Consider the following 144,179-nt stretch of genomic DNA (forward strand, 5'->3'; position numbering starts at 1 on the left):
ACGAAGCAGAACTTCGGTACCTGCCACTCGAAAAGGCCATATTAGCAGTGGTGCATGCCACACGTAAACTCCCCCATTATTTCCAAGCTCACACAGTGGTGGTGTTAACTCAACTTCCTTTTAAGTCCTTACTGTGGAGAGCTGACTACACGGGGAGGATTGCTAAATGGGGTACTATTTTGGGGCCTTTGATATCAAGTATATGTCACGCACCTCTGTTAAGGGCTAAGTCCTTGCTGACCTGGTGGCCGAGTTTGTAGAACCTTTTATAGAAGAAGAAGAAGAAGAAAAGCAAGACATGGATGGAAAATCAGTTGGAGTGGTCTCTTTACAAGAGCCTCTGTCTTGGAGCGTATATGTTGATGGCACTGCTAATCAAAGAGGATCTGGAGTGGGGCTGGTTATGATATCTCCCGAGAGGATTGTTATTGAGAAATCCTTAAGTTTAGGTTTCTCGGCTATGAATAACGAGGCCGAGTACGAGGCCTTGTTAGTGGGAATGACCATGGTTCAGAAGATGAGAGGAAAGGCGCTATAAATGTTGTTAGATTCTAGGCTAGTTGTTGGTCAGGTAGAGGGTGAATTAGAAGCTAGAGACTCGAGGATGCGAGAGTACTTGAGTCAAGTTAGACATTTACGCTTGGAATTCAAATCCTTCACCTTACAGCAAATCCCTAGAAGTAGAAATACTCATTCAGATTCCCTTGCCACGCTCGCAACCTCCTCGGCTCAAGGTTCGCCACGGGTCATCCTGGTTGAAGATTTGTGTATATCTATAGAGGTAAAGAAGGATGTGGTTCAGGTCCATCAGATTAGGGTGGGACCTAGTTGGATGGATCCTATTGTCATGTTCATCAAGGATGACATCTTGCTTGAGGAGAAAGGAAAGATTGACAAGGTGCGAAGAAAAGCTCCTCGTTTTTGGTTGTTTGAGGATAAAAAATTGTATAAACGCTCTTTCTCTGGACCTTACTTGCTGTGTATACATTCTGAGGCAGTAGAACCCCTCTTGGAAGAGTTGTACGAGGGGATTTGTGGGAGTCATATAAGTGGTAGATCTTTATCTCATAGGGCCCTCACTCAAGGGTACTGGTCGCTAGGTATACAAAGGGAAGCACGAGAGTATGTGAAGAAGTATGACCAGTGCCAAAGATTTGCCCTAAATATTCATCAGCCTAGTGGTATCCTTAATCATCTCTTTAGTCCCTGGCCTTTTGCTCAATGGGGCTTAGATATTGTAGGACCCTTCCCTAAGGCAGCAGGAAACAGAAAATGGCTTTTGGTTGGCACGAATTACCTCACCAAGTGGGTTGAAGCTGAATCTTTGGCAAACATTAGAGATATAGATGCTAAGAGATTTGTATGGAAAAATATTATTACTTGGTTTAGGATTCCCCACACCCTTATCTCGAATAATGGGCTTTAGTTTGATGGCAATGCTTTCAGGAGGTACTGTTGTGACATGGGCATTAAAAATAGATATTCAACTCCTGCTTATCCCTAGGGAAATGGGCAGGCCAAGGCTGTGAATAAAGTCACAGTGAATGGGCTCAAAAAGATGTTGGATGATGCCAAGGGCAAATGGGTGGAAGAGCTACCCCACGTACTTTGGACATATAGAAACACCCCTCGTAAGTTTGTTCACTCCGGACAACAATGAGGGGTTACTAAAAAAAAACTTGGATTTGATTGAAGAGTAGAGAGAAAATGTCATGGTTCAGTTGGCATATTATCAGCAAAAGCTTAAGCAAAGGTATGACTCAAATGTGAAGTTAAGGCTAGTAGCACCTGGAGATTTGGTATTGCGGAAGGTTTTTGGGACTGCAAAGAACCCAGCATGGGGAAAGTTAGAACCCAATTGGGAAGGGCTATACTGTATCACCTCGGTAGCTGGGATAGGAGCGTAATTCTTAAAAGATCTAGACGAAAAAATTGTACCATGCTCCTGGAATGTAAATAACCTGCAAAAGTATTACTATTAATAAAAAGCATTTCTACCATGTATTACTTATGACATTATTTGTTGTACTCATTACTTCTTTAAGTGTTAAATAGAACATTGGTCATGTCTGGCTCCTCGAACCACACACCTTAGGTAAATTAAAACTCTTCACTATTTCTCTAAGTATTAAACAAAACTTTAGTCATACCTGGCTCCTCGGACCACATGTTATGGGTAAATTAATACTCTTCACTATTTCTTTAAGTGTTAAACAGAACGTTAGTCATGCCTGGCTCCTCGGACCACATGCCTTAAGTAAATTAATACTCTTCACTATTTCTCTAAGTATTTAACAGAACCTTGGTCATGCCTGACTTCTCAGACCACATGTCTTAGGTAAATTAATACTCTTCACTATTTCTCTAAGTATTAAACAGAATTTTGGTCATGCCTGGCTCCTCAGACCACATGCCTAGGGTAAATTAATACTCTTCACTATTTCTCTAAGTATTAACAGAACTTTGGTCATGCCTGATTTCTCGGACCATATACCTTGGGTAAATTAATACTTTTCACTATTTCTCTAAGTATTAAGCAGAACATTGGTCATGCCTGGCTCCTCGGACCACATACTTTGGGTAAATTAATACTCTTCATTGTTTCTTTGAGTGTTAAACAGAACCTTAGTCGTGTCTGACTCCTCAGGCCACATACCTTGGGTAAATTAATACTCTTCGTTATTTGTTAAGTGTTAAACAAAACTTTGAATATGTCTGGTCCCTTAGACCACATGCCTTGGGTAAATTAACACTCTCCACTACTTATGCGAACTCTTGGATCACCTGCCCTGGGGGAATTGGCACTTAGTGAACCCACCAAGGATGGAACCCCATCATATGCATCATCACATGAAAACAAGGACTCACCTTGGGCCTTAGCAGAGGTATTCTGAGGGCGCATGGAGATACTCTTAAGATAAGGTACTTTTTTCCTACTAAGTACTTTGCTTACCTCTGAGGACTCAAGCCTCCCCTGTTAATTACAGATTTTTCAGTACTAATTCTTAGTTACTTTTTCTTATCATTTACATGGTTTTACATTGTCTGAGTAAACAACTAATCATCACTATTAACTTTTGTTAAAATAAGAATGTTTACTCTTAGAAGCATCATTCACCTAAAGCCTTAGCAAAGAGTGAAGAAAGGAATATAGTAAACCAATTATAAATATCACAACAAAAAGAGAAGTTCACAGAATGGAAGTTAAAGTCTTTTCATTAAATAAAAAGAGCAATTACATTATGAACGAGGGCAGACTATCGTGAAGAAGGAAAATTACAAAAAAAAAATAAAACAAGATAACATTGTTACAATAAAAAAGAAGAAAATAAATGGATCCTAAGCTATGCCTTGGCTTGGGGAGGAGGGTCTTCCTTGGACTTGGCCTTGGCCTCTTTTGCCTTGGAATAGCCCCTCTTGATTTGGCCTCAGCCTCCTTTGCCTTGGGAGATACCTCCTTGAGCTTGAGGGCAGCTTCTGGAATTTTGGCCTCCGACAAGGGCTCGACCTCCTTGCCCTTGCCCTTCTCCTCTGGCTGAGGACCACCCCGGCCAACCCCTTCACTTTGGGCCACCTCAACCTGGCCTTGGTCACCAGCTTGTTTAGGCCTTGTGGAGACCTTGGGTGGAGGAAGAGAGGTCTGGGTGATAGAAGGTTGCTCAGAGGGAATAGGCGCAAGGACAGTGGGAGGTGGGAATGCAGTTGGAACTTCATGGATGTCTGGAGGATAGTACACGTTCTCAACCTTCCTCCACTCTAAGGTAGCAGGATCTCCTGTCACATTAAGGGCTTCTTTCCACACCATTTGGCAGTAATCCTTATAGACCTCAGCGAGCTCCTCTGCCAGGGGGACCTCAGTCTCTTCCACCCCAAGGTTGTAGGAGGCCTGCGCCGAGGCCTTTGGGGTTTCCTTGATCGTTCGAGCAGCTTCTTTGGCCTTGGTCAGCTCCGCCTTCAGCTCTAGGACCTGCTGCTGGGCTATGGCTCACTCTATTTCAACATAATGGAGCTTCTTGCATTGCTCCTCAGCCTGGTCTTCGGCGTTCTTGAGCCCGGCTTCAGCACTTCTTCTCTCCCTTTCCTCCACTGTCAGCTTCACAACGAGCTCCTTGTTTTTCTACTCAGCTACACCTAGGGCCTTGTCAATATCGGCCCGAAGGCTAGCCTCAACTTTAGCCTTCTTTTGAGCCTCCTTCACCTATTCCTGGGTAGTAAACACCTCCTAAATGGCTTGTACAAAAGCGATGAACAAGCACGTTACTTAAAAGGAAGAAAAAGTGGGAAGAGATAACGAAACCATGTGTCAGTAATATTGGCCGATGAACTTACCAAGGCTAGATCCCTCTTCAGAGATAGAAAAAGGTCTAAATGCCTCATTTTCTTTAACGCAGCCATGTCCTTAGGCAAAAGGATAGGCTGCTCTAGGGCGTCGGCTAGATAATGGGCGTGCCCTTTTTAAAACTCCCTATTGGTGGAGTTCTGAGGAATGACTGTCCCGTCCAGCTTTAGCTGAGGTTCCCAAGCAGGGTTTTGGTGGTGCACCTCGACCACATCCTAGTCCTCCCTACTCTCAACTAAGGAGGCCCGCATTGGCCCTTGGCCGTTTTTTGTTGTTTTGGCTCTTTTTGGCGGACCACCTCCCCCTCTTCGACTCCATTCTTCTCTTTTCTCTTCTTCTTCAGGTTAGGTATGGGGAGCAGGATACTTGTGTGAGGAGGAGGAGGAGGAGGAGGAGGAGGAGGAGGAGGGGGGAGAGCAGGAAGGGGCGGGGACGTCGAAGTGTCTTTGGACGTTTATCCCTTAGCCCTATCCACAAGGAGATCCTTTAAACCCTTCCTCTTGTTCAAGGCCATCTCTTCTTCCTCTTCTATATTGTTGTCTATAAGTGCGACTATGAAGCCGGGGGCGCAAACACCCAAGGTTCTGTCCAACTCGTCCTCTGCGACTAAAATGTGGATGACAGGATCTCCCTGCTCCTCTCTTTCTTCCCTAAGTTGGAATTGGTCGATTTCTTCCTCGAGTGACAGTCACGAGGAAGTGGTCTCTTCCCTTGGAGTTGCTGTTTCTGGAGGAGCATGTTGGGAAGGCCGATTAACTTGCACGATGTCTTCTTGGGCTAGAAAATCAAGCACAGAGACGTCTATGCGGGCAAGCCGAGGATCGCCTGCTCGGATCGCGTTGCCAACCTCTTGAAAATTATCGGATAAGGGCTCGAAGTCGAGGATGAGGTGAATAGCCCTCAGTTGCCTGTCTTCACTTGTGAACACCTCGACTCTTAGCACCTTGTTAACATCCTCGATGTTGACGAGTCTGATGTTAGGAGCTACGATTCTTTTATCTACAAATACAACCGAGAAGCAAAATCACGGTTAGAAGGATGAACATTTAGTTAAAAAAGAAAAAAGAAAAAAGCCATAAAACTAAGTCCCACGTCAAAGGACCTAAACCTAGGGTACCCCACTTAGCTCCCCCTCCCGGATTGGGCAATGAAGACCGTCGTGCCATTCCCCAGAGGCGATTAAGTAGTCGTCCTTCATGCCCTTGTTGGACTTGAGAAGACACGAGACAAGCCTAACGATTGAGGACCTAGACTTGAGGTAATACCTTGAGTCATTGAGCGAATGGCACTCGTACATCCGAATGACGTCGTGCTAGGTGAGGTTTAAGCCCATGTGCACATTAAGGGCATCTACACTACCCAGGACCCTAAATAGGTTGGGCGCACATTGATAGGGGCATAGCCTATGGGCGAACAAGTAATCCTTTGTTACGCTACCTATGGGGAGTGCCATTCCTCCTTCTATGAAGGCAATCATAAGAATGATGACCTCCCCCTCCTTCTTATCGGTGTGCCACTGCCCCATAGCATGGTACCGTAGGGAAACTCTAGGTGGGATGTAGTATTTAGCCTTAAATCCCTCCATACCGGCGTGAGAATCTATGAGATGAGCGAATCTACCCATCTAAATAGACTAGAGAGAGGTGAGGGAGATATCTGAGAGAAAGAGGTAGAAAGTAGAAGGCCGAGGAGAAAATAGCCTAGAAATGAAGAACTTATAGAAATAAGGGTGAGGGACGCCTTAGGAGCTTCTCAAGAATAGTAAGATTTAGGAAATCTTGGAAGCTTGGGAGTTTGGGAAGTTTGGAGAGTTCGAAGATTTGTAAAGTGATAAAAATGAACTCTCTAGGTGCCTTATATAAGAGGCGGGTTTGGGTGGGAGTTATCTCGCCCAAAATTCGAGGGGAAATGTCAGTCGTAGGATCTCCATCTTGCCGTTAGATGCGGGGAATAGAGCGCCGCTTAGAGCATTTAATGAAGCGTTGTGGACTTCGAAGCATTGTGGACTTCGAAGTGTCAGGTGCGGTTACAGGACACACGAAGCGACATTCTCACGTATGGGAATTAGAAAAACGTGTTAAATTAATTAATCGAGGTCAAAACCCCATTTCTCTCCTCGGATGTAAGGAAAAAAATTGGAGTTTTGAGGGCTATTGTGAGGTACAGGAATTCCAGTAAGGTAATTGCGCCACGTGTCATACCCATGGGCGAGGAGGACTATTATCCTGCCGGCCACGCCTTCAGATTTTAAGCTTACGTCAACAACACGTCATTAGAAGAGGTAGTGTTGTACAAAAAGAGCTTCAAGGAAGGGGCTAACACTGACATGACTGAAGAGTTGGTGGTTGTCATCACATTTAATGCATCCCACCAAACTTCCTTGCTGCATTTATGTGGAGAAGACCCTTGAACAGTGCTGCCTTGACTGCCGTGACTCATAAGGGGATTGAGAAGGTGTCTGATGGGACACACACTCAAATAGTGGCCTAGATGGTCAACAAATGGAGGACCAAGATCATCTAAGGAGGGATATATAATGCAAGGAACCCTTCAGGGATTGGGGACTGGAGGGGAAGAGAGAAAATTACTATAGCATCAGGAATAGGACTTGTAACCAAAATCCAATAGAGGCAAATATACAAGCTTCAGTCTCCTCGGACCGTGTCGAAGACGACTTATGTGCAAATCAATCGTATTCTTGTTTTCTTTTCATTTAGACTTGTTATAGTCGTTTTTTTTTTTTAATTCATTAAAGCCTATTTTTCCAACCCACTCTCTACAAATTCATTGTATTGGGCTTTTGGGCCTAAACCTTTTTTCCTTTGGGCTCAAGAACCAAACCTAGTCCTCACAGGTACCCTATTTCCAACTTTGCTAAAGAGAAAAAAGAGTCAGAGAGTCACGTTGGGTAGAATAAAATAAATTGATAATATGTTTGTTTAAATAGTAGGGTTTTAGGGTATGATAAATTTAGAATTTAACCCTTAAACGTGGGGCTAACAACAAGGATGGAGCAGGGCAGGATGAGGTGGGTTTAAAAAGTCTAAACCTATGCCTGCCCTACCCTGCCTCGTCCTATGGTGCGAGACTAAAATCTCGCTTCATTCTCACTTCATCACCTTTGCAGGGCGAGAAAAACCCGCATGGGGCGAAGTGGTGCGGATCAAGCGAAGTAGGGTAAAATTGCCATCCTAGGCCGAATCTATTGATGATTAGTGGATTGCTCTATTTTGATGGAAAAGTCATAAATTTCTATACAAGGCAATGGCACCTAGGAACAATGAAATCCAAGGCAAAGAAAGCAAGTCAAAACCGTGACCATATGTATCTTTTCTTGACCAAAAACGTCCATTCCCATATCTAGACTTATTTTTTTTGAAAGGCCATATCTAGACTATTATGCCTTTTTCCATAGAGTTTTTTTTTTTTTTTTTGAGAAAATTCCATGGAGTAGTTGTAAGTTCTAATTTTGCTGTCCAAATTCCAAAAGGCAACAAAACCCAAAAAACACAAGAATAATTTCCCTTAAAAGACATCATAACTAGTATTCCAAAAACAGAAAAATTAAGAAACTACCTTTTAAAGTCAAAGATTAGTTTCTCAAAAAAAAAAAAAAAAAAAAAGTCAAAGATTAAAACAGCTAAAAGAAAAAAAATAGTAATTACAGGAAAATCACACTCACTAACCTTATAAATGTTAGTAAATGTTTGTAAAAGAGGGACAAAAAAAGCGGTAGTCCAACCTTTTTTACTGCGGGTAGAAATTGTAGGTAGCGAAATTATCTGCTCTACGCCTCTACCTGAAATCTCTCTTTCTATCTCTCTATCTCACAATACAAACACAAGTAGTAAATACTAAATAATAAATACACAAACAAAAAGTCTCTCTTATTTTCTCTCTCTTTGAAACAGGAATAAGAGAGTGAGAGAGAGAGAGTTTAGACAAGAAAAGGGACCGAGATCTAAAACCCATTGTTGTTTTTGCCAAAACTCGGAACTGGGTCTGTCTGTCTGGGGGCCCTTTGTCTGAAGAAAAAAGGGTCTTGTTCTTCTGCACAAATCTCTCTCTTCTTTCTGTTCCGGGTAAATTTTTCATCTTTTTTATTTTGTTTTGTCTAGACTGGTAATACCGTTTTCAATTTGGGTTTCTTTTATTTTTGGGTGGATCCGTATTGATCTTGATAATTCGATTGCATTTAGATCATTTTTGTTGTTGATTTTGCTTAATTTCATTTGTGGGTCTGCATGCGTGCTTCGTTTAGTGCAAGGACTTGATCAAAAAACCCCACTTGTTTTGATTTCTTTTTTTTTGTTGTCAATGTCTGAAATTGAGATGGGTGCTTTTAGATTTTGTTGTTACTTAATTATGTCATTAATGAATAATTTGGTAATTGATTGATTGGGAATCTAGCAAATGCATGTGTGTATTATGTTTCACTTTTGGTGTTCTTCTGTTTGGATAGTTATTGAAGATTTTGGTTGCACATGCACTGTATAAAAGTGCTGGCTTTGGATCTGTTTTTGATTCAAAGATCTCTGTTGAAAATTTGAAAATTGTAGATCTATGTTGTTGGATTATTATGATTGCCTCAAATGGGATTTAGTTTAGGCATATGATGGTTGACCCTTTTGACCAATTCAACAAAAAACCTGCAAAATATGTAAATTTGGATTGCTCTGATTTATTTTAGAGAATGGGTTTTCCTATCTTTGTTCACAAGGTGTGTTTTTGCTTTTTATATCAGGATTTTTGGTGTTTTGAGGCTGTTTTTTTTCGGTGGTGAACCATGGCTGTTGAGGTTGTGGGGTTTGAGATGATCCAAGCACCAGTGGAGATTGTAGCTGAAGAAGACACAGTCGCTACTGTTTTGCATGGGAAGGAAAATGGAATATTGGATCAAGGGCCAGGGCTTGAGGAGCCCATAAAATTTGGTTCACACGGAGATGAACCAGTTAAAGTAGAAGGAAATGATGTCTCAGATGCCAACTTCCCTAAGGATGCAGTTGATGAGTGGCCTGCACCTAAGCAGATCCATTCCTTTTATTTTGTTAGGTACCGTCCATTCGATGACCCGAAAATAAAAGCCAAAATTGATCAGGCTGATATAGAGATTCAGAGGAAAAATCAAGCCCGATTTCAGATCACTGAAGCACTAAAGGCAAAAAGGGTACACTAAAGTTCTCCATAAAGATGCTTTGATATTCCAGTCTTATTAGTAAATTTGAGCAATAGATATATTCTGTTAGTATTAGATTTCATTTCTTGAGGCACTAATTCTGGTTAGAATAGCTTTGTTCAAATTGCTCTTCTTATTGTAGGTTAGGGTAGAGCCCCTAGATGAGGCCCTAAAAAAAGACACATCCCCGCTACAAAGAAGAAAATATTTAATTCTTTCTCCAAACTTGTTAATTAATTCATATAGATCTCTGTCCTCCCCCCCCCCCCCCCCCCCCCCCAAAAAAAAAAAAATTTCATGTGTGTGAAAGAATAGGAATTACATGATCACATACATAATCACAAGTTGAAATAGTCTCTGGTTGGAATATCTTTGTTCAAATGCTCTACTTAACCCTTAACAAAATCAAATGCTCTACTTAGTCCTTTACAAAATCAAATGCCAGCTTTTACATTAGTGAAGAGTCCCATAGTTTAGCTCTACAAAAGATACATCCCTGCTACAAGAGAAAATATTTCATTCCTATAATCTAATTCATATAGATGTAATTTTTTATTATCCAAAACTGTCATGTATGTGAAAGAATTGGAATTACATGATCACATACATAATCAAAAGTTGAAATAGTCTGGAAGACCACTTAAAAACCTGTTAAAGGTTTCCTTTCCACAAAGAAAATACATTTGTATCTGAATGGATTTTATTAATATGTTAGGAGTAGTGGAGGGTCAATTAGATTTTAAGGAAAAAACTGATAGGAAAGAGTTATTAAGCTCTATCATTAGTGGGTCCTCACAAGTGGATTTTTATAGTGGCGATTGCTATTATAGTATATCAACTTTGAAATATGCATTGAATGGGTAGGCATGGTAGTAGATCTTAGCTATTTACCCACAGGTTGTGGCTATAAAAATGGATGTGATCAAAGAAAGATTACATTCTATAAAAGTTACTTAATTATCAATGTTAACAATGTTAAACCGCATTACTTATAAAAAAAAAAAACCACCTAATAGCTTTTTACTTTTGACAAATACAATGTTGGATCGTCTTCTTATACCCTCCATGTTTGCAAAATATCAAAATGATTAATAAATATTTTACTTATAAAATATAAATTGTTTAAATTTCATGTTTTGTTTTGTTTTTGTTTTTTTGTATTTTAAAGGTAGATAGAAATGTAAGTTTATGGATGAATAGCATAAAATGTCCAATTGCTATGAAATTTGGCATGTGTTAAGATAAATATAATTTTTAATCCAAAAAAGTTACTAAGCAATTATTTTACTTTAGATAAAAAAAAGTTACTAAGTGGTGGTGTAACATTAACAAAGAGTTACATCAGCTTTAACTTGAACCTTCGTCTACTTTTTATATATAAGTTGGTATTTTTCGCTATTATAAGTCATGACATATTGATATAAGCCTGGAAGCCCATACTACCTCAAATATTTCCATCATAATCCATGATAAGCTTGAAGTTTGAGAAAAAAATAACCAGGAGAAACTTAGCTTTATCCTCTTAGCTTTGGACCAAATTAGACTAAAACACTTTTAAAGAAGTCTCCATTTCAGTTTAGTACCCTTATTGAATGTTGTTCTTTAGTTAATTTCTGTTTTAGTTAAGAAACAAAAGAAAGATGAGCACATTTATGGTTCGAGAATTTAATGGTGACTCAGAGCGTTGGGAGTTGAACATTCCTAGAATAAGCAGGAGAGATATTTGAGAGTGATTTGAGGAAATATTATTCTTTTAAGTTTCCATTTCAAGTATTGATTTGCTTGGCTGAGTTATGACCTTTTTAAAGTAATTCTGTGACAAATTTGCTTTCGGCAAACAGGGAGCATTTAAATCGTAAGAAGTTGCTCCTGTGTCTTTTAACAAAAGAGATAATTGAAATTCAAAAGAAGTAGCTTTAGTTATAGGTGGTTGGACCACTTACTGCTTTTGTGCAAATGAAATTATCTTTTCCGGTTCAATTTAATCAAAACAATTATCCTTGCATAATAATGTGTCATATTAAGTAAAATTATTTTACTTGACATACTGCATAGGGATTTTAAGTTTCACCAAATGCGGTTAAAGAAAAGTCCTCCAGACATTTGATCTCACTGTTTTATTTCGTCTTTTCTGCAGTCGGATCGAGCAGAGTTGATTTCTCAGGTTAGAGCTCTGAAAGATGACAACAGGCAGTTCAAATCGATATTGGATGAGAAAAGAAAGGAGATGGAGCCTCTGCAACATGCTCTTGGCAAGCTGCGCAATGCAAACAGTGCCGGTCGGGGTAGTGGTTTATGTTCATCTGAGGAAGAGCTTAACAATCTAGTATATTTCTTTCTCCACATGCTTTATATGATGTTGAATTCATCAGCTTGTTTTGGACTCTAGTTATCCTTTATGCTTTTAGTTACTCTTACTCCCTGATTGTGTATTTGGGGATACAGATCCATAGTTTGCAGTACTGCATACAACATGAGAGCATTCCATTGTCTGAGGAAAAGAAGATCCTTAAAGAAATCAAACAGCTTGAAGGGACAAGGGAAAAAGTAATTGCTAATGCTGCTATGAGAACAAAGATTCAGGATTCACTGGGTCAGAGAGAAGCTATTCAAGACCAGGTTAAGGTAATGCAGTTCTAGTTGTTTTTTTGATAAGTTCAATGAATTTCAATTTTGTACTATATGTTTTGGAGCTTGTCATGCCACTGACATTTCCATAGCAGTTCACGGGTTTTTTTATTTTTTATTTTTTACTTTGTAATATATATTATTTCAATTGTATGTTTTGGAGCTTTTCATTTTTCCATTGCTATGCATGGATTTTCTTGATTATTTAATTTAAACTTCATTTGCAAAATTATGTCATTGTAGCTCATAGGTGGTGATTTGGATGGAGTAAGGAAGGAGAAACAAGTCATTCAGGCCAAAATTAAACAACTTGATGATGCACTAAGGGCAATAGACGATGAGATTAATTCTTTATCAGAAGAGCTGAAAGCTGTCACCCAGAAGAGAGACAAAGCATATGAAAGTATTCAGCAACTCAGAAGACAGCGTGATGAGGGGGTAAGTTTTACTTTGTTGCAACATTTATAGATACTTTTCTTATATGTGTGTATGTGGCGGGCTGTGATAAATTATGTGATGCTTGATAGTTATGATCGATGTTCTGCAGTTGATTTAGTTTGAAATGTTGTCATTAGTGAGAAGTCTTCGTACTTTGTAGAACATATGAGTTGGAGGTGCTGTGGAAGCACTTTACAATGATAGTTGCATCACATGAAGTATTGTCCTTTCGGTTTTTAGGGGTGTTTGTAACAATATTAAACCCTTATTGTACAAGTAAACAGAACGATTTCCCATCATCTATATTCCTTGACATCACCTCGATGTTCCCTGTTTGAAAAGGTTTCATTGATTTGGTGGTCCTCCATTATAGATAACCTGCTACTATTCCTTCTGCTTATTTATAATTATTTTTGGCGGTGGAGGTGGGGTGAGAATACGATTTTTATCAAAGACTCAGTTGCTGCTTTCACTTTGCGTAGCCAAGAAACACAACCTTTTGGGCTCTGTAGATTAATTGGGGGGATTGTTTACTAACACATTACCTATTGAAGCTTATTCCCTCCTCTAACCTGACCCTGCCTAATTTTGCAAGGAAATTTACTATTAAATTAAGAGAGGGGGGGGGGGGTGGGGGGTGGGATTACAATATTCTTTGATGGTAATTGTTGAAAAGAAGCTGCAAGGAAGTTGCGACCATGGAAGGTTCAGAGGGCTGTGAAAAAATAATTGGAAAATTTCAGTGGTGGAGACGTTACTAAATCTTATAATTCCAGTGCAGAGCTATGGACTCTGGGGAAGGAAATGGATGTCCACATGAGTGCTGGTTACTTTTCCTTCTACGTTTTTCTTTGGGATGAATAATTATGTCTTTTCCATGGCTATCAGTTCAAAATACAGCTAGTTAGTTTGCGATTTTTTACCATTTTTTTCAACAAGTTTGTCAGAATCCCAGTCAGGAACTACTCTTTGATTTTATTAGGGGCTTGATTCTGTTGGTTCATATGTTAGGTATTCAATTCTCACTGCCTTCTCTTTTTGATTGAAAGTTTTTAACAGTAATATGACAGCTCCCTGTGGTATCTCAACGGGATTATGTTTTACATAGCAAAGTGGTTTTAATTTATAGGGTTTGAGGGATGCCTTAGTGGTTCCAGTACCTCTTGTGTTGCCTGGGCAGTGGGCACTGGGGTCATACCTCACCGATTCCCCTTACCCTATTCACACAAAAGAAAAGGATTTAGTTTATGGCTGGCCAAAAAAAAGGGTAAATTACACTACCCTCCTTAGAGGGTTATCAAAATGACACCCCCAAACATTTCAAGAAATGACACTCCCCCCTTCCTCCCATGAGGTATTGAGGTTTGCATAAATGCAACAGTTAAGTCCATGCTCTCTCAAAATGTGATTACACTAATGGCATATTCCTTGAAAAAAAAGATACGTACTAAAACTATGGGAGAAATGACACTCCTCACCTAAGGTGATTTGGAAAAATATCCTTCATTTTCTTATGTGGGTCATATGGAGGGAAAGGAATTCACGTACCTTTGAAGGGATTGGAAGATCGATTCATGAGTTGAAGCTTCTATCTTTCAGACTTTGTGTGATTGGGAAAATGTTTCGGGTGTTTTTACTTTCATTTCTTTACCTGACATGATGATTTTTGTACTTTCATTATTACTTAGTTTTTTCTTTGCACACTGCCTGTGTGCTTTATTTCCTTTGTATTTTCTTACATCTTTTTTCAATCAAGTTTATTACTTTTAAAAAAAAGATATATATAAATTAATAGGAATCTTCCTCCTTTATGTTTGATGTGGGCTATATGGAGAATATTGAGGGAGAGAAATTGGTGTACTTTTAAAGATCTGGAGTCCATGTCAACTTAATGCAAGCATACTTTATTAGTCCTCTTTATGAATGGTCTTTTGTATCGGGTCTCACAGATAGTAACCCTATTTATTTCTTCACAGACTCGATCCATAGGTGGATATTTTTCCCTTTGTAATATTTTAAGCTACTTCGTGTCTATTTTCACAAGGTAGTCTTGTCTCTATAAAATTATTTTTACCTATATAAAAAAGTGGAAGATTTGTTTGTGAGAACTTAGCTGTTGTATTTGTATAACCTCAAGGGGGAAAGTGTCATTTCATGAATTTTTTTTTGGGAATGGGGGTGTCATTTCGTAAAACTTCAAGGGTACTTGGTGTTATTCACCTAAAAGAAGAGGTTTTAGTTTACCTTTTCCCTGTGACTATCTTCATATATTTTGCTGGAGGTTATTTTTGGGTGAATGAAGCAACAAGTGGAGGCTTTTTCTTTGGTGGCTTGTTCTATAACATTATTTCTGTAGAAGTATTTCAAAGTTGCATAAGAAAAATTCAATGGCTCAAACACTGTTAAGCTAAGCCCCCTTTTGTCCTTACTATTAATTGCTGTCTTATAAGAATGCAGGATTATAGTCATTAGCTTTCAAGCTTGCTTGATTATGTTTATATCAAGTTAGGTATGTAATTTGGTCAGTATTTAGCTTCAATGGTAATGTTATCTTGTTTTCAGAATGCCTACTTTTACAAAAGCCGTACGGTCTTGAACAAAGCACGAGAGCTTGCTGCTATCAAAGATATTACGGCTCTGGGGGAACTTTCGCATTCAGAGGTTTGTTCAATTAGTGTTTTTCCTATGTCAAGAACATCACCTGAAGTCAATTTTTCCTTGCACTTTGATCTCTTACTTTGATATATTCTTGTTTAGGTTGAAAACTTTATGTCCCTCTGGAGCAGTGACAAGGCTCTTAGGGATGACTATGAGAAAAGAATTTTGCCATCATTAGATAGTCGACAATTGAGTAGGGATGGACGGATGAGGAACCCAGATGAGAAGCCATTGGTAGTAGTGGAAGAACCTACATTATCAGAAACAGAGAAAGTGGCAAAACCCAGTGTGAAACAAGTAAAGGAAGATTCAAAACCTCCTGTACAGGGCACTTTGCCTGCCCAAAAGGCTCAGAAGGAAGCTAAAACTAAAGCAGAAGATTTGAAATCCACCTTGGAGCATATTGAAGTAGAAGACAAGGAGATCTTTGGGTTAGAAAAGCCACAAAAGGACTCTCCTGCCAAGGACAATGAAGTTGATGAAGCAAAGCTGAAGGAGATGAAAAGAGAAGAGGAAATTGCAAAAGCTAAAGAGGCCATGGAAAGGAAGAGGAAGAAGCAGGAGAAAGCTGCAGCCAAAGCAGCTATAAGAGTTCAAAAGGAAGCTGAAAAGAAGCTAAAGGAAATTATTAATTTCTATAATTTCATCATTACTGTTTGCTATTTTCTGTTTAGTGTAGAGCTTAAAAGTGACATTTTTTCCATTTAATCTATCTCAGGAGCGTGAAAAGAAAGCAAAGAAGAAGGCTTCTGCATCTGCACCAGGTTCCGATCCTGAAGAACCAGCAGAAGCAGGGTCAGAGGATGCAGAACCAGAGAAGATTGATGAAAATGTTGAAGCTTCAGTTCCAGCAAAGGAGGTTCAAATGGAGAAGGTCAATAAGGTGAAGGGTATCAGAAACAGGAATAGATCAAAAGGCTCAGATTCAGTTCCAAAAGTTCTTCTGAAACGGAAAAAGTCGACTAACTACTGGTTATGGGCTGCTCCTGCTGCTGTGTTGGTTCTGCTGTTACTAGTGCTTGGATACACCTATCTTCTCTAAAAAGTGAGTTAGAACTAAATAGAAAGAGTTATGAACCAGTTTTCCTGCTTCAGGGTGTGAGTGGCTAGGTTTGTAGTACTTAAAATTAAGTTATTTCTGTTCGTTACATCCCCTAAAAGGATGGACTCAAAATCATAATGTTGTTGGTAGCTCAGTCAGAGGGAAAAGCTACATATATTTAGTTTGGACTGGATATACTTGCAAATTTTGAATTTTTTTTTTTTGAATTTCATAAATGTTATCTGAATCCATAAACTTGCTGATCAATTTTGTTGAGACAGGTGAAAATTTGATTAGATGATGAATTATGGATTAGATGCAGTGAAATCATAATAAGTACAGTATTATTTGGATGGTCTATTTGGGTTTTATAACGGGGGTAATCTTGATACAAGAGTGCATATGCCTTTACCCAAGTTTTTAGTGTTTTTGCTTGTCATACACTCATGGGATAAGGGATTGGGATTTGCATGTCTGTTTGCTTTAAAAATTGGGTTTTGGACATGGGATTGGGATTTGAACCTCATCATTTTTTGTTAGAAGCAGGCTTGTACGTTTTTACTTGACAACTAATGAGTTTGTGAGGGTCAGACATCTACACTTGCACTTAACAGCTTACGAGTATCTGGTGTCCGGACTTGGGACCCATTTCTTTATCAGTTGAATTGGTTAGGTTGGGCATTCATAGGTGATCCCAGCATTTTGGAACTATTATTTGACAAACTTGTTTATTGGACGGCATTTCTTTGGAAAAATCTAATGCCTTGTTCTATTTTATCCAACATCAAGAAACTGATGATTTGTTTGTAAAATGGTCAACTCCTCACCATAGTGGGTGGGGGTCAACTGTCAAGTGGTATTGGGTGTACTTCTAATTGGTTTGGGGCTCTGAGGTCTTAAATTTGAATCTCACAATGGAAAGTGCAAAGGAAAAATTTCATGCCCTTGGCTCAATGCCCACTAGTATTGTCATGCCTACTTAGTATTCCAGTAGTGTCAACTTAGTATTCCAGTAGCGTCTTATCCATTGAATCATAGGCCATGACAATACTAGTGGGCATTGAGCCAAGGGCATGAAAATTTTCCCATGCACACTTTCCATTGAGCCAATGCCCATTTGATAGTTACCTTGATACATGGAATAGAACTATCTTGTTATTTATTTTTTGATAGTTACCTTCTTTTTCCTTGTGGTTTTCTTGTCAGGCATTTACTTCCCTCCATATACTCTTTTCTTTGAATTCTCATTTGAGTTTTGTGTGTTTACAAGTCGCGAGCTTTAAGATTGAACAGTTTTTTTTTTTCTTGAATTCTTTCATAACAGGTGTTGTTGGCAATTATAATATCAACAGATTCTATTAAATTAGCAGAAATATCTCATAAAGTAAATCACAAAGGAAGGATAATATCACAATGTAAAACACATTGTAGTTTTATATTTTTCAAAGAATACCATAAGAGTAGTTTATGTAATGTATTTATATATATATATATATATATATATATATATATATATATATATATATATATATATATATATATATTCTTTAGGGGTTTTGAAATATTATTCGTGTGATTGATTTATGCCCAACAAATCATATCGGTAAAAATGAAGAAGGGTAAATTACATCTCTCATTGAGGTTTGGAAGAATGATACTTTATCCCAAATTTTAAGGGTGTGTTTGGTTAGAAGTGGAATAGGGAGGATAGAAAACAAAGGAGAGAAAATGAGTTTGTGTGTTGTTTGGTAAGAAGAGAAAAGATGAAATTTTGTTGTTATGGCCCAGACATATTCTCTCCTACCCTACCAAAAATTAATCTCTTCAAATTGGAGAAAAAACAAGAGTGAAAACTCTTTTTTGCACAATGACAAATTCTCAAGAACCTTACCTACCCCCATCCATTCCCCACACAGTCTAGTGTCTACGCCTTTATGTCTTCCTTGTTTTGTTTGTATCTCTTCTTCACCTCTTCTGTCAACGGTAATTCATCTTCTTCTCTTTTTTCTTTGTTTTTGATACTATCTCTATTTTCCTGATTTTTTTGTTGCCCAGTTTTAGTTTTTTTTTTTGGTTGTTTCCACTTAGTAACATGTCCAGATTTATATATGAAACTCAAGTGGGAGAGCCGTGTTATGGGTGACCTTATTGCACGGTTCAGAGAGCACTTGTGTATGTGATGCAAATTCAACGTGTACGAAAAAGCTGCTGTAAAGTTTCGTTATTCGTTTCATTGTCGACCATATCAATGTTTTTACGATGGCCCAAGAACACGCTCATTCTTCAGCTATAGAGAGATTTTTCCATCACGCTCATTCTTTAGTTGTAGAGAGACTTTTGAATTGCGAGCTTAATATATACGAGTGTTATTCCATGAAATATATGCGAGCTTAATTTATACAGAAAATCAATACACAAGTACTTGTGTATTGATTAGGTTTAGGACTAGCCATTGTTACCTCCACTTATGAATTGGAGAGTTTGGGCCCACATGTGAGAAGGGGTTGAATTATGTGAAAATTATTAAACTCACCATTTTTTTTAACAATTTAAGTTTTTTTTTTTTTTTTTTTTTTATGAGAAATAATCTTCATTGAAACTGAAATTGGAGTACAACAAAGCAAGTTAGGATTTACATAGCTCTAGGAGCAGTCAAGTTAAATAAGGTGCTGAACCATCGGGGGGGCCACACCCTTTCCAAACTTGATTAGTTCCATTACATTTGGCATACTGAGCAAGGGTATGAGCTACTTTGTTGTATTTCCTTTTCAAGTGACAAATCTTTCAGCTTCTAAAGGACTCAAGGAGTGTACAAATGCGTTGATATAAATGGCCTAAGCTGGCATTGGTTTCCTTTGCGTGGATGTCTTGGACTACTGTGAGAGCATTTGATTCAAAGATAACCTGAGTGGGCTCCATTTCCTTGGCTAGGAGAATTCCATTTTCACGAGCAATGATTTCTGTTTCCAGACTTGTAAATTGCCTTGGAAGGAGCTTACAGAGTGCTGCTATAGGCTCTCCCTTGCTGTTCCTTATCACCACTCCTACCCTAGAGGATCGACCATCTCCTGATGCAGCTCCATCCACATTAACTTTGTACATTCCCGTGGGTGGAGCTTCAGAAATCTGGGACTGATTACATAATGCAGCAGCTTCTGATCTGGTTGCTTTAGCAAAAAACCAGACCTGGTCAGGGGAGTAGCAAGCATCCTTAAAAGCCTTTTGGTTCCGATTATACCATAAAGCCCAAGATGTAACAAAGAAAATTTCAAGATCATGAGCAGCTCCATTATTCAGTATTTGCAGGGCAAGATCAGTGAAATTATGATGACTCGCTGTCAAGTTTATAGGACATCCTTCCCATTTGTTCCAGATTTGTTTAGCTAGTTCACATTGAAGGAAAATATGGGAGATGGATTCTGTTTCTTGGTCACAGATAGGGCACTTGGGGTTAATGTTCACCCCTCTTTTGCTAAGATTCAGTCTGGTTGGGAGTCCATTCATGCAGGCTCGCCATGCAAAGATTCTGATTTTTGCTGGAATCTTTAGATGCCACCCTTATTCTTGAGAAGCTTCCGGAATATTTCAATTTAAATGCAGAAAATTCTGGCACACTTGTAGATGGTATTACTAGGCTTCTTGTTAATCAGTTTCGGTGGCTTGATTTCGTTGTTGATTCCGATGCCTACGCTAACAAATTGATGCAAGTCCCTTCTACTTGCCCTCCAAATTTAAAGAAAGAGATCATTGTATCATTGCCAGAGATTGTTAGAGATCAAAACTATAAGACTCTGGTTGAACCTAAATTTGGATGAACAGTTGCAAGAACAGATTTTCTTTTCATTCTCTTTTTTGCCGAGAAAAAAGTTGGGAAACAAATTTTCAACTATTTTGAATCCTACATTCAATGTTGTTTAGGTTCCCAAGACAACTTGCCACATAGTTGAATTGAGCTTAATGAACTGAAGGTTTCTGTTTTTTCGCGTCCCAAAAATAGTAAGTACAAGATTCACAAAATTAATTTCTCTTGTTTGCTTTAAATTTACAGCCACCAAAGAGTGCATCAGGGATTGTTTGGTTGCCAATGAAATATGGAGTCTTAAACTTTTGTTCTTTGGTATTGGAAAAACAAGAAAATTCACACAGTTGAGTTGGATGTGACTGCTTTTCATTTAGTTGATTATTTCATTTCATGATAATATGCCATAAAGATCGACTGGGACTCAGTGTGATTTGCACTATCCTTATAATCAGCAGTCAAATACTCAAATATGGGTGAAACTACCATATTGTTTTCAATAGCTCTATCTAAATAGTTGTTTCTTTCCCCCCAAGGTCATCAACATTGCATAATGATGTGTCAGAACAATTGATGTGGAGCACATGCCGTATCTGCTGCTATCAGCGACACCAGCAAATGTTTGGAGAATAATCTCGCAGATTTGTGAGCGGTTATAATTTGTTGGTGTATCGAATATTTCTCATGCATCACAACACAGTAAAATCAAAGGAAAGGTGTTGTCACTTATAGACAACACAGAGGCTTCAATTCTTGATGCCCTATGATCAATAGGAATGTATGGCCTTTGCTCTGTTGTAATCTGGAGAATCTTTTACACATTTTATAAGATTTTTCTATTTGTTGCTATGCTATCCACAGTTACTCTGTCAGGAGATTCTGAGTCAACTGAACTTCCTTGAGAAACCTCAGGATCACAAAGTCATTGACGTATGGCTGCTTATGCTCATTTATAGTAATGGCGAGTCCCTGCAGAAGAGCATTGTAAAGATGTTCAAGAAAAAAATTATTGAAGATTGCATTCAGAAAGTTATGCTTGATCAGTACATTTGTGGAAACAAGGATTTGGTGAAGGTATCTATAACAATTATTTGGAATCATTTAACTTTGATCTTACAGGTTTTGTTATGCTATCTGTCTCATTGATTTTCATTAGAATTATTTCCCACTGTTTTGTTTCGTTGTCTGAGTAACTGTAGGCTTGCAAAGAACAAAAAGCAAGGGAGTTTGGAATTCACATGTATACTTGTCTGTTTGAAGAGTTCATAGATATTTACTCAAGACAGGAAGTAAGCAGTTTCAAAATAATCTAGTTTGTTAAATGATGAAAAACATGTATGTTGGGAAATCTTTGTGGTGGTTTCTTTGCAGGTTCTAGGCGCATGAGTTACTCATTTTGGATCAGGCGTTACTTTTGAAGTTCAGTCTGCTTTGGAACTATGACTCTGCTGGCCTCCTCCAAATATGCACAAGATTTGATTCCTCTTTCTTCTCATATAACTGGTGCCTTGTTTGTTCTAGATTCATGTGCATTTTCTGAAGTCATTTGTTTCCAAGATTTCTTGATGTGTTCTTTGTTCCGAAACTCAGGTATTTTGGATTACTTGGATGGATATAGTGTTGAAAATCTGTACAAGGTATTTTATAGTATTGTGGGCATTCTTATATAAGTGGTTCTACATGACATTGTTTCACTGGCTTTCCTGTTTGTGCAGGTTAATGAGGCTTTTAGCCATTTGGCACTGTCAGCTTGATCAAGTGCAGATTCATATGGATCTTCCATTGCAAATAAACTATTGATGATAGTAAGGAAGCAGGTACTGTAAAAGTCTTTTTGGTATATAATGTATACATTAATTTTTTGATAAACTTTGATGAGTTTTGGAATCTTTGTTTTGGTTGTATTCATTGTCTTTATACTGTTACTGTTACTTGTGAAGCAATTTGATTTGTTCTGCCCCTCCAACTGAGTAGGTAAGCAATCTAGATCCGAGGTACAAGAAGATGGGCCTAATTGGAACTCTACATATAATTTCCTGCTTTGGAGATGCAAATAGAGTTTGCCGTGCATCTGCATCTCAGGTTGGACCTAGTAGTAATTCAATTAGAGATCTTCCATGGGTGATGGCGCCTGGTGTTAATGGATTAGTTTGTTGCTCAGTGTTCTATGAATTTTGTTATGATTATTATAATGTAGAGAGTGTTTGCATTCAAATGTATGTTGTTTTCATTGCTAAAATATTTCACTGAGCTGATGATATTTAAATTTTCTTGTTTGTGAATGATTTCTTTGAGATGCAATCAGCATTAATTTCTTAGGTTTTGTCATGTTCTGTATCTTACGAATATATTCTAGATTGTGCATTCACCATTCCTGAACATCATTACGCACAGAAGTCAAACTGAGAAAGAGGCTTTGGAACTCTTAAAAACATCTCTGGACTCTTGCAAACAGTCGTCCTTACCTTTGATTTTATTTAATGATGAATTGACTGTAATGTTAGATAACTGAACTCTTCATCCATCAATTATGGAATGGTAAGTTTAAGTTTAACAACCTGATACTGGTACTTTAATACTACATAGCAATATGGAAAAATAAACTTGTAATTATGTCTTACTTTTTAAAACTTGTCTGTATGTTGTAGGGTTGGGAAACATTTAGGAGAGTTTGAATCTGTTTTCTTGTCTGATATTGAAGGTGCAAAATTTCCTTTTAAGGAAACAGGAACCATAATTTGGTTTAGAAGGTGAGTTTTGTAATGTGATGCAGTGTGAAATCCTGTTTAACCTGTAAAAAATTTATGCTGGGCTACCTATTAAAGTATCTTTGTGCAGGTGAATTGTTGATGAACTTGGATGGTGATACATCTCCTGTTTGTTTGAACATTTTGCCATTGTCTTCCTCTTCGATGCAGTAATATTTTTGCCATATTCTCCCATATTGTACTAGTCAAAACTTGTCTAAATGACTGAATGTAGTTGAAATATTTTTGAATGCTGGTCATCTTCTTTACATATTCTTCCTGCTAACTTCCTTATACTATCCACTGTAACTCTGTAAGGCATGCTCCTTTTGGAAGTGAGAAGAGTAATACTCAATGGGATAAATAATATATCAATCATCAGATTGAGAGGTTGACAAATCAAGGATCCCTTTGAGGAATTGACGCATTTCTTGGCTTCCCTTTGCACCTTCCTTCCTCAAAGGTTAGAACCAAAAAATGATTTTTTTTTTTTTTTAATATACTCTTCTTCAGAGATTCAATTTCTTTTGTCTTGATCAAGGATTCAAATATCGTATAGTTCATAAAAGTTTAGGGAAGGGTTTAAAAGCCTAAAAATGATTGGATGAAGCCTTTGAAGCTATCCTTGTAGTCTTGAATTTTCATCTTTCTTTTTTATACCTTAACAAAATTTATTTGTTAAAGGAATAAGACTTGCCAAATTGAAACTTTTGTTTTACATAAAATCGCCTATACAAGAAGTAGAGCGTGTGCCAGGTATCATCAGTTCATCACTAGGGTAGTAACTTTAACCCAGGAAAAAGCACACCCTTGATGATAATGTCAAAGGCTTGTAATTGCTGGCTAGGGTGACAGACCTTGAAAAATCTAGGTACTATGTAAAGCAGAGTTTTTATTTATTTAATTTTTTTTAAAGAATTATTTTTAATATAAACAACAACAACAACAACTACAACAAAAATAAAGCCTAAGTCCAGAATATTTTGGGATTTGGCAATGGATTCTTCACAAATTAATAAAGGTCAACTACTTGTATTCTTATTTGTCATTTTATTCTATTTAAAGTCGTACTCTCTATTACTTTTATAATTGACATGTCATTTTTTACTATTTTTAGACAATTTTTGGTTTCCCTTACTTTTTTTTGTTCCCTCAACTTGAAAGAATTATTTTTAATATAGCTTTATATATTTTCCAAAAAAAGAAGATTATGGAAGTACCTTTTCATGCTTGAAAAGTTAATATTGCAAGTGAAGGCTGCGTAAATGCTTTGGAACAAATCCAATTGCCAACTTTTAGAATTAACTTTCTGCCAGTACTAGAAAGGGCCCTTATATATATTACTCAATATACTAGAAAGAATAGATGTAGTGATGAATAAAATATTGAATATTGAGGTATTTTGGCCTTCTTTCTTTTCTCATTTCATTTCTCTTTGGTATTTTGTTACTATTTGTTCACAAAGGACTAAATGAGTGTATTTTAAAATTTTTGAATTTGAAAAAGAAATTTTTAAACTCAAGAGCTAAAATAGACGCTGAACCAAAATCTAGAGACCAAATGTATATTTTTGCGATTTATTTATTTATTTCTTGTTCTTGGACTTTGGCAATCAAAGTTTTAGAAAAAGTTTGAGTGGCTTTGGCAGAGTGAAAAAGGGTATTGTTTGAGCTGTTCAATTGTGCTTTAATAAATTTAGACAGACAATAGCAGGCAACTTCATCATTCTCTTTTGAAGAGCTTCTGTTGCTTTTTTTTTTTTTTTTGGGGGTGTTATTAGTTATGATTGTTCTCTACATTAGAACCTTTCATTCCTTTACTATCATTTTTTAATAATTGATGAGGATTGGTCAATTACTTAAGTTCATGTAATCTTCTATAACTTGATCCAAATTAATTTATTCACAAAAAAGAAAAAGCAAGAAGAATTTTTTTATATTAATTTCATTATATGAGGGAATTCTTCCTTGCTAGTAGAACTTTGAATTTGACCTCAATTTTATAAATTTAATGCTCCCAATCTGCATATGAAATTGTTATTTTTAAATTTTAGGTTCATTAGATTAGGATTTATATCTGAGCTCAAAAGAAAAAAAAAATACCAATAGTTAATGCGAGTTAACTCTTAAAAAAATAAAAAGAAATTTCACAACCCACATGCAGCTAAAAAGGAACAAATGCAATACTTTTCAATTAATAATTGAAGGAAAAATTAAAACACCACACAAAATTTTTATAAATATAATTAGAGTAATTTACTGAATTTTTTTTCTTCATATTGTATATAATGAAACAAATGACAATGAAGTATATCATGTGGCAACATTCCAAGGGTTATGTGATTGACGGAAGAAAAAAAAAATTTGTTAAAAATTTTAAGCTATGATATGAGATCTAATATATATAAAAAAATAAAAATATATATTAACTTCCCATCTGTTATATGAATTATACTTATATTTATATCTAAAATGTTCAATGAATTTTATTTTGTGTAAATATATTTCAAAATTTAACAAAATATATCATATATATACCTTACCATGACATTAACCTAATTTTAATTAAATTTGATTTTATCTTTTCTAAATAATTCTAATTAAATTAGGTAAATTATTTTATACCATTTTTTATTTTTATTTTTTTTATTAATTAGTAATCATACATAAATATATTTTGTGAGACTTTTCTATTTATTTGAAAAACGAAAACTGAAGGTCTGTTTCATAAGAGAATTTAAATATGGTTTTTTTTTTTGTAAACCATAAAATGGTGGGTTTTACACTTGAATCTGTTGTTTTGTTGAATTTCTTTAAATATCGTTTTTAGAAAATTGTATCATATTTTCCTTGTTCATACAATGTTTGAGAGGATGATTTCAAGATACATAAAATATTTTTAATGGTAGTTGTAAATAAATTGAAAACATTTTTCCAACCTCTTGTATCTCTTAATCAAGGTGCTTATCTTTATCACCAAAAAAAAAAAAAAATCTCATCATTGAATTTTTTTTTTTTTGAGAAGAAAAACTAAGTTTTCATTAATAAAAATCAGCTGCAAGTACATTATTAAGTTGTGTTGGAACATTCTCTCTCCACACTACCAAACTACTAGCATGTTTTGTATGTCTAGCAAAGTTATGAGCTGTTTAGTTCCTTTGCCTATGAACATGTAAAAAACTAATACTTTGAACAGCCTTTGTAAGAATTTTGTTGTCTGAAATGATATGCCCAAAGGACACAAAAGACTAATCTTCTTTAGAGTAGCAATGATCACCTCAGAGTCTCCCTCTAAAATAATGGATGATAGATCCAATTCTCTAGCAAAACAATGGCCCTCCTAGCTGCAAACGCCTCAGCCTTAGCAACAGAAATAGGGAGAGCAATTTTCTCTGCCAAAAATGCAATGTCCAACCCAGCACTATCACGGATAATAGCCCTTAAACCTGCCTCCTCCGACTCCTTAAATAAAGCTCCATCAAAATCAATTTTGAGGGAGGAAGTCGAGGGTGGAGACCTAGTAGCAACCTGAACGAGAGAGGATCTAGTAGCTTGAGAAGTAGCAGGTTGAACGCAATGGAAACCCTGAAGAACTTGGTTGGCTTGAAAGAGAACCCGATCCAAGGGAAGAGGTTTTGTTACTTTTTCATTATTAAAAAACAAAAGGTACATGAGCTCTATTCCCTTATTATTATCAAAAAATATACATACATACATATATACATACATACATACATATATATATATATATATATATATATATATGGTAATTTAAAAAAAAAAAAAACAAACTCAAAAATAGAAATAGTCTCTCAAACTCGAAATAGTCTCTCAAACTCTATTTTTTTTTTAGTATTTTGAAAATTATTCTTAAAAAGTTAAAAGTGGGAGCCAAACATGTATAATGTAAAATTATAATTTGAATACTAGCTTCAATTTCAATATTTTGAAAATTATTTTCATATTGTTTTGAAAAAAAAAACAAAAATCCTCCTACCAAACAGAGAGAGAGAGAAGACAACATTGGAGGTGAAAGAATTTAATGACTTTTTGTATATTTTTAAAAGAAAATTTAATGACTTAACGACATGATGCTAGTCTTTTTTTAACCATTAAATCTAATGAAAATCAATAGTTAAAAATGCGTAACTCTTATAAAGTTATATCAGATATAACTTAAACCTATCTCATATATAAAAATGCTCATACACCCCTTGAACTTTAAAGTAATGACCATTACACCTCCTAAACTTTTGTTTTGGCCAATTTACTCCATGATCTTTACAAATGTGCCAAATTAGTACTTTTGTTAAGAAAACTAACAGACTTCTCATGTGAAGGTAAAAATAGAAGAGAGAGAAACCTTCATTTACTGATAAACCTCATGAAGGATCATAGTCAGAAAATTAATCCAATCAGAGTGTATCCGCTTTGATACCACTTGTTAGGAAATTTAGACCCCAGTTGATATAATTAACAAGTTTTAAACCCAAGTTGTTAATTAGATTTATTATGAATAAACCTTATTAAAACAAACAAATATCAATATTATGTCAATATCATGCACAACGGAAAAATAAATAAGACAATATATAATGACCTAGAAAAACCAATGAAACAAACTAGTTTCACAGAAAAAAGATGAGGGGAAACCTTCTCGAAAAGCAATTCACTATAGTAAAGAGAAGTTTCAAATCTAGTACAAAATCTTTGTCCCTAAACTCTACAATCCCCGTAGATGAACTTACACCAGAAACCTTCTACTGCTTCAAAACCTCTGAACTCTTCAATATATGAACATCACTCTTTTGCATGGATCCTAGTACGTGACTAACCAATGCTGCACGGCTTCTAGTACGTGACTAACCAATGCTGCACGGCTTCTAGTACGTGACTAACTCACAAACTTAAAGAAGATGTTGGCTACAAAGTTCTTCACTTTATCAACAATGAAGATTAAGAAGCATTTGGTTACAAAACCCAACGGTGTACAAACACAGCAGCTTCTTTAAGAGAAAGATGAATTAAGGCAAATTCTGTCTCCGGTCACAATTTGCATGAACAAAATTTTACTTCACACTCGCGCTACCTTTGACGACTCTTAAAATAGTCCTTATATATATTTAGTATTGTGAGAAAAGAAAGCCTAAACATGTACACACAAATTAGAGTGAAATCTAATCTGAAAAGCTGATTTTCATAAATCTCGATAAGCGTCTGTTTGGTAGGAGTATTTTAACTAACAAATCTTATTAGATAAATGAGCACTCAAATCTTATCAGTAAAATGAAGAATATGGTAACTATTTTAAAAAATAAGGGTATATTCTATTCACACTTCAAATCCAAAACTTTTCAAAACTAATCAATTTGGTTCTTTAAAGTCAGTTTAGTCCTTAAAACAGTTGAGAAAAAATAACTAACTATTTAGAGACTAAATTGGCTTTGGGACCAAATTGACTAGTTTTGAAAAATTTTAAATTTTGTCCACATCAACCCAAATTTCAGGGTATGTTAGTGGAATTTACCCAAATAATAATAATATGAATATGCAGATAAATGATAAGAATTTTTTTATATTTAAAAAAGGTAAAATTGAAGCGCTAAAACGTGGAGCTCAAGTCATTTTTAAAACTAGTTTCCTTGAAAACACAAAATTGAGAAAAGCCTCCAAATTCACAACATTTCTGATTCAGGGCAGGAGCTAGCCCCTATAGAAATTAGCCACTGCAAATTGAAAGAAATCAAAGAGAAAGAAAGAAAGAAAGAAAGCCATGTTGCGTTGCATCATATACCCCATAAGAAACCAGAGAAACCCAATTATTCATGAAGTTTTTCACTCCAATGGAATTAGAATTAAAACCCTACAGCTCTTAAACCCTTCCAAAACCTTAACAACTTTATCAAACCCAAATGTTCTCACCTCATCAAACCCTGATGTTGTTCACAATGATGATCAAATGGGTCTTCTTGGTCCCACAGAGCTCTGCAATCAAACCCCAAGTGCAGCAATCTTAAACCCTGCTAAAACCCTAAAAACTTCATCAAACCCGGATGTTCACAGTGATGATCAAATGGGTCTTCTTCGTCCCCCAGAGCTCTATAACCAAACCCCAACCCCCCAACCAGAACCTAAGACTGGTGACCCATTCATGGACCTCATGGTTGCCGATTACAACAAAGCCTATCACCAAACACCCCCAAAGGGCTACACTGAGAACCTCTCACCCACCTTCCTCTCCTCTGGCAATCCTTGCCTCGATTTTTTCTTCCATGTCGTGCCCGATACGCCGCCTGAGACCTTGAAACAGAGACTTGAACTGGCCTGGACACACAATCCCCTCACCACCCTTAAGCTCATCTGTAATCTCCGAGGAGTACGTGGCACCGGCAAGTCTGACAAAGAAGGTTTCTACACAGCTGCGCTTTTTCTCCACATGAACCACCCTAAAACCCTAGTGCACAACCTGGAGTCTTTTGCTAGTTTCGGCTACTTCAAAGACTTGCCAGAGATTCTTTACCGTCTTCTACAAGGCCCTGATATTCGTAAGAAGCAAAAGGACGAGCATGTTCGTAACAAAAAATACTATATGAAGACAACTTTTGACACCAAGGAAATTGCGCAGGGGCTGAGGGAAAGGAAGCGCTTGGCTATGGCTAACAAAGCCCTTGAGAGATATAATCTTGACATGGATTTTCGTTCATTGCACAACAGCGTATCAGACTTGTTTGCCAAGTATTTAAAGGCAGACATGGAGTTCCTAAACTCAGGGCAGTTGAGCAAGATCAGTCTTGCAGCCAAGTGGTGCCCTTCAATTGATTGCTCGTTTGACAGGTCTCTCTTGCTTTGCGAGAGTATTGCGCGGAGGGTTTTCCCCGTGGAGTCGTACTCGGAATACCAAGGTGTTGAAGAGGCACATTATGCATATAGGGTGCGTGACAGGTTAAGGAAGGAAGTTTTGGTACCACTTAGGAAGGTGTTGGAGTTGCCTGAGTTGTACATGAGTGACAAACGTTGGAATGAGCTTCCATACAATAGAGTTGCTTCGGTGGCCATGAGGCTTTACATGAAAAGGTTCTTTAAGCATGATGAAGAGCGATTTAAGAAGTATTTAGAAGACGTTAAATGTAGGGAATCAACAATCTCTGCGGGAGCATTGCTTCCCCATGAGATCATTCAGTCTGCGATAAAGGGAACAGAAGCTGAGGCTGAAGTTGCAGACCTTCAGTGGAAGAGGATGGTGGAGGATTTGTCAAAGGAAGGCAAGTTGAGGAACTGCCTCGCCGTTTGTGATGTCTCTGGGAGCATGTGGGGCACCCCTTTCAACGTGTCTGTTGCATTGGGGTTATTGGTTTCGGAACTGAGTGAAGAGCCGTGGAAAGGCAAGGTTATTACGTTTAGTGAGAAACCTCAGCTTCATATAATTAAAGGCGATGATCTTAAATCGAAGATGAGGTTTTCGGAGGAGGTAAACTTTATGAACACCGATTTTCAGAAGGTGTTTGATCATATATTGCAAGTGGCTGTGGATGGGAACTTGAAGGAGGACCAGATGATTAAGAGGGTGTTTGCGTTTAGTGACATGGAGTTTGATAGAGCTTCGATGAATGATTGGGAGACCGACTATGAAGTGATACAAAGGAAGTTTAGGGAGAAAGGATATGGGTCTGTGGTGCCAGAAATTGTGTTTTGGAATCTAAGGGACTCTCAGGCCACGCCGGTGGTTTCCACGCAGAAGGGGGTGACAATGGTGAGCGGGTTTTCAAAGAATATGATGAAGTTTTTCTTGAATAATGATGGGGAAATCTTGTACGCTGAGTTTATAATGGAAATGGCCATCTCTGGTGAGGAGTATCAGAAACTTGCTGTGCTGGATTGATTACCTTTGCGTAGTATCGAGTAAGTTTTATTTTTGAGGTAAAAATTAATTAGAGTTTCTTAGCTATACTACATTAGATTTCTCAATTAAATTTAAATATATAATTGTATAAAATTTAATTTTCTGTGGAAAAGATAATACTATTTCTACTTAATCGATCAATACAACTATGTACTTATATTTAATTGGGAGAGATAAGAAACTACACATAGAGAATTGTACCAAAATTGTGTCCTTTGTGGTTTTCTTGACTTGAGCAATGCTTTGGTATTTTTGTCTTTTTTTGCAATTTGTCTCAAAACCAAAAAGAAAAAAAAAAAAAACTGTGCATTTATGTTATTGGGTTTGATTATCAAAACAAAAGAAACAAAACTGAAAATTTAGGATATATAATATATGTGAGACCAGAGAAATTAGGGTTCATCCCTCTCTTTGGATAATTGAAGATTATGTTGACATATGCAGGAAGTAAGGTAGTAAATCTGTTTTCTATTTCTTTGATGCAGAGCTGCTGCTCCTGCACAACAGTAGAGATATATGTTTTGCTACAAAGCATAGAAATTTCTGTTCCACACACACTTACAGCAGATGATATTCATACTTGATGAGAGTATTCTACAAACAACAAATGATATTTATGTTTTGCTAAAGAGTTATGAGCCAGTTTTCTGCTTCAGAGTATGAGCAGGATTGAAGGAATGAACTCAAAATCATGATGCTGTTGGTAGCTTAGTTAGAGGGAAGAAGCTACATACATTTAGTTGGACTGGATATATTTTCTAATTTTGATTTCTTTTAATGGAATTTTATAATAAATGTTATCGGAATCATATACTTGCTGATCAATTTTATTGAGACAGGTAAAATTTTGATTAGATGTGGTAAAATCATAATCAGCATGTGTTTGAGTCTGATAACTATGGTAAGCTTGATACAGGAGTGTATGTGTATATCCTCTGCTAAGATGCTCAGTGCTTTGTTTATACACACGGGGGAAGGAATTAAAGTAGCCTTTCTGTGTCATTAAAACTTGGGTGTTGGACAATGGATTTGGATTTGGCACTTTGATCGTGTACAAGGGTTTTGGATTTGGATTGGACAAGTGTACTTCCTCGTTCTAGAGGCTTCACTTCCCTTATGGCCTGTTTGGAAGTTTAGAGAGGGAGGAGAGTAGAGGGGAGTAGAGGGGAAGGGAGTAGTGGAGAGGAGAGTAGAGGAGAATGATTACCTTCCACCTTATTTGGATGTTTTTATAATTAGTAAGGGGGAAGGGAGTAATTAGCTCTTCCCCTTATTTTTAACATTGTAATTTTATAAATATAATAAGGGTAAATTAGGTAATTTACTTTATCAATAATTTTATGTGCTCTACTCTCCCTCCAAATCTCTCCAATTTGGGGGAATTAAAAATGAGGGGGTTGGAGGTAGTTGAAACCCCTTCAAACCCCTCCAAACCCCTCCCTCTCCTTCCTTAAAAAACTCTCAAACAAGGTAATTGAATTACTCCCCTTCCTTCTACTCTACTCCCCTCCTTTTTTAAACATCCAAATAGGCCATTAAAGGCATGAAACATATAAGGATTGAATCAACCAAATTGCTCCAAATGACACGAAACCAGATTGAGCCAACTACTTTGCTTCAAGAATATCTTTCAAGAGTATGGGGAGAATATGAGGAGCAGTGGTATGGATTATGGAAGATGATGGTATGGTCTAGAGACCGACGTAGTACAAGAGGTCATTTTTTGCCAAAGTCTTTCTCTCTCTTCAATCCTGCTCAATCCAACAAGTATTTTTCACTATATTCCAACCGTAAATCTTTTTTTTTTTTTTTTGTGGAAAAGTTTCAACAATAAATTTGTGTGTAAGTGATATAATCTAATTACATATTGACAAATATGCCACTTGTATCAAAGTGTGTCTTCGTAAAAGAAGATTATCCCAACTTTTGAAGAAAAATAATAATTACATTATAATTTTCAACTTTTGCATAAAGGCCCTCTTTAGTGATATTTGCAAACACAATATTTTTTACAAAAAAGAGTTGACAAGCATATATTACTTTTCACCGTGCTAATCACTATTTGTATAAAAAGTTTGGTGTCACAACAAAAAGTATAATTTATACCACAATTTGCCTATATGACAAGTTATGATTAGTGAAAAAGTATCTCCACGTCAACCCACCACAAATTGTGCTTTTTATTGTGAAACTAGAACTGCTCGTACCATTAGCATTACCAACGACCAAAAACGAAGGGCCCACAGTAAAGTTTGAAGTGGCAAGATCTGACTGACTGAAGCTAAATTGAATTGGAGTGACAATTTATTCTATTATTCTGCCAACATCGGCCATGGCTACCATTGGCTTCGCAGCACCATGGGTTCTAAGACGTGCAGCTTGTGCTCTAGCTCTTGCTCGCTCTCATCATAGACTTGGCATCAACAACAACAACATCATCAAGCTCTCTCATTACAAAGTCCTCCGCTCCTTTACTCTCACTCATCCTCTCACTTCTCCAGGTGCGCTCTGTGGCTTTGTTGTCCTGTGCTACTCTTTATTAGTATGATTTGTGGTAAAATTATGTGATTTTCGAACACCCATTTGGCTGAATAGTTGAAACACGTAATTTATTCTACATTGCATTGCACATTAGATTTGTGTGAATATTGGTGGCATAGTCTTAAGTTACCATGTATTTTAAATCCTATTTATGCTAATCGTAAAAACAATCATAATTATTGTATTTTCGTTGGAAACACATTTGAAGTTGAAGTATGTTAGTTATCCTCATGAGTTGTAAAACGGTGTTATTGAACAAGGTGAATTGACAAAATGGTAGCATGGTGTTTGATAAAAAGCCTGACTTATAGTTTTTTTTTTTTTTTTTAAACCAAAAAAAAGATTTAATTTTTGTTCAAAATCAGCAAATTCAAGCTGAAACGAGAAAATGAACCGTATATTGTGACAACTGGTTATCTGTTGTAGTTTCTGAATGCTTGAAGCTGCAAGGACTAGCTTGTTTAAAAGCTTGACTCATCTCTGCTTGCCAAGGAGTGCATTTATTGTTTAATGTGCTAAGCCGAAGGTTTAAGTATCAAGCTATATAGAAAAGCCAACCCTGGTAAGCCTTAGTTCAGGACAATACCTACCAACAGAAATTTGTATAAATAAACAATGAGGCAATTAGGAATAAAAAACTTACTGCTTTGATGAAATTCGTCCCTTGTCAGGCCTAGATAGCACTGCCCAGCAAACCACCAAGCACCTTATACACTTTTATGTACTGGGGTAACTTACAAAGAGTTTCTAGCATATCCAGAAATCCATATCAAGGAATATTGCATGTCAAATATTCGGAAGGACCGATAAGTTTATTATAGTTTGCAAAAACCCAGCTTCTCAACAACAATTAAATTAGTGCAAACCTTATCCTATGAACATTTTTATGATTGATGTGTGGCTAAGGCCTCATTGATAACCTGTGTGCTTGAATACTTGCGAGGTGGTAAAATTAGGCAAAACTTTCTTTATTACTTCTGTACTTGGAAAGCTTTCAATTTTGTTCTCTTAGGTTCAATGGTTTTCTAGGTTATAAGTTTGTTTGTTATTTTTTCCTGAATAATGTGATGATTATTTTAACATTTTTGATGCTCTGTGATATAGCTTCAGAAATATGCCACTTAGCACAAGCCATAAAGGGTGAAGAGAAAAGTGCTACTGAAGAAGTGAAACATATTCTTGAAATGGTATTTACCTTTAATAAATACATCATACAATCCCAAGAGCCTTGTAGCTCAATTGGCACCTCCTAGTGTTTCTAATGGAGACGTCTAAGGTTCAAATCCCCTTTCCCCCAACCATCAAATTGTCAAAAGAAAAAAAAAAAAAAAAAAAAAAAAAAACATACAACATCTGCCTTCATTTCCCTTTGAAGGGCATCTGCTTTTATTTTTTATTTTTCTGTTTTTCCTTTTTAATTTTTTGTCTTCTGTAGAAAGGACAATAATGTTAAAAATATATAAATAAAAATTTGCATTAATACAGAATTCAATGGATTGAGTCAGTCATGAAATAAAGCCTAAATGGAACCTGATTATGCAGGAATGGATCTAATTCTCCATTTCTTTTGCACTTATTGTAGGCTAGACGAGCATCATCAAGAAGAGAAGTTCTTCACACAAATTTTCTTACTCCACCAGTGCTCAAGGAGTCAATGCTGGCATTGGAAAAACTATCTGACATTAGAGCAGTTGCTCAGGGAGGCTACCCACAGGTTAAAATGGATTAGTTCTACTTTTATGTATATACATACATTTTTCATCTTCTCTACAGATTGAGGTATCTTTCAAATTATAAAATGTTCTAGGCTGAGCGATGCCGGATATCTATTGGACATCCAGATGTCCTGACAAGTGATCCAGATGTAATTGCAGCATTGAGGTAAGTTATATTGTAGCTCCACCATTTTTTCTCCACCATGTAAGTTAATTGAAGCCTTTGCTTAAAATATGTTGAATGGATACTTCTCCAGTGTCACAGGAAACTTTGGGTTTCAACCTTGTTCTCATGGTGACTTCCTTGGTGCAATTCTTAATAAAGGGATTGCCAGGGAGAAACTCGGGGATATTATCTTGCAGGTATCATTTGAATTTTCATTTGGGATACTATTTTGCTTTTCTACTAGTTAGGAAGGTTTGCGTATGGAACTGCACTATTTGAATTTCAACTACATTGCACCATGAAGAAGGCTTAGCTCATTTCCAACCCCTTCCCTCCCCTCCCCCCTCCATTTCTAATATTCGAACATAAAAACCTAGCCCAGCCTCAGCACTCCCTTCACCAATGGGGGCTAGGCTAAATCCCCTTGTATGGAGAAGTCTAATTATAATTCCGTTCTGAGATCACTTTTCATTTGGATGAGAGTGATAGTGGGTTTTATGGTTTTTATATCTTACTCTCTTGTATACTTTTCAAAAAAAAAAAAATCCTTTTAAAAACTAATTTGATAATCAATCTCAAGTTATATTTGTACTGCCGAAATAGCTTGGACACATTAAAGGAGCCGTGACCATGCCCCCGTCGTGATGGACATGTTTGACATGCTTTGGTAATTTATACATATCAGATGAGCTGTGGACAGTTTGAGAAAACTTTTCTTCTATGCCAGAAACAGATGTAATTCTAACATGTGTGTGTGTGTGCGCGCGCGCGTGAGAGAGAGAGAGAGAAAGAGAGTAAACTATGATAACATTGGCAATGTGATAAAAATAAAAGGGTTATAAATACATATGTTGTCATGTCCTCACCATACTGATTTATAAAAGTTTTCCATGTCAGGGTTTATATAATGTCAAGTCTGTGTCTCATGGCTGCACACAGGTATTTACAAAAGGAAAAAAGAAATAAGAAAAGAAATTTGAAAATTGTCATGTCTTAAGTGGCATTTGTAGCTTCTAGGGATCTGATCACTTTTGGAAAGTAGGAGAGTTTGCAAATTGAATATGAGATATATTTTTACTAGGTATTCTAAATAACAAGACATTTGAGATGGGAATTAATAATTTGATGGCTCTTTATTGGGACATATCGTTGTATGACACTTGTATTCCTTATTGTTCTGGATGTATACAAGGTTGATGGGTTGTTTGTTGGCTGCAGTAATCACTTTATAACTCTCAGCTGGAACTCCATTTCTTTTTCTCCTTTTCCTTTCTTTTTAATTGATCATATTCCCTTTTCCAAATTGGACGGTAGAATCATCCCCAATATTTAAAACCCAATTGGTTTTGGAAAAAGAAAAACTACATCTTCTTGTCTTAGTTTTTCTTTCATTTTTTAATCTTTTTATAATAGCTAGTCATCTCCCAGATGTGGGATAAAGGGCTTTGTTGAGTGGAGTTTGACCTTTGCTTTCTTTTTTTCTTGTTAAATTTTCACTGCTCAGGGAGAGAAGGGAGCTCAAATAATTATTGTTCCAGAACTTGTTGACTTTATTATATTGTCATTAGACAAGGTACTGTTACTTCATCTCTACTGCTTTTCTGGGACTACTTTTTCATTATCAGTAAACATCCAATTTGAAAAAGAATATTATTATATTCTATCTGTTTTTTTCTTTTAGGACTCAGCTTAATGAGAATTGATATGCTTATCACCTGAGTTTAGATATATTGGTTCTGGAATTTATAGAACACATTGGAAATATATAGATCTGCTGTTCTCTGATTCTATTATTTTTGTAGTAACGGTACCAATGTATACAGGGAATCAAAATATTGCAAAATTTGTGTAACATTTTGTGGTAGTAAAAAGTTCTAGCATTAGAGGTTATGTTTTACCTTTATATTGTGACATTCCCAAAAGATTTGAATATAGAATGGGCTATAGCCACTGGACTTGAAAACAACGAAGTACTTAGTTGCATGCTACTTGTGTTTCTGATTTCTTTTCTTCTTGCAGGTTGGTAATGTTCCAGTCTCTTGCACGAAGATACCATTGATCTCTCTTGATTATGAAGCACCTAGGTTGCCAGTCATTATCTTGATAACCATTCTCTTTTCAGTTTCTAAATAATTTTCCTCTAACTTAGAATCAAGCTTAGTTTTCTTCTCTTGACAGGACCCAAACATTTAAAACTGTAGAAGCATCTCTAAGGGTTGATGCTCTGGCTAGTGCAGGATTTAAGATTTCACGATCAAAACTTGTTGACTCGGTCAGGTACCACCTTCTTTATAAATGCAAGCTGTCACTTGAATATATTGTTATCTCTGTGTTTTGACATTTTCTGGCATCATATATATTACTTTTTTTTAAGGGATTCTTGTGTTGTTGGTTTGCTGCTTAGTAGGCAGTGATCTTTGATTTGACTTATATACTGAATTCCATTAGGTATGTTGCTTAAACCAATTCAAACCTGACAAAGTGTTACTAAAACTAGTTGGGGTTGTCTTCTTGAATTTGCTTCTTTTTATTTCACTTTATCTTTACTGGGCCATATCTTTTGCTAAATCATACACAGTTAGGTCTGTTCTCAGAGTGTTGTAGCATAATCAATCATTTTGGTGACGCGTCTTATGGTCGTCTATTCTTTCACATCACTGAATCATCCTGCCAGCCTTTCTCTTATCTTTTATGCAACTATTGCCCCCCATGATTTCGGTCTTTTTGGTTAGTCTGTGTTAGATTCTACTCAAATTGGGTGTTTTCACATGGTTACTTATCATTTCAGTCTTAAGATGATCTTCACTTGCAATGCATCTATTAAGTCAATTGGAAGCTTATGACAGTTTATGTCATGTTAAATATTGTTCATATACGAATGGCATGTATGAGGGAGTAGCATCAATGCATCAGCACATTTTCATTCTCAGAACCAACCACATTTTCTTAAGAATTTCAATTTATAAAAAAATTTCCACTTATATAGGCATTAAAATTATGACTGTCTTGTTGTGGTTCTGATTAAGGCTTTCATGCACAGATATTTTTATGGGCTTTATATGTTGAAAAGATTTATTAATAATTTTCTTTATGCTTCCCGCTCTATAAATATCCCCCAAACTGGTTTTCAATCTCTTTCCCTTCCAGAATTATGCTCACTATGTCAACTAGCAAACATTATTTCTTACTAAATAGCAATATCTCCTAGTATAATATGAATTATCCATTTTTCATGCCTAATATTTTTTATAGTAGCTGGATATGGTCCTGTTCAAGGCAATTAATTTTTCATTGTCCGCCTTAGATTTGTAGTCATCTGTTTGGCCCCTTTTTATTTTTTCACTGAAATACAGTAGCTTCTAGCCTTGTATAAGGATAGAAGTATATGCATTTTGAAAGTTCTCCATCTGTGTGTAGTAAAGGGGAGCTGCGTATCAATTGGATTCCAGTTTCTAAAAACAACACTACACTCAAGACCGGTGATATTGTCTCCGTTAGTGGAAGAGGAAGATTAAAGGTGAGTAGTTAAATTCAAATGACACCACTGGCCAATGGAATGTCTTTTTAAGTATATAGGCTGGTGCTTTGGATCTTATAATTTACTTTGATTCAGATAGGAGATATAAGGTCTACACGGAAGGGAAAATTTGAAGTCGAGCTCATTCGATATCTATAGCATGAGGTAACATTCTCAGATCATTCATGGAACTGGTTGTTTCAATACAAGTGACTTGTTATCCGCCCCCAAACTGGGATTTCTGATCCTTAAGAGCGGTCTAAACCAGAAGCTGCGTCAAGTTTAAACACTATTTGCAAGCTTCAATGTCAACCTATGGTGGGGGAAGGCTGAGGGATAATGAAAACAAATTGTATTTGTTAATATTGACTATCATAATAATATTTTTTTTTCCAAAAAAAAAAAAAAAACAAAACAAAAAGAAGACATCCTTGCCCCATAAAGATGGTACTTGGTACAATGAACTAAGGTTGCAATCGGGAGGGAAAGATAATGGAGACCTCCTAGCACTAAAAGGGCAGGGAAAGTTCATGGGTTGGTCAGGAATAACCGTTGGATGTCAACATATATTTCGAGGAGAGATCAAATTACATTAGATGACCTATAAAATTTAGAGAAAAAGCAAATTTTCTAGAAAATCAAGTGCTTAAGTTCCTACAAAGTAGTCATAATTAGGCCAAAAGAATGCAATATCTTCAAAAGCAGTATGATTGTTTCCTATACTCAAGGATTTAAAAAAAAAAAAAAAAAATTGGACTGCGCTGGATGGCTAACCTACGAGGACAAAAATATGAGGAAGACAATTACAAAAAGTAAATTATAACACTTAAAAGAAATTGTACATTTTATTATATTTATATAATATATATAATAATTGCATAGGAGGTGAGTTCACTCTCATGTGGCTTGAGAAAAGCGCTAGTTACATATTATGAACTTACAAAAGAATTTGTTAGGTTGAGAATTTTCTCATAATCACCTATAAACCCAAAATTAACCCAACAACCAACTGATATGGGACTTAACACACGTCAACATGACATACACTTATTAGAGTTTTACTTGTTAATGTGAATATCATGATGTATTTATTTGGGTCGTTTACTATACGATATCACTTATGCCACAAACTCTTGCCTCAACATCAACCACTTGTATCCTAATACACAACCTAATAGGAGCAAACAAATTATATAACTAAGAAGTTGACTTGTGATGAATGTAATCAAAGTATTTATTTCGACTCTGATGTGCCTAATGCCCATTATCCCCTCATATATCAGCACCTAATCACTTCCTGACGAATGTGAGGAGAAAGCAATCTTTCATGAGGGGGATACCATTAGACTTGGCATAGCGTACACCATTGGCTTGACTCCATATAATCCACCAAGTCACATCACGGTAGCATGATCGTTCTTGATGTGACCACACTTTGTCTATTTCTTAGAAGTTTATTCTAGTAGTAGCATAAAGTAAAACATACTTTACAAGGAGCAAGGTTCATGGCTAAGGTAAGATGTTTACTTATACTATTATAAAACTGACAATAATGGTTGTGAGATTAAACCCTTGAATCTCTCTCCCACTAGATATTTTAAACTTAGAATTTTTCTTTAAAAATCAATGTGATCTAATCACTAAACAACCCTTTAGTTTAAAAATGTTTTAAATCTAGATCCTAATCGTATTAGGGTCAAATTTTTTTCTTTCTGGTCTCCTAAGACTTGATTCTAAAAGAATTACCAAAATCTGAAGCTAAAGAATGGGATAATGTGTCAATCTACACTTTAAACATTAAGAGTGCGTTTAGATACTACTTATTTTGCTGAAAACTGAAAACAATAAAAAAAAAATTTTCGGTTACTGTTCATACTAAAAACACTGTTCATTTGTCTTGATGTACTATTCATGTCCCTTGAACAGTACACTAGACGCTGGTCCAAAAAAAAAAAAAAAAAAAGCCTAAAACCCAAAACACTAAAACGTGGACGTGATCCAAACGGTCACTAAGGCAAACATCAATCGGCACACACAGCCACATATGCCAAGTGCCTCCATACCTTCGTTTTAATACGAACTTGAAAAGCTTTTTAGGTTTTGGAATCTCCTCAAAAAGGTTTTGGAATCTTATTATGAAACCAAACTTTGAAAAACCTTTTGAATCACCTTGAAAACCGTTTGAACATCAAAATTCAAGTACTTTGATCATAAAATAACACTAATCTAATTAATTTTACAAGATCAAAACATAAGCCCTAATTTTCAAGAAAATCTAGAAATCAAAACCCTAATCTCATTAGAACTTTTTTTTCTTTGAAGGATTTTAATTGGGGTTTTGTTAAACATGATTTTACAATTGAATTCTCGTGAAAACAGTTATTTGAAAACAATCAATTTATCAATTAAAAAATCAAAGATTAATCAAGAATGTTCTCAAAAAAAAAAAATTCAAGAACAAACAAGATTTATGTGATCAATCAAGCATTCAAAAAACAGCCAAACGCAACAACCCAAAACTATAAAAATCAAACTCAACCGAAGTGAAACTGCTGAGGATTTAACAAAAGAAATTCTAACAAAATTTCTATACAACTTTATTCCCAAAAAATCAACTACATAAAGTCAACCATAGTTCTATTAATCTTTGTACAAAAATTTAATTCAACCAAATACACAAATTCAAATAAATATACAACCAAAAAAATCCATCACTTTTCTAGCAACCAATCAAATTTTCTTTACCCTTTCATAATTTTCCCACTAACCGAACAACTTCAAAATCAAATTTCTTAAGTATCAACTACAAAAAGACGCAACAAATGACTAAACTTTGAAGTCCTTGTAAGTTGTGTGACGTTCAAAGAGAGGCCAACAAGGTTTCCTACCATGTATTTGATGAATCTCTACAAATCCATCTCAGTTGCTCCAACTCCAAGGGTGTCTCTGTCTTCATTCTCTCCCATAAATAAGCATCGATCAAATATGACATTGAAGATTAGGAGGAGAGGATCGAGAAGATGGTCTAAGCGGTCAATGTAGGATTGTTCGCGGTGGATTTTCGAGGTCAAATATGACATTGTGTGTTGTGAGGTTTTGGTTTTGAGATGAACTTGATGAATGCGTTGAAATATAAAAATTTCCAAACTTTTCTTGCAATTTCATTTTCTACGTTGAGTTTTTATTTTTTATTTTTTTTGGATTCTTGTGTTTGGCTGCGCAGTTAAGTGCAAGAAAAGCTTGAATTTTTTTTTTTTAAACTCATTCTTTCAAATTTTTTTGTTTTATTTTTGGCAAAAATTCAAAACTAATCCTCTAACTTTTTATCTTTTTCATTTCAGTCCTTTAACTTTCAGTTTTGTCATTTTAGTCTTCTAACTTTCAATTGTTGTCAATTCGGTACTCCATTAGACCTCAGTTACCTACTGCCGTTAAGTGAGCCACAACGACATTGTTTTGGCTATTTTGTTTTCCATAAATTCCGGAATTAAAAAAAATAAAAAAATTGTTATTAAAAAAAAAACATTTAGGGAATTACGTCTTACTTGAAATAAAAAACAAAGAAACTTAAAACTTAGCTAATACAACATAAAAACACAACATTTAACTATTTAAGCCAATTCTTTTCTTTTCTTCCTAAAATTCTCTCCACTATCAACCATTAGTAAAGTAAACTTACACCAAAAATGACAACATATTCTAAACTAACCATCCCTAATTTTCAATACCCATAAGAGAATAAACAATTTAAAACTTACCCAAATCCAGAAAACATTAAACCCCACAATAGCAGCAACAAAAATAACAACGAACAGTGATAACTTTTAGATATTGATGCTCCTATAAATGTAAGTTTTGGGTTTTCATCACTTACCCAAAACAATTCTTGGCCGGAGCTAGAGCTACAAAGTACACCCTATCAATATCAATATCTCGGTCTCAATCTCTACAACTCAGTCTCAATATCAGAACTCCATCATCAAAATCTCGGCCTCTCTCTCATACTTGGTCCCTTTCTCAAATCGATTCACTCTCTCTCTCTCTCTCTCTCTCTCTCTTAAACTGCTGACCAGTTCTTCCTTTTCTTCAAATTCTCTAAGTTAGGGATTTGGGTCTCTCACAACATTTCTTTGTTTTTGATTTCAGGTAAGGGAACGACGTCATTCCCCTAAATGTTTTTTTTTAATAACAATTTTTTTTCTTTTAATTTCGGAATTTATGAAATTTTGTTTTAAAAAAAATAGCCAAAACGATGTCGTTTTGACTCACTTAACAGCAGCAGATAACTGAGGTCTAACAGAGTACCGAATTGACAACAATTGAAAGATAGAAGACTGAAATGACAAAATTGAAAGTTAGAGGACTGAAATAAAAAAGACTGAAAGTTAGAGAGTTAGTTTTGGAATTTTGCCTTTATTTTTTTATGTGGCTTTTTTAATTCTTAAAGCTTTTTTAAGAAGAAATTATTATTTTATTTGCTATGTGTATGTTAGTAGTGTATACTGTTTGCCAAGTAGGCATTTTACGTAAATGAGTTGACAATAGAGGCTAACTTTTTTTTTTTTTTAAAGAAGGAACAATAAAGGATAACTTGATACCAAGTTAAACATAACAAGGAAAATATTAACTTCTAGGGAAAATTCCAATAAATTACCTTGAGGTTTGGCGTAATACCCAACACATCCAAAACTTAAAAAAAATATCCAATTGAATCTTCAACACAAACGATGTTAATGCTTGCCATTACTCAGATCTGTCTTTCTCTGCTATCTCACTTGAATTTCTCTTTCTCTCAATTTTTTTTTCATTTGGTTTGTTCGAATTTGACTTTCTTTCTTTCTCCTCTTTTCTTTTTCCTAATCTCACCTGACTCTTTCTTTCTCTCTCAATCTTCTTTTTCTGGGCTGTCCAAATCTTGCTGATGATGGATCCTCTTTCTTTCTCATCTCTCTATTTTGTGATGGAGATGTTGTGGTGGTGGGTCAACGTTTTTCTATGGGTTAAGGGTGATTGGGGACCCGTTTGGTAATGTTGTTCTAGTAACATTGTTTAAGTGTTATGAAAATACATGTAGGTGAAAAAGTGTTGCAGAAATACGTGTTGTGTTGTTTACATAACAACACTACCAAACATCCCTTAGGTTTACTGGATTTGGGTTTGGCCAACGTGGGTATTAGGAGTTTGATATTTGCTTGGGGGTTGATGGCAACTTTGTGGTGGAGTTAGGATTTTGGTTGGTGTTATTGGGTTTTCCTGAGTTTCTTTGTAGAGAAAAATGGTCTTTTTTTTAAGGAGCTTTTTCTTTTGATTTTCTTGGCTGCCAAATGCTAATTGATGGGGATGTGACTTTTCCTATGACTTTTTCTTTTCTCCGTTGCCCAAATAAAAAGGGTTGGTTGATCTATCAAGAAAAGGGTGGGGTTGATTTTCTCAGATTTTCTTTTTGATTTTCTCGGCTACCAAATGCATAGTAGCAAAATAATTAACTTAAAAAAAAATATTTTATGAAAAAAAACTAAAGAAAAGCTTTGCTTGTGTTGTTGATTTTAAGAAGAAAAAGGAGAAAAATTCAAATACTATACAAAAATTTTCAGATTTGTACATGCAAAAAAAAAAAAAAAGAGAGTTGAGAGAGATATAGAGTTGGTGAGATTGGGAAAAAAAAAAAAAAAAAGACAGAAGAGGAAGAGAGAAGGTGTGAGTTTCAATTTGGCTTTGTGAAAATATTGTTATTAACAGAAAAGAATTAATTCCATTTGTTTTTAAATTGGTCATTTTTAAAAAGTGTTGGATGTGTTTGGCATGATGTCAAATCTCAAGGTAATCTACTGAATTTTACCCTAATTTTTATCAAAATGTATAGAACAAATTAAAAGTATAGAAACAAAATAATATTTTATATTTTATAATATTAATATTAATTTTTTCCAATATCTCAATACAAAACGTTTGTGAGTATTGGATTTTATATGTATGCTGAATTGATTAATTAAAAACATTTTTCATCTTTTGGAATATAGATAATTGCTGAAATAATAGCTTAAAAAATTGAATTCAACATATTAAGATGATGGATAAAATTTGTGTTTGCAGGATATAATTAATGCCGTAGCATGTCATTTGCGTTTCAATTAAACAAATTTTCCATTTAAACCCAGCGATGAATCTCAAATGTCTAAATCTTTACCCAAAAAAAAAAAAAAGACTGGGCCGCACTATCTAATAAATAGTATTGTTAACCATTATTAAAAAAGAAAAAAAAAAAGCATGTCTATCTTAAAAATTTCACTGGATTTTAAAAGTTAATTTTATAAATATATGTTATACTCTTATTATATTAGAAGTTTTTTTTTTAATACATAATTTTTTTTGAGAAACAATTTTTTTTTCTATTCTTGAGTAACAAAAAAAATATCATCAATTAAATTAATTCTTTATTATTTTATTTTATTTTTTATCTATCCATTTTATATATATAAAAAAACTGTGTTAGCTAAATTAAATACAATGACATATAACAAAAATAAACTTATCATAAAATAAAACAAAAATTTCCTCCAATTAAACTCTTAGCAGAATTTTTGTGCTAATTACTATAGCAATCCATATTTGCTCTTTACACACTAAATTATAAACTTGTAATTATCACCCAAATTATAATAAATTTTATAATTTGCACCCTATAGTTCATTTTTTTAATGCTAGGTCACAATTTCATCATGCAATATTTTTTATCAATAGTTTGTCAATTATTTACTAACAGATAGTCAAATACCACTACCGTGTGCTTGCCACAAATAGCGGCATACGCCAATTTTCGGAGGGTTTCCATGGGGGTAGATCCCCATTAAAAGAAAATTAAAAATAAAAACAAAAACAAAAACAAAAAAATATTTACTATATTTGATAAAACTTATATTACATCTTGCGGCTCTTGCCTACGAATTGACGTTGTTTGCATCAAACTTAATGGTATAGTTGGTTATTATTACCATGTAAATCAATGCTTGGTGCCTATATATGCCAGCAATGTTATTTGCATGGAAAAACACACGCATAACTTATATCTCCACCCTTAAGTTGACAGTAGCAGGACAAGATATAAACTTCGTAGATTTAATATTTGTGGATACAGCATTAGACAAAAAAAATATACACAATCACATTGCCTTTGGATAAGGGGATCGGAGATATCCTCACTTGGCTTAGTTGTGTTTAAAATTTTCGAAAGTTTTGAGTCAAGAAATGAGTTGAAACAGATTGGTAATTGGAAACAAGCCAGCATTTTAAATAGCAGTGTTGATTATTATTAAACATGAAAATAAACGTTACATTCAAAGAAGTACTCGGGAAATGTCAGCGAATTTGGCTGACATATATGAACTTGTATTCGTAAAAACTGTTCGTAAAAAGTGTTAGATACATAACACCAAATCTTACAATAATTTACCTAAAACAAACAATCAGGCATACCCACAATATCCATACTCACATTTAACACCATTCTTACACTTCTTGTTACACTTTCCACAGTGATTCACGTTGTAAAAAGTGTTAGTACATGTTCCATTGCAGCAATGCTGTCCTTGTTGGCACTTTTTCCCACATCCACCACAGTTGTTCTTATCTGAAAGAACATTACGGCAATGTTTCTTGCAGCAATACAGAAGGCTCTTTCCTTTGTTTGCCGATACCCCATTACATACATTGTTAGTAATGGGATTACAATGTCTACCTTTCTTTATTACACTTGCTAAGAACCGGCTTCTCGATCTGAGATTGGACAATGGGGAGTCTACTACGTACTCTTCTTCGTCTTCAATGTCATTTGAGAAGGCTGTTTGATATTGCAAAGATAGGACAAGGGAGAGAATGGTTGTAAGCTTGAGAAGATTAGTACTGTAACCCATTCTCTCATGAATTTTTGCGGATTGCATGCGTTGAAGAATGTAAGCTAAGGGAGACGGGTTTTATAAGCTGCAAGTTTTTGATAAAATATTCCATGGACTAAAATAATGGCTTGCTAAGTGTTGAAAATTTGAATGAGTTTAAGCTTTGTTAATTACTTCTAGATTCTCGCCGAACCACATTAAAGTCTAGTTTTGACAAATTGGATCGGAAACTTGGCATCTGCACACCTACTTCTTGTAGGCTACTGCCACAGCTGTAATTAAGAACAATTATACATGAATCTAATTGCTTTAAACTCATTTTTCAAACTAAGAATTTGAAGTACTGTAAGTATATATATATATACCTACACATACCATCATGGTATTCATTTCAGTAAACTCAGATGTCACTTTTGCGAGTTTTCCCATAAACTGTTGATCTCGACATCAGCCTTTCGTACTCTAATTAAGAACATAATTACATGAACAAACAGATTATATAACTATGAATTTGCTTCTCAAAAAAAAAAAAAAACTATGAATTTGATTTGTAATGAAAGTACTCAAAGTAAGGCCTTGAATTCCCTAAAAACTAAGGGCACAATTTTCCAAAACCCAGTCAAATTATCGTAATGAATTAGAAGGTCTAAATCACCCTAGAGTTTGAGATTATAAATGAAGTAATAATACGATTGATCATGTACGTACACAAACTCAATGTTGTCTTGTATGTGTACGATGCATGTTTTTTTCAACAAATTCAACTGTGAGTAATGCACTAAGTTCAAGGTGACCGTATGATCAGTACAATACATGTCTTTTTATGACGATGGCAGTGAATTTATATTTAGTTGAATTTGATACTTTCTATTCCTCCAAGTCCAAGGACCATCTTCATGGTGAACACAGTGAATTTGCACCAAGGTGGTACTTACATTTACGTTGTAGTAAAAGCTTAAAGTATCAACTTTCAATGGACACTATCATATATAACAACACGCTTGACCATGGAGGTATGATAGACGTGTAGGTGTAGGTTCGATGATCTTTTTTCCCGGCGAGAAACGCGTCAAACTCACTGCTCGGTCACGTTACCCAAACCTAGATCCTGGAAGAGGATCATAATTAAAATTGAGATACGTGCCCAAATTTCCTTCGTCAATCTCAGAATTTTTAGAGTATATATATATATATAATAAACAAATCTGAAAGGAGGTTGCAAATCACTGTTGACCAATGGCACATTTATATGATTATTATCACATGTTTCTCCTTTGAGTCCGTGACGTTAATTTATTTCTCTTCCAAGTCCAACCAAGATAACCCGTGTATGTTGTTGTTCATTACATTCAACATTTATTAATGGGAAATGTTAGTCAATGTCCAATGTTCGATTGCTAAGAATATTAGTTTAAAAACTATTTTTAGAAATATTTTATGAAAAAATGATAAAGCAATTAATTTTGTTAATAATATTTGGGTCATGTTAACCGGTACCTTTAGGAAAATGATTAATAATTTATTTTAGGAAAATTTTGACATTATTTTTATGGGAAATAGAAAAATATATCAAAATATTAATTATTTTTTTTCCTATAAAAACTTTCTTTAAATTGATTATTAACCATTGCGAGCATCCGTTAACTACATTTTCCATAATATCTTATATTTTTCATGAAAAGTGATATCAAAATTTTCCTATTATAGTTTATTAACAATTACCTTAAACGACACTCATTAACATGACCGTTTACTAATTAAAAGATTTGATTATACCTCTTTTTTTGGGTTACCATATATGGTATCATTTTCATTTTCATATTCATCCATAAAAAGTAAGCCCTATTTTTTTCCTTTTCTTTTCATTTTTTTTATTGTTTTTGTTTCCCTTTGTATTTAAATACTATTTGAAAACTTTTTGTCTTCTCTAAGAAAAATATGAAAAGCAAGTGGAGTGCAACATGCTCGATCACCACCTTCCTCAGTTCTCACGCAAGAAAAATTCATCTAATTATAGATATTCAAAAGGTCTCTCGTGACTATTAAACAAATGTTTGTGTCTTAAATTCATTGTATCATATAGTCCATCTTTGCTAATTTTGCTATAGTCAGCGATACCATTTCAAAGAAAAATTCAGACAGACAGCACGAGCTAATGCTGAGAATGGGAGTTCCGGCCAGACTCCTCTCACCTACAAGAAAATTAATGAAATTTTTGTTATGGAAAAATACTGTTTCACAGTTGTTCCTATCCTCTATTTCGCGTACATATCTCACAATTGATATGAAAATGTTAACATTTTAAAACATATAATTGAATGTAAAATAGTGGAGATATGAAAGAATCAAAACCTTTTTGTTATTTTTTATATATATATATATATATATATATATACATATATATATATATATAGTACAAATTGACATGATAATTGAAAGTCGATTAATTCCTTTTGAGGGGGAAAAAGAATTAATAAAACAGTCAAATATTATTAAGTACCCATAATAAATAAATAAAATATAAAGCATTATGATTTAGCTCAATTAGGATAAAATCTACAAATTAGTAACAATGTTTAGTAAAATTAATCAACCAAGAATTAAATATATGAACATGCTAGGAATACAACTTTTTCACAATTTATGGAAATGTCAAAATGCGATTGGTGCAACATTACTTAATTTCATATATGTGATTATTTTTAAAAACATTACAATTATTGATTTACATTATCAATGTAAGATTTACATTGTAAACTAAACAAATGTACACAACATTATACACATTTACAAAAAATATACAACATTGTACACATTTGCATAAAAATATACAATTTTGTATAAATTTGTTTAGTTTACAATGTCAATTTTACATTGATAAAGTTTTCTAAAAAAATATATATATTACATTAATAATTCAATATAAACTACTAATTTTCCTATCATTTATCAATTTTGTAGAATCTTTAAATGAAATAGAATCCACGATTAGGTCGGTTCCAATTTACCACTCAAAAATAAAATCGACAATAATAGAGGGAAAAAAACATTTATAAATTCATTGCCAATGACCCTCCTACTTTAAAGACATAATGCCCCCCCCCCCCCCCCCTCTTTGTAGGGTCTGAACATGAAGTTCAAATCCTCTCAACCTTGAGATAGCTAAAGAAAACAATTATAAAAACATTAAATTTGCTTTTGAATTATGCTTGAAAGTATGTGTGGACATGGAGAGGAAAAAGCGGGCGAGCGTCACACTAGCTTACTGTACAACCTGTGTCCAGTGTCCCGCTGTTGGAACATACATATAAGAATATGCTGCCGACATCAATGCCATTTGGTTGGGAAAAACATGATATATGTTATATGGTGAATATATTTTATTCGGGAACATCTTTTTTTAGCTGTTTGCTAAACTTTCAATACCACGTACAGCCTCATTATTAGTGAAGTTTAGGGTAATTAATTAGATGTATAGTTTTTTTTTTTTTTTTTTTTTTTTTTGCGATGTCGATCGCGCACCACTTTCATTTGCGACTTTGAAGCTTTCAAAAGTTGCTTTAAAAAACACAGAAATGGTTGCATTGTGATTTGTAAAATAGCTAGTTGTGTAGTCTCACAACTTCCACTTATTCGTGTCTTTGAAGCTTTCAAAAGGTACTTGTAAATGGCTGCATTGTAATTTAGGTATCGTATGGCAATGAGGATGGACAGTTTTTCTCCAAACTTACTTGAACAAATCTCCTCCAAGGGTCCAATCAATTATGTGACAATTTGTAAGAATATCAATATGCATTATTTAAACGAGTCACATGACTCATTAAAAATATCATGTGACTAAAACTACATATAAATAACATTTTTAACTACCACATAGTAGGTTTGAAGAAGATTCCTCCAAATTAGTTTGAAGATAAACTTTTTCCATAAATAATTTCAGGAGATTGAAATATAAAAGAAGGAAAAGAGGGTGTGTGGAAAGAAATTCTCTACCGTTTATTAGGAAAGAAATGGAGGAAAAATAGGTTGGTAAGATAGATTTATCCTTCTAAGATCTATCTCCCAATATTAGGTTTATATTGTCCCTTATGCCTCTAATTTTCAATGTCACTTTTATTAGGGCAAAACTTAGATAAACACTTTAGGTATTATTCTTTAGGTATCTTCTTTAAATTACAGCTGCTTATCTAGTTTAATAACTTAGCTAATGTCCATTAACCCATTTAGATCTTTTAGACTCCTCACACCATATGGCTATTATTGTGGTATTTTCTAATCAAAATCCACCAAAGAAGAACCCAATGCATACAAAATCAATTTTTTCCTCTCAATAATGCAATGTTCCAAATGACAACAAGACAAAAAAGGGTCAATCTAGGAGTATGTGTTGCGGTGGTTTGGTTGGTTATGTTGTGTCGGCTTCCAGCATCAACAACATCAACACTCAACATCAAACCTTTTTTTCCTTAGATAGGTAGCTATAATTTAGAAGTGATACCCATGGAACAGTATCTAAAGTTTACCGCTTTCTCTTATTTTCAAATCTAAGGAAAAACCACATTGTGTTTGTGTTGTTGTTATTATTATTATTATTTGAAAATATTAAGTGGGATAAAGAAAATAAAACTATATATATTACATTAAACTTCATGAAACTTGATATTATACTATTAATGTACTAAAGAAAAAAAATTCATTGTTTTTTATTTCATAAGAGCATTATATTAAATTAAGATAAGTAAGATTCTGTTAGGAACTCGTTGGTTTCTAATGAGAATGGATGAGAAGTATATAAAAATATATGGGAATTGCATGGATTTTGACTAAATTTAAGGCAATCAAAAAATTGTTAAGATAGATCAAAAGAGAAATGAATGCACTATACAACAATTGGGTTATTCTTCCTTCAATACTTAATGTAGGTTATCAAATGGAACTATGGGACACTAGACTATACATAAAAGTGATATAGGTTTCTATCCAAAGTGGAGTACATTATTTGTGGCATACGCCACTAGACTTCAAACATGTTGTTTTATGTTAATAAAATAAATAAAAATATAATACCTATTGACTCATATTATTGTTACAATTAAAAGCTATATCTCATTGACTTCGTTATCTTTGTGATCTATTTCTCATTTTATTGTGCTTGTACTATCTCTATAAAAGGGGAGTCTTACTACCACTCTTGAAAGTGTATGTAGAGAGCTTTATAAGTTTACATAAAAATTGTAAGTAATACTTTTTTTTTTTTTAGATGTATGTATAGAGTGTTATTTTTATAGACTATTTTGTGCAAAGAAGAGGGTTTCTTTGATAGAGCTTTTAGTTCAATCACTTGTACAGAGTTTGCATGAGCTATACGACCATTTGGTCAGGCTGTTGTATCCCAAAGGGGCACGAATTGGAGTTTTGTTGCACTAGTTTGTGGAATTTGCCTTCCACAAAGAGCTTGAATCTTCTTAAAGAAAGTTAGATTTTCGTGTTTCGGTCTAATTAGTTTCATTTTAATTTGTCATTACCATATATCTAATTGAATTCATTCCTATTTTAAATTACTTGTAATTTTCAATTTAATATATTATCACTAATAGAATGAAATAAGATAAATAAAAACATAAGAACAAACAACAAAGAATCAAGGCATATACTACAAGAAATTTGGTGTTTAGCGACGGCATATAGTTGTCGCTAATGCTTTAAATATTGTTGCTAATTATATTGGTGATGAAAAATGTCGTCGCTAACTTTCGTTAAACGAAAATGGTAACAAAAAAGCTTTTTAGTGACGATATTAATGTCGTCACAAATACAAGACTATTAATGACGACAAAGTCGTCACTAATTGTGACAATTGTCTTCATAAATAACTCGAGAACCCAAGACAACATGTCGTCGCTACTAGCTCATTAGTAGTGACAAATTTTTTTGTCATCACTAGTAGAATATTATTAACGACGACATTTTTGTCGTCGCTAATATGTCATTACTAGCGACAAAGCTTGCTATCGTCACAGATAATGATATATAAGTGACCACAAACATGTCATCACTAAAAATTGCATATTAGTGATGATATTGTTTGTCGTCACTAATAATATGATAAAATGTTAGTTATATGACATTGTCGTTGCTAATAATATTTTACATTTTTAATTTTTCATTAAAATTTACATTCTAAATTTTACAATGGTACCTATTGGGAAATAACAAAGCACAATCCTATGCACATAAAAAATTTTCAATCACAAATACTCATATAAGTATAACAACTGCTTAATCAATAACTACTAATAAGGGAAAATAATACCCAAGTTCAATATCATATACATAATAAAAGCTCCAATCTATTCACTCAAATACTAATCAAATGATAGCGAATTCCTCATGAAACATGAAACAATTGCTAATTTTCAAAGATACCCACAACTTGTTTACCAAAATTAAGGAATACCCAGAAGGTAAAATGAAGAGAGATCATCAAAAGTACCTCAATTTAACACAACCAGGAAAGATGTGAACTTTGACACTCCCCAAAGTTGAAGTGTCAGACTTTGAGTTTATTTTCTTCTTCTAAAAAAATAAAAATAAAAACTTTGTTTCTTTCACACAGTGTCTGGTAAACGCCTTGGACTTACAAGTTGAACAAAAGAGTGAGATCATGCTGTTTTTCGATCACGTTTCTGCCTTCAAGACGAACCACCACTGGTACTTTCAGCATAACCTTCAAATCAAGACCTAACAGAAGTTAACTCTTCAACAAATGGCTTGGAGGCAATAAAGTCATTAAATTAAACTGAAGGTGAAAGAAAAGTAACAATTTAAAATGTTATGATAGTTCAATTATCAGAAAGAGTCTTTTCCATCATTCCTTTTTCCATTTAATTTTTCATTAAAAGATGTCAAAAACTTTCATTTAATTTCAAAGAGATGAATGTTTTCTTAAATTCTCAATATACAATCACACCCACAAAGCTATAAGAAAAGCTGCTAGAGTTTTCTTAAACTCTCAATCTCTATATGAATTTGGTTGGTTATCTAAGGTCTTAAGAAATAGAAGAACTATTAAAGGGAAAAGGACTTGAAAATTAAAAAGAAGACTTATGGGCTTGGTACAGCCAATTAATTCTCATTTTAGTAATCTTGAATTTGCCAAATTATGCATCTTACTAAGACTCATCAACGATGAAAAAAAGCTTCTGAATGGTGCCAATTAGGTACCACATCAAAACTAGACTCCAATTCTAGAATCTCCCTGTTTGATCTTTAACCTCTATGCTAGTTTCATCATTCTCAAGAGGTTGGAATTGAAAATTTAAGAGAGAAAATCAAAGAAATGTTGATCAATGCTGCCTAAAGCATTGATTGCATGATTTATCACCAGCTTGGGTATTTTTCTCTATGAGGGTTTATCACCAGCTTGATTGCAGGACTTTCTGACATTCATTTTGTTGAAATCCAAGAAGACTTAACAGTATTTCTGCTAGCACAACTGGTACACACACACTTTAGACCAAGGAACATGTAAGCCCCTTTTAAGGGCCTTGTTAAATCCCAGATAACAACAAACAACAATGCTTGATAGCATGATTTTTTTCTTTATTGGATTTCAATTATGATAATTAATTTGTTGAAATTCAATTAGTAACACTGGAATTTTGTTTTGTTATTCTTTTGGCTAATTTATGCATTTTTTGCATGAAATAGTTTTTTTTTTCAATAAATTATTCTTACCAATAAACAAAAAATGATATATCATCCAAATATAAGAGGAAGAAAATGTAAGCATTAAAAACACAAAATGCAACAATTTTATGGGCCAAAGAACATAGTCCTAATGAGAAGGTTAACCATGTCCAAGAAAGTAGAAACCGTTGATAATGAACCTGAGATAATCAAACACAAACTAACCTATTTTGCAGCATTGACAATTCCACTTGCTATTATATCACATTTCATTATTCCTCCAAAAATGTTCACTAAAATTGATTTCACCTTCAAGTCAGAAGTCAATATTTTAAATGCCTCAACCACCTTCTCTCTCTCTCTCTCAAATTTTAGATTTATACGGAATAATTTACAATAACATTGAATTATAGAAGTAAACACAAAAGGAGGGAAAAGAAAGGGAGACTACTCACAGCCTTTGAAGACCAGGAGACCTGAAACCGAAATGTTGGAGGGCTTTGTCACTTCACCAGCCAAATTGTTTAGCTCCACAACAGCAGCAAAAGCCAGTTCTTTTGCTTAAGAAGCCTCTTCAGCCAATTTTTTATTCTACACAGATAACCCACTATTCTCCTCTGAAAGCTAAACATGTTCCAACTTAAGTTTCTCATTCTCAATCTCCTATCCAAACAAACAAACACAACAATGAGTTCCAAAAGTGCAGGCACTTGTCAAAGTGTAGAATGACACATAAACAATGTGCTTTAATACCAAACAACTGTGGAGCATATTTTGCAAATGAATCAGGAAATTTCACAGCATGAGTGGGTCAAGCAGCTGGATCTTCTACAAGGATCACGTGCTAGCCATTTGTGAATTAGATTTTGCCAGATGGATTGTCATGATGTAAAAGACAAGGTATTATTTGCATGTTATAAACAGTAATCTTAAATTGGGCCAAAAAGGAGGAACTCATGATAAGGATAATCAGGTCGCTGCCATAATAATTCGACTTTAATAAACCACAATTCCACACATCACAAATTTTCAATCACAAATACTCGTATAAGCATAACAACTACTCAATCAATAACTACTAATAAGGAAAAACAAAACCCAAGTTCTATATCATGTACATCATTTAAATTCAAATCTACTCTCTCAAATAATAATAAAATAATAACAAATTCCTCAAGAAGATATACAACCAAGTTTGCAATGAAAAGTATCTCCCCTCAACATCATCAGTAGCCCAAGGCATGCGACATTTTAACCTAAAATAAAAAGAATAAACCAATGTAAAGGTCAACTAAAGTAGATGACAAAAATGTGTACAAAATAGTTTTAACATCCAAGTAAAACTTTATCATTTTTATTTTTCAAAAATACCATAGCTGAGAAGATATGAAAGCTTTATGTGTTAGGATATATATGATTCATGTTAGGAACATATGTCATCATATATTGGCTAATCCTTTGACAAAACGCACTTTACTTGTAATTGGATAGATAGGATGTGTATAATGCTTCAAGGAACAAGGTTTCAAGTTCAAGTGTTAAAGCCATCCAAGTCTGTCCAAGAATCAAGTAATGAAGTGCTATTTTTTAAAGCTCGACAGCTAGTATCTATCAAGGTTTAAAAAGCGTTTTAGCCCAAAACTCGACAGCTGCTCAATAGATAGGGTATCTACCGAGATTTATGAAAATCAGATTTTTAGTTCTAATTTCATTCCAATCTGTTAGCATGTGTTTAGGCTTTCTTTTCTCATAACCCTAAATATATATAAAGATTATTTTAAGAGCCGTCACATGTTGCATAGTTACATGAGTGTGAAGCAATGTGTTGTTCATGCAAATTGTGACCGAAAACCTAATTTGCCCTAGTTCTTCTTTCTCTGGAAGAAGCTGCTGTGTTTGTACACTGTAGGGTTTTGTGACCAAGAAGTTTCATGATCTTCATCGTGTGATGAACTGAAGAACTTTGCAGCCAACATCTTTCTCAAGTTGATGATTAAGTCGCGTACTGAGATTCACGCATCTATTGGTTAGTCACGTACTAGGAGTCATGCATTAAATGGAGAGATTGTCACTACAAAATAAGTCCAATTGACTATTAGGGTAAGGATTCAACCGTAGGTTGGTATAAGGTACTAAGATTCTTTTACTTGTAACCGCTTGTTGTGATAATAATGAATTCTCAAAAGTGGTGACCTTAAAATCACTCGGTAAAGTTTTTGCCTTGGAAGTTTTCCCCATTCATTAATAAATTACTTTCTCAAATTTATTTTCCGTTGCATTTTATTTAGTTGGTGATTTGTTTGTGTTGCCACATATATTGCATGCTAATTTGATTAATTAATCAATTTGGCTAATTAATCAATTAATTCATCACAAGGGGTCAATACATTCTTGGCCTATCATTATGTATTTAACAAAACTTAACCTGCTCAAAACTCAACTTAATCTTCATCCCCAAGATCTCCAATAGATTCATCATTGCTAGATAGATCTTTTCCTAATCTGAGCTTGAAACATTGTCATTACTACATGTTTCTTCTTCATGGATGGAATCTGTATCCCATTCCTCATTAGACAAGTTATCATTGATGAACATGCTTTCATCAAGTTGCACATATCATCATCAACAGGTATTAAGTCCCCAAAATCTATTCCTGGCACATCATCTCTATGTAACAAAGTTGAGTTTTCATCATTTTCTTGTTAAACTGTTGCATTAACCCTAGGGGTGTCCATGGGTCGGTCCGGGTCGGGTTTATGCCCAAACCGCAACCGACCCACTTACATTGGGTGGACGGTTGAACGACCCGCTGCCAACCGTAGACGACCTTGGGTCAAGTTGGATCGGATGTCGGTGGACAACGGTCAAGTCGGTCAACCTTGTACTGAGTTACAATCACCGAATTTTCGCCAGATTGAAGCTCAAAATCAACACATCAAGCCCAGATTTGAGCAAAAATCAAGGATCTAAGCAAAAACATCACATGAAGCTCAGATTTGAGCGAAAAAATCATCACTATCGCCGGATCTAAGTGAAAATCGAAGCACAAGCACCAAATCTTTGCTGAATTGAAGCTCAAAATCAGCACATCAAGCCTAGATTTGAGCAAAAATCATTGGATCTAAGCAAAAATCGAAGCAAAAACCATCACATCAAGCTCAAATTTTAGCGAAAAATTCATCTATATCGCCAGATCTAAAGTGAAAATCGAAGCACAATCTTCATCTCACCACCGGATCAAGTGAAGATCTGAGCAAAATCTTCATCTCACCGCCGGATCTAAGGAAGGAAACCTAGATCTTCACAGGATCTAACCAAAAACTACCAAACCTTCACCGAAAAATCGATGAATCTGAACGGATCTACGTAACTCCAGCCTTCTTTCATGGGTTTCCTCGGTCAAATCGGGTATATCAGGTTTTGAAGAATAAAACCCGCCATCTGATTCACATCAGTCGATTTTTGGGGGCAGAAACCCGTCTTTGACCATCACCGGCGTTGGGTCAACCGGTTTTCGGGTCGGCCCAGATGGTTTGGGCGGGTAGGTCGGTTTACGAGTTGCCATGGACACCCTTAATTAACCCCAATACATTCACTTTCTTGGTATACCTCATCACCATTATCTTCTTCATTTTTTTCATGCACTTTCTCTATGCCTATGGGAATATCATACATGTTTCTATGCGTCATATGTTGCACACTTGCCAACTACTACTCAATTTGGTATCATTCAAGTAAAAAACTTGTGAAGCTTGGCATGCTAGGATAAATGAGTCAAAATGATACCATGTACGAGATGTATTCACACTTGTAAAATGCTCATCCATTTGCATTCCTGTTCCATCCCTAGTGTCCCACCAATCACACTCAAATAAATATACACGATTATTGCCCAAGTAGGTTAGCTCTAAAACATTCCTCAACTCACCATTATAATCAGTTTTTGTTACGCCATCTTCACCCGAAAAAAAAAGACACTGCTATTTTGGGTACGACAAGTATGTTCATAGTCTTTTGTGTGGAACCTAACACCATTCACAATGCAACCTTGGTAAACTGCAACTAGAGCATTAGATCTGCATGCAAGACTATATAATTCTTTGGACACATTTGTCACATTACTCCCACATATACGATTTCGGAACCAATTTTCGAATTCAACTTCATGCTTATGATCAATGTCAATGATGCCTTCTCCCTGGATCTCCAGATAATGCTCACTACATTATAAATACATATAAGCACTTCATTTTATTTTCAAGTAACATGAAAATTTTCTATAAAAAAAAAAAATCAACAAATCTTTAGATAATGCTCACTACATAATAAAAACATATAAGCACTTCATTTTATTGCTAAGTAACATGTTAATTGAAAAAAAAATTAATGAAACACTGGTTGTGAAAACATATAAGCACTTCAATTTCTAAGCAATTGCTAAGTACATACTATCGAGCCCGTGTGAGATGCGTATCATCAAGTTTTAGATATTTTGCTGCTCCTAAAGGACGTACTGGTTGTGAAAAAATAGAAAAGTCTATATCCTTTTCCCCTGGCACCTGTTGCTATTCCACTCCTCACAACTCCATACTGTCTCAATCTCACAAAGATATATGGAGCAGAATATCAAACATTCAATAGATAAATATCCCTCAAAATTGACCCTTCTGGACAGGCTCTATTTCACACAAACTGCTTTAATTTACCAAGAAACCTTTCAATTGGATACATCCAACGAAATTGAACAGGTCCTGCAAGCTCTACCTCTTGAGGTAAATAAAGAGCTAGATGTACCATTATATCGAAAAAAGCAGGTGGAAATATAATTTCCATTTTGCATAAAATCACAACAATGTCTTCCTTCATTTGATTTAAGACATCTAACTTCACTGTTCGTGAACATAAGTCCTTAAAAAATAAACACAATTCAATCAATGTTGTATGTATATTATCATTGAAATATCCACGAATTGCAACCAGAAGTAATTTTTGTAAGAGTACATGAAAATCATGGCTTTTCATTCCTAAAATCGTACCCTCATTGGTGTTCATGCATTTACTAATGTTAGATGCATACCCATCAAGAAACTTCACATTTTTCAACCAATCACAGAATCTTGTATTCTCAGCTTTTGTCAATATATACTTTGCTTGTGGCATTTTTGTAGATGTACCAGTTTTTTGTAAGTGCAAATCTTTACGTATGCCCATATCTTCTAAATCCTTTAGTGCATTAGAAGTGTCTTTATTTTTTCGTTTTCCACTATCATACATCAATGTACCTAAGACACTGTCATATATATTCTTCTCAATATGCATGACATCTAAGTTGTTAGTTTCAATGTTGACCAGTAAGGTAACTCAAAAAAAATACTTTTCTTTGTCCAATTCAACGTAATCTTCACGCGCTTTCTTTTCCTTGTAGCTTCATCATTTCCAAATTGCACTTCTGGAACATTCATTAGTTGTTGTAACAGTTGATCTCCTGATAATTCATTAAGGGCTATCCTATGTTCTTCAGTTCCATCAAAAAATTCTTTTTTTTTTTTGCGCCAATTATGCTACTGAGGTAAGAATCGACGATGACCTATGTAACACAATTTATGGCTAGACTTCAAATAACTCAACTTTGTATTCTCGTTACATATGGGACATGCTAGCTTTCCCTTGGTAGACCACCCAGATAAGTTCACATATGCAGGAAAATAATTTATAGTCCATAATAACCCTGCATGCAACTTAAATGTATGTTGCGTTGATGTGTCATATGTCTTGATGCCTTCATTCCATATTTCTTTTAAATCATCCACCAACGGTCACAAGTACACATCAATTTTGTTTCCAAGTGCCTCACGTCCAGGAATAAGTAGGGACACAATCATATATGGATCCTTCATACACCTCCATCGAGGTAAATTATACGGCATAAGTACTACTGGCCAAGGGCCTTAGACACTTGATGCGCCGTTGGTGCCCTTTCCTTCACAACTTCTTCTTTTCTGTTGGTGAGCTTACCATTACTTTAGAGGACGTGGTCAATAACTTCCTCCTCCCGGCATTTGGTGAAGAGAATCCCTTCGATATCAGTCTTTCCAGCGAGGATCTCAAAGTGGAAGATAAACTATTCAATCACTTTGGTAGGCATACTGCTTCTCCAAGTAGGAAGCCAGCCAGGATGGGCAAATGGGTCATGAACCTTTCTTGAGAGAAGGATAAGGCAGTTAGGTGAGCTGGGTTATTGGCACTGTGGCTCAGTAAGTTCTTATTTAATGAGTTCTCCGGGTATGGGGTTAAGTCTATTTTCTTTCCTTTGGCAATTAGGTTGGCCTGGGGTGCCAAGTATCCTTTAGCCCCCATGTTCTTAGGCTATGTTTACTCCCAGTTAGACTTGCTTCATGGAGATGAAGTTGAAGACAATTATTGCTATGCTATTACTTCGTCCTTTCACTGCGCCATTCTCCAAGTGTTCATGTGGGACCGTTCTTCTGTCACTTTGGCAAAGTGCAGGAGTCTGAAGTTTGTAAAGGATAAGTGTGGCAGTTCTACTAATAGCCATCCCATCATCTTTCGTTGGGCCAACTTGAAAGGTGGCAGCCTCAATTTAGTGGAGTTGTTTAATCAAGCAGGGCACCTAAATTGGCGTTCTCCTTGAGAGTTCAGTCTCGGGTTTGCCTGCGATTCTGTGTTGGCTTCTTTCCTTAGCTCCCCGGGGAATACTTTTGATTTGCGTAGGGGAGATGAAGGTAGCTTGGCGTATTTGGCCTTTATCAGCCCCTCGTGGCTTCCAGTTCCCTCCTCCAGTGGTCCCTGGTACACCCACTACTCAGCACCCCGAGTCCTTAGGCAGTTTGGTTTTGACTAGGACATCCCACCAGTGTTCAAGAAGGTTGTGCCCTCTCTTCCTTCCCTGGATCCATTTCTGAGGTCTCAAGCTTTTTCCTATTGTTCACAAAGGATCCCTCAATTTGTGGTGTCAAACTCCCAAAGGGGAGTATTTGCTTCCAGCAGTTTCTCTGGCTACTAGAGAAGAGTTCACAAATCCTTCTCAGATTTTGTAGGTTCTGGAAAGATTTCAAGGGTTCCTAATTCCAGTCTTTTCTCTACTCCCACTTTCAACAAACGTCTAGCCCTTCCTACTGCTAGCATTGTTTCTGCTGCAATAAGTAGCAAGACAGGATTTGCGGAATGGCATGCTACTAGAGGCGGTTAGGTATGCTATGCGAACGATTTTCTTAAAGCTTGGTCAGGATGTGACCTTATCGTGGGTGCCTCTTCTGGTGTGCCTATCATGAGAGGGGTGATGGAGGCAATTGGTGCTGCAACCCCCGTAGGTAAAGATAAGGAGTAGAAAATTAAACTGGAAGTTGTCAAGAGAGCTGAGCTTGAAGAAAGCGCTGAGGTTGGCCCTGAGACTAAGAAAAGGAAGACTGCTAAATCCCACAAACAATTAGTCATTTTTTATTGAAGAAAGCGCTGAGGTTGGCCTTGAGACTAAAAAGAGGAAGACTGCTAAATCCCACAAATAGTTAGTGGAGTTGTTTGATCAAGCAGGGCACCTAAATTGGTGTTCTCCTCGAGAGTTCAGTCTCGGGTTTGCCTGCGATTCTATGTTGGCTTCTTTCCTTAGCTCCCTGGGGAATACTTTTGATCTGCGTAGGGGGGATAAAGGTAGCTTGGCGTATTTGGCCTTTATCAGCCCTTCGTGGCTTCTAGTACCCTCCTCCAGTGGTCCCAGGTACACCCACTACTCAGCACCCCAAGTCCTTAGGCAGTTTAGTTTTGACCAGGACATCCCACCAATGTTCATGAAGGTTGTGCCCTCTCTTCCTTCCCTAGATCCATTTCTAAGGTCTCAGCTTTTTCCTATTGGTCACGAAGGATCCCTCAATTTGTGGTGTCAAACTCCCAAAAAGGAGTCTTTGCTTCCAGCAGTTTCTCTGGCTACTGGAGAAGAGTTCACAAATCCTTCTCAGATTTTGTAGGTTCTGGAAAGATTTCAAGGGTTCCTGATTCCGGTCTTTTCTCTACTCCCACTTTCAATAAACGTCTAGCCCTTCCTACTGCTAGCATTGTTTCTGCTGCAATAAGTAGCAAGACAGGATTTGCGGAGTGGCATGCTACTAGAGGCGGTTAGGTATGCTATGTGAACAATTTTCTTGAAGCTTGGTCAGGATGTGACCTTATCGTGGGTGCCTCTTCTGGTGTATCAAGAGAGGGGTGATGGAGGCAATTGGTGCTACAACCCCCGTAGGTAAAGATAAGGAGAAGAAAATTAAACAAGAAGTTGTCAAGAGAGATGAGCTTGAAGAAAGCGTTGAGGTTGGCCCTGAGACTAAGAAGACGAAGACTGCTAAATCCCACAAACAGTTAGTCATTTTTAAGGAACCCGAGAGAGTGGACCCCTCTTCAGTTGGAAAGGAAGTTGGCCACCTTTTAATCCCAAAGATCCAAGTGAAGACTAAGGTAGAGTCTTCTCTCTCTCAAGTTTCTTTGAGTTCTTCAACCCAGGGTTCTTTAGGGTCCTTTGATTTTGTACTCCAGTCTCCCTTAGGACCCTTTGTAGGCAAAAGACCATTGAAGAACCTGTAGAGAGAGAAAAGGGCAAGGCTTCTTTCCTTCTTCTTTTTTTGTTTTTTGACATCTGCCTATACTAGTTCATTGTTCCTGATGTGTTTCTCTTCTTCTTTTTTTTAACTGATGAATGGCTACTCCTCTTTTGCAGTCCAAGCGCAAGTCAGACCCCAATAGGGGCAAGAGTCAGTCGTCTGGTGATGATGTGGTATGGTTTTCCTCCAATTGTGCTTCTTACTACTTGTTTTCCTTCCTTTTTTGGTGTTGTGTACATATGCATTTTATGATGCTCTGCTACATACTCGTCTTTTCCTTTTGCAAGTTGAGGTACCCCTTCCCACAACTAGTGGGAGTCTAGTGAAAGAAGTGATGACAGCTCAATATGCTGCTGCCTTAGGCGTAGAAGAGGAGCTCCCTAGTGGTGATGTGGCCAAGGAAGTCAGGCAAGCAATGAAGGATGTATAGCCTACTCTGCCTTCTGCTCCCCTAGCTGTTCAGGACCCCAAAGCTTTCCACCCTCCTATTTCCCAAGATCCCAAGCCCGTGTAGACTCCCAGTCTTACCAAAACTATGCCACTTGAGCCCACAACTGAACCTGCGTTAGGCAAAGAGTCCTTGGGGGGTGCGTCTTCATCCATATAAGCAGGTGAGCCTCATCCATTCTTTATTAATGCTCATCCTTATCTCCCTTATGCTTTCTCCCTGAGAGTTCTTGGTTTCTTTTCCTCTTTTAGGTCAAACCAGTGCTCAATCTACTCTTAAGGCTGCCCCCTCTTTAGAGTCAGAGGATTTTGAAGGTGCGTACTACTCACCATCTTTATACTTCCCCCTTCCTCCTCTTTTTTGTTTACATATTTCCCCACTCTCTTCCACACTTCTTCCTTGTTTTTTCCTTCTATGGCAAAGCCCTCAGTATCCTTCCCTTCCTTTAGCAATTTTCCAAAGTTTCCTCACTTTTTCTCTAACGTGCTGTGTGCTCTCTCACAGAGTCCTCTGTGAAGTCAGAGGGGCAAGAGGAGGAGGCTCTGTCACAGGGAGCTGATACTGGTTCTTTAGCTTTCCCTCACTTTCTCAACTTTATATATTTTCTTTTCTTCTTTTCCCCTTTTGACTTTGTCTGCTTCTGCAGGTGTAGACATAAGTGCTAAGGATCTTGAGCCCGTAGGTGCTAAGGTAGTTGTTGAACCTGCTCCCAATGTCCCGGTTGTTGAAGCTCAAGTAGGGAACCCCTAAACCATCCAAAGGGTCGAGAGTACTCTGATTCCTGAGAGTGGAGACATAACAATAGAGGAGGCTCCAGGGGTGACTGTCTCAGATCCTAGCTTAGGGTTCCCTGTTTTCTTGTCCCGCTTTGATTCCTTGGAGTTCAACAGCCTCCCTGCTAGCCATTTTCATAGTTTTGGGTCTTCTTTCGGCAACTTCCTAAGATTTTTTGTGCTTGTTGAGGGTCTGCCACTGTTGGAGGGGCTGTTCAAAGCTCATGGGGACTTCACCACTTGGTACCCCGGGCGTACTGTCATGGTACCCCAGGAGTGAAGTCGTGGTTTCCAGGGGTACTAGGCCTGTGAAAACCCAGAATACTGATTCTCAGAACTATACTATCTTTCTCCATGCTTATTATGCAATAGAGTTTTGTCATCTCCTTTTACCTCTATAATTCCTGCATAAGAATACACTACACAATACACATATCTTTAAGTAATTGTTAGTTTCTTCGATTAAGAAATACATTTTTAATACATAAACATATATATATATATATATATAAATGAATTTCATGAGAATGATTCAGCCACGAGAATCCTGGCCCCAATTCTCACAGACTTAGTGCTTTTACACAAGACTTGTGGGATTTGGAACTCAAGTCCAAGTGACTTTGATTGGGCATTGCCTTCCAAGATAGTTAGGTGAGGAGGATTTTTATGGGAGAGAGTGATATCTGATGTGTGCATGTTTTTGGCTTATATTTCTTTGGAGGCTAAGTGATGTTTTGAATAATCTTAAGAATATGGGACAAATTCCTACTCCTTGGCTCTCTCTTTTGTTTATTTCTTTCTCTCCCTTGCTGGTCTTTTAAAACTCTAAGAATTTGTGTTTTAAAACCTCTGAACTTTTCCCCTGAATACCCATTTTTCTCCCATCCGAATCCCCCTTTTTTTGCTACACTTTGTGTTCCTTTTATAGCAAACCTGGTCTAGGACCCCGAGAGAGGACGTGTCAGGTCTGTTAGGTAAAACTACGTCCTCTATGACCTGAAAATGTGCATTGGGCAAAAGTTTAGCTTATTTAGGTAATTATAACTCAAAAGGGGCATTTGGCTTTAGCTATAAATGAAAGATTCCTTCTTGGAAAGTTAAATGGAATGGGTGGGCTGCTCGGTGTACTGTGACAGCTTTCTTGAAAATGACAATTGAGAGGAAAATTGTGGGGAGGTGTCATGCAAATGGGGGAACTAAGTTTTCCATTAGTTCATGCATTCCAAGCAAATATATGAACCAATGGAAAGTTTCGGGATCCTCCTTTCACCAGAAATCACTCCCCTACCGACCAAACCATTCCTCCCTTACTATCCACTCAGGATCCCACGGGCTTGGACCATGGGTTACAAAGATAATACCTGGTTTTTTTTTTTTGCTAGATTTTTAATGGCTTGTTCTTTGCTGGAAATCTTAACATACATAGGGCCTTGATGCTGATTCTTCTTGCTGCATATCCTCTGGCCTGACCGAGATCCTTATTGCATGTCCTCTGGTCTTCCCGAGATCCTCGCCCGAGATCCTCTTCTTTTTTTCTTTATTATTATTATTATTATTATTATTATTATTATTATTATTATTATTATTATTTCTTTCTTTTTTCTTCTTTTTGGGATTTCAGGCCTTCATGGTCCTTCTTAGCTTCATGAATTGGACATTCTTTGTTAAGACCTATGGTCTTTCCTTACTTTTCATGGAATGTGCTTTCTTTGTGAAATTTTGGCCCTCAAAAAAGACTACTTCTATGTATTCTTCCTTCTTTTTCTTTTGAACTGGGTCCTGGGCAGGTCCTAGACCAGGTGCCCTAGTGGCTATGTTCTTGCACAGGCACTGAACTGGGTACTTTTGACATTTTTTTTTTTAAGTCCTAGGTTATGAGCCAAGTAGACCCCTTTTGGACAAGTACTAGGTTGGGTATCCTAGATGCTTATAAGCTTGTGGTCCCAGGTCATGTACTTGAACTAATTGTGGCATGAGTCTTGGGTCATGCACTAAGGTTTTACTTTTTTTTGCGCTAGCCCAGGTACCCCTCCCAAATTTACCCATATTTGGGTTATATAATACTACACAATTGTGCACTTTGATCATAGCTCAATTTTTAAAAAAAAAGAAAAGAAAAGGAAATTTCATTGAATCATAGCATAATCGCTATACCGAGGAACATAGGAGAATTTGACAAAGATAGTAAGGATCATAGAATGTCCTTCTACCATAGGCTCCTAAACAACAAGAAAAGGAACCAAAAACATAAACTAAATAAAGCTCAAAAACAAAGAATGATGAAACACTTAGCAGATTAAAGAGTTGACGAAAAGGAAGGGGGTCTCGGTGTATTATAAGCTCCCCCTTTTCAAGCATAGTGCTATTTCAGCCACTTCCCATTTATAGGGTCCAACAAGATGGTCTCATCTTCCTTTGTGAGGTAGTAATATCCATTATCATGGGCTTTCCTGATGATATAGGGCTCTTCCCATTTCAGAGCAAACTTGGAAGGTCCTGGTACATTCTTTCTCACGTGTTCTGCTGCTCTTAACACCAGCTGCCCTTCCGTGAAGGCTCTTGGGTGTACTGCTTGTCCATATGCCTTAGCCATCCTCTGCAGATACCTTTGACTCCTTCTTCTGGCCACCTCTCATTCTTCCTTTAGTCCTTCCAGGTCTGCCAGCCTTCTTTCGTTGTTTTTGTCATCCATGCCTTCTTGAATTTCTTCGAGTACTACTCTTGGCATAGGGATGACTAGTTCTATGGGACTGATGGCTTCTATCTCATAAACCAAGGAAAATTGTGAAAATCATGTGGCTGTCTTCAAGGAACTCCTACTTGTCCAGAGTACATTTGTCAGGTGATCACTCCATTTTCATCCATACTCATGCTTCATTTTCTTGAGGATTTTCAGTATCACCTTGTTAGTAGCCTCTATTTGACGATTTTCTTATGGATAATATGGCATGGACCTCCCATGCTTGATGCAATATGCCTCGGTCAGATTCTTCATGTCTTTATTTATGAACGAAGTTCCAATATCACTGATTAGGCCTTTGGGAATCCCGAACCGTGTGATGATGTGTTCTCGAATGAAGTTTTCCATAGCTGCTCCAGTGGCCTCCACCCATTTTGTAAAATACTCGGTGGTTACCAAGATCCATATATAGCCATTAGAAGGAGGGTTTATGGGCCCTACAAGGTCAAGCCCTCAAGTATGGAAAGACCATGGTGTTGTCATATCTTGTAGCACATTTGGATGGGTATGGATTGCGTCCCCAAGTACTTGGCATGCTTGACATGTTTTAACCAGCTCCTCAAAAATCCCTTTTCATTGTGGGCCAATAGTACCCCAACTGCAGTAACTGCCTGTAGAGCCTTCTTTTCCTTGGGTGACTTCCACAGTCACCGAAGTGGACTTCCTTAACTACTTCTTTGGCCTCCCTAGGCCCTAGGCATCTTAGGGGATCCCCGTTGTACCCCTTTTTGAACAGGATTTTATTCTGCAAGAAGTATCTGATGGCAAGTTTCTTGAGCTGGTGTGTCAATGTCTTGTCAGCTGGCAAGATCCCTTGAGCTAAGTATTCCATGAATGGAGTTCTCCAATCTTCTGTCACAAACACATCATAACTTTCCTCTTTGTCCACTAAGAGCCTCACCTTTGACATTCCTCCTGTACAATTGCAGCTTCTTTGTTCATATTCGGCCAGTAGTACCCCATGCGCTGCATCCTTCTGTATAGACTAATTTTCTCTGCAATCCCACATATTTGGCCGTGCATTTCTTCTAACCTCAGCTTCCCCTCTTTATCATTGATGCATCTGGACAGAATCCCACCAAGTAGCTTCCTATATAGCTCTCCCTCTATCATAGTGTAATCTTTTAGTTCTTTGATACTTCCTTCGTGTCCCCACTTTTCTATTTTTCCTTTTATCTCATCTCTCCAATCTTCCTACTTTGGCTCCTCAGGGAACATCTTTTTAAGGATCCCTATGATGGAATGCTCCTGCTTACTCTTATCAAAGTGTCTTTTCCTTTAAATGGCATCTGGGATCCCAGGGTGGCTAGTGCATCAGCGAACCTGTTTTCACTTCTTTGGGCGTATTCCACACTGAAGGTCTAGAATTTCTGCTCCAATTTTTGCGCCCACGTTCTGTAAGCTGCCAAACTTTGGTCTCTTAGTACAAAATCACCATTTACTTGGGAGACCACGAGGTTGGAGTCTCCTAAGACCCTCATATGTTTCACTCCCATGTTGAATGCTATGACCAGCCCTATCAGGTATGCCTCGTACTTAGAAGTGTTATTTGAGCAGGAAAACCCAAGCTTGAAAGATAATGGCATGGTATCCCCATCTTCGCATCTTAGTACAATTCCTAGGCCATTCGAAGTTGTTGTTACTAACCCATCAAATCTCATTGTCCACTTTTTTCCTAGGAGTTCTGCCACTGCCACCTCTCTAGGGATCTCTTCTCTTAGCGAACATTCTTCCTCCCCTTAGAACTAGGCTAGCAGATTTGCTATGGCTTGGCTTTTGATAGCCTTAGGGGCCTTGAGGCCAATGTCATATTGAGAGAACAAGACTAGCCATTGTGCTATTCTTCTTGTTAGGGGAGGCTGATGAAGGAGTGCCTTTATGGGATGTGACTTGGTTACTAAGAGGATTTGATGAGTTGAGAAGTATCGTTTTAGCCTTTGAGATGCGTAGATCACCACTAGACATGCTCTTTCCATCTTGGGGTACTTGGTTTCTGTATCTTTAAGTGCCCTACTCACATAATAAATGAGTTGTTCATTCCCATCATCATCTTCCTGTGCTAGCAGGGCCCCTATAGCTTGAGAATTTGATGTTGAATATAGCAACAGGGGTCGCCCACGTATTGGTGCTTGTAAGGTAGGAAGATGATTCATGATCTGCTGGATCCTTTGAAAGGCTTCCTGCTATTCAGTTCTCCACATGAATTCAGCCCCCTTTTTCAACAGTTTGGATAAACCACTTGTGACAGAAGATAATCCTGGTACAAACCTCCTAATATAAGAGACCTTTCCCAGGAAGCTTTTGAGCTCTCTAACCGTTGTAGGCCTTTTCATGGTTGCAATGGCTATGGCCTTAGATGGGTCCACGCTTATACCTCTATGATTTACCAAGAACCCAAGAAATTTTCAAGCAAATACTCCAAAGGCACACTTCACGGGGTTCATGCGTAGTTTGTACTTCCTGCACCTTTTAAAAACTTGTTCAAGTATCTAGAAGTGTCCTGCTTTGGTCTTTGACTTTACCACAATATCATCCACATAATCTTCCATTTCCTTATGCACCATATCATGGAAGATAGTTGTCATGGTTCGCTAGTACGTGGCTCCTGCATTTTAAGGCCCAAGGGCATCACGGTGTAAGAGAAATTTTCGATCGAGATCTTGAATGTTGTCTTCTCTGCATCCTTGGCAGCCATGTAGATTTGTACCCATCCATAAATGAAAATATAGAGTTTCCTGCAGCTGAATCTGCAAGGAGATTAATATTAGGCAGGGGAAACTTATCCTTTGGAAATGCCTCGTTCAGATTGCGAAAGTCCACACAACACTGGATTTCGCCATTCTTTTTCTTCACGGGTATTATGTTGGAAAGCCATTTGGGATGCTGAATTGACTTGATGAACCCAAGCATCTCGTCATATGTCCATGCGAACACATCCACATATCTTCGTAGTAAGGCCACTAATTGTTTTTTTTTTCATGTGCTGTTAACTGACTGCTAATGAAAACAGGCTTCTGGGTTCCCAGGCCAACCCCCAAGTTTACCTCTTCTAACTCCTCCTTAGGCTGGATTTGTGCTTCTTTGACTAAGTCCTCCAGGATTTCTTCTTAAGCCATCATACAATCTGGTGGTCCGGGACCCTCCTGCACAAAGCACTCATGTCCCGCGCACCTTCATAAACGATATATTAGCCTCCCTCCAGGCTCCCGTACTACTACGCACTCCCGGGATCTTGAGGAGCTAGTCTCCCTCTTTTGCCTTTTTTTGTCCAAGAGGTTTCTTAGGTCAAGGGTGCCCCCTCCTTCTTCTTATTCCAAAACGGCTGCCCTTGGGGTCCCCAGCGCGGGGCTCTCATCATCTGGTTCTAGCTCATCATAAAACATTGTTTCCATAAAGTTCACTTCTCTTTGGCTAAAGGGGTTCGAATTGGCAGGGATCCTTACTGGCCTCCCATTCAATCTCCCTTTAACATATTGAAGGTACGTTGAGGGAATAAGATGATGCTTATGGAGCTAGGGGCATGCCAATAGAACATGGTAAGAAACCTCTAAGTTAATTACATGGAACTTGGTCAGGGCTACTATTGGGCCTACCCTTAAGGCCAGCTGCACATACCCTCAGTAGATTTAGCTGATCCTCCAAATCTTGTTATCTCCATGGGAGCCCCCAAGATCCTCCTGCCAGTTAGGCCTACGGCTTCCACGGTACTTAGATTTATGAGGTTAAGTGATGCCCCCGTGTCTACCAGTGCTCTCCTGACTTGGACACCGTTTATGGAGGCCATTAGATAAAGGGGTCTGCGATGGTCTGGATGTTCCACTTCCATGTCTTCATTTGTGAACGTTATTGCATTGGTAGTTTCCAAGTAAGCTCGGCTGGCATAGGATTCTGCAGTGAAACATTCCATTCCTGAATCTGCTGCTATACTCATGAAGGATTCTATGGCCACCCTTCTTGCTTCTGGCCCAAATCCCAATTGGTTAAATAGTGACCTGAACTTGGGGTTCTTCTGAATGGTCTTGACTGTGCTTGGATGGAAGGATCCTTCAGATTCCTCTGCCTCTGCTAGGTTCCCATGGATCACTACAGCTACCACCCCCTTCCCTTTGTGATTGGGTAAAGAGTTCCTTTGCATTTCGAGGGTCCCCTCCCTAAGCTTTTTGTGAAAAAGTTTACGGAGGGTCCAACAGTCCTTGGTAGAGTGCTTGACATAGTTATGAATCCTGCAAAACACAGGATTCTTCCTTTCTTCTTCAGTAGGTGGCTTGGATATAGTGAATGGCCTAACAATTCCATCTCCAATCCATTTACCCAAAACATGATTCAGTTCTTCTACAGTACATGGGATCACAGGTGGTTCCTTAGCCATCTTTCCTTCAGGTCTCTTCCTTTTTTCTCCCACTGACGCTGTCATGGCTTAGGGTACTGGCACTCTCTTTGTCCTCGTGATTAATGCAGTCCTCCTGGTTCTTTGTAGCAGATCAGCAAACTAGGTTATGCATAGATTTTCAAGATTAAGCCTGTAATCAAAGAGCATGTTGGATATGCAGGTTTTCACAAGTTCTTTTCCTTCATGATCTCCATAGCAGTCTAGAAAAACGTCCTAAAACCTTTTGATGAACTGGACAGGATCCTCTCCAGGCCTTTGCCTTGTCATTTGAAGGCTTTAGAAGGTGACCCTGTCTTTACCTGGATAGTACTTTGCACAAAACCTCTCCATCATCTCGTCCCATGTCTTGATGGACCTAGGCTTGAGAGTGGTGTACCATGTATATGCTCTGTCCACCAGGGACTTAGCAAACTCTCTTAGACATAGCTCCTTGTCTCCTGTGTAGGGGCCCATGGTGTGAATGAACCTACTCACGTGCTCCACAGCACTTCCGTTTATTCCATCAAAAGGATGGAACTTTGGGGGTTCATATCCCTTGGGATAAGGTTTTCCAAGGAGTTCTGGCAGAAATGAGGGATCCCGAGAAAATTGCTTAGGGATCCCCGAGAGCTTTTCCCTTTCTTGTTCCAAAAGGGCATTGGCATCTGCTAGCGTGAGATACTGGGGGTTGGCTCCTCTTCCTACTGCTGACTCTACCTCTGGTTAGGCTCTGTCTTGGTTGACCACAGGGGGGACGTTATCACTGATTTCTTGGGTCCTTCCTTTTTTGAGGAGGCGTATCTCCTGTTGCAAATCTTTTAGCATTTTGGCCATTCGAGCCATGGAGTCTAGCTCCCGCCCCGCACACCTCTTTCAGGAGACTACTTCCTGCTCCACCAGAGGTACCTTGTTCCTCTGTCTAGAAGCTACTTCATTTTCTCCTACGGGCTCAGATGCCGCCGCTAGCACATTAGTACCTTTACTGTTTCTTGGTCTTGGAGCCATGCTCTACGAAGGAATTGCTTCTTCCCTCTTCTTTACCCAATCCCTAGTGGAGTCGCCAAAATGTGTGAATCCTTTTTGGACAGAACCCAGGCCCAAGTAGAAAACTGGGCCCTTTACTTGTTGTTTTGAGGGACTAGGCTTGGTTCACCGCAGTTAAATGGGCTGATTATGAACCAGATGGTGCACAGAACACGAATCCTACAACACATGCATGCTAACAAAAGAGAAATATATGATTAGAATAGCAAGAAATAGTAAAGGGGCAAAATGGTAAATAAAAACACAAAATAAAGACGTTAAGGGTGCTCAAGACAATGTGAAATATTTTGTTACTTTCTTAATTGTGTAATACATCATGCTCACTATGATGTGCTACAAGGTCCAAATGAGTTCAAAAATTACAAACTTAGATGGTTCTTCAGGCCTTTAAGACTTGTAAAGTTTGAATCCCTTCGAATCCAAGTGTGCTCTCTAGTGGCTGTTAGAGGATACCAGACGGTATTTCCCTCTCTTTTCTTTTCTTTTTTTGAATTCTAACAGAGTTTTCTCAATGATTTTGCTCTCATTCACTTTTGCTGAATGCCCTTCATTGTTGGCTGTCCCTCCTTTTTATAGTGTCATCCTAGGGTTTCTAGGGTACCACTAATTCCTCTGGGTACCAGAACCAATGTTGTGCCAGCAACATTGGTGGCTAGTCCCTTCCACATTTCTCATAATTTTCTTCTTTCAGTACTTCTTCTCCCAAAGTCTCTTGCTGTCTTTCCGTTTTGGGGTGTCTTTAGAGAGCTGACTTTTGGCCCTTCTTCCTTCAAGGCTTCTTAACCTCACATTTTTAGATTCAGCTTTAGGCTCCCTTTCCCTTTGTTATTTTCCCAAGTTAGCTGATTCCTTCCTGCCAGATTGAAAGTTTCCCAGCCACTTCCTTTCACGGTTCTTCTTTTTGGGTTCCTCGAGGTACCACCCCTTGTTCATGAATTATTGGTTCCCAAGCCTTCTGATTCCTTTCTGCATCATTAGGTGGCTGATAGGGACATATCTATTCTCGTTCCTTGTGTTTCTTGGCGCCCCCTTTTGAGCTGTCTTAATCTAACCCTGGTTTTCCTTGTCCACGGGTCGTTCCGGGTTGGGTTTGTGCCCAACCCGGAATCAACCCGCTCACATCGGATGGGAGGTTGAACGACCCGCAGCCGACCGCCGGTAACTTCGGGTCGAGTCGGATCAGGCTTCGGTGGACAACAGTCGGGTCGGTCGAAGTCTGAGTGAGTTTCAACCTCCAATCTTCGCCGAATCTTCATCGAAAATCGCTAAATCTTCGCCGGATCTTGCCCAATCTTCACTGAATCTTCTCTGGATCTCGCTAAATCTTCACCCAATCTGTGCGACAACCACGGGATTGAAGCAAGAAAGACCAACACAAGCCCAGATTTGAACGAGAACTTCCATCTCATCGCCGGATCTTCGTCGAATCATCACTGTCTTCGCCGGATCTGTGTGACAACCACGAGATCGAAGCAAAAAACACCACCTCAAGCCCAGATTTAAGAGAAAACTTACATCTCATCACCGGATCTAACCAAAAACTACCAAATCTTCACCGGATCTGAGTGGATCTAGGTAGATCCGATCTTCTTTCACGAGTTTCGTCGGTCGGATCGAGTTCATTGGGTTTTGGAGAAGAAAACCCGCCATCCGACCCGCCTAGATTGGTTTTTCGTGGAGAAGACCCGCCGCTGACCGTCACTAGCGTCGGGTCGGCCGGTTTTCGGGCCAGGTCGGACAGGCTAGTTGAGTGAATCGGGCCTCGGTTGCTGTTGGACACCCCTAATCTAACCTTGGTTTTGCTGCATATCTTGAGGATCCCGAGCTCCTAGCAGTACCTAAGTATCCCGGCCTAGTTCTTAACACTGGGCTCCTTAGCAATTTTCTGACCTTGGCGGGTTGGGATTTTCTTGTTCCCTTCATTTCATGAATTCTAAGGCTTACCCATTCGTGGGTTTGGGTTCCTCCTTAAAACCCTTAATGAATTTGGGCCTACCATATTTTTTTCTTTCTTGTAGGCTCAAGTATTTTATTATTTTTATGGAGTTCAATTCTCTATGCCCCTTTTTGGGCCTTAGCGTAACATTGTGACTTTTTAGACCTCAATAGGTACTAATAATGCCCCTTAGAGCATCTCCAGCATATGCTCTATCTCTATTTTTAGTCCAAAAATAGCTACTATTCACCCACTGTTCACCCTCCAACAGCTTCTCTAAACACAAAACTTTTCCAAATTTTTTTTGAAGTTGCTACAGTAATTCTCTTAATTTAGAGAACACTGTAGCAACTCCAAATGAATTTTTACACTTAAAAAATTCATACATCTCAATAAAATAAAATAAAAATTATTTCTCTCTCCTCTCACAGCTACAAACACAATGGCTACAATCACAAAAATATTTCTCTCAAACATCGCATAATCAGATTATCAGAATACAAACTTAAAAACAAAATTTTAAAATTAATCAAATCATAACAATAAAAGCAAAAAAAAAAAAAAAAAAAAAAAAAAGAAGACAGAAGACAGAAGCCATCTGACCCATCTGGACTGTGTTAGGGACGAACTGGAATCAAGTAAAAAAAAAAAAGAGCGAGAGAGCTGGAGAAAAAAAGAGAGAATGATGAGAGTTGCTGGAATGTTCTCAGAGAAAAAGAAAATAAAAGAGGGGGTAGAGATAGGATAACGTGTGTGGAGGAGAAAAAGAAAAAAAAATAGAGAAAGAGAGCTGGAGAAAGAAAGACACAGAGAGTTCTGGAATCAAAGGGAAAGTGTAGAGAAAAAAAGGAGAGGATGGAGATAATGGGTATACGTGTGTGGTGGAGAAAAATAAAGAAAAAAGAAAAAAAAAAAAAAGGAAACGTGTGGATGATAGAAAGAAAGAAAGGAAAAATACAATTTAGAAATGTTACCGCAATATTTTCACAATAAATTTTAAGTAACATATTGTTATTAGCTAATATTGGTGAGTAAAAATTTAATTTCAACGGTGGGTTCAAATTAGAACTAGTAACAACTTTTCACATAAATTTTGTTATGAAAGTATTGCGAAAAATGTTGTGAATATAATACTATTCATTGAAAAATATAATTGTTGGGAATGAATATAGGAAGAATAAATGGTGATAATAAAAGAATGAAGAATGAATGAAGAAATAATATTTAAATGAGATAGAGAATAGGATAGAGAATCTATTGGAAAGTGTATTTAAAAAAATAGATAGTTAAAATATAAAAGTCACTATTCATTTTTCAAACAGTACAAAAATTTGGAGAACCTGCTGGAGATGCCCTTAAACTATTTGGTGTCGAATCCAAAGTTTGTAAAGTTGTAGCCACCAACTTGTCAAGCTTCAGGTAAGATAACATCTTAACCCATTTCTGCATGCAAGTTGGTGGGTTTCAACTCAACTAATCAGTCCGTTATAGTCAACATTACCAACACGTGCACAAAATCACATAAAATGAAAAAATACTTGTGATTTTGCATAGCTTCTCTTTCTCTCTCTCTCTCATCCTTGCTTTTTGTATTAACCATATATAGAATCAAAAAAATTATGCAAATAGTCATCCTTCAACCATTTTTACATCTGTCATGATACAAATCCAATTTTTTGTACCTTGACAATGAGAGCCTAATAAGCACATAACAAAGGCAATTGATAATAACTCCATAAATATTGGGAAAGAAGAATTCAAATAAGTGAATAATAAAGATATAAATAACATCCATACCTAGGTTCCCAACCAAGCACCTCTGCCATTCCAACAATCGACAAAAGAAATGGAGGTCCAACCTTTGCTACTTGAATTGCAAGTTCTCAATGACCAATGTGAAGGGCATCAAACTTTCCTAATGCTCTAGTCCTCCTAGAGATGATAATCATGGGTTCAATACTATAAAGCCATACGAAACGAAAGTATGATAGGTTTTTTGTTTAGAAATAATAAATAGATGGTAAATATAGGATGAAAGAAACCTGCCATTGGGGACAATCCTTGGGATGGAACCTCACGATCCAAAAGAGAGAAGCAAATCAGATTCTACACCAATATATGATATGAAGCAACGCGTATCTAGCGTAATGATTCCCACATTAGAATTAGAATTTAGAACCTTTTTTATTGCAACCACCAAATCATCCACTACAAAAAACGGGGTCTATAGCCGCGTTTCAAAAACGTGGCTATAGACCTGAAGCCGCGTTTTCTATGGTCGCGTTTACAACCCCGGCCTAAGCGGCGCAGCAACAGACCCTGCTGGTCTGTAGCCGCGTTTTTAAAAACGCAGCTACAGACCAGACCTGAAGCCGCGTTTTTGAACCACGGCTATAGGCTTCAGGTCTATAGCCGCGTTTTTAAAAACGCGGCTATAGTCAGCGACCTATAGTCGCGTTTTTAAAAAACGCGGCTACAAACCTGCTTTGAGCTGCGTTTAAACCGCGGCTATAGGTCTTTTTAAAAACAAAAAAAAAAAATTTACTGGGGTTTTTTTTCCCCAAAAAAATTCAAAAATTCAGCTTTTTTTTTAAACAAAAAAAATTTTCTGGGTTTTTTTTTCCCCAAAAAATTCAAAATCAAACACAATATACTGACAGTACAAATGCAACGTTCTCCAAAATATAACAATACAAACCATGAATCTCCTCTCATTCAACAAAACCAACCCAAATTTAACACTAAATCCATTCAAATAACACAAAAGCTCAAGAACACAGACCTATTTAAACATAAGCACAATATCAGCAACACAATAGCAAAAATAACTTCTAGCAAAATTATAATACCCATAAAAAATTAGAGAATTTTTACCTCAAATAGTAGAGATGAGTGAGCCTTTAGCTTTTCTTATGAAGTTTTCCAGTGACCCTTGCTTGAAAAATGAAGTATATGGTGGTGTGGAGTGTACCGGTGTGTGCGTTGTATTGAAAGAAAAAAAGAAGGAACGAGAGAAAAAAAGAAGGAAAGAGAGAAAAAAAGAAAAGAAGAAGCAGCAGTAAAGAAACGAAGAAAAAAAAAAGAGCTGTGTTGGAGTGAAGAAGGAAAAAAAAAAAAAAAAAGAGAAAGAAAGGAGAGCTGGGCGTGACTTGCAGAGAAGAAAGAAAGAAAGAAAGAACCCAAGAAATTTCTGGGTTCTGGGTAGGTGGGAAAGAATGACCAAAGAAAGAAAGAAAGAAAAGATAAAGAAAGAAAAGATAAGAGTGGGGGTAGGTGGGAAAGTGGGGTTCCGGGTTTTTTTATTGGTGCTACCTATAGCCGCGTTTTTCAAAAACGCGGCTATAGCCCCTCCCTTATATTAAAAAAATAATTTATTTGGATGCACGTACAGCTCATCCTTTTAAAAAATATATATATATTATTTCACTGGACCTATAGCCGCGTTTTCAAAAACGCGGCTATAGCCCCTCCCTTATAAAAAAAAAATAATTTATTCGGATGCACAGGTCATCCTTTTAAAATATATATATATATATATTATTTGACTGGACCTATAGCCGCGTTTTTGAAAACGCGGCTATAGCCCCCGTATTAAAAAAAAAATTTATTTGGATACACAGGTCATCTTTGTAAAATACGTGTAATATTTGAGTGGACCTATAGCCGCGTTTTTGTGAAACGCGGCTATAACCCTCCCTTATAAAAAAAAATTGTTCTACTGTACATAGCACCCTTTAAAAAATATATTTTTGTCTGGACCTATAGCCACGTTTTTATAAACGCGGCTATAGTCCGGATGTAAAACGCAGCTCAAGGCCCTAGAAACGCGGCTTTAGACCTAACCTATGGCCGTGTTTAACAAAACGCAGCTATAGGTTGGGTCTGAAGCTGCGTTTCTACGAAACGGGGCTATAGGTTTGGTCTATAGCCGCGTTTCTTTTAAACGCGGCTATAGGTCAGGTATAGCCGCGTTTTTTTATAAACGCGGCTAAAAAACGCGGCTATAGCGCGCGCTTTTTGTAGTGATCTCAAGGAACCTTCTAATGTGCTAATACTTAAAGTTACAAAATCATAATTATTTCTTTCCTAAACTTCTAATGAGAAAGTAGAGCATAAAAGTAAATAAAATTGTCAACAAGTTAATACAGTAAGTTATTAGTAGAACTGTTGAAGGCAGATTTAGAGGATTTTTACTTCTAGTGCCTCTCAATTCACTGTTTAAAAAATAAACAAGCAGAAAGCAAAGGAATTGTATAATTAAGAGCGAAAAGCATAAATATTAAAAATTATCCTTGAATGTGTGCGTACCTTAGTTCACTAGTGATTGAATAGAGAAGAGGTCGAGACGTTGAATGTCGATGTGGCTAACGGAAAATGGACCCATGTGGCTGAAGGTTAACAGTGGCGTGAGGAAGAACCATGACATTTCCAATGGCAAACAGAGCCGTGGGCATCAACATGAAATGAGAGATAGAGATAAAAAAAAAAAAAAAATTTTAAATGACAAAATGAATTTGTAGTACAGGTTGAATTTTGAAAACCAACAAAAAAGTGATTCTATTTTCTGGGCAATATTGTACGTGGAACTTAAATAGTAGTATAGATAATTTTGCTAAATTTAAGGATATGGATGGGAAGTTATAGTAATAGTTTTTTAATAGGAGTGTTTTTTTTTTTCCTTTAAATTCAAAATAAACAAGAAGATATTTGAAAAAAAACAAACATGAAATCATGGAGTAAGGAAAAAAAAAAATTGAAAACGTTTAACCGAGACAGTGGTCCTATTTATCACAAAAAATGGTCTTATTTTGTTGGTAATGTTTTACTGGAAGTTTTTTTTTTTAATGTGAATTTTAGTGGAAGTTAAAAGACGTAGTTTTACCAAATTATCATTTAGTTTTGCCTCTACTTAAACCTAGGAAAATAGAGGTATTTTAGAACAAAAAAAATCCGGTCCAAACGGAGAAAGTCCCTTAAATAGTAGTAAGTGTAGATTAAATAGTAGTAAGTATGTGGATTTCAACTAACTCAACCGGTAAAGTCTCTGATTTGTATAAGAGATCTGGGGTTCAATCCTCGCCTATACCAAAAATTGATTAGTGTCTTAGTCTGATGATAACGAGTTATCATTATGAGTGGACGCTATAAGTTGAAACCATCTCTCAAAAAATAGTAGTAAGTATAGATAAATACTAAAAAAGTCTCATTCAAAAATTTAAAGGTGTAAATGCACTTTTAGTCCCTAGATTTTGACCCAATTTCTATTTTAGTTCCTACATTTTATTTTTATCACTTTTAGTCCCTAAACCAATTAACACGTGACATTTAAGTCCTTATCGTCACCCAACTAACAAAAAATGCTGATGTGGCTAACGGCACAGTAAAATAATAATTAAAAAATCTATTTTGGCATTAAAAAAATTGTCATGTCAGAATCTAATTTTAAAAAAATTATTATTAATATTAACTAAATGAAAAAAAATTAAAAACAAAAAATCAAGCCCACCCAATACAGATCAAAACACCACAATCTTAGATCATAACTCTTTGAAACTCTCCTGTCTTAACTCTCTGCTTGCTTGGTGCCTGTGGGTTTTGTGGATTTTCCTTTGATTTTTTTTTTTGTGGATTTCTATGCATATGGTGTTGCCGACTTGTCGTGGTGAGGTGGAGGGCGTGGGTTTGTGGGGATCGGCGTGGTGGAGATTTGAGTTTGTGGATCAGCGTGGTGGAGGGTGTGGGTTTGTGGTGATCGGCGTGGTGGAGGTCTGAGTTTGTGATTGGTGTGGTGGAGGGTGTGGATTTGTGGTGATCGGCGTTTGTGGTGGAGTTTTGGCGATGGCATAGATCAGAGTTTGGGTCGGTTGGTGATGGGTTGCATGATTGTTCGATGGATGGATCGATAATGGTTGGTGGCTGGATTGAAGTTTGGTGGTGGGTTTCAGTGGCACAGATTGGAGTTTGGTGGTGGGATTCGTTCACAGATTAGAGTTTGGTGATGGGTTTCGTTCTCAGATCGAAGAGGAATAGTGCCTGGACTAGCTGAGTTTTTTTTTTTTTAATCAGATTTGGGTGGGGTAGTTTGCTCCGATGGGTTTGTGTGGGTAGTGGATGAGTTTATTGTTTTGGATTTGTGGTGGATAGTTGATGGTTTTGTGGCAGATTCCGGTGGACTTATGGTTGTGATTTGAGGGCAGTCACAGGCCAGGAAAGAAAATTTTGTATTTAGGTTTGTGTTCTTGAGTTATTTGATCTGGGTTGGAGTTCTTGTTTTCTTCATGTTCTTCTCGAATTTTTTTTTTAAAATTTTTTATTTAGTTAAAATTAATAATTTTTTTTAAAATTTAGATGCTGAAGTGTCAATTTTTTAATGCCAAAATAGATTTTTTAATTATTATTTTACTGTGCCGTCAGCCATGTCAGTATTTTTTGTTAGTTGGATAACCGTATAGATTTAAATGTTACGCGTTAATTGGTTTAGAGACTAAAAATAATAAAATAAAAATGTAGAGACTAAAAAAAAAAATTAAAAAAAAAAAAAAAAAAAAAAAAAAAAAAAAAGGTGCATTTACGCCCAAATTTAAAATGAAAAACCCTCACTCCCTCCCAACGGCTTTCATTTTCATATGAACGAAATTCAAATTCAAGTTCAAAAAGAAATCCCCCATTCCCCAGCCCCTCTCAGCGTCTCTCTCTCTCTCTCTCCAATGGCCACCAATCCCAACAGCTTCATGGCTACACCCACCAAGACCCCATCGGACAAGTCGGCCTCTGCCTCTGCCTCATCCATGTCTCGCAAGCAGTCTCAGTCTCAGCACAACTCTGCCCGATTCGAGGCCTACAACCGGCTGCAAGCGGCGGCAGTGGCTTTCGGAGAGAAAGTACCGATCCCAGAGATCGTGGCCCTGGGTGGACAGTCGGACGGCAAGAGCTCACTGTTGGAAGCGCTGCTAGGGTTCCGGTTCAACGTCCGTGAAGTCGAGATGGGGACCCGCCGACCCCTCATTCTCCAGATGGTCCACGACCCCTCCGCCCCCGACCCCCGCTGCCGCTTTCAGGTCCTCCTTCTCTCTTTCGCTTTTCATTCATTTCTCTTTCGCTGGTTATTTTTCCAGGAGAGAATATAACAAAACAAAACAAATAACAGTTTCTTAAAGTTGAGAATTGAAAACAGGAAGAGGATTCTGAAGAATATGGAAGTCCCGTTGTTTTGGCATCTGCAATAGCAGATATCATAAAGTCCCGAACTGAAGCACTTTTGAAGAAGACTAAAACTGCAGTTTCTTCTAAGCCTATTGTGATGAGAGCTGAATACGCACATTGTCCTAATCTCACTATTATAGATACCCCAGGCTTTGTTCTTAAGGTGCCTTTCTCCTTAACCTTAATCTATATATTTGGCCCAAGTGAATGCTTTGCTTCAAATTAGTGTCTTCATTGGCAGGCAAAGAAGGGAGAACCAGAAACCACGCCAGAGGAAATTCTTGACATGGTGAAGTCATTGGCTACTCCTCCCCATCGCATTCTGTTGTTCCTTCAACAGAGTAGTGTGGAATGGTGCTCGTCCTTGTGGTTGGATTCTATTCGTGAAATTGATCCTACGTTCAGACGGACAATAATTGTTGTCTCCAAATTTGATAATCGTCTCAAGGTATGAACTTATGCCTTTTATTGACTTAATCTCCAATAAGCAAGTTTAAGCATTTTAGAAAATAATATAGATCAGTGGGTGTTATGTGTTTTGTTTATTTTTTTTATTAGTATTCGGTAAATAATGATAGGGGTATGTTGTGCCAATTCAAGTAAAATAGTTTTGGATTAGGGCGAATTGAATTAGTTTAGATTGTGATGAGTTTGTTTTGTTGGTAAATCCTATGAAGTTCGAGTTTATCTTCATCTAATTGAATTTTCATGTATAAATTCAAAAGTACTCAATCAATAAGAATTTTCATGATTTTCCAATTTACAAATTGTTAGCTAGAATAACTTGAAGGTTAAGGTTTACCTCGACGTAAATCTTATTCTTCTTATTTATCTAAACCAAAATTGAGAATATTAAGAAGATAACAGTTCATGAAATTAATCCACCATTTGCAAATGCTTCCAATGCTCAATCTGTTACATAAGCTCGTAACAGTGGGTGCTTCCTTCATCTATGTTCTCAATGGATTCCAAATGAGTCAATGTTTGCCTTCTTTGCTGTTGAGGTTTGCTTTAGTGATGTACAAATAACAAAAGAATCTTGTTTTTTGCCGTGTGGTGGAAGTGAATGGTTTCTCTTGAAGTAATTACATAAACTTATGAACACTAATTTTAAGGGTCATTTTAGCTAAACAATATTTTCTTTTAAAAAAATATATATTTGGCAAAATAGCAATGTTTAATAGTTATTTTGAGAAATAGCCTTTTTTGAATCTCACCTCTTGGAGAGATGAGTTCTAGCACTGAACTCGAGTTCCATGTTTTAGTGAAATTCTTCTTTTTCCATGTTTTCATTGGAGTACTCAACTCGTCTCTCCAAGCGGCAAGATTCAAACAAGGATGTCCCAAAATAACTTTAAAACAATCCCAATTAGCAAAATAATTTTTAAAATAGTATTATTAAGAAAAAATGGCCCTAATTATAAGAGATGTCTATAAATATGCAGGAGTTCAGTGACCGGTGGGAGGTGGACCGATATTTGAGTGCAAGTGGTTACTTGGGAGATAACACACGCCCATTTTTTGTGGCCCTACCAAAGGACAAGAGCACCATTTCAAATGATGAATTCCGCCGGCAAATATCTCAGGTGGACTTGGAAGTTCTGCGTCACTTGCGTGATGGTATTAAGGGTGGATTTGATGAGGAAAAGTTCAGGCCTCATATTGGTTTTGGCTGTCTGAGAGATTATTTGGAGTCCGAGCTTCATAAGAGATATAAAGATGCTGCACCAGCAACTCTAGCTTTGCTTGAGCAGCGCTGCAGTGAAGTTACTACTGAATTAGGAAAAATGGAATCTAAAATTCAGGCCACTTCTGACATTGCTCATCTTAGAAGATCTGCAATGTTGTATGCGGCTTCTATCAGTAATCATGTGGTAATTTATCAATCATCCATACCTCTGCATATATCACCCAATTACTTTGTACTTATTACTACTTGTAAAAAGTAATCCAGGAAGTATCTTTTAAGATTCATTATCTTAATTTTGTTTTAGTCTTAGATATTTGATAAAAACTTTTATCTATATGTCTATCGTAAAGGGAGCTTTAATTGATGGAGCAGCAGATCCTGCCCCAGAGCAATGGGGGAAGACAACAATGGAGGAGCAGTCACAAAGTGGTCTTGGGGGATGGCCTGGAGTTACTGCAGCTATAAAGCCTCCCAATGCTACTCTTCGGCTCTATGGAGGAGCTGCTTTTGAAAGGGTGATGCATGAATTTCGGTGTGCTGCTTATTCCATTGAATGCCCCCCAGTGTCAAGGGAGAAGGTGTGTATCCTAGAAGTGCAATTTACCTGGGGATTGATGGGTTTTGATTCTATGAACTAAATTGTTCTCTTGACAGGTGGCAAATATCTTACTTGCGCATGCTGGACGAGGTGGGGGTAGAGGAGTAACTGAAGCTGCTGCAGAAATTGCCCGTGCTGCTGCGAGATCATGGCTTGCTCCTCTTCTTGACAGTGCTTGTGATCGGCTTGCTTTTGTTTTGGGGAATCTCTATGATCTTGCTCTAGAAAGAAATCACAGTCGTGATTCAGAATGTAAGAAGTTATTTAATTCTTTGTTCACATTTCTTCCAAAGTTAGTTAATTTTACTTTATCACCAACCCAAAGATTCGGTACTAGAGATTTGATGGATTCAGCCTAGTTTCTTTTTGTTTATTTATGTAACATCAGGGTGATTTTCTTATTCTTGTTCAGCATATGGTAGGGAATAAGAAATATGCATAAATGTATTAGTTATGTAAATATATTATGTTTGTGGGAGTTCAGGTTTTGTAATCTGATGTCTGAGTAACATCAACTATTTTTGTTAGTTATGTTTTTCGTACCTTGTCTACGCATAGATCCTGAAATGCATATAGGACACCAACCTTCAATTTCCAAGTGAAAGGAAAAAGGTCCATCTTGGGGAGGGAGTGTGTCTGAATTTCGTGTCAATTTACGAATAATATATTTCTAATGCAACATTTGCCTCTCCTGTAATCTTCTTCTTTTCTTTTCTTTTCTTTTTTTCTTTCCTAATTGTTGATGCTGGTATTTTAAGTTCATAGAATTGTTCATAAAACCATTGGAATTTGTTTTTCGTGCAGATGGGAGGAAATCAGAAAAAATGGATGGATATGTTGGTTTTCATGCTGCTCTAAGGCATGCTTACAATCGCTTTATGAAGGACCTGGCCAAACAATGCAAGCAACTAGTTCGGCACCACCTGGATTCAGTTACAAGCCCATACTCGCAGGTCTGTTATGAGAACGAATTTCAAGGTGGTTTTGGCTCAAGTGCAACCTCTTTTTACAAGTCAGCTGGTCCGTTTTGTGTTGAGCTAACTGATGGAGGATCAGCAGCTCATGATGAAATTATGAGAGATCAAGAGAACATACCTCCGCAAAAGAGTGGACAGCAAACCACACCAGGAAAAGGTACAGAAGCTAGAGAAGCTCTCCGAGATAGCCAAATGACTGTGCCTGAGACCCCCTCACCTGATCAGCCATGTGATGCAATACTTGCTGGGGCCAAGAAAGACTTTGGAAATGGCATTGATTTTGGTGGAGTGAGAAAACGGATTTCAAGATTGACAGGGAATAGCAGAAATGCTGATCACATGAGAGTTCAAAATGGTGGTGGTCTTTTATTTGGAACTGGTGATGGCGGTTTAAGATCAGGCTCAGCTTACTCAGAAATCTGTTCAACAGCCGCACATCATTTTGCACGGATACGTGAAGTTCTTGTTGAGCGAAGTGTGGCTTCCACATTGAATTCTGGGTTCTTAACCCCTTGGTAAGAATGTTTATCTTTCAACATTAACTTTGCATCCATAAACGCATTTATATTTATGGAAATACCAGAACACATGTTCTAAATTTGTGGCTTGAAGGGATCAGGAATTTATCTTTACAGGTTACCTAAAAGTTCTCAAGTGTTCTTTAGACCATCATAGGCTTGAGGGGATCAAGCTTTCTTAAGGCTTGGTTTTATTAGTTTGGTCAGTTTTATGTTACACATATTTCAGATGACACTACTTTGTGCAAACCATTTCTTTAAATTTGCATAAACTTCTGTTCTCAAGTTGCATGCATATCTCATAGATTCACTATGTCTGAGGTACACTAGCTCATTTTATATTAATTTCTATTTCACTTTGCTCCTTCAATCATCAGAGATTTTTGGGTTTTCTAAATGGAACATTCTTTTACAGTTTTACTATAGTTTGTTCTATTTTATTGTGGCCATTGTCCCTAGCAAAATTTCTGGTTTTAGACCTTAAATTAAGAAACTAGTCTCTGGATTCTTCAGAACCATTTTATGTTCTTTAATATAAGGAACTGATCATAATGACATGTTATTTATTCTGCTATGTGCAGCCGGGATAGGCTTGTGTTGGCACTTGGATTGGATTTGTTTGCTGTAAATGATGAGAGATTCATGGACATGTTTGTTGCTCCCGGCGCGATTGATGTACTACAGAACGAACGACAGTCTCTTCAGAAGCGTCAAAAGATACTCCAATCTTGCTTGAATGAATTCAAAAGTGTTGCTCGGGCACTATGATGGAAAATTGTCAAAGCCCATTTATTAATGAAACAGTATTAATGGCTGGAAGTTCAGAGGTATTCACATCTAGTGAACACACAAAATTCTCATTCTGTGACCCCCCCTACTTATTGTCTGTAACAACCATCTTCACTTATTTTAGTTGTGAGCTTGTGATTGGAGGGTTGATTCTTTTAAATGGTGCATGTAAACATACTATGTCCTGTACTACTCGATTAGTCAAGAGTTGAGGCAAATATGGTTTGTTTTCATTGAGAAAAAATACAAGAAAATTTTTATCTTTTTGCCAATAATATTTTAAATCAAAGAGCATCTATAAAGAAACGATTCAAGGTGAGATTTCATGAATTCAACCTCAGAAAAGAAAAAAGAAGTGGTAGGCGCATATATGAATTCTGTAATCTGTAGTGCTTTTCTTTGACTTCATGAAGCTACTTTCAATCAATGTGTTTTCTTCGGCTTATTCTTTTTTCCTTACAAAACAAAACATTTTTTTTGAAGTACATAGTTAGAGAGATGGTTTGACACGTTTAGCAGCACCTAGCAAGTGGGGATGCTCAACTCTGCTCTGCCAAGTTCAGAGACTCAAGAATATATCAAACATTGCCAGCAGGATTCACCTATCCTAATCCAGTTGCATTTGCCACAGCCGACACATCCCATCATGCTAAAAACAATCAATCTAGATGTAGGGACACGCGCACACGAAAAAATCTTAATTTAGATGAGGTCTAGACCAGGGCTGAGGGCTCAACACATTTGGAGTGAAAAACGATCACTTTAAACAGGTCTTTATATATATATATATATATATATATATATATATATATATATATATATATTTTTTTTTTTTTTTTTTTTTTTTTTTTTTTTTTGAGTAGAAATGAAGATATTATTTACTTAATAAACATTGTTCATACAACAACAGATAAAGTCGGCCGTTGGGTATAACGTCTATTAGTCCCTAGGCCAAGCATGTCCCTTATATAATATTTAAATATCACTTAAATAAGTTAAAAATATACTAAAATATACTTGTAACTTAAAATAATTTGAAAAAGTGAAAAAATGCAAGAAAAAATAAAGTTTTAAAAAGTTGTACATAAAAGTTTAAAGCTTAAAGTTATGAGAGACCTTAATGCTGATCAGGTTAGAAAAACTTGTAAATGATGTAACAATAAATGTAATTAGTGGCACTTTAAGAAAATAATAAATGATGAACATTTGAATGAATAATGCTAGGAATACCACAAATTTTACCCTTACAAAGATGTATCATCACTTATAAAAAGTAATTCAAATATGCATTTAATAAGATGTTGTAGTTTACCAATAATATTAATTGTCACATCAATTTATAAAAGTTTCATAGTAAAATTTATAATTTCTATAGCATTTTCCCATTCAAATCACTTTTTGTGATTGGTGACATATCTAGTTATAAGTTCTATGTATTTAAATTTGTATTATCTTCAACAATACTAAACTTTTTTGTCCTTTCTTAAAAGTAGTGGAACAATTTACAACTATCATATATATAAAATAAAAATAGTATAAGCATATAAGGATATTGTTGCATCAACCATAACTTACTGCATCATATGTGTTTGGAGGGGGAAGAGTGAAATATTGGTGTGCTTATACAAAAAAAAGTAAAAGCAGAATGAATAGTGGGAGTTGGGTGGGTTTTGGTTGGGTTTGATTTCTTTGCAAAAACTCAAACTTTCTCATCATATTCTCTGATTGGCATTAATGATAATAACTTTTTTGACTTTAAAGACAACAGAGAGGAAACATAAAATAAAGACAAAGACTGCTATGGCAGGATCACACTTGTGTGTGAAATATTCATGATTCATGAACCTTGTAACATGGACCTCAAGTCTCAGTGGTCCCCCAAACCCTCCCATCCTCAATGTCCCTAATACAAGTGACCTAGTCCAACAAGATCAAAATATTTACAATAACTATGTTTTCTTTTTTTTTACCATAAATTATTGGTCATCAGAATATTCGTCTCCGCCGCATCTATTTTTAGGCAAGATTTTTTTAGCAAACCTCCAACTAGCTAGTTTCTAATAAGTCAAGGCTCTTTAATTAGCCCTTGTGTTGTTATTGTTGCTTCTAGAAAAAAATTTGAAGTTTTATATGTAAGTTATAACGTGTTGTTGTTTTCTCACATACAATACGATGCGATAAAAAATGTGAACTGGAAGTTGCAACTCTATTTCGTTAAATTCCGGAAGGAGCAGTTTTATGTTGACCTTAGTTATAATGGGTTTGATAGACTTTAAAGTTGAAATGCTTTTGGAAGCTTCGTGCTACTAACTTATAACTTGTAAGTAACGTTTGTATTTTTAAGACATATATATATATATATATATATATATATATATATATATATATATATATATATATATGGTAGTTATAATAAGAATGACCAATTTGAACCCTGAACTACTCTGTTGGGAACATTGGAAAGCACCAATGTACATCCTTGTTGCGATGATCACTCTATAAGTATAAGTGCTTGTGGAATGTGGGGGGTAAGGGTTAGAGTTTAAGTCTCCAGTAGGGAGTTTCACACACATATGTACTTAGTTTAGAGTAGAGTAAAATTTCTATTTTGTATTAAAAAAAAAAAAGGAACATGGGAAAGCACCAATTAAGTTACAAAATTATTAATATCGTTTGTGTACTTAAGAATTCATACGAAAATGTGATATTGCTAACTCTCCTTTATTAGAAGAACTATGGTTCAAACTCTCCATTCTCATGAGTTCTAATTAGCTCAATTGGTAAAATCTATTATTGTAAAATAAGAAAAATCTGGAGTTTGAACCTTACTTACACCAAAAATCAATTAGTGTCATTGACAAATGATAAAAAACAATTATTATCAATTATACACCATATATAGATATAAAATTCTTTTATATCTATATATAAAAAAGTGTACTATTGAATCATTAAAAAAGAATTTGGTATGATAATTAGTAACAAAGAAATACTCTCTCAATCCTATAATAAATAATAACCTTAAATTTTTCAATGTGTAAATTAATTTTGAACCATATATTTCAAGGCTAATTCAAATTAAACCTTATAGCCTGATAGTTTCAAATCAAACTCTAGAGTTTTAGAATGGTCTAAACTTTAATTTTGAGGGGAAAATTTATTTTCAGGTTTAATTGAAAGTTTAAATTGACACAATTAAAAATCTAGGGTTTGATTTGGTTTCTAAAAATAGAGTTATAATGTAAATTATCTTTTTCCATTGTATTATGCTATCTCTTAATCTATCTTCACTACAAAATGAAAGCATTACTTTTCTATAATATCCTTTTTTGTTGTAAAAAATTCATATTTTCTTATTAATAACTAAAATCAAATAAATTTATAAATTCCAATAACTTTTTTGAAATTTTCACTTTTCTCTAAAATTTGCGTATTTGACAATTGACTAATAATGGGGCAACTGAGCATGTTTTTCCCCTTGTTCGGCTAAGTTCTTTTAAAAAATAATAATAATAATAAGTAAAGATAACTTATAAATGAAGGTAAAAAGGAGGCGAATCCATTACTAGATCGTAAGGAAGAGAACTGATCAAGAAGAGAAGAGATATCTCGAGACCCTTTCTATTTAAAGTGAACAGGCTAATAAGCAAGGTTGTGGGCTAACCAACTAATGCTCTTGCTTACAAAACAAAAATCTCAACAAGATAGTGAGTTTAGAGAAGCATATACAATAGGTAATATATATATATATATTTGACTAAAGGGAGGTCTTCGATCACGCTAAGGAGTGAGCAGCAGACTAGCAAGCAAGGTTGTGGGTTAACCAATTAATGTTGTTGTTTACAAAACAAAAATCCCAAGAAGATAGTGAGTTTAGAGAAGCATATACAATAGGCAAAAAAGAATAATAAGTCATGGAGGATTGAGTAAAGGATTCTGGAAATCTTCAATCATACTGATAGAGTCTCCTTCAAAAACAATAAAAAGTGAGATGATAATGATGGATTGCGAATTTGAGGGCAGCATGGACTTCACCAAATTAAAGACGGTTCAATTTCTTGGAAGGGCTATCTCGATCTGTATGGAAACATTATTTAAAGAAGCATTGTGGTGCAAATTTTAACATATATAGATCATGTGATTGCAACCTTTCTTCCATCACCCCCAAAGAAATGTTAATATATATATATATATATATATATATATATATATATATATATATATATATATATATCATATTCTAAGTAGTACTACTACTGATGTCAATTGTTGATACTTTGACAGTTACTGCCTTCTACCAAATGCGCGGTTCGAACTACGTCAATGTCGACATTAAAAAACTTAATATTTGTACTGTGGTACTTCTTCTAAAGGAACATATTATTAATAAAAACTACATCAGGATTGAAAGGTGCAAATGCTTAAAATAAAAAGATTTATTAAAAGCGTGAGGCCTTGAGGGTACAATCCCTTTTGGCCATTCACAACTCACTTGGCACAGCATGATTACTGTTTTAATTTAGGGTATACCATATTAACACAATTTCCTGATAGGGGGGTTTATTATATTCAGAACAGAATCAATTTTTTTCAGAGCAAATTTAAGTGAGGGAAGCACATTGTATAGTTGGGAGCAGTTTCAATTTTCAAGGGAGTGAAGCATTTAGTTGCACATTTTCATGCAAGATTTCTCAAAAAAATATAATATTTTCTTCAACAGTAAAAGCTTTTACTGTATACAGATATATAGTTGTTGTATGAACTATTGTGATTCGAGTTTTATTATTTATTTTTATTAGGGTTTACGTATATTATGCACTAATCATGATAAATCATGTTAGATGCCATGTCCCTTTATTTGTTTTTGTGATAGTCATTGTTGAGAGCAACTAAAGGAAGCAAGGGTAGGGCTATCCAGCTTTGTCCATAAGAAACAATTATTTATCCGCCAAGCTGTCTAAACACAATTTTCCCTCGCTCACAGATAAATCAAAGATTTCGGCTCTTCTATCCAAGAGGGACACCAAGTCAAGGTCTTCAATCTCTCTCTATCAGAATGTTCGAGTCAAGACAACTGACTCACCCACCAAGAAACTTTCTTACATTGCTTGTGTGTTTGTATTGTGTTTTTTAGGGGCTCAATATATCCCTAATTCTGTAGATGCATCATCATCATTCTTTGAGATTTCCATGATGGAAAATCAAACCAAATCCTGCTTCCCTGCTGCATTAATCCTTGCTAAGGAATAAATAGATCCTTAAGTATATATTGATATTTAGAACCGGCAAATTTATATATAACATATGCATATATATATATATATATATATTTATTGCACCATATACCTTCTCCTCCACACCACCCCAATATTAGCCTAAAAAAACATACAAATAGAAATAATTATAAGAGAAAAAATGGTACAATTAATATATGCATTACAAGTGACTAGCTTACATTATTAAGGGTTTTTTTTTTCCCTCAAAACATAAGGTCATATTAGGCTATGGGGTGGTCCGCCTTCTTGCTCTAAACCGCGAGATTCTCAATATGAGATTAGGGGTGGCTTGATGTCCTTAAGCAAAAATTAAATTGAGGTTTTTTATATATTTAAATATGACTGTTAAATTTTTAAAAAAAAATTGCTTAAACTCTATTTTCTTTTTTTAGATGCAAAATTACTAAATAATCTTCTTTTTTTTTTTATAAAAAGTTTATAGATACAAAAATATTTGACAAAACTTTTCACACTTGTCGATGTGGTCGATTGATGGTAGTAAGTATATATGATATTAGTGGTGGACATAAATGAAAACTAATAAAAATTTTCCAACTTAACTATAGTGAAAAATGTTGTGAATTTTTTTTATATTGCTTCTTTTTAGAAGTGCTATATTCACAACATTTTCATGACAAAAACCTAGGTGTTAAGTTGTTAATAGTTTTAATTTAGACTCACCACTAAAATTACTATTTTGCCCACTAATAACAGCTTGCAACAACCATCTACTTAGGATTTATGTATTACTCTTTTTTTTATAAGTACTACATTCACAATATTAATTTTTAAAACAAATCCTAGGTGTTAAGTTGTTACCATTGTTATTAATACCGTTTCGGACCCCGTTTCGGTTTGTCCAGTGGAATGGAATATTTCGGTACCGGCCGATTTCGGCGTACCGTTTTAAGGTGTTTCGGGTTCCTAAAAATTAAATTATATATATTCTTGTAAAACATAAAATTGTCAATTCTAATAAATAAATAACTAAATTTCAAATAATACAAATCATTTAGTCTTAACTCTTAAGTCTTAAACATCAATATAACATCTATTTAACATCACACAATAAGAAGATTTACAAGACAATAACTAAACATCAAATAATACAAAACATTTAGTCTTAACTTTTATGTCTTAAACCTCAATACAACATCAAACAATAAGAAGATTTATAACAAGTCATTACTCATTATATAAGCCCATAATAATTAATAACTAATAAGCCAACAAAATTTATAACATAATATTAGCCATCAAAATTTTTTTTTTTTTTTTCCATAGGCCAAATCATGTACCGGCCGGAATTCACATCTCGGCCGGAATTGGCCGGAATGGACCGGAATGGCCCGAAATCTGGCCCGAGGTGGAACGTTGGGTATCCTGGTACCGGTTTGCATACCGGAACGAAAAATTCCGGCCGTTCCGGCCGGAACAGAACGGAATCAATAACAATGGTTGTTACTAGTTATAATTTGAATCCACTACTAAAATTACTTTTTTTTTTCCTACCAATAACAGCCAGTAACAACCTACCACTTAAAATTTGTAGTGAAAAATGTTGTGGACGTGGCATCTCTCTCTCTCTCTCTCTCTCTCTCTTCATTTGATAAAAAAAAATATTATTTTATTTATTGGCTAATATTTGGGTTTAATTATTACTATTACAATTAAAGAAAAAACTCTATCGGTTAAAATTTGAAAGCCTTTTTTCTACTTAGGGGTTTAGGCGATTGACTCATTCGCCTATACTATTGAGTCGCCCTGAAGATAGAAGATGCACTAATTTAAATTAAATCGCACTTGACACGGATCAGTCATGTTAAACTGCATTTTTCAAACTATCTCTATGGCCCAAAAAAAATAAAATAAAAGCTTATGAAGGATTAAGTGGACAAGGCCTGAAAAATCTATCCCATTGTCATACTTGAAATTGATTTTTTTTTTTTCTATAAAAGTGAGAATTTGAATTTAGATTCTCTCCACAAGGAGAATCAGACAATTTTACAATCTTCCTCAGCCACAAAGCTCTTGAACTACTTTGAATCAATTAATCCAACTGTTAATTCCTTAAAATATAGCAATTAAGAACGTATAATTTTCCCATTAATAACTCTTTCTTAATTAGAAGTTAGAAGTTAGAAGTTAGAACCCTCCCCTATAATTAGAACTGCAATAAGTTGAAATTGTTGGAGACTTTTTTATTTTTTGGGTTAGAAAAGTGTGTGGCCCTCATAGAGTAATATACCAATAAGTACTTGTTTTCCCATTAATATCTATCAAGTTAGAACCCTCCCCTATAATTTGACCTACAATAAATTGAAATTGTTTTGAGACTTTTTTTTAAGTCAATGAATTTGGCCCAATTAATTATGTTAAATTGATTACTCAATTATGTTATTACTGCGTCATATATAGGATGTAAATAACCATTCACAAGTGAATTTTATTTTGAGAAATGATATGTCTACAACATTTTCACAATATTTTAACAACAAATCCTAAGTGGCAGGTTGTTACTGGTTGTTATTATTGGGGTAAAAAGGCAATCTTAGTGCTAGATTCAAATTTGAACCAATAACAACTAACCACCTATGATTTGTTGTGAAAATATTGTAAAAATGTTGTAGATGTAACATCTCTCTTTTATTTAAGCCTTTTAAAAAAAAAAGAAAAACGTATTTTGGAATTAAGAATTGGCCGGATTTGTAGAAAAAAACATGTGCCTAACATAAGCTTAGACCTGCGGTGACGGTGAGATAATAATAAGACACTAAGGTTGGCGGACCCTACAAATTCAGCAAAATCAAACTAAGATTCTTACACAAAAATGGTCACCCATCTACAGCATATAAATAAAGTAAAAACCTAAAATGCCACCTCATATTTGCATTTGTTTAAGACTTTAGTCAAGCTAGCCGGCCAACCGAGAGACTCTTAACTTTTATTATTGTTTCTATTATTAACTACTATTATCTACGTTCCTATGCTTTACTGTCGGATTATTGATCATAGTGTCGACCAATTGACACGAATGCCATACCATGTCTTTGGACTTAAAGCATTTTTTTGTAAGCACATATGGGATTTGTTCTTGCAATTGGGATAATTTTTTTCCATAATTTAGCATAAATACTTCATGTTTCTGTTGAAAACATTAAAATATATTAATTATTTGAATCTTGAATGATTTCGTTTGAAGTGTTCAAACGTGTTAATAGACTCTTTGTGACACCCATTAACGTAAGTGTTTCTTGTTTACTGGTTAACTTTACAGGCTTGAATATATATATATATATATAAAAACCATGGTGCCAAAAGCTTTATTAAGTGCAAATTTATTTAACTAGTAGCTCCCATCCCAAGGAAAATGAAATATCATGTTACCCTAAAAGCAATTCACGACCTTATTTAAGCTATTTTTTTTATACTAAGAAAAGATTATAAAAAAAGTTATTGCACAATGTTGATCTAATTGAAGTGGAGTTTTAGAAGTAATGACTTCGATATGATCCTATCCTTTTGTGTTTTGGGATGAACAATTGCTTTTATGACTCAAATGTACACATTTGCGCTTTGACAATGGACCAGATGAGATTAGAAGGGTCATTATCCAGTCTCATTTAGTTTGGATTATGGGAAAAGTTACTTGGACTAGACTAGGTCATATTTATTATTTTTCAACAATTTTTTTCTTTTTGTCTTTTTCCTTTTCCTTCTTTATTTTTAATGATAACATTTTTAAAGGAAATTTTAATAATAACATTTTGACAATTTCTTTATCCTGCTTTCTCGAGATCCAAAAAGGGGATAAAAAACAAAAGAAATGTGGAAAAGGAAAATCATGAAGTTCAATCGCCAAGATTTTGCTAGTAATTGCATGATCATGATCCTGTGGCCTTGTTGATTCAGCTTTATTTCGTCCCCCTTTTTTGAATGATCACCTTTTTCATCTTCGTATTATTGTACAATAAATTAAATAAGTTAATGAAATTGAGTTCATCAAATTATCCAAACACAATTTTTTTTTTTCAATTTTTTAAGCTTATTTAGTATTATATATGGTTTTTTAAAGCTTCAAATTTTTTTATACAATTGCACCTTAATCATATTCAACAAATAAACATTTTCAGCAAATATTGTGCATGCCCAAATCAATTAGTTAGTTCATTTGGCTTAAGTGCAAATTTTTTTTAAGAAATAGCTGATAAGTAGTTTTAATTTATGGCGTCCACTTCATAATGATTACTCTTTATTATTGAGCTAAAATATTAATTAGTTTTCGACATAGGTGAATTTCATACTCTAAATCTCTTATTTGACAATAATGAACTTTATCTATCCAATTAGAACTCACAAAATTTTTTTTTCAAATACAATTTATTTTTAGTCAATTTATAAAACAATATAATAAACTTATTTATCTAAACACACACTAATATCTAAGACGAAAACACAACAAATTTGACACAGAGATTAACAAAACAACCATAGGGCATAGCTAGGCCTATGTAACAACGAAAGGATAACAAGGTTCCGTTCAGCCAAAAAAAAAAAAAACAGATTGGGATAAACAAGGCTCCAGTTAAAGGAAAAGGACAATTAATGAGTGTTTGACATTGGGACATTAAAGTCTGGAGGCAAAGAGGAGAGAAGAAACCTGAGAGAGAGAGTCTTCTCATGCAATTGCGTCAATGATATGTAATGTAACATAAGACTAGCGTATTGCTGTCATGTGCTCATTGCTACCCATCTTTTCAGAAACCTACTCATTCCCCACTTTGATTTTTTTCATTTTGCTTTTTCTGATTTAGCTAATTTCCTGTCCAAAATTATCATGCTGATTGAATATGAGTTCAATGATAATTTTTCTTAAGATGCTCTTTGTCAGCCAAAACCCAATGATTGAAAAAAAAAAAACCAAATTTTCTTAGGATATTCTTTTTTATACGACAACTTTTATTTACTGCTAACTTATTTATTTAAATTCTATCTATTTAATTTTAAAAAAACTTATTTTACTTAAAAGGTGAAATAAAAAATGGCTTTAATTCTGCATAAAAAAAAATGACTTTAAACAAATAAAGTAACTTATTTCCTTAAATACAATTTTTGTTTGTTCATCTTCTCTTTTTTTAAGCCTCAACCTCATGGTCATACTTACACACATAAGTTTGGCTCTTGTTAAAAAGATAGTGATAGCACTTGATTATTTGATTTTCATAGTTTAATTCACGAGAGTTTTATAACTCAACTAGTACATTTTGATGTTTTTAATAGAAATGTTTAAGATTTAAATCTTAGTCTTCCATTGTTAAACCTATCGAATAACTTTTTGTGTTTTTTTTTTTTTTTTTTTGGGAGGGGGGTTGTTTGATAAGCATAAATGAAAAGGATCAAACCCCACAAAGGAGGCAGTGTGCAAACAGACCAGAAGCTCACCAATTGGTACCTCTTTTTGAGTTTCTTACTTGCTCATAATAAATTCAATAGTACAACTTAAGCTAATAAACCCATCGTTTACATGGCTGATGGAGTATGTTAGGGACTCCACAATGCAAACAATAATGATTATGGTTATGACCCATTGCATTTGGTCCCCCACCCTTCTCTCTCTCCAATAGAAATAAGAATTTGATTCTCTTTCCTTTATTGCTTTTTTTCTAAAAATATAACTGTGATCAAAATTAAGAACCACTCACTATATAATGTGGATACGGAACAACATATTAAGAAATGTATTAGAGAATGAGAATTAGAATCTGACTACTGCTCTTGCTGGTAGTATTACACTACTTTGGAACCGAACTTATTCACATATAGATGATTAGCATAAAAAATACTAATTATCTAGTGGCTAATGCATTAACTCACTATGAAATTATTTATATTTTCTTATGCCATTTCTCATGCTTCTAATTCTAACATCACAAATGGAATCAGTGAAGTGATGTTTTAAAGTTTTATTATATGCAAAAAGATGGTACTTTAATCGCAAAACACCAATTCTCTCTCTCTCTCTCTCTCTCTCTCTCTCTCTCTTCTAATTTATGGTTATTTATCTTATCTGCCCACAAAATGATACCTTCTTGATAATCCTACTCTTTGAAATTTGAATTGTTGTAAAAAAATTTGATGATGATGATGATGGGAAGCATTATATGAAGGTGTTTTAGGCTTGAGCGGGTAAAAAGAAAGTTGGTGTCACTTCACGTATAAATTTTCTCCAAAGTTGTGTTACATGACAGTTAAAAAAATATTTTTAAAAAAAACTCATTCCCTAAACCACAATTAAGGAATAAAAAAGGAAAATTAGTGGTGCAAACAAATCACTAACAAAAACGGAAGCTTAAAGTTTGCTTCTTGATGGGTCTGCTGCGCACTATAGATTTGACCAATTTTTACATGATGAATCTTGACTTTTATTAATGCTCCTCATAATATTAGTGAGGTAATAAAAATTCTCTCTTTCTTCGTATCACTGTACCTGGCCACACTCCAATACTAATGGAAGCTCCTTCTCAACCACTTTGATCCTCATCTTATTTGTGAGTGAAACACACGCGCATAAAAATGTACCAAAGTCCATAAATGGATGGCTGCTGTAAATCAAAATCAAAACCAAATGCTATTTTCATCATCTTCAATCCCATCACACACATACACATTACTCTTAAAAACACACAAGAGTCTCTTCAGTCAGGGCACTGAAGTCAATGCTAGTTGTGTGTGTATATATACATAAAGAGACGTATTATTTGATAAATTTGCCGCTGGTGGCACTGGCACAGATGCTGATGGCCAAAAAATTCCTAATTCTACCAATACCCTTTATTTAAAAAAATTTAATTTTAATTTTTTTTTTTATCAAATTCCAAGAAACCGTTGGCCATTTTCTCTCTGACCAATCAACTCCAACACCCACCTAAAAAGACAATGCAATTTCAAGAGAGAGAAAGACTACATAGAAAGTAATAAGTCCTCTTAAAGACTCTAGAAAGACAAACAAAAGCACGTCAAAACAAAAACATAGCACATAAGCAACCCCTTCCTCCATCAAACCTTGTTTTTCACTCTTTCATCTCTTGTTCTCCACCCAAATTAATCACTATCTCTCTCTCTCTCTTTCTTTCTTGGTGGTGTTGGAGACAGAAAGACCCATCAATGGAAAACACCTCAAAACCCCAAGATAGAGAGAACCCATCTCCCACAAACTCCCCAACTAGCAATGTAAGCAATGGGTTCCAAAATCAAAATCCCACACCACCTCTCACACCTAAACCTATCCCCAGATCTGACTCTAACCCTTACCCAACAACCTTTGTCCAAGCTGACACATCAAACTTCAAACAAGTTGTCCAAATGCTCACAGGCTCATCAGACACCACCTCAACCAAACAGTCTTCAAAGGATCCACCACCACAATCATCATCATCATCATCAACTTCATCATCAAAAAACCACCATCACCACCATAGCATACCACCCATCAGAACTCCACAAAAGAAACAACAAGGCTTCAAGCTCTATGAGAGGAGGAACAACCTCAAAAACAGCCTCATGATCAACACTTTGATACCCAATTTTGCTCATCAGACAGCTGGGTTCTCGCCACGTAATAAGCCTGAGATTCTGTCTCCAAGTCTGCTGGACTTTCCTTCACTTGCTCTTAGCCCTGTTACCCCATTGAATGGTGAAGACCCTTTTGACAAATCCTCCTCACCTTCTCTTGGGAGCTCGTCAGAGGAAGAGAAAGCCATCGCTGAGAAAAAGTTTTACTTGCATCCATCACCGATCACAACTCCAAGAGACGCTGAGCCACAGCTTTTGCCTTTGTTTCCTCTCACTTCACCCAGAGTTTCAGGGTCTTCTTCCTGAAGAAAGTTCATTTTCTTGTATTAATTCGTGGGTTTTGGATTTGGATGCATGGTTCTCAATCACAACTAGACATCTTGCTTTTTAATTGTACAATTTGATCTCTCTTCCATAGAAAAGGTAAAGGTGAGCTTCTTTTTTTTTTTTTCTTTTTTTTTTGGTTTTGGAAATTTCATGGCTATATTGTCATAATTAAGAACCATCAACATGAGATAGATTTTGCTCGGGTCAATTGCCTTTTTTGGGTTTAAGTCTTCTGTCTCTCTCTTCATATAATTCCATGGATGAGTTTCGAATCTGCCTTTTTCTTTTTCTTTTTTACTTTTTTATTGGTGAAGAACTATATAATATTTATTTTTTTGGTTTGATAATTCGATAACTATAGAATCTCGTTAGAAATATCAGGGAGTGTTAATTGAGTTGAACCATAAAGAAGTTAGCAAAAAAATTTTACAAACAATTACAAAGTAGCAATTCATGTATATTTTCTACTTTGGTTATGTTCAGTCAACAGCAAGTCATTTTTTCTGAACAGGCATAACTGTTCTGAAGTTGAACCTTTAATTGTATACATATGAACTGTAAATATGAATTTCATTTTCCCACTGCCATTATTTTAACACTTAAAAATTTTAAATTGTTTTCAGAATGTTTATGTGAGGACTTGTTCTAAGTTAGAAGATAATAGTGGGTGGAGAAATTAGAAAGTTCATGTGACATTTATTGGCAAAAGCAAAGACTGTTTAAGAAAGAAGGATATACTATGACATTTTTGTATGTACTGAAAGTTTGGTGTGAATATTGTAGTCAACTTGTGAAGGGGTTATGGCCCTTCTGGGTCCCTTTCACTCGAGCTATTATCACCAAAGGCAAATTTGAATGTTCTACTTGATGACACAGTCATACACCATGCATTTGATCCTTTCCAATTCTCTCATTATACAAAACACTGGTTCTAATAACTCAACCAATCAGTCCATTTCTACCTAAAGGTGTGTTCTTAGAGTTCCCCAAGAAAGATTTTTCTGTTTGAAAATGACTTCATCCATTTATATTATTATGTAAAGACTCAAATTTATGGCCAACAAAATACTATTGGTGGCAAAATAAAATCCTCTTCCTTTTGAATGGAGGGGGTTTTAGACCTTTTCTATTGGCCAACAATGACGGGTTGTCTAGACAATTCAATATAACTTGACCATTGATCTTACAAATCAAGGTGTATATAGGTTGAGACAGATGAGGAAGAAAAGGAGCATCCTAGATTGAAGCAGATACATACATCTATAAACTTTAACATTTTTCTCATGCAGATACAAAAGATTTTTCTATCAATTGTTATATTTTTTTTTTTTTAAAAAATTATAAACTCGTGCAAATTCTTATTCCTTTTTACTTTTTTTTTTTTTTTTTTTTTTTTTGGTAAAAGGAAATTGTTATTTTTAGTCTCTTTGTATTCATAGGAGACCAGCTAAAGTAAATGGGAACACAATAAAGGTTAAAAACAAATGAAGGAGAAAGTTGGACTTTGTGATTATGATGATTGAAAAAGAAGAAAAGGAGAGAGTATGATCAAGTTGAAAAAAATAAAAGCGGAGAAACTGTGAAGACTTTTTCTTTTCCTTCGTAATCTCAAATTGTCTTTGTATCTGGACACAGGGCCCAATAATTAGTGGGGCCAAAAGTAACTGCCAAGATATATTTTTTATGCAACTTGTATGTTTTAATGTTTTATTTGACAACTTGTAAGCCGAATGCTTGCCTTCTACTTCTACTCCTACATACTCAAATCTTGGAATTTATGTGGAAATTGTCCCAACTCTCTCTCCTACTATTTACCTTTGAAATATATATATATATATATATATATATATATATATATACACAATCTGTTAGGACTGTGTAATATTAATTTTGATGAGCATTGGGCTAAGTATTAGTTAGCAATGATGACTAAGGCCCAGTTACAAGGTAGCCATTGATAAATGATAAGAGAGATCACAACGGTTATAAGAGGTTACAAAGCAATAACAAACGTGGGACAAATGGCAAAATAAAGAAGACAGAGAAAGGACATGTGGTGGTAGAGATAGAAATAACTGCCCAGTTCTAAGATATGAATAAAGGTCCGTTCATCAGAGGATGACACCTCAAACCTCACGAACAAACCAGAGAACTTTATTCTCAGCACATAACAACGACCATAGTATAGGATACCTAAGTTTAAGTCTTGATACTTATTTGTGAATATTTTTAAGTTTGATGTGATATGTACATGTTTGTATTGTGGCAATTTGATCTGTATGAACTTCCATATCGATGCAACTTAGTGTTTTAGGATTGAATCAACTGAATTCCTATGATATGACTTTATGCAGGATTATTTGCCTTATTTTTAGATCAATCAAGATGGTTTACTTGAGCTCCTTGACTTCAAGATGATGCAAACTGCTTAAGTCAATTAAGTGACTTAGTCATTTAAATATTTCTCATTCCCTTTAATTGCTAAGCAATTTGTGTGTAATTCAAAGGTCCTATTAAGTTAGGCATTTCCAGACCCAAACCCTAGTCTTTAAGGTCAGATAACACTTCAAGCTAGTAATAATATCTTGAGAACCATCTTGTGGTAATAGCAATTTGTCCATAATCATTTTGAGTAACCTGAAAAGGTAATTAGTGAACCAAGATTAATCATAAATTGGTTTTAGTTCAAACAGTCTACATCTTAGACTTCCCAAGTAAATTTCAACCATTTAATTGTATTAACCAATTCAACACAAAAAATATTATCTTCTCCAAAGATAATTAAATTCCACGATGTGACTCATTGATCAATTCAACCACATAATTAAATTTAATTGAGGACTTAAAAAAAAAAAAAAAAAGAGTAGTTAAAAACAGTATCTAAGTTTTGTCCAAAAAAAAAAAAATAGAAGTTTAAATCCCATTCTTACTATCGATTCATAATTTGATACCCATAGATTTTTATCTACAATTGAAGCAGCTTGAAGGGTTCATTTTCAAAGTTGAGATCGTTTTTAAACAACAGTAGTAACCTCTCTCTCAAATTGGAATTTGATGCACGTTTTGAAGGCAGAGTGAGTATATTAACTTTGTGTTAGTTTTCTTTCTTACTCTGAATCTCTGATGTAAGGCTTTTCGTTTAGTGATCAAGAATTTTTTTTTTGAGAAAGAAGACTTTAAAACTTATAGTTGTCATTCAATTGACAGTAGATCCTGAGGTCGAGTAACATTGATAAATTTGCACAATGAAAGGCATCTGCCCCTTTTGGTTTTATGGAATTGAAAATTTTATTTTCGCATTGACAATCAAATGACCTTGATTTGTGCTGAAACCTCCTCCACTAAATATGAATTACATGTATTCAACTTTGTAAAGAAAGGGGGAAGAAAAAAGAAAAAGAAAAACGTATGAAATTATCTAGGACTGCTTTCACATCAATGATTTTTCTCTCTCTCTCTTTGGAATTAACAATAATATTATTATTGTTATTATTATTTGAGAAAAAACAATAAGATTTGAAGTTTTAAACCATCCCATCCACTCTATAATAATTTCATCGTACTACCAAGGGACCATAACATCCGTATACATCATTCTTCAATATTACAATTTGAGGATACATATGGACTTCCCAACGCTATTTTCAATTTTTCCTTTTTTAATAATTTGATGGTATATGAGAGAAGACAGGGATTTCAATTATGATTCTCCTAATAAAAGAGAATTTGTATCATTTACTATCCAAGCGCAAGCGCAAGCTCAAATTTAAAATTTATTTATTTATATAAATTTGATAGTACAATGAAGAAGGGGGAATTAAATCATGATTCTCCTAATAAAAAAGAGAAGGTTATGCCACTAACAACGTGCTTTTTTAAAAATTTATAACTAAATAGTTGGATGAGGAGATTTGAATTCTGAATATCTAGGTTGAAAACACCAAAAAGTAGAAGTACCAGTTGAGCTACAAAACTCTTAACGACAAAATAATCTCTTAATTGAGAATATATATTGTATATCAGATATATGTATTTTTTGTCGCTCAAGCTCACTACTATGTGAGACTCACATATTGTGTAAGAGAATATACATATTATCTAATACGTGAGATAATTATTGCTCTTATTTTCAACACAAATATCATATTAACGAATCCTGAGTAATTCCTATTGCTAGGAAAGTGCTTAACAAAAACATACAACTGAAGAACTTTCAATCCTTATATGTAATTACAAGTTGCTGATAAGTGTTTGAATTCAAAATCAAACACATAAAGAGTGATTTTAAAATATTAATTTGTATTAATAAATAAGTAGAATTTAGTGTGTTTAAATATTTAAAAAGAACGAAATCTTATCGTTGAATAAAAGATCCAAGATCCGCCTACACTAAGAACCAATTGATGTTTTGGTCTAATAATAAAGATTAATCATCATGGAATAGAACCATAAGTTTTAAATATTATTGTATCGATAAAAATAAATAAATAAAAAGAGAATGAAATCGTCTAATTTACTCCCATTAAAATTTCTTTGACTCTATAGTTATTGTTTGGGATCTTTTGTTAAAGTGCCATGTATCTGAATTTGATTCGACTACTTGAGTCTAGCTGAATCCACTACTCACATCTACACAAATAATGAAGAAAACTGACAGTGCTTCATGAGGTTGGACTACACTTAGCAAACCTTCCAACGAGGGAAAAGACCTTGCAACCAAGGTCATATAGCTTGTGAAAAATCACATTTTAATTTTGAAGGAAAGGATAATTAAGAGAAGTTGTCATGAAAGAGAAGAGACACTCCTGTTTGTGCACTCAATTGCTCATAAAGAGGTTCTATCTACTTGAAGGGTTCATTTAGAAAGTTGAGATTGTATTCAATTCTTGTTGGGACAAGAATACTGATCTCTCTCAAATTGGAATTTGAAACACATTTTGAAGATGGAGTAAGTATATTAATTAATGATTTTTTTTTTAGTCTTCACCCTCTACTATGAGGTAAGGTTTTTATTATGAATTGAATATGAAAAGTTATAAACATGGTGTTGTAATTAAAAATTTTGAATTTGAAAACAAACCATTAAAAAGTGAATTAAAAATATTAATTTGTATTAATGAAGGAATAGAATTCTCTATATTTAAATATTTACAAAAGAACGAAATTTTGTTGTTAGGGTTCAATTTTTACTTACACCAAAAATTAATCAGTACCTTAGCCTAATGATAAAGAGCAATCATCATAAAACGAAAATCATATATTTGAAATATTGTCGTATCTATCCAAAAATAATAATAATAAAAATAAAAACAAGTAGAGAAATCTTTTAATTTACTCTTATTGTAAATGTCTTCAAGTCAATAGTTATTGTTTGGGGTCTTTTGTTGATGTGCGCTTTATCTAAATTTGATTGGGTTTCTTTGCTGACTTGGGTTTAGTTTGAAGAATTGAATCTACTACTCGCATTGTTAGAAGTATTGGTTAAATTATTAAATTTACCATATTTCAATAGCTTAATATCATGTTAAATTACTAATTGTTCCAAAAGTTTAAACTATTGGGATAAAGTAAATTTAATCATTTAGTCAATACTTCTAACATGCATCTACACAGATAATGAGGAAGGCTAACAGTACTTCTTGAGGTTATACAGCACATAACAAACCTTCAAAAGAGGGGAAGGAACTTGCAACCAAGTCAAATTGCTTGTGAAAAATCAGATTTTAACTTCGAAGGAAAGGGTAATTAAGAGTAGTAGTGCAGAAGGAGAAAGAGACACTCCTATTTGTGCACTAAATCTCTCATAAAGAGGTGTTTTTATCTACTTGAATGTTAAGCAGCTTGAAGGGTTCATTTACAAAGATGAGATTGTATTCAATTCTTGTTGGGACAACTATAGTAAACTCTCTCAAATTGAAATTTGATACACATTTTGAAGACAGAGTAAGTATATTAAATAATTAATTTTTAGTTAGTTTTTACCCCCTTCACCCTGATGTAAGGTTTTTAGTTGAGTGATCAAGAAACTAATAGTACTGTTCTTAACTAGTGATTTCATTTCTCTCCAATGGGTTTAAGGAATATTGAACAGATAGTTGTCAGTCAATTGACAGTAGTCAGGTCGAGTAACATTGATGATTTTGCGCAATTGAAAATTTTTATATTGACATTGACAATCAATTAAATGACCTTGATTTGTGCTGAAACCTCCTCCACTAAATATGACTTACGGGCTCTCTCTGGTTTTTGAGGACCTATTCTTCACATATATTTTTGGTTTTGCGTAAAACCAAAATAGAAGAATGATTGCATGCATTACACTTTGTAGATATAATTAATGAAAGAGAGTGGGGAAGAAAAACAAAAAACGTATTAAATTATCAAGTGCTTCTTTCACGTCAATGAAAATTATTTTTTTTCTTCGGAATTAATGTCATCATACTAACAAGGGACCATAACACCTGTTATACATCATTGATACTATTTTTTTTTTTTTTCTGAGAGAGAGATAATTATAACATGCTGCTAAACCCGCAGCTCGAACCATTTTCTCCCTAGACCCCCAATTCAACTACAATATCTTTGGCCATCATTGACACTTTGAAATTACAATTTAAGGATACATATGATATGGACTTCCCAAGAAAATTAAAATCTATATTTTGGTTTTGCATGGCACTTCTTTTTTTTTCTTTTTTTCTTTTTTTTTTATAGAATATACTGCAAATTGAACATTAATTCTTTTTGAGATATCGGTATTTCTCCCATGTTATTCCCAATAAGATTTCAATAATTTTTTTTCAGTTAAAAAAAAAGATTTCAATAATTTTCTGCGAATAAAACACCGCATTTGTCACAATTAAAAAACTACAATGAAATTCTATGAACACCGCAACCAATTAAGGATTTTTATAATTCCCTATCCAAGAATAGACATGGCAAAATTGACCTAGGCCCAATGACCCACTCCAAATCCAAAATTTTTTACCTAGAGTAAAAAGTAAGTCAAATCATGACCCAACCAATTTTTAAAATTTTTTTATTTTAAAAAAAAGATTATATAAGCTAGCGAATTATCCAAATGTTAAATCATGTAAAGTAAAGGTAACATAACGTCAACCATTCAAAGGTAATGGTTGAATCAAATTTCTTTTTTCTTTTTGTTTTTTAATCTATAATTTGATAGTAGAATAGGGAAGGGGGATTTGAAACATGAGTTTCCTAATAAAAAAGAAGAGGTTATGCCACTAAACTATAAGACTATTGGTGATAGTATGCTTGCTTAATTGAGAACATATCTTGTGCATTGGATACATGCATTTCCTCTCTCACAACTCCAATATGTGAGATAACTATTGCTCTCATTTCTCAACACAATCATTATATTAATAGATCTTAAGTTATTCCTATTGTTAACTTCATTCACTTTCACTCGTGTGTTTATTTTTTTTTTTAAATAAATATATAAAATTTAGAAGAAAAAAAAAAGTTATTCCTATTGCTAGGAAAGTGCTTAACAAAAACATACTACTAAAGAACTTTCAATCGTTATATGCAACTACAAGTTGCTAATTAGTTAAGAACATATCATGGTTATTGTTTGGGGTCTTTTGTTGATGTACTATGTATTTAAATTTGATTGGGCTTCTTTGCTGACTTGAGTTTAGTTCGAAGACTAATAATGAAGAAGACTAGTGGTGCTTCTTGAGGTTGAACGACACTTGGCACAACTTTAAAAGGGAGGAAAGACCTTGCAATCAGCTTACATAACTTGTGAAAAATCACATTTTAACTTTGAAGGAAAGGATAAGTAAGAGTAGTTTTGATGAAGAAGAAAGAGACAGTCTTGATTGTTTTTGCACTCCATCACTCGTAAAGAGGTGTTTCCTATCTACTTAATGTGAAGAAAATTTGTTATTATATATATTTGCTAGACATTAGCATCCATTTAGTAGTTCTCTTAAAAAGATTGGTTGATCTGACTTTTCTCCTAAAGGGAAATGCAACTTGGACAGCAAGCAATGGTGATTGATTCTCATTTATATTAAATGGGCTTTGTATTGGCTATGGATATTTATTCAACAGATCTAGGAACTCTTTTGTATTACACTTTGCACACATTAAGGGCTCATAGGTCTCATTGGTGTTCCAAGCCCAATTGAAAGACCATTTAGTTAGACCAAGTTGGTGTGTAATCACTCTTTTGCTCTCCAATCCACTTTTCCAATTTTTTTCTTGTTGGATGGTCCATTTTATTTTTCATGCGTGGGCTTGATCCCCACAGTAAAAAAAGAATTATGTAGCTCGGATTTAGGCCCAGTCGAGGACCTTCTTGTATTGGACTGTAGGCCTGTACGTGTTTAGCTAATTTTGTTTTGTGGGATGACTTTTGTCAATTTTACGGGCTAAAATAATGGACTTGGTGCTTTGTCTATTTTTTTAAGATAAGTATTTTCACAGGCCCAAATATGTGCAAAAAGTGTCACCAACAGTTATGACTGCTTGATTTTTACTCAAATATGCAAAACCTATCTCGTTTCATGGAATACTTCGAAATAAAGCGATAATACCGTATTCTTATTATTATTATTATTATTATTATTATTTTATAACACCGTATTCTTAAATTGATTGAAAGTTAGAGACAAACCCACGAGTGAACCTCTAAGATTTGAACTTGTTTTAAGGATTCTTTGTTCTTCATGATCCCCATTCTTCGTATTCGAAAAATTTTAGTGAAAAAGTTCCGTCAAACTGGCCATATATCATTCTTTGAGAAAATATGTATTGATCTACTACTGTTTGTGAAATATTTAGCAATCTAACACCTTTTTAAAGCTTGATTTTGTGAAAATTGAGTTGTCCATAGAACTCGAGTACCATGAAAAAATTTTGAAATTTTTTTATGTAACTGGAGTTCATAGAACTCGAGTTCCATGAACTCAAGTTAAATCAAAAAAATTTCAAAATTTTTTTGATGATACCCAAGTTTCATGAAAAACTCGATTTTCACAAAATCAAGTTTCCAAAAAGTAGTACATTGCTAAATATTTTGCAATTATTTCGTAAACAATGGTAAATTGCAAAATATTTTCTTAAAAAGTGGTATTTGGCCATTTTGGTCTTAAGGCTTGAATTCAAAAAAAAATTTATGTGTTCAGAATTTTGAAGTCCTTGCATGCTTTAGGGGCCTAGGGCTTGATTTTAACAAAACTTCAAATAACATTCTTAATAATGCTAAAAAATGCTTCTATTTCTAGGGCTCATAGGGGTTTAATGATCAATGATAATTTTAAATATAACACATCATAATTTTATCAAAGGGATTTTATTTTTTGTTCTTCAAGAGACATATGACATCTTACCAATATATTTTAATTTTAAATACCACATGATGGTACTTAATTAAGGATCCATTTGGAACGTATGTTTAAATGACAGATTTCAATTTTTTTGAAAATACGTATGAGTGAAAAAATGTATGAAAATACGTATGTTGTTTACAAAATGAAAACATATGTTTAAGTTGATGTACCAAACATGCCTCAAGTGTTAAGTGCGCATTTGGGATGAGTTGAATTTTTCAGCTTACCTATATTTTCAGCTTATTTTTGCTACTATTAATGGATCCCACTATACTTGGTGGTATTATTCAAAAGTCTAACTGTACTATTCAACTAACTTTTACTTTTATCTACAGTACTTTTAGCAAAATGTTTTCAGTTTCGATTAAATAAGCTGTTCCTAAACAGATATTAAATATAATTAAGAATAATTCTTGAATGAACTTATTTAGTAGAGTAATTATTCAATACTCTGAGAATATAGTGACGTGGTATTCTTTCTTTTCACATAGTGGTGAGTCTCCTTAATTAAATTTATTGTGAGATCCACCATTCATGTGATAATAAAAGTACTACAATATTGTACGTCAATAGTACTTAATAATTTTCCTATTTAGTGACCCTTGACAAGTTTATATTGTCCTCTAAACATTAATTATGAAATCTGCTACATAGTTGGTGAAACTTTATAGTTACCATTTTAAACATGGACAAGGTTTCTCTCCATAAAATTCTCCTATATTTTTTTATTAGATGTGCATTTTGAAAATTTAACCAATAGATTGCATATTTTTTATGTCCTTAACACACATGTCAAATTTCGTTCAAATCGGATATTATTTATTATTCAATCAATAAACTTATTTTTTATGCACAATTTTAAACCCCAAAAACTTGAAATTTAGACATTTGATTGATGATATAGCTATTGATGTTTAATTTTCTTCAAATTTTGCAAGCATAAAAAATATAATAAAACTATAGAAGCATGTTATTCAATTGTTAAATTTTCAAAATTCACGTTGAATAAAAAGATATTATAAGAGTTTGAAAGGTTTCTTTTTAAAAGAGTCATTTAAACATTCTAAACTAGTCCTTTAAACATTCTAGATGTACCTAATGGTTTAAGATGACAATCCATGATGAGTTCAAATATTTCAATGGTCTTTGATCAATCACAATAAGATTACGATACGATCTGTGTTTGGTTCTAAATTCCCCCCTCTACAAGTGTGTTTTGATATTTTGATTTCTTTAAAGGAAGATAGATTATTGATCAAGGGGATTATCTTTCATTACTTTATAGGGGTACAATTTATCAATGGCTAGAGAATAATAAAGTCGTAAGATGTCCCAAACCGCAATATTTCCAGAATAATTCTAGTGTCATCTAGTGTCACTTTCACACCGCATTTTACCACAACTGTCCTATGTTACAAACTATGATTGCGTTTCAATCACTATCGCATGAACTTACCATTTTTTTCTTTATCACTCGTAATCTACCACGGAGAATAATTGTGACAAAGTGTGTAAAAGTTTGTAGTACTAAAATTATTCATATTTTCACACACAAGCACATTAGCAATTTGAGCCCTGACTTTTCGGAAGAGCATGTGCAAGTGATTTAGGAAAGTATGCAAAAATCTTGATTTAAAAGAATTTCAGGCAAAGCATTAATTAGCACAGATCAAGAGAGGACAGAAGCAGAGCACAAACCACATTGTTTTCAAAACAAGAAAGTTTGTAAATTATATATTTATTCATGGTAATTGTCACATTTCATATTATTACAGAAGAACATCTCTGCCTTCAGATTTCCGAGAATGATTTGATTGTCTTGAACCCATGATTGTCTGGAAGGGGTGCATTTCCCGGCCGGATAGAAATAATCACCTCCAAACCTATAACATGGATTAGTGTTAAATACAATTTAATAATAATAATAATAATAAGAACTGTCAATTGTGTACTAAATTTGCTAGCTATGATAAAGTTCAATCAGTCCTACATAAGTTATGAAGACACAAATAGAACCAATCTATTTGACAGGTTCTCCAATTCCAACAGGATGTCCAGAATCCCAATAAGAATATGAACACAAATTACCTGCTGCCTTTGCAGCTACAGCTTCTTGATAAACATCTGTCACAAATAAAATTTCTGATGGCTTATCAACTCCAAGAGATTCTGAGATTTCAACATAGCTCCGCACTTCTCTTTTATTCCTGTGAGAGATAGAGAGGAGTCAAACTAGGTACCCTTGTGAGTACTAAAAGCAGAGAAGCATTATGGAACTTATACAACTTACCCCACTGTGGTGTCAAAAAATCCAGACAGATATTTTCTTAGATCCCCATAGTTTGTATTTCCAAATATAAGTCTTTGTGCCAACCTGCTACCACTAGAGTATATATACACCTGTTGCACAAGATAGAACAAAATAAACTTTCTAAGAAAATGTATTTCTTAACACCAAATATATGAAGGTATTACATCTAATTATTACTGAAATAGTGGTGTCTTCCAAGGAAAATGATAATTGCTTCAACACCAATTAATTGTTGTGCAATGAAGACCATTTTTCTACAGGTAGTCTAGAGTTTGAGCCTATGAAGACACTCATTCACATAAAAGTAGCATCTCTTCCTTTTTCTTTTTTGGGGGGGGTGAGGGGTGGGGGGTGGTAAGTAAAGGCTATTAAGTATTAACATTTAATCAATGAAGACAAAGTATTAGATCCGACAAAAAAGGGGCTAACTAAAAGAAAAGGAGTGATAATTTTGACTGGGGAATGCGCTTTGAATTTGTATTCAGATTTCAGAGTCAAGGCATAAGACATATCTCTGCGTGGCTTCTAAAAATGCCTTTCCCTCTCCAAGGAGAACTAATCACACCAAAAATGGGATAATTGGAATAGCTGCAGTCATTCCTTTTCAAAGTGTTCTTAGTTTTCACAGACATCCAGTTGAGTGGTCATATTTATAAAACAATGGAAGTCAAATTATATACTCCATAAAAAGCTAGACAACTTGCATTTATGGGTTCTCTCTCACATGTTTGTATCACAAGTGCGTGTGTACTAGTGGGAATTCAAGCAGACATGCATATGACAAGATTCCGTACAATTGCTACAAAGAAAACACTGAAGCGCACACACAGAATTTGAGATGACAAAAAAACAGAAATCCTAAATTCAAAGACATGAAAGGGAAGAAGAGATGGAAAGGGGAGAGGAGGGATGTAAAAGACCTTTGTGCCTAAAGCATGCCACTTCTCCAAAGCTTCTGGTACATCCTCAAAAACTACTCCCTCCAATTCATTATTCTCATATCCAGTTTGCCATATATGACCCTGCATAGACACAAGTCAGCTACAACCAAAAGATAGGATCCATAAGAAATCATATATATTCAATCCAGTTTTGCTTACTTGTAATTGTTTCAAGGCAGTGATCTTCCTATCAGCTCTTATCATTGCTTCCACATTAGCAACCAAAGCAGCAATCACATCCTCTTTCCCTGCATCATCAGAGGGAATGGGCACGGCACCCACAACACCTTGTTTCAGATCATCTTGAACCTGCATTAAGAATAAAGAATAATTTTATGGTTCAGAAATAAATTTTCGAGCAGTCAATTCAGACTTCTTTAACTGCAAGATATGGGCTGAAATGAAATTACAACAAATGTGAACTTTACATGACAACCAAAAACAAAATTAGGGATAAAAATGATAATTGATTAAAACTTAAGAGGGTATAATTTGGATTCTAGCCCAATACATATTATTTATGTCCATTGTAAAAAGTATGAACATAACATAAGACAATTACAAATTATTTTTAACGACAATTTAAAGACTATTAATGTCAAAGGAGTTATTTTTGTATAATTTAAACTATATACAAGTACTTTTATAATAATATTTTTTTTATAAGTTACTTTTATAATAAATATAGAATATGCAACGTCCGAGACCTCTCCCTATCACTACCCACCATACCCCCCCCCCCCCCCGGGGGGGTCACAAGGGATGAAATCAATCCCCCTGTCACCAGTTTTTGAGGAATCCTCCCCCCACATGGGCTAGGGCAGGCCTAATCCCTGCCTAATGGTCCTAATTGACATCGCTGCCCCTGAAGAAGATACAAGAAAAAATTTTAAGTTAAATAAACTCTGACCATCTTTTGACAGTAGCAAGGATAATAAAGATGAGTGATATTACAAAAGGTCAGAATCCTTTTCTTTTTTTTAATGCTTTTTATCAACCACATATATTGTAATATACTTATTAATCAAGCACTCAATATTTTGATGTCACTAGTACCCCCAGTAAAATATCTAAACCTCACACAAATGGGCATAATATTCCACCAAGCACCATTATCAAATCAAAACGCCTGAACAAAATTCTTACTTGGGAGCGCAACAACTTAATATCATCTTGAGTTTCTGCAGTGTCATATGTTGCAGATAGATGCTTCCCTACATTCCCACGTGCATATGGAAAGAGAACCTCAGTAACAAATGAGATGGGAGTAGTAGTCCCTTCAATGTCAAGAACAATGCAACGCTGCAACCCAAATAAAAGAATCATTTTGATTCTATAAAGCATAACAACTTTAAAAAGTCGAACAGAAACCTAATGGTAAATAATATCAATAATGGGTCTAGAATCCCAAGATTTTTCAATAAAAGGGAGAACATTTTCATAAACTTACTCTCAATGGCTCAATTTCATGATTTGAATCTGCCCCTGCCTTCACAGATGTGCTCATATGACCACCACAGCCCAAAACTCCTTTAACATTTCGGATGGGGCCATGGTTTGGAGTAGAGCAGTCCAGACCCAGTTGGTGAAGCTTGATGGCAGCATCAAAAAGATAGTGATAACATTCAGCCTGAGAGGAAAGACACCAATTGAAGAGTAAGTAATAAAATAATCTCTGGGATCCATAAATTGCTCCATCTTTCTTATAGGAAAGTCGTTACATTACAGGGAGTCAACCATATAGAAAAAAGATGACGTGGAGCAAATAGTTCTTAGGCATTGATACACATACAGCTGGGTTTATGTGGTTATACACATACATACTGGTTTTGTTGGGGATTATGGGATAAAAACAATGAAAAGAACAAAAAAAATTGTATGGCTTAGAGAGACTGTCTTTAAGAAAAAAAAAATCACCCCCACTAAAACAGTTCGCTAATGGGTCGTAGACAAATTTGTCTCTAGGATACAACTAAGCCAGAATTCTTCAAGTAAAAAACTTGGAGAATTATGAGAATTTTTCTCTAATGGTGTATCAATCATTTAAAAAAAAATTGAATATGGAAATCATATTAAAAAAATGTAGGGTTGCCCTTGAAAAGGCACTAAAGAACAAAAGAAAAATTGTATGGCTTAGAGGCACAAATGAACCACTGTCTTTAAGAAAAAAATCACCCCTGCTCAAAGAGTTTGCTAATGGGTCGCAAACAAATTTGTTTCCATGATACAACTAAGCCAGAATTCTTCAAATAAAAAATTTGGAGAATTACGTGACTTTTTCTCTAATGGAGTAAAAATCTATTAAAAAATAAAATAAAAAACTGAATATGAAACCATATAAAAAACAATATAGGGTTGCCTTTGAAAAGGAACTAATGAATAGTCACTTTGGTTGATACAAGCCCTCCAAAATGTGTCTTGTCTGTTACTGGTTGTTAAACACTGACAAAGTCTCATTACCCTCATTTTCCTGCAGAAACAGGACATTCTATAATTTCTCGCTTAAGCAAGACTGACCTCACTCAAGCAAGCTTCATGTTTTTGCTTAAGTGGACTTTAAGTGACCATCAAGCAAGCCCTTGCCCAAGCTTGCTCTTACCCAACTGTACCTTCACCTATTCCTCACTCAAGCAGGCTCACTGAAGTCCTGATAGCACTATTCTGTTTGCCGATCTGTGTACTCAGTTTCCCGATCACACTTACATTACTCTATGGCCTTGCTTGAGTTGGCCTAAAACTTTTTTTTCTAATTTCTTTTTTCTTAATTACTTTCCTCCAATTTAAGATCATCTATATATTGGAACATACACTTGTGTATACTTATATACAACAATCACCCACTAAGTTGTAATACCCACATCCAGTTTAATTGACATTTTATCATGCATAAAGGAAAGTGTCTTTCAACTTAAACCTCCCTTAGCGTCATAATCCCAAGACTCCAAGAAGTTAAGGTGGCCTAAACATAAAGAAAAACTCTTTGCCTTGGGGCAGGAGAAGACACACACGAAAGTGTCCTAAACACCTTATATCCAATGAGCATTTCCAAAACCAATCCACAATAGTAATCTACTATTTTATAAGAATAACTGCAATGAGAATTTTCCCCAAAGTTGTTGTCCAGACAAAAATTTTTACTTTCATAGGTAACTTCACAAATTGTATAGGTTGAAAGAGTTGACAGAGCTATAGTAAGAACAAAGGCTATACATATGCTAAAAAAGAATTGCAGGAAACATGAAGGCAGAAACTCAAAGCACAAAGAGCAACAAGCCAACAACTTTCAACAAGAAGCAATAACAATGCCAAGATTACAAAAATCCCAAATGAATGGATCAACACATATAAGGTACTTTAAGACAATAATAATTCTTGTATCAGTCAAATGACTGAACAACTCACTGCTACTCCATGACTCAAAAGCAAAGTCTATATGGTTCAGGAAGCAAAATGCTAACATTTAATAGAAAGATGCCAGTAGAGTTGGGGATCATACTAGTTTCCAAAAGCACCCATGAAAATGCCATGATTTGTCACCAACGATGTATATTTAAAAGATGCAATGAACCAATTTGATTCACATCTTACATAGGTAACACAAACCTGAGTTTTTGCGCTGATCCAAGAGTCTCCCCATATATATATGCCATGGTTACGAACAAGAACAGCTGTTGTTTTTGGGTAGGCTTCAATCTACAGTATGTGAAGGCAATTTTAATTATTCTAAAGCATTATAGAGAAATTTCCATCATAACAGTTCAGAAGGTTGCCAGAGTAAGCATCCATCAAGAAAGATAATGAAATTTAGTTATAGAGGAAAATATGTACATAGTTTTCTAATATATGAACCTATGTACTTACATGCTTGTATTATAAGGTTGTACTCCGTAGTAATATTAATCTTTTTTTGTTTCTCAAAAAGCACCAGGAAAATAAAAGCACAATGTACCATCCACAAATTGATATTTTAAGGCAATTGAATCATCATGCAGAGTGAAATGTATAACAAAACATACAGCTTTAGCAAGAGATTCAGTCAGCTCAAATTCATAAGCAGTGTTCTCTATTATGGGGACCACAAGTTCATCATAATAACCATGCCCTTTGATTCCCTTTATCATTTCCATGTGAGTGATCTGCAAATTTGCCAACAAGCATGACCAAGTCAAAGAAAGAAATAAAGTGGGAAAAAGCCATGGGTAAAGCTAGTTGTAGAAAGGCTAACCACTTTAAAACATTAGCGAATAGATAAAATTTATTACTGCTTAAACACACCAAAAATAAAAAACTTACTCGAAATTCTTTTGATAATGGATTTAGCATTGTTACAAGACAAGATTCGATTCCATGACTGTGGATAACAGCCCCAGCATTACACATGTCATATGCCTGAGAAAAAAAGGGTCAGCTAGGCATCAATTGTGACTTTATTAATGAAAAACACAAGATCAAGAAATTTAAAAATAAAAATAAAATAAAACAGAAGTCGCCCAACAAAGATCTAATGATTAATGATCATTCCAATTAAAATTCATAACCATATCTTCATTCCCAAGAGTATTTGAAAGAAGAGAGACATAGACTACAGCATGAGTCAACAGTTAGGTGAGGCCTCTATAATTGATGCAACATGCTTTCACATGCACAACTAAAGTTGATGAAAACTTCTTATTACAGGATTGTCAAGGACCAGTCTCCAGAAAACACTTTACAACTCCAGGATCATGCAACAAACAAGGTCAACTAAAAATGCCAAATATCCGCAATAAAAGCTGTTGAAGTTGAGATTCAAAAGCAACATGCTTCATTTGCATCAACAACGTTCGTACCTCAAACAAAAACAGAATATAGTAATGGAAAAAATCTCATCTGAAAATGTTAAACAAAAGTTTTTCCCTCAAATCTCAGTCACTTTTACTTTTTTGTTTCAAGCTCCTGTTCTTATCATAAATACGTCTACAAATATACATGAGCTCAACTTTAATACAGAAAACTGCACAACACATAACCCAATCTGGATTCATATAGAATTCAGAGTAGCTTGATCTCTGGATTGATCAAGCAATATCCAGACAAAAAGAATCTCACAGTTAGCTGATATTAATTATTCAAGAAGCACAGATTATTGATACCTTCAAGAAAAGAGGACCACAATCAGAGCATTTAGGAGGCTTATGTGGATATGGTTTAGGAGAGGGCTCCCACAAGAAAGACCCTTCTGGAGATAACACATACATATCCTCTGGCACCATTCTCTCCTTCTGAACACCTACAGACATTACAAAACACCCAAATTACTTATTTATTTATATTGATAAGTAAAAAACGCCCAGATTATTGAGCTCATATGATCAATACTCAAATATTAAAATACTCATGAGAATACACAGCACACACAATTAACCTCAATTCATATCTCCAGTGCTCAAATAACAGAGGAATCCACAACATAGATAATTGGCCAAGGAATGAACCAGCATGGAAGGATGCACAAAACAAAACTGAGCACAAATAACAAATACCCAGAAATCAAACAGCATAGAAGAGCACAAATAAATACACATTTGGGCTTGAAAAACAAATGCCCAGACTAAACATAAATTACCAAGACCCAGAAATGAAACAACCAAAAGAACAAACAAAACAACAAGTTTAAAACTTGAATTACACATCATTACCGGATGAGCATGGATAGTCTACACCCAGAGACCAAAATGATTTAGAAGAACCCCAAGTGTGCAATTAGCTTGAACAACACAATCCTAGAAAACCAATCAAAAATTGGAACACAAGCAGAAAACTTGAATTACACACTATTCCCAGATGAGCATGAACAATCCAGAAGAACCCAAGTGTGCAATTAGCTCGAACAACACAATCCCAGAAAATCAAACGAAAATTGGAACACAAGTTGGCGAGCAAAGAATGAAGATTACCCAGAAAAAAAAAAAAGAAAAAAAAGCAGTGGTAACAAAGATTGAGGAAGAGCAACACACCAGAGGGGGACATGACGATGAGTTGGTGAGGCTTAGGGATGGAGTCATCGTGGACCTTGATGGTGATGCTACCACCTGTCCCAGACACCCAACCAAGATTGTAGAACTGGCGGCAAAGGTCTGAGATCAAAGACTTTGTGTCCTTCACTGCCTTGCTCTCCAGGTATGCCTGTGAAGCTGAACCCACCTTCACTCCATTCACTGCAACTGCAGGCACTGCTGCCATTTTTGATTCTACACACAGAAAAAGAGAGAGAGAGAGGGACAGTGTGTGTGTGGATTTAGCTTATAATGTAGTCTGCGTTCAGTTTGTGATATAGACAAGACAGAGAGAGAATGGGTGTGTGAGATTTTGTGAGCTAACATAACATGAGAATATTTGTTAGAGTTTGGTTACAATTTGGTGACTAAATTGTGGGTTTTGATTGGATGAAAAAAGGAAACATAGCGGAACGTCTTAACCTGTGCTTGTGTGAGTTTAACCTTTTTTTTTTGTTCTTTTAGAGTCGTGTGTGAATTTAATTGGTTTGGGTTTTGACTCTCAAAAAGCATAATTGGTTTGGGTTTTGTCTTGGGATTTTTGATCTTAATGTAGGAGGAGTATTTATTATTTTGGGTTTAATGAAGGATTAATGGCTTGCATAAAATCAAAATCTGTTTTGCAATTTGCAATGCTCAAGGGTTTTTTTTTTTTTTTTTTTTTTTTAATAATTGTTAATGCGGTCATATGGGCTTGCCTAAGATTTTGAATTAATGGCATTTCATGTTTCATGCATTTATTTGAAGGCTCTTACTTATAGAGCAACAACTGTGACGAGTTTGGTCTTCTCGATATTCACATGAGCTCTTAATGGTTAATACTACCTAAAAAAAAAAAAAAAACTCTTAATATTATACGGAAGCATGTTGTGCGTTGTCACGTAAACATTAAATTATGGACAAAATTTTGTTATAAGAAATCTTTTTTTAAATTTTTTTTACAGAATATTATTAGAAATCTTAGGTGTTGTATCCTATGTTATCCCATTAAATGCAAGCATATGACTAATAATTTAGAGAAATGATATATCCACAACATTTTTACAACATTTTTACAACAAATCCTAAGTGGCAGGATGTTACTGGTTGTTATTGTTGGGGCAAAAAAGTAATCTTAGTGTTAGGTTCAAATTTGAACTAATAACAACTAACCACCTATGATTTGTTGTAAAAATGTTGTAAAAATGTTGTGGACGTAGCACCTCTCAATAATTTAATGAGAAAATTTATGACCACAATTTTTTTTTGAGAAGTGTTAAGTTCACAATATATTTACAACACTTTCACAATAAATTATAAGTGGTAAGTTGTTACCGGTTTTAATTTGAATCTACAACTTAAATTACTTTTTGCCAACCATAGCCATTAACAACTGGTCACATGTATTTTGTTGTGAAAATATTATAGACATAGCATCTTTTTTTGCCATAACTTTAATGTGATAAATTATGAGTGATAAAGATAAAATGTTGGACTCATATAAAAGAGATAGGCAACTGCTCATAGTTTGCTACATCAAAGTCATGGCAAAAAAAAAAAAAATTTGTTGTCCTGCAACCACTCAAAAAGAATAATAATACATTTTATATTTAATTGTACGACAAAATCTACTATTAGACTTTTGTTATTTACTAATTTTTTATTTTTTTATTTACTTTTCTAAATTTTAGGTTTAGGTTTAGTATTTTCTTGCTTTTAGGTGCATTTTATATTTTTTAAGGAATTTCCCTCAAAGCAGGGTGAGACATGCTTTTAGAGAAGCAAACTTTTGTGTTGATGCCTTGGCCAGAAGGGGTGTATCACAACTTGAGGATTTTGCTATTTTTTATTACCCTCTATCGGAGGATGTTAACACTTTTGTAAACTCAGATATGTATGGATTGTACTATAGCAGACTCATAGCAGCTAACTTTGCTTCTTTAGCCATTCTGGCCGTTTAATGTTTAATGAAGTTTCCGTTTTTCACCCAAAAAAAAAGGTCTTTCTTATCAAAAGAACAATTTTTTTTTTAGTCAAATTAAAGTCCTATTATGGTAGGGCATCAATGTGGATTTATTTTAGAATATACTTTCTTATCAGCAAAGTTTATAAACATTTTTTCATATTCATAATTTAGTTTAATACAAATTTATACTTTTGCTTCATATTTTTCTAGTGAATTTCAAGCTATCTACAAGGAACCCCCGTGGATTTTTTTAAAGTAGATGTATTCTGCTTCTTGTGGCTTTTGTACCGTATCAGTTGATATCAAAACTTTGACTTATTCTGGTCTTGTGGCTAGTACGAAACGATAACAATTCCAATGACAAAAATCATCAAATATCAACATGACAGCCAGCAAGAATTATGATGCATACAACAAGCACTCACAAATATCTTTGTTAGAATAGTGTCTTTAGAGCATGGAAACAATATGGATAAATATAATAATCACGGAAACATTACTCTCGGGCAACCTATTGGTAAACAGGATTTTAATAGGCCTTATAAAAGAATAGCAACCTTTAATGGTTGTTTTTATAATAAATAAATAAATAAAATTTGATTGGTGACTTAAACTAGAAGATTTATTTGACTGTATGAATACTCTGATGAGAGAAAAGTTACACTTACTTTGTATAAACTTAGTGGATATGCCTTAAGTTGGTGGGAATACATATAGTCTGATAGAATTCAACAAGTTAAAGACACAATTCATTCATGGCCAAGGATGAAAAAGATGATTTCTATTAAATTTTATCCTTGGAATTATGATGAAATATTGTCATGTACAAAACCAAATTACTAGCCAAAAAGTTCATATTTGGTAAATTATTTTGAAGAGCCCTATATTCCACATTAAGGGAGGAATTACATGTTGAAGAAAATATAAGGTTTTCTAGGGAAATTAATGAAAACCTCATTATAAAAGAAGATCTTGAAATTGAAATTGTGGAGGAGATTAATGAAAATCCTATTATAGAGAAAGATATTGAAGTCAAGACGGTAGAGACTAGGAAGGAAGAAATTGAAGACAAAAATTTCAATGATCTCGGTGAAATCAAATCAAATGAGTGCAAGTCTCAAACTCCAATTATTTTGGTGGGAGGCACCAAACGAAAGTTTTGATTCAATCACTGACTCTTATTTGGTGAATTTTGCCAATTGCATGAAAACCAAGAAGAAAGAATCTCAAGTTGCTCAGTTGATGACTTTCAAGTTTGGCAAGTGTGGGCGCAATGTGCGGTCATGCCTTTAGGAGTACACCTCAGCCGAGTGGACTAGGGCAAAGAAAAACAGATTGAGTCGCCACCTAGTTTTATTGTCTAGGAACCATGTATATAGTGCCCTTATGTGGAAGGACTAGTCTTACTACTAGAGTATGGGTTCAGAGTTTAGGTACGGTCTTGGAAAGGTGTTAGACACCCAAAACCACTCGATTCGTGGGCTGGCTTCCACTCATTGTGTCTTAAGTCTTAATCCTATTAAAGACATATTCAACATTGCATCTAAACACGAACACACACTAGCATACATCTAAGCATACATCTAAGCATACAACAAGTAATTTCATCCCAAACCTAACATACATCTATCATGCTTCATATCACATCACAAATCCTAGCATTCATCTATCATGCTTCTCATCACATCACAAACCCTAGCATTCATCTATCATATATGGCATCCATTACATCCAAGGTAGAAGCATGTATATATCAAATCAAGGTAGACGTCAAATAAATCATATAATCATTCAAAGCATGGCATATAGACTTGCATATACATGTTCAACTAAGGAAGATAAAGCTCTTATAACAAATAAATGCATGACTTACTTTACTCACCTTACTATATCTCACACCTATGGCATTAATGCATGAACATGTGAATACGTGTTCATGGTATTAAAGCAAGAAAAGGAAAAGAAACCCCAATCTAGCATGTTAAAGGCAAACAAGCAATTAAACAGAAAAACAAGGACTCAAAAACATACAAGGAAGTCAAAATAGAGGCATAATGGGTGAAAGAAATAAAGAAACAGAAGCACAAGTATGCGTGCACATATATAGGCATGCATACGCATACATAGGCATGCATACGCATACATAGGCATGCATACTCATGTCAATTGTATGCATACAAATACTTCGAGTCTACATACGCATGCAGAGGCATGGGCACGGGCACGCAAACACACCCAAACCCAAACCCTAACTCGAAAACAAAAATGCAGAAAAATGAAAAAAACTTAAATCTAACAACCAAACATGCATTGAAACATAAAAGAAACATAAAAACAAACAAAGCAAACATGTTATAATATAAAGGAAGCAAATAAACAAACTAAAAACAATATTAAAGTGGCAGAAATGAAGAAGAGAGGTTAGAACATATACCTCAAAAATGAACGTTTTTTAAATTAATTTTGACCATTCCTCTCAGTCAAATCTATTCACAATCAAAATAAAAATGATTAGTAAATTTCAAAATTCAAGGATCGAGACCAGAAAATGTCTCAATTATAATAAAATTGACTTGAAGATGTTTTGTGAAAAACTTCATCTTTGATTCATTATTTCTAGTATATCTTAGGTTTTCTTTTAAGATTTTCTGTGTGTTTTGAAAAGGTACCGGGTATGGTTTTATATAGTGAGAAAATAGGGTTTTGGAACGGCTCCTAGATGATGTGAGATTCTTTCCAAACCTCAACATTAATGCAAAAAACTTGTCTTTCTTAGGTTTCTAAAACCTTAACTGCGTACGTAGGTCCTGGCCTACGTACATAGCCTCAGGGTTTTCTTGACCTTTTATTTTTCAAAAATAGATTTATTTGCCCATAAAAAGTTATATTTTCTATTTTAACACCTCTCAAGTCAATTTGTAATCTAATTGAGTCATAAACCAACCTTGATCCTTAGAATTATGACATCATTAGGGAATGGGGGCCTAAGTCGTAAGGGGTATAAAATGCGGTGTCCACAACAAGAAGATAGAAGATAAAGTATTCAAAGTATTTGTTTGATTGGCATGGAAGATTTTAGATCTCGAATATCAACTCAAGGACGAGTTTTTTCCAAGTGATGGGATCTAATGTTGGACAAAATCTACTATTATACTTTTGTTATTTATTATTTTTTAAATTTTTATATAATTTTTAGAAATTTAGTCTTAGGCTTAGTATGTCCTTGATTTTATGTGCATTTAATGTGTTTTAAGTCAAATTAGAGTCCTATTATGGCTAGGAAGCAATTAAGATTTTTTTAAGAATATATTTTCTTGTCAAACAAGTTTTCCAAAGCCTTTAAATTTGCCTCCAAGTTTGTAAAAGTTTATTCAAATTTAGAACTCGGTTTAATAAAAATTCAAACTTTTGTCTCTATATTTTCTGGTAGATTCCAAATCATCTCTCTTTGTAGATTCGAGAAACTCTCGTGGATTCAAGGTTATTTTCTTGAAGTAGATGTGTTCTACTATTGTAGCTTTTGTACTATATCAATATTGCATAGAAAATGTTGTCACGTGCTTTAATTTAATTGAAAAACCTAAGCATGATTAAGTATTTTTTGCTATAATACTCCCTTTTATAAGTGTTTTTTTATGGAAAACATGAGCACAATTTGTGCTTTGTAAATTTGCACCACTTTTATTTAAAACAGGATCACACCTTGCATACAAGTCATTTGATCACGATGTAGATCTTTTTATTTTGATCAGAGTCATTGTATATTTGTGTTATATTGTGAGCATAATATTTGCATAACTGGAGCCTTGTGAATTATATCTATATATAAATTTTTTATTATATAAGGTTTTAATATTTTTAAGTTGATTTATTTTTTTTGTTAATTTTATTATTACATTTTTAACTTTCTACTTATTCGATTTTTAGCTAATTATTTATTAATTTAATCTCTTCAACACTAAACTGCTTTCATCTAAAGTTCTCTAAGACCATTTATAATGTGATAGCTTTTTTAACTTCCGATTACCTATTGTTGGAATTTTTTGGCTTATAATTATCCGATGAAATTATGATTTATAGTTTGGATTTGGAGATGTACACTTTGTATTTATAATTTGGATTTATAGACTTACTAGTCGCTAACCCGTGCTATGTATAGAAACTTATTTATTTGTGAGGTAGACTAAAATAATTTTATAAAAATTTAAGAAAATACACCATTGCATGATTTGCTCTTGTATGACTTCAATTTGTGTTACAATTGATGAAGAAGTCTAAAAGACCAAAAAAATTAAAGAATCAAATGATTCACTACTTATAAATTATTGAGACAAAACAAAATATATATGACTAAACAATAGAGAAATATAAGAGAAAGATAAGTTACATTTAAAAGAATAATTTCAATTATTGAAAGCTGTAAAAAATGGCTAAAGAGAGTTCGGTGATTCATGTATGAAAATTACTTCTCAAAAAATACATGAAAAACCATAAAATAAATTTTTTTTTTAACAAAGTAGAGGAGAAGAAAATAACATAAGAATAGCTCATACCTCTACTCGGCCATAAAAAAAAATGGGGTTTGTTTTACTTTAATAATGTTCATGATTAACCTCCCAAATTTGGAGATAAATTGCCCGTTTGGATCTGGATTATTGTGTTTTGCGTTTTGCTTTTTACGTTTTTTTCCTCTCTTTTTTTTTTCGTTTTTGCTGTGGGGGACAAAACACGTCATGCACGAACTGTGCGCGCACTGTTCACGCACTTTTTCAGCAATTTTTTTTATTAAAAATGGGTCTCGTAGTACTATTCACACATTTAAAAATTATTTTACTACAGTATTTTCAGTTTTCAGTTTTTAATTTTCAGCAATAAGTTCTATCCAAACAAACTCAAATTATCAATGTTTGAGTTTGAGTTTAAGTTAGACTTGTTAGAGAAATAGAGTTTTACTCCTTGTTAAGTTTAAATTTAAAAATTTAAAAAAAAAATTTAAAAACAATGACAATGATGAGTTTGAGTTTAAGTTAGACTTGTTAGAGAAATAGAGTTTTACTCTTTGTTAAGTTTGGACTAAACAAAAATAATTTTATTTAAATAAAATAATAATTTTATTTAGATATTGTACTAACGTGAAAAATTGTGAGATCTTTAGGAGTTTCAGTTTTATATATATATACTAGTCGTTAACTCATACTATGCACGAGAACCTACCTATTTGTGAGGTAGACTAAAATAATTTTATAAAAAATTTAAGAAAATACACCATTGCATGATTTGCTCTTGTATGACTTTAATTTGTGTTACAATTTGATGAAGAAGCCATTTCTTGAACGTGCAATGACTTATAAAAAATTTGTCAAACAGTTTCAAATACTGCAAAATAAAATAGCCCAAAAAATCAGATATTAAAACTTCTGAAATACCAAAATAATAAAAGAATCGGATGATTCATTGCTTAGAAATTATTGAAACAAAACAAAATATATATGACTAAACAATACACAAATATAAGAGAAATATGGATTACATTCAAAAGAATAATTTCAATTATTGCTAGCTTTTTTGTCTTGCAAAATTTCTAGAAGATCGAAAATCAATAGCTATGTTATCATTCAAATGTTAAAATCTCAAGTTTTGTAGTCTAAAATGATGCATAAAAAATAAGTTAATAGATCGAGTAGTAAATAAAATATGATTGACACAAAATTTTATGTGTATTGAAAACATAAAGAACATGCAATCCAATAGTTAGATTTTCAAAATATGAAACCATATTAATTTTTTAAGTGAGTTTGTAGTTTTAGGCTACAATTAAGTTTGTAACTAAACTTTGTCCATTAAATAATGCAAAGACATTTTGTATACAAATAAATGGGCACAAACTAAGTGAATCAACATTAAAACTTTATTATTAATTTATTATTATTATTTTTCATTTTAAATTTTATAATTACAATGGGGGAGAGGAATTTCAATCCTAGATGTCATGAAAATGCAAGGATATGCCAATTAATTGAGTTATAAGACTTAAGTAACTAGAAATAACATTTCAATCCATATTATTTGCTCCAAGATGATTGTGTTTTTACCATTGATCCAAAACATCTATGGTCAACTAATAGTTTTTTTTTATTAAAATTTGATAAATAATGTATAAACTCTTAATTTAACAAAAGAAAATAGAGATTAGCAACTTTTTCCTTTAAGATTTTTAAGTACATCAAAGAGTACAAATTTAATGTTTACCCTTTATTTAACGGAAAAAGGTCGGCTATAAACTTAGTTGTGGCCAATAGTTACAACTCCACTCAATATTTTTTTTATTAAATATAAATTTTGATAATAATAAATAAAATCTAATTGGCATGAAATTTGGCATGGGCGTTAAGGACATAAAGAGCATGTAATTTGACGATTAGATTTTCAAAATATGTAGCCATATTAATTTTTTTTTAGTGGGAGTTGTAGTCATTAGTGACAACAAACTTTGTAGCTCAACTTTGTCCTTATTTAACACAAGAAAATATTTGACAAGCAAATTATTTTGGAAAATGCTTTTTGTAACAAATAAGGAAATTAATTTTTAATAGCTAAGCATCATATGATGGGAGATTTCGAATGTTAAAGTGACATTAAAGACACGTTTGGTAGATTGTAACATTAATTGCATAATATAAGAATACAAATTGATGTAATATAATGCTTATTACTATTCATTTGTTTGGTGACAACACAATAATAAATAAACCCTGAAGCTAATGAAATGAAAACATTTTAAATCAATCTTAAGATATATTTTAGGAAATATCTTACTTATTCCTCATTTTAAAGAATATCTATTCATAAGGAATGACTATTTCCTATAATAAAAACGTAACCAAACTACTAAATAGTTAAACCATAGGAATAACTATTACATATAGTACTTATTATAGTCTACCAAGTATATCCTAAGTTAATTTGAGTTCCATGGAAAGCAAAGATCATATTGGCCGGTGAGGTAATTAAACTTACATGGACCAGCAGGCCTAATCTTCCAAAAGCAGTTACTGTATTGAGGATGGTCTCTATCAAATACGTAGATATCAAACCAATGGAACTCATTTGACCAATGAAAAGTACAGTAGAATAGGGTAGTGCCCTTAGCATTTGGTCGAAAGTTGAATTTAAAGAGGCCATCTGGATACTTGATTAATTGGACACCAAGATCATCATCATCAGATTTGCAATGAATGGTAAGATCCAAGCCCTAACCTAAATCATTCAAGACTTCTACAAATACTCTCTGCCTTAAAACCCTAAATCCTCCAACGGTGTCAAAACTAGTCATAGATAAAATAAGTAATATTAACAACAATACAATTCTACTGAAAAAACTCATACTGTATTCTTGAACACTATGTTTGATAGGTACATTGATGTTTTACATATGTATCATTTTATAGACCAAATATAATCCCACATTCAATGTTATAATCATAAATTTGGCAACATTAAGTTTCCTTGAATATGGGGTCAAATCGGCCATTTACCACTTTTCGCGGAAATTATTAGCAAAATACCATTGTTTGCAAAATAAGTAGGAATATACCACTTTTTTGAAACTCGAGTTCATGAAACTCAAGTTTGCTGTGTAAATCGAGTTTTAAACACTCGAGTTTCATAAATAAATTAAAAAAAAAATTGTGCTAACGTGGATTTCTTTATTGAAAAAATGCTACATGGAACTCGAGCTTGGTAAACTCGAGTTCCATGCAACACAATACTCGAGCTTAGCAAGCTTGAGTTCTTTGTAAATACAAAACTCAAGCATAATGCTCTTTTTTTTTCTTCTATGGTACTTGAGCTTATTAGACTCGAGTTCCTTGTAATATGGAACTCGAGTTTGGTAAGATTAAGTTCCTTATATATATATATACCATTGTTTGCAAAATAAGTAGGAATATATCACTTTTTTTAAACTCGAGTTCATGAAACTCAAGTTTGCTATGTAAATCGAGTTTTAAACACTCGAGTTTCATAAATAAATAAATTTTAAAAAAAACTTGTGCTAACATGGATTTCTTTATTGAAAAAATGCCACATGGAACTCAAGCTTGGTAAACTCGAGTTCCATGCAACACAATACTCGAGCTTACCAAGTTTGAGATCTTCGTAAATACAAAACTCAGGCGTAATGCTCTTTTTTTTTTCTTCTATTGTACTTGAGCTTATTAGACTAGAGTTCCTTGTAATATGCAACTCGAGTTTGGTAAGATCAAGTTCCTTTTATATATATATATATATATATATATATATATATATATATATATATATATTAATAATAAACAAATAAACATAAACATAACAATAAGTAATTTTTTTCATTTGAATGCACAAACATATGTTTTTATTTATTTAAAAAGAAGCATTGTAAAATATAGAAATTTTAATTTCAAAATATTAATTTTTAGGTCACTCATACCCCTTGTTCATTCATTTTTAACACACTCATCAATTTCTAACTTCTTGGAAGCGTTATGGTCAAATTGGTTAAAATATTGGGGGTTACAATGAAAAATTAGAACAACATGTAAAAGAAAAATCTCACTCTATTTTTAGCCATGGACACACCGAAAGAAGTTTAACCTACATATTATTACTTTATCAATCCTATTCCAAATTACTGTATGGTCAAACGATTGATAAGTATCGCAAAAAGATTGGACCATTTGGGTATAAAGAAGAACTTACGTCTTACCACATCTGAATATGTAAGTTCTTGACTTGCGGTGTTTCTAAGAGAAGTGTGAAATGTTTTCACACTCCTATTGACTTGCAGCTTTTAATTTTTACATTCCTCTTAAAAATACTGCAAGTCAAGAATTTACATATCCAGATGTGGTAAGACGTAAGTTCTTCTTTATATTTGAATGGTCCACTCTTTCTGCAATACCTATCAATCATTTGACCATACAGTAATTTGGAATAGGATTGATAAAATAATAATATGTAGCTTAAATTTCTTTCGGTGTGCCCATGGCTAAAAATGGAGTGAGATTTTTCTTTTATATGTTGTTCTAATTTCTCATTGTAACCCCCAATATTTTAACAAATTTGACCATAACACTTCCGAGAAGTTAAAAATTGAAGAGTGTGTTAAAAATGAATGAACAAGGGGTATGAGTGGCCTAAAAATTAATATTTTGAAATTAAAATTTCTATATTTTACAATGCTTCTATTTAAGTAAATAAAAACATATGTTTGTGCATTCAAATGAAAAAAAATTACTTATTTTTATTTTTATGTTTATTTGTTGATTATCGGGAAAAGAAATATAAGGAACTCGAGCTTGCCAAACTCGAGTTCCATATTACAAGGAACTCAATCTTGGTAAGCTCAATTACCATAGAAGAAAAAAAAAGAGCATTACGCTTGAGTTTTGCGTTTACAAAGAACTCGAGCTTGGTGAGCTTGGTAAGCTTGAGTATTGTGTTGCATGGAACTCGAGTTTATTAAGCTCAAGTTCCATGTGACATTTTTTCAATAAAAAAAATCCACGTCAGCACAAGGTTTTTTATGAAACTTGAGTGTTTAAAACTCGATTTACACAGCAAACTCAAGTTTCATGAACTCAAGTTTCAAAAAATTGGTATATTGCTACTTATTTTGCAAATAGTGATATGTTGCTAATGATTTCCGTGAAAAGTAGTAAATAGCATATCTTAAGTTGTATTAATTAACATTGAATGAGGATTCGTAATGTTGCCAAATTTAATATAAAAAAATTCAAACATATCTTAAGTTGTGTTAACATTAAATGTGGAATTATAATGTTGCCAAATTTAAGAAATGTTGGGGTTTATAATGTTGCCAAATTTAAGATATGTTTTAAATTTAAGAAATATATGTTGACAAGAAAATCTTAAATTTGGAAATATTATAATCTCACATTCAATGATATAATTATAATGATTCTAAAAAAAAAAATGTTATAATCATAGAAAATTAAACATATATTTTTTTTTAAAGTGACTGTCAGAAATCAACACACAAGAAATTTAGAAAGCAAAAAAAAAAAAAAAAAAAAAAAAAACCAGTAAAAATCAATGAAATAAATAACAAAATTGCATGAAGATGGATGACGTAAAGTAAATTATTGTCTTACGACTGTGACTTGCATCACTTTTCGATTAAATTCTTTTGTTTAATCAATTTTTATTATTATTTATGGTGATTCTTCTTTATATTATAACTTTAAAACTAGAATAAGGTCGTGTATGTTTTTGGACACCTCTTAGAGTTCGTATGATTTAAGTTTGTAATTTTCGCAATTTGCCTTTTTAGTGGTTTTCTTAATTTTGTGCTTAATGTAAATTCAGGTTTTTTAGGGTCTCCTAGTCACCTTATTACTTCTTTTGGGTGGATTTCCTAGCTTCTCGAGGATTTCTTTTCCTATTTATATGTATAATAGCATCCAAGGCAATTCAATATTTCACGTAGTAAAATTTCAAAGAGTTTTTTGGTGAACTCTAGATTTCTCTTTTGTAGATTCAATGATTATTTTCTTGAACTAAAAGTAATTTGTTTTTTGAGACTCTCTACTTGTGTCTAATTGGCTTAGGCTATAAAATTTATTTATGCAAATAATATAGTAAGAAACATGCTCTTAAATTTCATAGTCATTGTTTGTGTGGTCTAAGATTAAAATAAAATAAAAATCAAACCGTATTTTATAAACCCAAAACATTATACCTTTTTTTTGTCACGAAATAATTTAGTTAGTTTTGAAAACATACTACATGACTAAATCTACATCTCATAAGCTTTCCAATATCACGTATTGTTTGTAAAAGAAATGAAAGGGATATAAGGTATTGAATAATTAGTTGAAAATCTTTAGAAAAAAATTCTGTAAAAATTATAGGGTGGATGGAAAATTATTAGAGTCGAGTCCATGTGCAAGTTGCAACGACACCACATGTAGGCCATTAGGTTTCATCTGGCAATTGATGTTCTTCAATGGGGTAACCAACCAAATGAAATTGATCATAAAATAGTAGTACAAAAAGGGCATGTCAACTATGCATGCCATCATCACATAAACAAACAAAACATATGTGCTTAGAGGCTCTTCTATTTTTTTTAAAGCAAAAAAAAAAAAAAAAAAAAACTAACTAACTAACTGTTAAGACTTCATGTGAAACGGTTTAGACTTATTAAAGATTAAAAAAAAGTGAAAATTTATTTTTTAAAACGTGAGTTTAGGTAGTTGGAGCATTTCAAATACTTAAATAGAGAGTGTTCCTATTTTGTTAGCAATATTTTAGTGCAAGGTAGACCTGTATTTTTACCTAACTATCTTTTAGTTGTCTCTACCTAACTCTAAGAGTGTTGGAGATATTTTTGAACAAACAATTGTTTAGTCCAAATAGGATAAGCCCCTTAAATAGTAGTAAAGATAACATGTCAAAACAATAGTCAAAAAATAAAAATAAAAATAAAAATAGAAACTAAAATGGGTAAAATCGTTCTTATGTGTGTTATTACTCACCTAGATATGTGTTAGCGCATAAATGGACAATTTAATAATAAAGTTGTCACTTATTTTATTTAAAAGAAAAAAAATTACATTATTTTGGTCCTAGATACAATCTTAAAAAAAAATAAAAATACAATACTTTATTTCTTAGTTACAATTTAGAGGAAAAAGGAGAGGAAGAAGAAAAATTACATCGATAAGGAATTAGTATACTGTTGAGGCTCGTTTTTTTTTAAAAAGCCCACCAGTAGGAAGAAGCCCCACAATATGGGCAAGAAGAGAGTTAGCGGATTGATAGGAAAGACCATTAACAGCAGGAATAATGGATCATAGGCCCATAAAATAAATAAATGGGTCTTGAGAAAAAGTAAAGGGGCCCAAAGGAGGAAGTAGTAAACACATGAGCATTATGTAATGAAGAAAAGCAAGAATGGGTCACAGCAGGCCCGATGTAGTGAAGTAAGAAAGAAAGGGGTTGATGGAAAGCCCATGAGCCCCAAGGATGAAAGATAAAGTAACTGGGTCAAGAAAGCCCAAAAGAGTTAGCAAGGTACCCATGAGAATGTAGAATTAGGAAATGGGCCAAGGATGCCCAAAAAGAAAGAAATGGGACAACAGAGCTCACAAGCAATGTAACGGATTGGGAAAGCAATGTAACATAAATGACCATACGGAGTCATTGAAAGAAGGCTAGGTAGTAAGCCCAAAGAGGCCTAGCAAACATGGGTCCAATAACACCGTGGCAAGAATAGCAGAATGGTGTGGCAGGAGCAGCAACAAGACTACGGGTAAGGCAAGAAATAGACTAAAAGGAGAAGCCCAAGCAAGGCCTAGCCCTTGGAAAGAAACAGACCAATAAAGAAAGAAAGACCAGTCGATTCATGCCATAAGAGGTCAAAAGTGGGCGGCTGAAAGCACAGACGAGCCTCAGACCATATGTTTGCCTAACAATAACATATCTCGCTTATCATTGTTTTGTTGCACCCATTCCGCCACAACTTTTTCTGCGGCAGTTTCGCTTGCCGTGGGCACGTGACAATAGTTTCGACAAACAGAGGCATAGTTTGTGCGCAAGCCAGACCAAAGTGAGTTGCAGTTGTGCCAATCCCGACTCTCTTATCCAGAATACTCGGGCCTAATGCAGCAGGAGGCAGTCCAACCTAAAAATACAAAAAGATCCACCACATTTAAATTATGGACTCCACTAGGGAGTTGGGAGATAGAACAGGACAAAAAGTCAGAAGTCCCCGCAAACAAATGCCTCCAAAATTTAGGACGATGCAAAACATGAGTGTCGTGCCCTCACAGGCAGAGTCTAGGCCGACAACGCCTCACCAACAGCAGCCCAACCAGGCGAAAGGCACCAACGGAATGGGAGTTGAACCCCAACTGCAGCCAAGGATACCCACTGACAATACCAATGTCTTTGTTGAGGTATTGTAGGCGCTGCAACATTCGCAGCAACAGATGATGAAGGAAACTCGTCAGTTGAAGACAGATAAGACAAAAGAGAAGGGGAGCCAGCATGTCCTAGAGCATGCGGCAGACAAAGAGGAGACACCAATTGGAGGTGCTCCGCAGAATGCGGGACAACGTTACATCATTATGGCTGAAGTAGAGGCTCTCCTAGAGCAAAAAAAGGCCAGAGCGCCAAATGAGAGATTCTATGCACAAAGACCTCCTTACCCATCAAGCGTGCTCAGCAATCCATACCTTGAGAGGTATGAACCATGAGTTTTCACGCAATATGATGGCAGGAAGGGAAGTGTTGTCAAGCACGTAAGCAAGTTTATTGACACTCTTGGCCCTTATGTAGCAGACAAGGACTTATGTCTTTAGGAATTTTCTAAATCACTATGTGACCGTGCCTATAACTAGTACATCGGTCTAAAGCCAGGATCAATCCCAACCTGGGATGACATGGTGGATGTATTTTGCACTAAATACTTCCATGGAGAAGAAATGGTAACACTTGCAACCTTGCAAGCAACCAAGCAAAGAAGTAGTGAGGATTTAATGGAGTATATCAAAAGGTTCAGAGACATAGCACTTGACTGCTATGATCACTGTGAGGAAAAGACATTGGTAGAAATGTGTATGACAAACATGATCAGGGAGTACAGAGCCGTTTTGGAAAACTTGGAAATCTCCTAGTTTGCCTAGTTGTTACAAAAGGTCAGAAAGACTGCTTAGTCAGTAAGGCCAAGTTCTGACAAAAGAAATGCCCTACAGGCCATGGCAGTGTCCACTGGCAAAAGAAAAAGGAAAGCTAATAGGAGGGAGTACGATACCCCTCCACCACTACCTTGCACCCCAAAGGAGTTGGATATGCTCCTAGACAAATGGATAGCGGATGGGGTCTTCAAGCCTAATCAGGTTTCCAGAGAGCCCATAGAAGATGAGCGGAGGGACCCATACTTTTGCCGCTTGCACAACTATGTGCAACACCTTACCGCAAAATGTTGGGCGCTCCACAAAGTGGTACATCGCAGGATCAAGAAAGGGGCTCTAGAGTTGTTCCAGCCGGAAGTTAAAAAAAAACCCACTCCCAAACCACAAAGGAAGGGGTGTAGCAGTGGTTGTGATTTGTGCGGATCCAGGGGAGGACGAAGAAGAGAATCCCGCTCTGCCTACCACAACAATCACCACCTTACAGAAGAGTTCCAAGTTCAGGAATTTATTCAACCAATTGGGGCTCACAGCGAAGGAGCGAATGATAGTCACGAAAGCCCTGGTAAGTATTGCCTCTAGGGTAAGAATAGAATGCTTAGCAGTAGAAGCCGCAGGTGATAGGGCTCTCCTGCTGGAATCAAGTGAGATCACCTTCAATGATGAAGATATAGGGGTGGGGTACTCAGATCACAAGAGGCTCCTTTACTTAGCAGCGTCTGTAAACCAAATCCCCATTAAGATATGCTTGGTGGATATAGGCGCTTCTATAAATCTCATTCCATTAAGCACCTTACAAGCGGCGGGAATTTCAAAGAAGAAGATTCAGGGGTGCCCAATGGAAGTGACGAGATTTGGAGGATGGGGCGAATACACCGCAGGCCACATCCAGCTATGGCTAAAGGTAGGCTCCATACCTTCCATAGCTTGGTTCCACGTGGTAAAAACGGAGGTCTCGTATCACGTGCTTCTAGGGAGGCCATGGTTGCATAAGCACCGATTAGCCCCATCCATCTACCACCAGTGCGTGAAGTAAAAATTGAATGGAAGGATGATACGCATAGCAGCAAATCCATCACCATTTGAGCAAGCAAAAGCCCATCTAGTAGAAACCATGTTCTACGACCAATGGGCGTCATCTGGGGAAGGCTCAGTGTCAAAACCGCGAGGCACCTTCGTTCCTAGGTGGGAGGACATTTAGAATGACCTAGAATCTGATATGAGAGAGTTACTATCTCAGAGGAAAAAGAGGAAAGAAGCACCTGCTGCTGAGCCAAATTACGCACTACAATGCGTCAGGGTCCGAGGCCCTGATGGTAGGATTATGTATAAGTTATGAAGGTGCACGGGGCCTACGTGCGAAATGCAAGCAGGCCCCAGACAAGAAGGGCATTGCAATAGCTTGGTATGTTGTGTGACTTAAGAAGATTCAGGGGAAGATGTTAGTAAAGAGAAAGATGAGAAACTTGCTGCAGAAGGAGATGCACAAGTTGTGGCAGAAGAGAAGTTGGAGGAAATTGACTTAGGATCTGACCCGCAGAAACCAAGACCCATCTCAATCAGTTCACAACTGTCGGAAGAGGAGAAAGCAGAATTGATACTGTTGTTGAAGGAATTCAAAGATGTCTTTGCATGGGAATACAATGAAATGCCAGGATTAGACCTAGGGTGGTGGTGCATACACTGAATATGGATCCCGAGGCTAGGCCAGTGGCCCAACCTGCCAGGATATTCCATACCGAGATAGAAGGGCAAATAATCAAGCAGGTGCAGAAATTGCTGGCCGCAGGATTCATTAAGCCTATTCAACACCCACGCTGGTTGTCCAACATAGTGCCAGTAAAAAAAAAGAACAGGCAGATAAGCTGTTGCGTAGATTTCAGAAACCTCAACAAAGCTTGCCCGAAAGATGAATTCCCGTTGCCAAACATGGATCTACCGATGGATTCAACTGCTGGAAGTGTCATGTTTTCATTCATGGACGGATTTAGTGGGTACAATCAGATCAGGATGGCACCAAAGGATGCGGAGAAAACTGCTTTTAGAACACCCATAGGCAACTTCTACTACACTGTAATGCCCTTTGGGTTAAAAAATGCAGGTGCAACGTATCAATGCATAATGACGACTATATTCCACGACATGATGCATTAGGAACTAGAGGACTATGTGGATGACATAGTGGTGAAGTCAAAGAAGCGAGAAGAGCATACCCAAGTTTTGAGAAGGTTATTTGAGAGGTGTAGAGCTTTCAAACTAAGAACGAACCTCCTCAAGTGTGCATTTGGGGTGTCCTCTGGGAAATTCCTGGGTTTCTTAGTTCATTGCAAAGGAATAGATGTTGACCTAGCCAAAGCTACGGCCATAGCTACCATGAAGCCTCTAACCACAGTGAAGGAGTTGAAAAGCTTCTTGGGAAAAGTCTCATACATCTGGAGATTCATCTTTGGGTTGGCATCAATTACCTCTGCTTTCACCAAATTGCTCAAGAAGGGGCAGAGTTTTGAGTGGGAAAAGGCACAATAGGTGGCCTTCAAAAAGCTACAACAAATTATGATGAGACTTCCCACTGTACAAGCCCCAATACGCAAGAAGCCATTGTTGCTCTACCTAGCCACCAATTCGTATGCTATAAGCGCATTAATTTCCCAAGAAGATGGAGGTGGCATTGAGCAGTCAGTTTACTACATCCCGCACCTTGAAGGATGTAGAAACTCATTATCCAAAAGCGGAAAGAGAATGCTTGGCTATAGTGTACGCTTCGCAAAGACTGTGCCACTACTTCTTAGCCCACGAGGTATAATTGATGACTAAATCTCATACAATTAAAGCTTTGTTGCGGCAACCGATTCTCTCTAGTAGAATATCCCAGTGGTTGCTACAACTGTCGCAATATGACTTGAAAACGGGAACACCCAAAGCAATGAAAAGCCAAGCTATAGCCGATTTGTTAGCACAATTCCTGGGAGAAGAAGAATTCTCGCTGGACGATGAAGTCCCAAGAGAGGTAGCTACGGTAGAAGAAGTCAGAGAGCGATGGGTGATGAAGTTTGATGGGTCCTCTACCATCTAATTAGAAGGAGTGTGAGTAGTCTTATATCATAAAGAAGACAAAGCTGTGGCACTCTCACTCAAATTGGAATTTTCTTGTTCAAACAACACGACTGAATACGAGGCCTACCTAACTAGGTTAGCCATAACCCTTGAAATAGGGATCAAGCATCTAAAAGTAATGGGTGATTCGAACCTGGTAGTCTGCCAAGCTAAAGGAAGCTTCTCCCTGAAAGAACCCAGCTTAGCCCCATACAAAATAATGGCCTAGAAGATGGAAGAAAGGTTTTCAACTTTTGAAATAGAGCACGCTCCAAGAAATGAGAACCGGTATGCGGATGCGTTGGCCACATTGGGCTTACAAATAATTTTTGAAGGAAATAGCACCGGGATAGAAGTCAGCAAGAGAAAGGAGTCTATCATCGGGACGCTGAAGGAAAGGTTCCAAGAGGAACAATGCGAAGAAGACTGGAGAATCCCTATAAAAGAGGCCTTGATGAAGGAAGAAGACGTAGCAAATTGAAGGTGTTAAAAGACTACACCTTGGTAAAGGGAGAGTTGTACCGCAAAGTGTCAAGTGGGGTCTTGTCTAGATGTGTGGGATGAGTGGAAGCCCAAAGAAAGTTGCAGGAAGTGCATGACAAGACCTACGAATCCTGCGGAGAAGTTAGTCTTTACCACAGACTCCAAAGGACAGGTTTCTATTGGCCAAATATGGGTAAGGACGCAAGTCAGGTCCAAACCCAATGTGAGACCTGCCAGCTTGCACCAGACAGAGAGGAAAGTTACGCTGCATTCATTAGCAAAGACTGGAGAAACCCATTCACATGGTACTTGACAGAAGGTATTCTGTCGCAAAAGCACAGTGAATGATACAAACTTAAAAGGTTAGCAACACATTAATTTCTACATAATGGGGTCCTCTTCAAGAAAGGGTATGATGGGGACCCATTACGATGTTTGGGCCCCGAAGAAGCAAGAGATATGATAAAAGAAGTGCACGCAGGAGAACGTGGGGAACACCAGGGGAGGATGAAGTTGTACAGATGCCTACTACAAATGGGTTACTACTGGCCCACCATGAAAAAGGATACGGCAGAAATCGTGAAAAGATGCCACAGTTGCCAAGTACAAGCCAATTTAATTTACACCCACCCGTAGAACTTACATAGTATGGTTACCCCATGACCTTTCCATACTTGGGGGCTTGATTTGGTGGGGCCAGTTAACCCACTATCGCATGGATACATATGGATCCCGGTGGCTACAGAGTATTCCACCAAATGGGCAGAGGCAGAGGCAGTGCCACTTCGTAAAGCCACGGGATGAGCGGTAGCAAACTTCATCAAAGAAAACATAATTATGAGGTTTGGGGTACCTCATAGGATTATCAGCGACAATGGCACGTCGTTTGTCAACAGTGATGTGAGGAAGATGCTGGAATTCTACTAGGTCAAACACCATCATTCATCGCCTTACTACCTGTAAGGAAATGGGCAAGCAGAGGCGACAAACAAGACCCTCATATAAATCATCAGCAAAATGAGCCAAGAATACACAAGAGGATGGGTCGTGCACCTGCCAGACGCTTTTAGGGCTTACAGAAGTTCACTAAAGTTAGCCATAGGATTTTCACCATTTTCCTTGGTCTATTGGACAGAGGTAATGAGCCCAAGGGAAGTAATGACTCCATCTTTAAGAGTCATGTAGATGCGAGAGAAAGAAAAAGAAAAACGAGTCTTTACGGTAGAAAGATGCGAAGACCTAGAAGGGCTTGATGAAAAAAGGGAAGAGGCCTAAGAATGTAGCTGCAGATACAGACAAAGGATGACTGAAGCCTATGGCAAAATGACCAAAGAAATGGTGTTCGCAGAAGGACAACTCGTGTTAAAGGTAGCAGACCACGTCAGGCGAGGTATGGAAGGACCTTCCAAGTTTTCACCAAAACATGAGGGACCCTTTGTGATAAAAGAAGCACATGCAAGTGGGTACTACTGTTTGGCCCAGATGGATGGCAATGATCTGATGGACCCCATTAATGACAAGTGGTTGAAGCATTATTACGCTTAAAAGAAAAAGTTATGTAGTCATCCCTTTTGCTTAAGTTTATTTTATGTTTCCTTTTCCTTCAAGTGACCATGTCACAAAATAAGATTGTAACATGCCTTTCTAGGAGTGTGTAATGAAAAAGTATGAAGAATTATAAAAAACATACCGTGTCATAGTAATAGCAAAAGAGTAACAAAGTATAGCATCATAGTTACAAACTCAAACTATGGCAGTCATGTCGAACTTGCCAAATAAGTGTTAAAGGAAACATAAAGTATGCTAAAAGTGATAAATAAAATAAAGGAGAAACTACATTGTCAACGAAGCCTAGAAATAAGGGTTTGATCTCCAAAGCGGCTGGACCCTCCAATACTAGAAAAAAGGCACTCACGGCAACCCTCAAAGTCTGCCACCTCTTTCCTCAAAGCCTCAATACGGGTATCAATGGCATCGATAGCAGGCTAAACCTTCCTCATAAAGAAGGCACGGGTGATCTCACGAAGGTGGTCCAGAATGAACTCCATAGCAAAGCCCACGCTAACAAGCTCCTCTACTGCAGCCCTCCACTGCAGGATCCTCTCGGTAGAAATAGTATCAACAAAATTATGCTCGATGTCATTCATCACGCTCCCCAGAGCTTCAAAAAGTGTTCCCTAGCAACACGGCCAAGGCGGAATTCTTGCATGAAGTCACTGCGGCTACTGTAGACTGCCTCCACATGAGAAGCACAATCCTCAGGTACCCTGAAGCCATGGAAGTCAATGTAGGGAGGCCCAGAACCCCAGAAGTCTGCAGGATCAAGGTCATTGACCTCATATTGGTTGAAATGAGTGAAGAAGGCTATGGCCTTACTCTTCGGATTAGGAACTGTGGCAGAACTACTGCCCACCTCAAACTGAGAAGGAGCAGTGGGAAACGGACCTGGTAGGAGATGTGAAAAGTGGTATAAGAAATCATGAAGCAAGCAGAGTGAATTTATGATGAAAGAATGAGGAAAAGAAGGGAAGGAAGAGAACTCACCAGGGCCTGTGAGAATGGGGGCTATGGGAATAGCAAAAACTGGTGTTGTAGTAACGGCTAAAACAGGTACTGTAGGCGCAGCAAGAGAAGTGGCAGTAGGCATCGCTGTGTCTGCTGCAACACTTGGCTCCTCAGGGATCACTGCAATCAGAGGAACATATATGCGAAGCAAAGGGAGACCACATTAGAGGGATATACATATATATATACATATAAGGAGAAAAATGAGGGTAAGGGTAAAAAAAAAAGGGAACTTAATGAAATAGGGGAGAAACATACCCATCAACTCAATCTCGTGGTCCATGCTCTCCTCTTCTTCAGATTCAGAATTCCTCTTCTTCATGGTAGGTTCGTCATCAGGGTCCTCAAGAGCATCCTCAGATCCCTCAGAGGACAAGTCCACGTCAGGCCCACGTGTGGTAGAGCTAAGGATGAAAGAAGGGGTAACCACCAAGGAAGAACCATCCTTCACGGCCTGAGATAGAGCCGAAAAGAGTTCACTGGTAGAGATAACAAGAGGTGTGGCAGTAGAGACAACCATGGTTTGGGCAGTAGCAGGAGGAACGTCCTTTTCCTGGGAGTAACTGTTTCGGCAGGAACGGGAACGGTCTCACTAACCCCCTTGGTAGGAACTCCCTGTGCGGCAGCAGGAGCAACAGAAGCCATGGCAGGAAATACCACATCAGCCCCATCAAAGAAACCCTCCATAGGTGTGCCCATGGAGGTAGAAATCTCCTCAGCTATGGGGTGATATACAGAGATAGGCTCAGGCTTGGCTTGGGAAATAAGGAGAAAGGTTAATGATATAAAAAAGAAAAAGGAAAAGATACATACCTCGAACTCGGGCTCATCAAGTGAAATAGGATGGGTGGCAGACGAATCCTCCTTGTACTTAGACTGCAAAAAAAAAAAAGGAGAGACGAGAAGAAGGAAATGAGCCAACAAGTATACGGAGTTAGTCGCAGGAAGAGCCTTGTACAAAAATAATAAAGGAAAAGAAAGGTTAGAGGTGACATACTCTCCGCTTAGTAGTGGTGGGTGTGAGAGGAGGAGAAGTCTTCCTTTTGTTGCCTCGGGTCTTGTTGGAAGGAGGAGCATCAGTAGATGGCCGTGGAACAGTAGGCCTAGACTTGCCTACAGCGGGGCCCTTGCTAGAACGGGTACGAGCATAGAGAGGAGTAGAGCTCTCTAAAACTATGTTGCCCATAGGAGGAAGGTTGTTCTCAAAAGGTACAATGTCTGAACAGTTCTTAGAAGAATCATCACCTTTCTTCTTCGTTGTAGACTTAGACTTGACAAAACTCTTCTTCACGGGCACAAAAATATTGGTCACCTTCACCCTCTTCTCCCAGCCCACAAGGTGATCACCGGCATGCCAGAACCGCCCTCTCTCTTCCTCGACCCACTCAAATATGGCAGACCAATTCTGCTTCCTAGTATACGCCAATACAGACTTAAAAGGCAGGAGTAATTGAGGATTGGCAGAAACAACTGCGCCAAGCCTATCAAGAGGAATAAGAGAAAACCCACGACGGCCCAACAGCTCCTTCTCAAATGAAGTCATCACTGCTTGCCAATATCTGTGCATGGCAGCAGTACAAACACCCTCCCTCTGTGAACTTGGAATAGTAACTGCAATAAAGCGCTTGCTCCAAAACTCAAAGGTTGCGTACCGCAGGAATGGCCGAACGGAAGTAAGGGACTTCATGAGAAAAGAAAGATCATCAAGAATATCCTGATCCAGCCCAAACTGCCTCCTCACTTTGTTAGCAAGGTAGTGCACAAATCTGACACCCTCATCAGCTAGGTAAGGCAACCACCTGGCATTGGTGGTTGCCAAGTAAGTGATACCCCTATCCTCAAAACTAGTCAACGGGGTAGTGATCCCAGCAGTATCAACAAACGGACCCATCATAGAATCAACACATGTGTAGCATGTGCCTAAGTTCCTATATGCTCTCCACGAAAACCTAACTCCCTTATCGAAGAACTCAACAACAAGATGATTAATTGGTTTAAAACCAACCTAACGAAAAGCCAATGGAAAGTCAGACTCAAACCTACCGCAGAAATCAGTGATGACCCTCGGACACAAACGGTACTTCTCCTTAGCAAAGATGACAGCCCTACACTTTTTCAAATGCTTGGCACAGCGCTCGTACAACAAATGCTGCAGAATGGTGCTATGAACAGAGGTAGTGACTATGTGGTAGGAACCCGCCTGATTCTCATCATTCCGCAGGATATCCAACTAAACATATAGATGTCCCAGGAACATAGGTGCTAGTGGCAAACTCACCCCAGTAGAAATCTTAATGGCTAATAAAAAATATAAAGGCTTCACAGCATAATGGGGATGAGAGCCAATAATAAACTTACAAAGCCAGAACGTGATGAAGGCTACACGGCGGGCAGCGACGAAGATTTTAGAAGAGGAACCAAGTCAATAAGACAATTTCGCTTTGCCACTCATCTTCTTCCTCAACTCGGCCTCCACGACCTCTTCTTCCGGAGAAAGCTCCAAAGCACTAGGATCAGCGTCACCAAGAATAGGCAAAAGTAATTGGTTCGTCACATCTTTCAAAGTCACAGTGATCTCACTGTAGGAAAGAAAGAAAGTGTGAGTAGTGGTGCACCACCGACGGACCAAATGGCGAAGATTGAACAAATCTCTGAAGTTAGACAAGCAACGATATGAGATAATAGCCTTTAATACACCGGCCCGCTGTAGCGACTCCATAAAACCCGTGTCGGACAACTCCTTGTCCACCCATTTCTTCCAACCTAAAGCGGTACCCAATCCAAACTCAAAGAGAATGGGCATAGGAAGTGAGGTACCTTGGCGGATGGCAAGATTAAGAATCAAGGAAGCCAGCGAAGCCCAAGAGATGTCTGTGTTGCGACGACAAATGGCAAGCCACACACGGCCTGGCAGTGGTGGCGTGTATTCGCCGGGAACTTTTGGAAAATGGGCATGGGTATCGTACCAAGGGTTTATAAGAGAAGCGCACTCACTATCGAGATAGCGTCGTTCCTCTTCCTTGTCGGAATGGTTCGATTTTGAATAGGCGGCCTCTTCGCCTATCCCACGCACGGCAAGATCATCGAAGACGACCTCTTTTCCCTTACGGCGGGAAGAAACTTGGCTTTTCGCCAGTGTTATGAGGTATTGGTTGATCGGAGTAGACGGTTGGTGGTGTTTGAGAAAGAAGACACGATGAAGAAAAGGGAAATGAGAGAATGTTTGTGTTTGAAATGTGAAAGGACTCTTTCTTAAGTACCAACGTCATCAAGATTGACACAAAGATATGTGATGGGTCAGTCATCGGATAAGGGAAGGAATTAATGAAGTGGAGGCTGTGTTTCAGAATAACTGCTAAACTGAGAAATTCGAAGAGACAACACTGTTCAGGCAGGAAAAGAAAAAAAAAAAAAAAAAAAAAATATATATATATATATATATATATATATATATGTATACACGAGTTGGGGTCCACTATTCAAAAAAAGCCAGCAAAGGAAAAGAAGAAAAAGAAAACAGGAGGGGTAGGAAAGTTTTTATTCGCATATGAATTGCAAGAGCATTGCCTATGCTCAGGGGGCCAAATGTTGAGACTCATTTTTTTGAAAAAGTCCACCAGCAGGAAGAAGCCCAACAATATGGGTAAGAAGAGAGTTAGCGGATTGATAGGAAAGAACCATTAACGGTAGGAATAATGGATCATAGACCCATAAAATAAATAAATGGGTCTTGAGAAAAAGCAAAGGGGCCTAGAGGAGCTCAAATGAGGAAGTAGTAAACTCATGGACATTATGTAATGAAGAAAAACAAGAATGGGCCACAGTAGACCCGATGTAGTGAAGTAAGAAAGAAAAGGGTTGATGGAAAGCCCATGAGCCCAAGGATGAAGGATAAAGTAATTAGGCTAGGGAAGCCCAAAAGAGTTAGCAAGGTGCCCATGAGAATGCAGAATTAGGAAATGGGCCGAGGATGCCCAAGGAAAGAAAATGGGCCAAGGATGCCCAAAGAGAAAGAAATGGGATAAAAGAGCCCACAAGCAATGTAATGGATTGAGAAAGCAATGTAACATGAATGACCATACGGAGTCATTGAAAGAAGGTTGGGCAGCAAGCCCAAAGAGGCCCAGCAAACACGGGTCCAATAACACCGTGGCAAGATTAGCAGAATGGTGTGGTAGGAGCAGCAACAAAACTACGGGTAAGGCAAGAAATGGACTAAAAGGAGAAGCCCAAGCAAGGCCCAGCCCTTGGAAAGAAACAGACCAATAAAGAATGAAAGTCCAGACGATTCACGCCATAAGAGGTCAAGGGTAGGCAGCAGAACGCACAGACGAGCCTCAGACCACGACAAATGCATGAGCAGCAGACAGGTTTGGACGTACACAAGAAGTGGAGCATGCGCAAGACCTAGGCCCTACCAACCTGTACCCAGCCAATACATGGTGGGTCATGGGCCAGAGGTAAGAGAGGGTATGGTTTGGCGGTGAGGAGAAAGGGAAGTCTATTCTGGGGTTCCTGCTCAAGCTCTTTTGGGGGAAATATCCTGCTAAGATGACATACCACCCAAAAGAGGGAGAATGAGCTGGAACCACTAGGTGCATGCCATAAGGGATAGGAAGGGAGAACACCCACAC

At 35.7% G+C, this 144,179-nt stretch overlaps 8 protein-coding genes and 2 long non-coding RNA genes across 15 annotated transcripts; 7 read left to right on the top strand and 3 right to left on the bottom strand.

The window, feature by feature from the left end:
* Positions 1–538: 538 nt before the first annotated feature.
* On the top strand, positions 539–1,907 carry LOC142639643 (uncharacterized). Its single transcript, XM_075813792.1, has 3 exons — positions 539–1,360; positions 1,505–1,603; positions 1,722–1,907. The coding sequence occupies exons 1-3, from the start codon at positions 539–541 to the stop codon at positions 1,905–1,907; spliced, it is 1,107 nt and encodes a 368-aa protein (XP_075669907.1).
* A 6,274-nt stretch (positions 1,908–8,181) lies between these two features.
* LOC142638008 (proton pump-interactor 1) lies at positions 8,182–16,548 on the top strand. Its single transcript, XM_075811997.1, has 8 exons — positions 8,182–8,421; positions 9,084–9,506; positions 11,653–11,841; positions 11,961–12,140; positions 12,387–12,581; positions 15,144–15,242; positions 15,339–15,858; positions 15,956–16,548. Exons 2-8 carry the CDS (start codon positions 9,126–9,128, stop codon positions 16,279–16,281), a joined length of 1,890 nt encoding a protein of 629 aa, XP_075668112.1. The 5' UTR covers positions 8,182–8,421; positions 9,084–9,125; the 3' UTR covers positions 16,282–16,548.
* A 2,517-nt stretch (positions 16,549–19,065) lies between these two features.
* Positions 19,066–19,785, bottom strand: LOC142639644 (uncharacterized). Its single transcript, XM_075813793.1, has one exon. It carries the CDS (start codon positions 19,783–19,785, stop codon positions 19,066–19,068), a length of 720 nt encoding a protein of 239 aa, XP_075669908.1.
* Positions 19,786–20,638: 853 nt separating this feature from the next.
* Positions 20,639–23,158, top strand: LOC142638074 (uncharacterized). The gene is made up of 7 exons (XR_012844970.1): positions 20,639–21,154; positions 21,280–21,583; positions 21,671–21,717; positions 21,796–21,897; positions 22,055–22,162; positions 22,729–22,830; positions 22,919–23,158. It is a non-coding gene; the product is annotated as an uncharacterized LOC142638074 (long non-coding RNA).
* A 5,711-nt stretch (positions 23,159–28,869) lies between these two features.
* LOC142638610 (uncharacterized) lies at positions 28,870–30,705 on the top strand. The gene has a single exon (XM_075812655.1). It carries the CDS (start codon positions 28,900–28,902, stop codon positions 30,703–30,705), a length of 1,806 nt encoding a protein of 601 aa, XP_075668770.1. The 5' UTR covers positions 28,870–28,899.
* A 2,255-nt stretch (positions 30,706–32,960) lies between these two features.
* Positions 32,961–39,086, top strand: LOC142638729 (uncharacterized). 2 transcript variants are annotated; one of them, XM_075812798.1, is made up of 10 exons: positions 32,961–33,227; positions 34,378–34,454; positions 34,850–34,981; positions 35,075–35,148; positions 35,240–35,345; positions 36,653–36,721; positions 37,168–37,232; positions 37,327–37,425; positions 38,566–38,665; positions 38,762–39,086. In XM_075812798.1, exons 1-10 carry the CDS (start codon positions 33,059–33,061, stop codon positions 38,822–38,824), a joined length of 954 nt encoding a protein of 317 aa, XP_075668913.1. In that variant the 5' UTR covers positions 32,961–33,058; the 3' UTR covers positions 38,825–39,086. The 2 variants fall into 2 exon arrangements, with proteins under 2 accessions (XP_075668913.1, XP_075668912.1); XM_075812797.1 differs by having other exon boundaries at positions 32,964–33,227; positions 34,372–34,454.
* A 13,751-nt stretch (positions 39,087–52,837) lies between these two features.
* LOC142641339 (uncharacterized) lies at positions 52,838–77,351 on the bottom strand. Of its 5 annotated transcripts, none has more exons than XR_012845384.1 (6): positions 77,038–77,351; positions 76,206–76,302; positions 75,961–76,095; positions 55,437–55,502; positions 54,702–54,909; positions 52,838–53,298 (listed from the first exon to the last, which is right to left on the bottom strand). It is a non-coding gene; the product is annotated as an uncharacterized LOC142641339 (long non-coding RNA). The 5 variants fall into 5 exon arrangements; XR_012845386.1 differs by lacking the exon at positions 55,437–55,502 and adding an exon at positions 58,176–58,467; XR_012845387.1 differs by lacking the exon at positions 55,437–55,502 and having other exon boundaries at positions 76,210–76,302.
* Positions 77,352–80,786: 3,435 nt separating this feature from the next.
* LOC142638487 (dynamin-related protein 5A) lies at positions 80,787–86,200 on the top strand. The gene is made up of 8 exons (XM_075812513.1): positions 80,787–81,221; positions 81,338–81,529; positions 81,608–81,814; positions 82,812–83,240; positions 83,407–83,634; positions 83,711–83,906; positions 84,459–85,146; positions 85,731–86,200. The coding sequence occupies exons 1-8, from the start codon at positions 80,790–80,792 to the stop codon at positions 85,915–85,917; spliced, it is 2,559 nt and encodes an 852-aa protein (XP_075668628.1). The 5' UTR covers positions 80,787–80,789; the 3' UTR covers positions 85,918–86,200.
* An 11,920-nt stretch (positions 86,201–98,120) lies between these two features.
* On the top strand, positions 98,121–99,321 carry LOC142640921 (VQ motif-containing protein 4-like). The gene has a single exon (XM_075815241.1). The coding sequence runs from the start codon at positions 98,379–98,381 to the stop codon at positions 99,090–99,092; it is 714 nt and encodes a 237-aa protein (XP_075671356.1). The 5' UTR covers positions 98,121–98,378; the 3' UTR covers positions 99,093–99,321.
* A 10,862-nt stretch (positions 99,322–110,183) lies between these two features.
* On the bottom strand, positions 110,184–118,287 carry LOC142640365 (putative bifunctional methylthioribulose-1-phosphate dehydratase/enolase-phosphatase E1). Its single transcript, XM_075814425.1, has 12 exons — positions 117,727–118,287; positions 116,863–116,999; positions 116,024–116,119; positions 115,747–115,866; positions 115,334–115,423; positions 113,181–113,360; positions 112,877–113,032; positions 111,890–112,039; positions 111,710–111,811; positions 110,769–110,878; positions 110,567–110,685; positions 110,184–110,361 (listed from the first exon to the last, which is right to left on the bottom strand). The coding sequence occupies exons 1-12, from the start codon at positions 117,950–117,952 to the stop codon at positions 110,270–110,272; spliced, it is 1,578 nt and encodes a 525-aa protein (XP_075670540.1). The 5' UTR covers positions 117,953–118,287; the 3' UTR covers positions 110,184–110,269.
* Between the last annotated feature and the right edge of the window lie 25,892 nt (positions 118,288–144,179).

Source organism: Castanea sativa, chromosome 6 (assembly GCF_040712315.1).
Source record: "Castanea sativa cultivar Marrone di Chiusa Pesio chromosome 6, ASM4071231v1".
NCBI classification, from domain to species: Eukaryota; Viridiplantae; Streptophyta; class Magnoliopsida; order Fagales; family Fagaceae; genus Castanea; species Castanea sativa.

What these genes read in the sequence shown, in the direction of transcription:
- LOC142639643 (XM_075813792.1), top strand. Translation starts at nt 539, where the DNA reads ATGTTGTTAGATTCTAGGCTAGTTGTTGGTCAGGTAGAGGGTGAATTA. An exon ending in ATATAGATGCTAAGAGATTT is followed by an intron (nt 1,361 to 1,504) that starts GTATGGAAAAAT and finishes GCTTATCCCTAG; the next exon opens with GGAAATGGGCAGGCCAAGGC. An exon ending in GGGTGGAAGAGCTACCCCAC is followed by an intron (nt 1,604 to 1,721) that starts GTACTTTGGACA and finishes GTCATGGTTCAG; the next exon opens with TTGGCATATTATCAGCAAAA.
- LOC142638008 (XM_075811997.1), top strand. Translation starts at nt 9,126, where the DNA reads ATGGCTGTTGAGGTTGTGGGGTTTGAGATGATCCAAGCACCAGTGGAG. An exon ending in CTATTCAAGACCAGGTTAAG is followed by an intron (nt 12,141 to 12,386) that starts GTAATGCAGTTC and finishes ATGTCATTGTAG; the next exon opens with CTCATAGGTGGTGATTTGGA. An exon ending in GGAAGCTGAAAAGAAGCTAA is followed by an intron (nt 15,859 to 15,955) that starts AGGAAATTATTA and finishes TTAATCTATCTC; the next exon opens with AGGAGCGTGAAAAGAAAGCA.
- LOC142639644 (XM_075813793.1), bottom strand. Translation starts at nt 19,785, where the DNA reads ATGAATGGACTCCCAACCAGACTGAATCTTAGCAAAAGAGGGGTGAAC.
- LOC142638610 (XM_075812655.1), top strand. Translation starts at nt 28,900, where the DNA reads ATGGGTCTTCTTCGTCCCCCAGAGCTCTATAACCAAACCCCAACCCCC.
- LOC142638729 (XM_075812797.1), top strand. Translation starts at nt 33,059, where the DNA reads ATGGCTACCATTGGCTTCGCAGCACCATGGGTTCTAAGACGTGCAGCT. An exon ending in TCGGGGATATTATCTTGCAG is followed by an intron (nt 35,346 to 36,652) that starts GTATCATTTGAA and finishes TTCACTGCTCAG; the next exon opens with GGAGAGAAGGGAGCTCAAAT. An exon ending in CTTGATTATGAAGCACCTAG is followed by an intron (nt 37,233 to 37,326) that starts GTTGCCAGTCAT and finishes TTCTCTTGACAG; the next exon opens with GACCCAAACATTTAAAACTG.
- LOC142638487 (XM_075812513.1), top strand. Translation starts at nt 80,790, where the DNA reads ATGAACGAAATTCAAATTCAAGTTCAAAAAGAAATCCCCCATTCCCCA. An exon ending in CCCCAGTGTCAAGGGAGAAG is followed by an intron (nt 83,635 to 83,710) that starts GTGTGTATCCTA and finishes TTCTCTTGACAG; the next exon opens with GTGGCAAATATCTTACTTGC. An exon ending in TCTGGGTTCTTAACCCCTTG is followed by an intron (nt 85,147 to 85,730) that starts GTAAGAATGTTT and finishes TGCTATGTGCAG; the next exon opens with CCGGGATAGGCTTGTGTTGG.
- LOC142640921 (XM_075815241.1), top strand. Translation starts at nt 98,379, where the DNA reads ATGGAAAACACCTCAAAACCCCAAGATAGAGAGAACCCATCTCCCACA.
- LOC142640365 (XM_075814425.1), bottom strand. Translation starts at nt 117,952, where the DNA reads ATGGCAGCAGTGCCTGCAGTTGCAGTGAATGGAGTGAAGGTGGGTTCA. An exon ending in CTGAATCTCTTGCTAAAGCT is followed by an intron (nt 115,424 to 115,746) that starts GTATGTTTTGTT and finishes CACATACTGTAG; the next exon opens with ATTGAAGCCTACCCAAAAAC. An exon ending in GGATCAGCGCAAAAACTCAG is followed by an intron (nt 113,361 to 115,333) that starts GTTTGTGTTACC and finishes CTTTCCTCTCAG; the next exon opens with GCTGAATGTTATCACTATCT.